General features: G+C 50.3%; 1 protein-coding gene across 1 annotated transcript; it reads left to right on the top strand.

Moving 5' to 3' along the window:
* Positions 1-37,838: 37,838 nt before the first annotated feature.
* LOC142257958 (rhodopsin, GQ-coupled-like) lies at positions 37,839-133,729 on the top strand. The gene is made up of 4 exons (XM_075330290.1): positions 37,839-38,580; positions 61,216-61,369; positions 123,446-123,646; positions 133,379-133,729. Exons 1-3 carry the CDS (start codon positions 37,890-37,892, stop codon positions 123,624-123,626), a joined length of 1,026 nt encoding a protein of 341 aa, XP_075186405.1. The 5' UTR covers positions 37,839-37,889; the 3' UTR covers positions 123,627-123,646; positions 133,379-133,729.
* The last annotated feature ends 10,450 nt before the right edge of the window (positions 133,730-144,179 follow it).

The following is a 144,179-nucleotide window of genomic DNA, read 5'->3' as shown; positions in this document are numbered from 1 at the left end:
GTTGCAGGAGCATCTGTCGCGGGCGGAGGGGACGCGCTCGCCACGCTAGGGTCTGGGGCTTCTGCTGCTGCTGCTCGGTGGCTCGAGCGGTGGACCGGACCCGGGGACTCGAGCAGCGCTCCTCACCCGGGAGTGAAATGGGGATGGTATGTTTAGGGAGATTGTTCGTGACGCCACCCACGGGTCGTGGTGATAATGGCACCACCGCTGCTGGTAACGGGGATCCCGGGAGAGATGGTAGGGTGCAGCTGAGATGTTGTCCCCTCCATGGGTAGGGGGGTTGGTGATCCCGGGGCCCGATGGTGTAACGGGGAGGCCGGATGGCTGGGGTGCAGGGACTGCGCGGCGCGGTGCCGGACGGCATTGGTGTACTCACTCAGACAATCACTGACAGAGTCGTAGGTAAACCAAAACGGCCGGATGGACAAGTCCCGCAGCCGGCTGCAGTGTTGCTGTTGTGCTCTCCCCGGACGACTGATGGTGGCTGTCTTTGCCTGCACCTTTGAGAATGTTCTTGACTCCTGTGGTTGCCCACCGGTAGTCCGCTCCCCGGCGTATAGGTGCCGTAGGAGCCCGTTTTGTCCGCAGGCGCTGGCCCTTGGATCTCTAGCCTGTGATGGTGGCTGTATATCCTCTCTGGGTGGACGGTTGCCTTCAATCGGGACTTGGTTGTTAGGAAACCCCTGGGGTTCCTGTCACACTCGGATTTGACTATTGACGGTGGCTCCAAGCCTGGTCGGGGTCCGATGGCCCTGCCTGTGTGCTTAGCTTCACTCCGTTCCCCGGTCCGGTACCGGCGGGCCGACGCCCGACCCCGGTCCTTACGGCTCTGCAGAGTTCCACCAACTCCTGCAGATGGCCACCACCGTCTGCCAACCTTGCTGTCAGTGTCCGGGCTCCAAACCAGACACTTGCAGTACCTGACCTCTCACTTTCACCTCGAACTGATCTACTGCTTTTCCCGCCTCCAGGCCTGTGAACTCCTCGGTGGGTGTGGCCAACCGCCTGGCTCCGCCCCACCTGGTGTGGACATCAGACCCTGGAGGGAGGCAACAAGGATTTTTGGTTGACTGTTGTAACTGCCTAGGGTGGGGGTGCGTGTGTTGGTATGTATGTGACTACCTGGCTAGTCCAGGGCGTCACACATCCGCAAATAAAGTTAAGAAAAAAAACAAATGGCGCCGCGGGCATCTGGCTTCTCCAGCTCCACAGTCCCCACCTCCTCCACTCATTTTACACATCCCCCCATCAAACAGCATCACAATCCTATCCAAAAGCAGAAAATGCTATGAAAGAAGCATTTTTGGCAATGCGACCAGTGTTCGGGGGTGGAAAACGAACATAAACGAACATTACCAACTTTTGGGGAGGGGCTGGGGTTTGCCGATCACAAACGAACAAGCTCAGGCTCATACCGAATTTGAAATTAGTGAACCTTTATCAAACACGTTTGCTCATCTCTAGTGTTTACCATATACTTACACAATCCACTTGATTTGTTGCCACATTTGTATGAGCCCACGGTTGATAACCATGACCTCCTGGACTTATGTTTGATTGTAAAATCACTGGAGTAAACAATATTGCTGAATTTGGAAGCTCTCTTTAAAACAAACCGACATACCCCTTTAAAATATCTTGTAATTTATCATCCGTATTTACCATGGGGAGATATTTCCGGACTAGATCCACAATTTCTGAAAACTTTTGCTATAGTTGGTGGAAAAAAACTATAGCAGGATTATCACCAGAGGTAAAATGTCCCATTTTTAATTTGGTTTGAGAGACATATTCTTCCCTGTTTTTTTTATCTGCAATGTTTTTTACCCTTGAAATCAGTTCCCCATTGTATCCCCTGCACATACGCCCCTTGCTAATACGTGTACATTCCTGTGAGCAGGTACAGGACCTGTTGAAGCGCTACTGTAGCACCCAGGAATATGGAGTACTCGGTTTCGGGCAGTGTAGGTTTTGGGAATATCATGATGGTGGCCGTTACCTGGTTCCGTGCCCTGGGCGCTTTTTGTAACAGGGATATTTACAGGGGATTATTGGTTAAAGTTTACACGTGACGCCACTTGCGGTGTTGCGGCTAAGTGTGGGGAGCCGCCGCTGCAAAATGTCTCCACTGGGGCTGTTGGTATTAGCAGCTAGTATGGTAGTCCCTCCGCAAGTAGGGTATTGCCCCAGCGGGTGTATGGTGCAGTGGGCGTCGGAAGAAGTGAGTCCAGAAAGGTGTTCACTGCAACTGGTGTACCCACTTTTCTGGTGTTAACTGGTTGCCCGAGGCCGGCTGGTTTCGCCTCCAGGTCCCCTTCGTCCCAGTGCCAGACTGGTTCTCTGGTACCTTTCTCCCCTGCACCTGTCTCTGGTAAGTGGGTCCCTGTGGTATAGAACACTGGAGGTCCCCGTTCTGTGATTTGTCAACTTCTGTCGTCCACCTGATGGTAGCATGAACCCTGTTTGGTTGGAGTCTATGGTCCTGTCCCCGGTTTTCCCTTTTCTACTGAGTCTTCGGATTCTTTAGGGTCAGCAAGATCCTTGATGGTCCCCTTTGCTGTGCAGGTGTTAACAGGTCGGCTTGAAGCTCTTTTCTGTATTAGGGTCCTATACCCCGTTGGTGCATAGTTCCAGGAGTACTCCACCGTACTCCACCGGCAAATACTCTCCTGGGTACCAGGTCACCGTCAACCCAAGTCAGGACGTTGCTCCTTCACACTCCTGTGGACACCTTCGCGCTCCTGCTGTCAACTCTAGATTAGACTACTCTCCATAGTCTGCCCCTCCCACCTGATCAACTAGTGGACTGGACTGGCTCCACCTGGGCTGATAGTCAATGCCTTTCTCCTGTACACTTCGTGTTGCTCTAAGATAGACTTCCCGGTGTGAAACACAGGGAGTCTGCTCCCGCTCCTTTGGTTGGGAGCCGTGCCCGTCAGATGCTGACCCGTGGGATCTACCGGGCCCTGGCGGATGCCCTATCCTTCTCTGTGTGTGGTTGTTTACTTTTTGGGACTTAGGTTGGGACAGGACCTGGAATCCTGCCCTCAATCGGTTAATTAGCTAGGCCGTCGGTGCCAGTCCTGGCTTCAGGGTCCGAGTACCCCTTCTGTGCACGGTTTCCGGGCCGGTTCTCCGGTGTCGGCACCGGTGGGCTACAACCCTGTCCCGGTCCACCTCGGATCTCCAGCAGCTGTCTTCCCGTCTCCTGCCGGCACTGGCTACTGTCTGCCACCTAGCAAAGGTGTCAGGGCTTCGACCCTGGCACCTGTCAGCTTCACCTCCACTCCACTCAACTTGACTCTAGACTAATCTAGACTTCACTACTGTTTCTCCCACCCCGGGCTTTCCAGACCCCTAGGTGGGCGTTCTCCATCTGCCTGGTCCCGCCCACTGGTGTGTCTGTTCTTCCCTGAGGGGGTGACTAGGGTTTCAGCTGTTTTTAACCCTGAGTGGGAAAGGTGTTGTGTGTCGCTAAACTGTGTGACTACCTGGTTTTTGCCAGGGCGTCACATTCCCCTTTGGTTTAATACAGACTGTCTGCGGGCTGTCCGACCACTACCGTTTATTTTTAACGGGAACTAGAAAAAGTAGAAGAAAAACAGATTTACAAGCATACTAAACTTTTTACAATTTCTTCCCTTACGGGAGGCACAAATCTTAAACGTTACACAATTAAATGCAACGGGACGGACCACGCCACCTTCTTGTTGCTTCCACCCAAACAACCTGTTCCCTGGTGCCACCACTAAACACTGGTGCACACCCCTTTGCCCAAGTCCAGGAACGGGTCCGGGTGACGCCCACATGGGACGGGTAAAAAGTTCCTTACCCGACAGTCCTTGTCACAGGTTCCCAAGTGTGTGGGACCCCTGGCCTGGAGGTTAGTCACCGGTTTTGGTAGTGACTGGGCCTCGGCCAACTCTACCGCAGGCCCTTCCTCCAATCAGCCTCTCCAGTGGCTGCCGTGAACAAGAAGGGTAGCCTTAAATTATTTACAAGGCCCAAAGGTATTTGGGTTGGCTTTCCAGTCTAAAGCCATGGTCCTTAAAACTGTACATTTTAAAGGGGTTCAACTTTAGCTGGGGTAGCCGGGAACCGCTACCTTAACAATCTTCCTTGCTTGAAGATGACGGAGGGGGGCGGAGGCACACTTTTTCATCCATCTTTCCCCACTTCTTTACGTCGAGTGTGAACCACCCCCTCTCTCCGCAGTGTTGGGTATAGGAGACCAGCTCTCCTGGCTCCAGGTCATGATCTGGGTGGCCCGAAGGCAAATGAGGGGCCACATCCCTCCGGGACACAAAAATCTCGGCCTCCAGGCCAAGCTCATAAATAAAGCTCCATTACTTTTGGGGGTTAAAGTTCCGGACTTGTCCTTAGAACGTGGGGGCCCCGCACCCGGAAAGTTGCCTGCCAGAGGTTATCCTTCTCCCGGTATGTCCTATTTAGCACTTCGGCCTTCCGCTTCTCTCGGGCTGCAATCTCCGTCTTCAGCTGCTGCCGCTGCCACTCCCAATACGGAGTACGGGTTCCGCACTCTGCTTCCTCCTGCTCAGGGGCTTGGACTATCTGGACGCCCTCACTGCCGACTACGACCGGGCTCATGTGAAGTGGAAGAGGGCTCCCTTGATTTGCGGCCTGCTCTGACGCCCTGCAGGTGCATCCCAGCTGTGCCTCAGCTGGGACCAGGTACTGGTGAGCGGTCTTCGTCTTTGCTGACCTCCAGTCGGGCGTCGCCTCTGCTGCGGACGGGCGGATTGCCGGGGCCGACGTCATCAAGTGCGCTGCCTTCTCCGGGGTCAGGGATGATGTCATCTCTTGTGCGGCCGGGCTTAAGGCCGGAGGGGATGTCTTCCAGGCTTTGGTCTTTCGTGGGATGGCTGCGAGTGTTGGAGCAGTGGCATGCTCGCGGCCCGAGAACTCCGTTGCAGGGTCCTCGCAGGCAGATGGAACGGGTACCGCTGCCGTTGTTTGTGGCAGGGGACTGAGCGGGGTGCCATCTACAGGTACGGGCAGCGAGGGAGGTGGCGTGGCGGACGGTGGCAGACCGAGCTCCTCAGCCTGTTGGGCCGGTCCCGGTGGGACATAGGGGCGTGGGTCGCTTACCCGCTCCTCCGAGGTCATCTCCACTTCGCGGGCCCGGACAGCGGCAGCCAGTTCCTGCATCTCGGCCGTCCATCTCTTTAGTAGAAAGTTGGTCTGGGCCTGTATTCTTCGGCACATCCGTTCTGTCTGGGCTTCCACCAAGTTGGCAGTCGCGGGGGCAAATCCTTCCATCTTCGGGTTGTCGGACCGGTCAGACATCCTCTCGAGGTGGTGTCCAGGAACGGAAGATGGCAGAGTCCTGGTGTCCCTCCTTCTTATTTCCTCAGATCACATGCCGCTATTCTCGCCCGCCCCCCTGGTTTTTTGGGAGCAGTCCTCTGATGTGGCTTGCTAGTTTCAATTTTGGCCTCAGGGTCTTCCTTCCGGCCTTGTTGCCAGGGGGCTGGGCTTCGTCTTCACGCCCTTTCTCGGGGAAGAAGACGCTGGGTTGTTGTTTTTCGCTCCTAAAATAACGGCAAAATGGCGGTTTCTCAAAATTTGGCAGTGGAGCACCGCTGATGTACCACCCCGTGGGCTCGGCTGCGACTGCCGAACCACTCAGATCTGTGCTCGTACTGCGGGTGGTGGCTCGAGCCTCTCACAGACTCGGGGGTAACGTCGCTCTGCAAGGGAGTTGGCGCTACACGTGGGGACTTGGGTGAAGAGTTCCACGGCTGGGGCCGCGGTTGTTTGGTTTGGATTGTAAGTTCGTGATGCCACGCACGGGTTGTGGTGAATGGATGGACACCACCGCTGCCGTTAACTAGGCCTCCCGGGGACGGTGTTGCGCAAACTGGTGTTGACCCTTCCGTGGGTAGGGGAGCGATGGTCCCGGGGGCCCGAGGGAGGTGCTTAGGCATGGGAGCGGGTGCGTGCTTGGTGTGGTGCGCGGCCCGAAGGCAGTGGTGTACTCACTCTGACACAATACACTGGAGTCTCTGGTAAACCAAACGGAGTGATGAACGGGGCCCGCAGCCGGCTGCAGCTTCTCCCGGTATAGGTTGGTGGTTTCCGCCTTTCTCCTGTACCTTTTTGTGTAAATGTTTGACTCCTATGCCTAGACACCAGTAGTCCGCTCTCCGACTTGTATATGCCGTAGGAGCCCGTTTGCCCGCAGACACTGGCCCTTTGAGTCTCTATGCCTTGGCGGTGGCTTTACCCTGTATGGTTGGGCTGTTGTCTTCTAATGGGACTTGTGTGGGATAGGTCCTTAAGTCCAGTCCGCAATCAGTTGATTTGACTCGGCCCTGTCGGCAATATCTATAACTGTGCTGGTCTGTGTAATTTGGAGCAGGCAGCAGCACCTATTTGGAGGCCTCACAAGCAACTGTTTTTCATGCACTACAAATACCTGCAATCCCTATTTCTATGATTTCATGTGCCCTTTTGTGACACAACACCTCTCCCTACAGTGCATGTCTCTATTCTAAACTATTGCTGGCTTATCTACCTAAATTGCCTGGCATTAAAACCCCAATCTCACTGTCTAGCAGCAGCACCTGACGACCAACATTAAGAAAATTGAGCAGACGCAAAATGGCCACTATTTATATGCACATAAACATGTGACTTAGCAAGCCAATCACTGAAGCCCTTCTGTCTCCACCTGGAGAATGTTTGCCACACCGTGATTGGTTGCAGGAGCATCCGCAAATAAAGTTAAGAAAAAAAACAAATGGCGCCGCGGGCATCTGGCTTCTCCAGCTCCACAGTCCCCACCTCCTCCACTCATTTTACACATCCCCCCATCAAACAGCATCACAATCCTATCCAAAAGCAGAAAATGCTATGAAAGAAGCATTTTTGGCAATGCGACCAGTGTTCGGGGGTGGAAAACGAACATAAACGAACATTACCAACTTTTGGGGAGGGGCTGGGGTTTGCCGATCACAAACGAACAAGCTCAGGCTCATACCGAATTTGAAATTAGTGAACCTTTATCAAACACGTTTGCTCATCTCTAGTGTTTACCATATACTTACACAATCCACTTGATTTGTTGCCACATTTGTATGAGCCCACGGTTGATAACCATGACCTCCTGGACTTATGTTTGATTGTAAAATCACTGGAGTAAACAATATTGCTGAATTTGGAAGCTCTCTTTAAAACAAACCGACATACCCCTTTAAAATATCTCGTAATTTATCATCCGTATTTACCATGGGGAGATATTTCCGGACTAGATCTTCAATTTCTGAAAACTTTTTCTATAGTTGGTGGAAAAAACTATAGCAGGATTATCACCAGAGGTAAAATGTCCCATTTTTAATTTGGTTTGAGAGACATATTCTTCCCTGTTTTACCCTTGAAATCAGTTCCCCATTGTATCCCCTGCACATACGTCCCTTGCTAATACTTGTACATTCCTGTGGGTACAGGACCTGTTGAATCGCTACTGTAGCACCCAGGAATATGGGGTACTCGGTTTCGGGCAGTGTACGTCTTGGGAATGTCATGATGCTGGCCGTTACCTGGTTCCGTACCATGGGCCCTTTTGTAACGAGGATATTTACAGGGGATTATTGGTTAAAGTTTACACGTGACACCACTTGCGGTGTTGCGGCTAAGTGTGGGGAGCCGCCGCTGTAAAATGTCTCCACTGGGGCTGTTGGTATCAGCAGCTAGTATGGTAGTCCCTCCGCAAGTAGGATATTGCCCCAGCGGGTGTATGGTGCAGTGGGTGTCGGAAGAAGTAAGTCTAGAAAGGTGTTCAGTGCCACTGGTGTACTCACTTTTCGGGTGTTAACTGGTTGCCCGAGGCAGGCTGGTTTCGCCTCCAGATCCCCTTCGTTCCAGTGCCAGTCTGGTTCTCTAGTACCTTTCTCCCCTGCACCTGTCTCTGGTAAGTGGGTCCCCATGGTATAGAACACTGGGGGTCCCCGTTCTGTGGTTTGTCCACTTCTGTCTGCCTGATGGTAGTGTCGCGGGCGGAGGAGGGGACGCCACGCTCTCCCACTGCTCGGGTCCGGCTGCCGCTGCTGCGGCCTGCTGCTGCTCGGTGGCTCGAGCGATGGGCCGGATCCCGGGGATTCGAGCGGCGCTCCTCGCCCGTGAGTGAAAGGGGATTGGGGTTTGGGATAATTTATTGTCGGTGACGCCACCCACGGTTGTGGTGATTAAGTGGACACCACCGCTGCTCTGTCTGGGGAGCCCGGGAGTGATGGTACGGAGCAGCCAGTTGTTGATTTGCCCCTCCGTGGTTAGGGGTTTTGGTGATCCCGGGGCCCAGTGATGGGGTTGGTATGGTGGACAGACGGGTATGGGGCCTGTGGAGGTGCAGGGGCGCAGGGGCAGCGCTGTGCCGCACGGCACGGAGGTACTCACTCAGCCAGTAAACACGACACAGTTCTCGGTAAACAAACGGCTGGTTGGACGGGTCCCTCGGACGGTTACGGTGCTACTGTTCCCTGCAGTTAGCGGTGACGGTCTCTTCCTGCACCTATGTAAAGTCTCTTGGTAGCGATGGGTTCCCACCGGTTACCCGCTCCCCGGCTTGGATATGGGCCGGAGGAGCCCCTCTCTTGCCCGCAGGCGCTGGCCCTGGGAAACTGGTGCCTTGGCGGTGGCGGTGTCTCCCCTTAACGGTCGGACTGTTGCCTTCAATCAGGACTTGGTTGTTAGGAGACAGAGGTCCCCTTCACTGACGGATTTGGCAAATTATGGCGACTCCTAGCCTTGTCGGGATCCGAAAGGCCCCTGCCCTGGTGCTGACTGTTCTTCGTATACTGCTCCGGTACCGCCGGGTCACCACCCGTCCGCGGTCCTTCCAGCAACTTCCAAGCAGTCCCCCTGCAGACTATCACCGCCGTCTGCTGACCTTGCTGTCACAGTCCGGGGCACACACCCGGACCAACTTCAGGCTTTACTACTCTCACTTTTCTGTCACTTCAGCTTCTCTCTCTTGCTCCTCTACCACTTCAGCTCCTTCTACTTCCTCCTCCTAAACTCATCTCTGCCTGGTTCTCCCGCCTCCAGGGCTGTGAACTCCTCGGTGGGCGGAGCCAACCGCCTGGCCCACCCCCTGGTGTGGACATCAGCCCCTGGAGGAAGGCAACAAGGATTTTAGGTTAGCCTAGATGTACCTGCCGGGAATATGGGGTGCATGTGATGTTGTGACCTGTGACCCCTGGCTTGCCCAGGGCGTCACATTCCCCCTTAGCAAAACGCAGACCGTCCTCAGGCTGCCCGTCCAACACCGGTTTTATTTTCCTTTTGTTTTTCTGTATGATAAAACGGTAACATATATACAAATTATGACATCATCCCACATCGGGAGGTTCAGTTCTTAAACGTTGCAAACATTAAAACGGTTAACGGTTACGGTCTCCGCTCTCTCCCACCCAAGTAACCTGGCCCTGATGCTGCCCCTAAAACCCAGGCAGCACCCCTTGACCCCAGTCCAGCACAAGTTACCCGAGCGGGATCTGTCCTTCACCTCCAGAGGGTAGCCACCGGTTCCTGTGGTGGCTGGGCCCCAGCCTGCTCTGCTGTGGGCCCTCCCTCCAACCTGCCTCTCCGGAGGCGGTAAACGCGGATACGGTAACGGTAACACAACTTATTTACAAGCCACTAGCGTCTGTGGTTGCCGTGCAAGTTCACGGGCTTGTCCATAGAAAGTTCTCTATGCAACATTTTTCAAGCGGTCCCCACGGGGACAACGGTGGCGGCAACGGCCGGTTTCCAAATCACGGTAATCATTTTCCATTTTCAAAACTTTTAAACACACTGGTGGTCCCAACGGGGACGGTGCAGCGGTACTCCGCTGACCTTAAGGCGGCTACCACCGCAGGGGGTCGGCCCACTCGGGGACCGAACGGTACATGGGGTTCTCCTTCCATCGGCAGTTCAACCCCGACCCACTGACAGCCGTCAGGTACGACGGCGGAGGCAGCATATTTGGGACCTCTTCTTCCATCAACGGCATTCTCTCCGGCCCCCCGGCTGCAGCGCTGATGTCTGTCTCCCACTCAATCAGGGCTGGTTCTGGGGTTTGGGTGGACTGGTCGCGACGCGGCACGGCCGCAGCGGCCCCTTGCTCACGGGCCCCCACTACGGCAACCATCCTGCGCATCTCTGCCTTCCAGTCCATCAACTGCTGCAGGCTCTGCGCCCTCACCTTCAAGCAGAACCGACCCAACTCCCGCTCCAGCCACTCAGCGGTCCCGGCGGGGAGCTCACCCGGGCCGCAGTCTTCAAAAGCTACTCCTCCTCTTTTTCCCCAGAGCTTGGATGCCCCGGTAGCGGGTACTCCCGTGCTCCAATTCGAGGACGCCGCCATTTCTCCATTCGCGTCCCCCTTAGCCTCTTTCCGGCCCCTCCTCTATCGGGGCGGGGTTTTGGCCTTCGCGCCTCTACTACTCGAGAAGACGCTCGAGCGGGAACTTTTCGCGCCAAAGATGGCGACTTCTGAAATTTTCCGGCCGGATACCTCCGGCGGTCACAAGGCGCACCTCTACCCAACGGCAGAGCGGTAAGATCCTGTTCGTGACACCAAGTTGCCGCGGGCGGAGGAGGGGACGCCACGCTCTCCCACTGCTCGGGTCCGGCTGCCGCTGTGGCTGCTGCGGCCTGCTGCTGCTGCTGCTGCTCGGTGGCTCGAGCGATGGGCCGGATCCCGGGGACTCGAGCGGCGCTCCTCGCCCGTGAGTGAAAGGGGATTGGGGTTTGGGATAATTTATTGTCCGTGACGCCACCCACGGTTGTGGTGATTAAGTGGACACCACCGCTGCTCTGTCTGGGGAGCCCGGGAGTGATGGTACGGAGCAGCCAGTTGTTGATTTGCCCCTCCGTGGGTAGGGGTTTTGGTGATCCCGGGGCCCAGTGATGGGGTTGGTATGGTGGACAGGCGGGTATGGGGCCTGTGGAGGTGCAGGGGCGCAGGGGCAGCGCTGTGCCGCACGGCACGGAGGTACTCACTCAGCCAGTAAACACGACACAGTTCTCGGTAAACAAACGGCTGGTTGGACGGGTCCCTCGGACGGTTACGGTGCTGCTGTTCCCTGCAGTTAGCGGTGACGGTCTCTTCCTGCACCTATGTAAAGTCTCTTGGTAGCGATGGGTTCCCACCGGTTACCCGCTCCCCGGCTTGGATATGGGCCGGAGGAGCCCCTCTCTTGCCCGCAGGCGCTGGCCCTGGGAAACTGGTGCCTTGGCGGTGGCGGTGTCTCCCCTTAACGGTCGGACTGTTGCCTTCAATCGGGACTTGGTTGTTAGGAGACAGAGGTCCCCTTCACTGACGGATTTGGCAAATTATGGCGACTCCTAGCCTTGTCGGGATCCGAAAGGCCCCTGCCCTGGTGCTGACTGTTCTTCGTATACTGCTCCGGTACCGCCGGGTCACCACCCGTCCACGGTCCTTCCAGAAACCTCCAAGCAGTCCCCCTGCAGACTATCACCGCCGTCTGCTGACCTTGCTGTCTCAGTCCGGGGCACACACCCGGACCAACTTCAGGCTTTACTACTCTCACTTTTCTGTCACTTCAGCTTCTCTCTCTTGCTCCTCTACCACTTCACCTCCTTCTACTTCCTCCTCCTAAACTCATCTCTGCCTGGTTCTCCCGCCTCCAGGGCTGTGAACTCCTCTGTGGGCGGAGCCAACCGCCTGGCCCACCCCCTGGTGTGGACATCAGCCCCTGGAGGAAGGCAACAAGGATTTTAGGTTAGCCTAGATGTACCTGCCGGGAATGTGGGGTGCATGTGATGTTGTGACCTGTGACCCCTGGCTTGCCCAGGGCGTCACATTCCCCCTTAGCAAAACGCAGACCGTCCTCGGGCTGCCCGTCCAACACCGGTTTTATTTTCCTTTTGTTTTTCTGTATGATAAAACGGTAACATATATACAAATTATGACATCATCCCACATCGGGAGGTTCAGTTCTTAAACGTTGCAAACATTAAAACGGTTAACGGTTATGGTCTCCGCTCTCTCCCACCCAAGTAACCTGGCCCTGATGCTGCCCCTAAAACCCAGGCAGCACCCCTTGACCCCAGTCCAGCACAAGTTACCCGAGCGGGATCTGTCCTTCACCTCCAGAGGGTAGCCACCGGTTCCTGTGGTGGCTGGGCCCCAGCCTGCTCTGCTGTGGGCCCTCCCTCCAACCTGCCTCTCCGGAGGCGGTAAACGAGGATACGGTAACGGTAACACAACTTATTTACAAGCCACTAGCGTCTGTGGTTGCCCTGCAAGTTCACGGGCTTGTCCATAGAAAGTTCTCTATGCAACATTTTTCAAGCGGTCCCCACGGGGACAACGGTGGCGGCAACGGCCGGTTTCCAAATCACGGTAATCATTTTCCATTTTCAAAACTTTTAAACACACTGGTGGTCCCAACGGGGACGGTGCAGCGGTACTCCGCTGACCTTAAGGCGGCTACCACCGCAGGGGGTCGGCCCACTCGGGGACCGAACGGTACATGGGGTTCTCCTTCCATCGGCAGTTCAACCCCGACCCACTGACAGCCGTCAGGTACGACGGCGGAGGCAGCATATTTGGGACCTCTTCTTCCATCAACGGCATTCTCTCCGGCCCCCCGGCTGCAGCGCTGATGTCTGTCTCCCACTCAATCAGGGCTGGTTCTGGGGTTTGGGTGGACTGGTCGCGACGCGGCACGGCCGCAGTGGCCCCTTGCTCACGGGCCCCCACTACGGCAACCATCCTGCGCATCTCTGCCTTCCAGTCCATCAACTGCTGCAGGCTCTGCGCCCTCACCTTCAAGCAGAACCGACCCAACTCCCGCTCCAGCCACTCAGCGGTCCCGGCGGGGAGCTCACCCGGGCCGCAGTCTTCAAAAGCTACTCCTCCTCTTTTTCCCCAGAGCTTGGATGCCCCGGTAGCGGGTACTCCCGTGCTCCAATTCGAGGACGCCGCCATTTCTCCATTCGCGTCCCCCTTAGCCTCTTTCCGGCCCCTCCTCTATCGGGGCGGGGTTTTGGCCTTCGCGCCTCTACTACTCGAGAAGACGCTCGAGCGGGAACTTTTCGCGCCAAAGATGGCGACTTCTGAAATTTTCCGGCCGGATACCTCCGGCGGTCACAAGGCGCACCTCTACCCAACGGCAGAGCGGTAAGATCCTGTTCGTGACACCAAGTTGCCGCGGGCGGAGGAGGGGACGCCACGCTCTCCCACTGCTCGGGTCCGGCTGCCGCTGTGGCTGCTGCGGCCTGCTGCTGCTGCTGCTCGGTGGCTCGAGCGATGGGCCGGATCCCGGGGACTCGAGCGGCGCTCCTCGCCCGTGAGTGAAAGTGGATTGGGGTTTGGGATAATTTATTGTCCGTGACGCCACCCACGGTTGTGGTGATTAAGTGGACACCACCGCTGCTCTGTCTGGGGAGCCCGGGAGTGATGGTACGGAGCAGCCAGTTGTTGATTTGCCCCTCCGTGGGTAGGGGTTTTGGTGATCCCGGGGCCCAGTGATGGGGTTGGTATGGTGGACAGGCGGGTATGGGGCCTGTGGAGGTGCAGGGGCGCAGGGGCAGCGCTGTGCCGCACGGCACGGAGGTACTCACTCAGCCAGTAAACACGACACAGTTCTCGGTAAACAAACGGCTGGTTGGACGGGTCCCTCGGACGGTTACGGTGCTGCTGTTCCCTGCAGTTAGCGGTGACGGTCTCTTCCTGCACCTATGTAAAGTCTCTTGGTAGCGATGGGTTCCCACCGGTTACCCGCTCCCCGGCTTGGATATGGGCCGGAGGAGCCCCTCTCTTGCCCGCAGGCGCTGGCCCTGGGAAACTGGTGCCTTGGCGGTGGCGGTGTCTCCCCTTAACGGTCGGACTGTTGCCTTCAATCGGGACTTGGTTGTTAGGAGACAGAGGTCCCCTTCACTGACGGATTTGGCAAATTATGGCGACTCCTAGCCTTGTCGGGATCCGAAAGGCCCCTGCCCTGGTGCTGACTGTTCTTCGTATACTGCTCCGGTACCGCCGGGTCACCACCCGTCCACGGTCCTTCCAGAAACCTCCAAGCAGTCCCCCTGCAGACTATCACCGCCGTCTGCTGACCTTGCTGTCTCAGTCCGGGGCACACACCCGGACCAACTTCAGGCTTTACTACTCTCACTTTTCTGTCACTTCAGCTTCTCTCTCTTGCTCCTCTACCACTTCACCTCCTTCTACTTCCTCCTCCTAAACTCATCTCTGCCTGGTTCTCCCGCCTCCAGGGCTGTGAACTCCTCGGTGGGCGGAGCCAACCGCCTGGCCCACCCCCTGGTGTGGACATCAGCCCCTGGAGGAAGGCAACAAGGATTTTAGGTTAGCCTAGATGTACCTGCCGGGAATGTGGGGTGCATGTGATGTTGTGACCTGTGACCCCTGGCTTGCCCAGGGCGTCACATTCCCCCTTAGCAAAACGCAGACCGTCCTCGGGCTGCCCGTCCAACACCGGTTTTATTTTCCTTTTGTTTTTCTGTATGATAAAACGGTAACATATATACAAATTATGACATCATCCCACATCGGGAGGTTCAGTTCTTAAACGTTGCAAACATTAAAACGGTTAACGGTTATGGTCTCCGCTCTCTCCCACCCAAGTAACCTGGCCCTGATGCTGCCCCTAAAACCCAGGCAGCACCCCTTGACCCCAGTCCAGCACAAGTTACCCGAGCGGGATCTGTCCTTCACCTCCAGAGGGTAGCCACCGGTTCCTGTGGTGGCTGGGCCCCAGCCTGCTCTGCTGTGGGCCCTCCCTCCAACCTGCCTCTCCGGAGGCGGTAAACGCGGATACGGTAACGGTAACACAACTTATTTACAAGCCACTAGCGTCTGTGGTTGCCCTGCAAGTTCACGGGCTTGTCCATAGAAAGTTCTCTATGCAACATTTTTCAAGCGGTCCCCACGGGGACAACGGTGGCGGCAACGGCCGGTTTCCAAATCACGGTAATCATTTTCCATTTTCAAAACTTTTAAACACACTGGTGGTCCCAACGGGGACGGTGCAGCGGTACTCCGCTGACCTTAAGGCGGCTACCACCGCAGGGGGTCGGCCCACTCGGGGACCGAACGGTACATGGGGTTCTCCTTCCATCGGCAGTTCAACCCCGACCCACTGACAGCCGTCAGGTACGACGGCGGAGGCAGCATATTTGGGACCTCTTCTTCCATCAACGGCATTCTCTCCGGCCCCCCGGCTGCAGCGCTGATGTCTGTCTCCCACTCAATCAGGGCTGGTTCTGGGGTTTGGGTGGACTGGTCGCGACGCGGCACGGCCGCAGCGGCCCCTTGCTCACGGGCCCCCACTACGGCAACCATCCTGCGCATCTCTGCCTTCCAGTCCATCAACTGCTGCAGGCTCTGCGCCCTCACCTTCAAGCAGAACCGACCCAACTCCCGCTCCAGCCACTCAGCGGTCCCGGCGGGGAGCTCACCCGGGCCGCAGTCTTCAAAAGCTACTCCTCCTCTTTTTCCCCAGAGCTTGGATGCCCCGGTAGCGGGTACTCCCGTGCTCCAATTCGAGGACGCCGCCATTTCTCCATTCGCGTCCCCCTTAGCCTCTTTCCGGCCCCTCCTCTATCGGGGCGGGGTTTTGGCCTTCGCGCCTCTACTACTCGAGAAGATGCTCGAGCGGGAACTTTTCGCGCCAAAGATGGCGACTTCTGAAATTTTCCGGCCGGATACCTCCGGCGGTCACAAGGCGCACCTCTACCCAACGGCAGAGCGGTAAGATCCTGTTCGTGACACCAAGTTGCCGCGGGCAGAGGAGGGGACGCCACGCTCTCCCACTGCTCGGGTCCGGCTGCCGCTGTGGCTGCTGCGGCCTGCTGCTGCTGCTGCTCGGTGGCTCGAGCGATGGGCCGGATCCCGGGGACTCGAGCGGCGCTCCTCGCCCGTGAGTGAAAGGGGATTGGGGTTTGGGATAATTTATTGTCCGTGACGCCACCCATGGTTGTGGTGATTAAGTGGACACCACCGCTGCTCTGTCTGGGGAGCCCGGGAGTGATGGTACGGAGCAGCCAGTTGTTGATTTGCCCCTCCGTGGGTAGGGGTTTTGGTGATCCCGGGGCCCAGTGATGGGGTTGGTATGGTGGACAGGCAGGTATGGGGCCTGTGGAGGTGCAGGGGCGCAGGGGCAGCGCTGTGCCGCACGGCACGGAGGTACTCACTCAGCCAGTAAACACGACACAGTTCTCAGTAAACAAACGGCTGGTTGGACGGGTCCCTCGGACGGTTACGGTGCTGCTGTTCCCTGCAGTTAGCGGTGACGGTCTCTTCCTGCACCTATGTAAAGTCTCTTGGTAGCGATGGGTTCCCACCGGTTACCCGCTCCCCGGCTTGGATATGGGCCGGAGGAGCCCCTCTCTTGCCCGCAGGCGCTGGCCCTGGGAAACTGGTGCCTTGGCGGTGGCGGTGTCTCCCCTTAACGGTCGGACTGTTGCCTTCAATCGGGACTTGGTTGTTAGGAGACAGAGGTCCCCTTCACTGACGGATTTGGCAAATTATGGCGACTCCTAGCCTTGTCGGGATCCGAAAGGCCCCTGCCCTGGTGCTGACTGTTCTTCGTATACTGCTCCGGTACCGCCGGGTCACCACCCGTCCACGGTCCTTCCAGAAACCTCCAAGCAGTCCCCCTGCAGACTATCACCGCCGTCTGCTGACCTTGCTGTCTCAGTCCGGGGCACACACCCGGACCAACTTCAGGCTTTACTACTCTCACTTTTCTGTCACTTCAGCTTCTCTCTCTTGCTCCTCTACCACTTCACCTCCTTCTACTTCCTCCTCCTAAACTCATCTCTGCCTGGTTCTCCCGCCTCCAGGGCTGTGAACTCCTCGGGGGGCGGAGCCAACCGCCTGGCCCACCCCCTGGTGTGGACATCAGCCCCTGGAGGAAGGCAACAAGGATTTTAGGTTAGCCTAGATGTACCTGCCGGGAATGTGGGGTGCATGTGATGTTGTGACCTGTGACCCCTGGCTTGCCCAGGGTGTCACAGTAGCATGATCCCTTTTTGGTTGGAGTCTCTGGTCCTGTCCCCGGTTTTCCCTTTTCTACTGAGTCTTTGGATTCTTTAGGGTCAGCAAGGTCTTTGATGGTCCCCTTTGCTGTGCAGGTGTTAACAGGTCGGCTTGAAGCTCTTTTCTGTCCTAGGGTCCTATACCCCGTTGGTGCATAGTTCCAGGAGTACTCCACCGTACTCCACCGGCAAATACTCTCCTGGGTACCAGGTCACCGTCAACCCAAGTCAGGACGTTACTCAGTCACACCTTCATACTCCTGCTGTCAACTCTAGATTAGACTACTCCCCATAGTCTGCTCCTCCAACCTGATCAACTAGTGGACTGGACTGGCTCCACCTCTAGGTAGCCATCCATTGGTCCCACACTAGCTAAGTACCATTGTATGGGGGAATGTTGGGGAAAACTGGGATTACCTGGGTTTTTGGTGTTACCGGCACTGGGGTTCTGGGTCCCTAAGGGGGTAGGCCCTGCATCCTGATGGGGATGTGTGGCTCCCCATGCCAGCAGCCGGTGCTGCTCGGATCTGGATCTACGGTATGGCTCGAGGGGTTCTCCGGACCTGGGAGTCGCGTGGACACTTCGAATAAAAAGGGGACGTAATTGTACAGGATTTGTTGTAAACTGCCTGTGACGCCACCCACAGTGTGTGGTGAGATGCAGCACCACCGTTGCGGTTATGGGATACCTGGGGGAGATGTGTTGGCAGCTGGATGTTAACCCCTCCGTGGGTAGGGATGGATGCCCCGGGGCCAGTGGCGTACCGTTCATAGAGGCAGACCACGTCACTGCTACGGGGCCTGTGAGGTGGAGGGCCCGGAGGCAGCTGCCGCTGTGTGTACATTTTCACTTTCTCTTTCATGCCCCCGTGGCATCACCAAGCAGCTGATTAAGGCCGCTGGATACCCGCACTGATTCTATAGCTGCAGGCTGGCCGCAATGCAGAGATGCAGTCTCACTCACTGCACACTGTGCGCGGCCTGTGCTGAAGAGGAGGGAGTGGCCAGGCAGCTTCCTCTTCCAGTCAGAGAGCAGTGAGAGATGCCAGGAGAAAATCAGCCAATCAGGAGAGGGGGCGGAGCTTCTTCAGTACAGCGCGGGAGAAACAAAGATGAACAGGAAAACAGAGTAGAGACCATAGAAAAGAGAGAAGAGCAAACAAAGCATTAAAAACAGTGAGAAGCAGAGAACAGAAGGAATTAAAGAGAAAGGAGAGGATGAGACGCCAGGGGGACTGACAGGAAGTGCAGCAGTGAGGCCGGAGTCACTGACGATCTCTCACATCACAGGAACAGGTATTATAATGTACAAATGTCTGTACAAATGTCTGCCTGTAACTACAGAAACTGCCCTGTGCTGTGCCATTACACTGTGTGTGTGTGTGTGTGTGTGTTGCTCTTGTGCTGTGCCATTACTGTGTGTTGCTCCTGTGCTGTGCCATCACTGTGTGTGTTGTGGCTGTGTGTGTGTGTGTGTGTTGCTCTTGTGCTGTGCCATCACTGTGTGTGTGGCTGTGTGTGGCTGTGGCTGTGTGTGGCTGTGTGTGTTGTGGCTATGTGTGCTGTGGCTTTGTGTGTGGCTGGGGCTGTGTGTGGCTTTGTGTGTGTGGCTTTGTGTGTGTGTGTGGTTGTGTGTGTGGTTGTGTGTGTGGCTGTGTGTGTGTGGCTGTGTGTGTGTGGCTGTGTGTGTGTGGCTGTGTGTTTTGTGGCTTTGTGTGTGGCTGTGGCTTCGTGTGTGTGTTGATGTGTGTGGCTGTGGCTTTGGGTGTGTGTGGATGTGTGTGGCTGTGGCTTCGGGTGTGTGTGGATGTGTGTGGATGTGGATGTGTGTGGCTGTGGCTGTGTGTGTGGCTGTGGCTTTGTGTGTGGGGTTGTGGCTTTGTGTGTGTGGCTGTGTGTGTGGCTATGGCTGTGTGTGTGGCTGTGGCTTTGTGTGTGTGTGGGTGTATGTGTGGCTGTGTGTGTGGCTGTGGCTGCCTGTGGCTGTGTGTGTGTGGCTTTGTGTGTTGTGGCTGTGTGTGTGTGTGTGTGTGTGTGTGTGTGGCTGTGTGTGTATTATCCCTGTACTTTGTAGAGTTTTACTGTATTTCCTAATGCTATAAAGGGGGTCATAATTGTTACCATTAAATGGGGGAGACAGATGTGAAAATGTATATTGTGTGTAGTGAGGGGCACGAAGAAGGACATCCCTACTTTAGGCAAAGTTCACATATTGGAGATTTTTTGGGATTTGCGGTGTGAACCCACTTGTCTTGGTGCGGTGGGCTCTGCTCAGTAACAGGACGGTGATCATATTCAGACTCTATGTGGTGATATTTGGTCATGGAGTGGTGGCATTATTTTGCAATGTATTATTGGCCTTGGTATGGTGGGTGTTGTTCAGTAACACTGTGTAGTTTGTATTATTTCTAACTACAACCCGCCCTCAGTAACGTGTGCCGGCCCCCAGTAGCATGTATGATGATTATTAATTTATTATGTTATTATTTTGTTGTAATTTTTTTTTTTATTGGTAGGGGGGGGGGCCATTCAGACTTTTCCTATGGTGCCCCATGATTTCTATGTACGCCCCTGCCCGGGGCCTAGTGTTGTGCAGGGTTGCAGGGATCAGCACACTTACAGTTTGGTTGTCCTGGTGCTGGATGAAGCTGCGCTGAGGTGTGGAGTCAATCAACACACAGTTCTTTTGGTAAACCAAGGTGATGGTGGTCGGCCTCCGCAGACGGGTGTATCAGGTCCCCCACCTGGACTGATAGTCAATGCCTTTCTCCTCTACACTTCGTGTTGCTCTAAGATAGACTTCCTGGTGTGAAACACGGGGAGTCCGCTCCCGCTCCTTTGGTTGGGAGCCGTGCCCGTCAGACGCTGACCCGTGCGATCTACCGGGCCCTGGCGGATGCCTTATCCTTCTCTGTGTGTGGTTGTCTACTTTTCAGGACTTAGGTTGGGACAGGACCTGGAATCCTGCCCTCAATCGGTTAATTAGCTAGGCCGTCGGTGCTGGTCCTGCTTTCAGGGTCGAGTACCCTCTCTGTGCACGGTTTCCGGGTCGGTTCTCTGGTGTCGGCACCAGAGGGCTACAACTCTGTCCCGGTCCACCTCAGATCTCCAGCAGCTGTCTTCCCGTCTCCTGCCGGCACCGGCTACTGTCTGCCACCTAGCCAAGGTGTCAGGGCTTCGACCCTGGCACCTGTCAGCTTCACCTCCACTCCACTCAACTTGACTCTAGACTTATCTAGACTTCACTACTGTTTCTCTCACCCCAAGCTCTCCAGACCCCTAGGTGGGCGTTCTCCAGCCGCCTGGTCCCGCCCACTGGTGTGTCTGTGACTAGGGTTTCGGCTGTTTTTAACCCTGTGTGGGAAAGGTGTTGTGTGGGGGCTAAACTGTGTAACTACCTGGTTTTGCCAGGGCGTCACATTCCCCCTTGGTTTAATACAGACCGTCCGCGGGCTGTCTGACCACAACCGTTTATTTTTAACGGGAACTAGAAAAAGTAGAAGAAAAACAGATTTACAAGCATACTAAACTTTTTACAATTTTTTCCCTTACGGGAGGCACAAATCTTAAACGTTACACAATTAAATGGAATGGGACGGACCACGCCACCTTCTTGTTGCGCCATCCAAACAACCTGTTCCCTGGTGCCACCGCGAAACACTGGTGCACATCCCTTTGCCCAAGTCCAGGAACGGGTCTGGGTGACGCCCACACGGGACGGATAAAAAGTTCCTTACCCGACAGTCCTTGTCACAGGTTCCCAAGTGTGTGGGACCCCTGGCCTGGAGGTTAGTCACCGGTTTTGGTAGTGTTTGGGCCTCGGACAACTCTACTGCAGGCCCTTCCTCCAATCAGCCTCTCCAGTGGCTGTCGTGAACAAGAAGGGTAGCCTTAAATTATTTACAAGACCCAAAAGTTTTTGGGTTGGATTTCCAGTCCAAAGCCATGGTCCTTAAAACTGTAAACTTTAACAGGGTTCAACTTTAGCTGGGGTAGCCGGGAACCGCTACCTTAACAATCTTCCTTGCTTGAAGATGGCGGAGGGGGGCGGAGGCACACTTTTTCATCCATCTTTTCCCACTTCTTTACGTCGAGTGCGAACCACCCCCTCTCTCCGCAGTGCCGGGTATAGGAGACCAGCTCTCCTGGCTCCAGGTCATGATCCGGGTGGCCCGTAGGCAAATGAAGGGCCACATCCCTCCGTGACACAAAAATCTCGGCCTCCAGGCCCAGCTCATAAATAAAGCCCCATTACTTTTGGGAGTTAAAGTTCCGGACCTGTCCTTAGAACGTCGGGCCCCGCACCCAGAAAGTTGCCTGCCGGAGGTTATCCTTCTTCCGTTGTGTCCTATTTAGGACTTCGGCCTTCCGCTTCTCTCGGGCTGCAATCTCCGTCTTCAGCTGCTGCCGCTGCCACTCCCAATACGGAGTAGGGGTTCCGCACTCTGCTTCCTCCTGCTCAGGGGCTTGGACCATCTGGACGCCCTCACTGCCGACTACGACCGGGCTCACGTGAAGTGGAAGAGGGCTCCCTTGATTTGCGGCCTGCTCTGACGCCCTGCAGGTGCATCCCAGCTGTGCCTCAGCCGGGACTGGGTACTGGTGAGCGTCCGGCGTCTTTGCTGACTTCCGGTCAGGCGTCGCCTCTGCTGCGGACGAGCGGATTGCCGGGGCCGACGTCATCAAGTGCGCTGCCTTCTCCGGGGTCAGGGATGATGTCATCTTTTGTGCGGCCGGGCTTAAGGCCGGAGGGGATGTCTTCCAGGCTTTGGTCTTTCGTGGGACGGCTGCGGGTGTCGGAGCGGTGGCATGCTCGCGGCCCGAGGACTCCATTGCAGGGTCCTCGCAGGCAGATGGAACGGGTACTGCTGCCGTTGCTTGTGGCAGCGGACAGAGCGGGGTGCCATCTACAGGTATGGGCAGCGAGGGAGGTGGCGTGGCGGATGGTGGCAGACCGAGCTCCTCAGCCTGTTGGGCCGGTCCCGGTGGGACATAGGGGCGTGGGTCGCTTACCCGCTCCTCCGAGGTCATCTCCACTTCGCGGGCCCGGACAGCTGCAGCCAGTTCCTGCATCTCGGCTGTCGATCTCTTTAGTAGAAAGTTGGTCTGGGCCTGTATTCTTAGGCACATCCGTTCTGTCTGGGCTTCCACCCAGTTGGCAGTCCTGGGGGCAAATCCTTCCATCTTCGGGTTGCCGGACCAGTCAGACATCCTCTCGAGGTGGTGTCCAGGAACGGAAGATGGCAGAGTCCTGGTGTCTCTGCCTCTTATTTCCTCGGATCACATTTCGCTATTCTCGCCCGCCTCCCTGGTTTTTCAGGAGCAGTCCTTTGATGCGGCTTGCTAGTTTAGATTTCGGCCTCAGGGTCTTCTTTGCGGCCTTGTTCCCAGGGGGCGGGGCTTCGTCTTCGCGCCCTTTCTCGAGGAAGAAGACACTAGGTTGTAGTTTTTCGCGCCTAAAAATGACGGCAAAATGGCGGTTTCTCAAAATTTGGCAGCACCGCTGATGTACCGCCCTGCGGGCTCGGCTGCGACCGCCGAGCCGCTCGGATCCATGCTCGTACTGCGGGTGATGGCTCGAGCCTCTCACGGACCCGGGGGTCACGTCGCTCTGCAAGGGAGTTGGCGCTACACGCGGGGACTTGGGTGAGGAGTTCCACGGCCGGGGCCGCCATTGTTTGGTTTGGATTGTAAGTTCGTGATGCCACCCACGGGTTGTGGTGAATGGATGGACACCACCACTGCCGTTAACTAGGCCTCCCAGGGACGATGTTGCGCAGCCTGGTGTTGACCCCTCTGTGGGTAGGAGAGCGATGGTCTCGGGGACCCGAGGGAGGTGCTGAGGCGTGGGAGCGGGTGCGTGCTGGGTGCGTTGCACAGCCCGAAGGCACTGGTGTACTCACTCTGACACAATACACTGGAGTCTATGGTAAACCAAACGGAGTGATGAACGGGGCCCGCAGCCGGCTACAGCTTCTCCCGGTATAGGTTGGTGGTTTCCGCCTTTCTCCTGCACCTCTGTGTGTAACTGTTTGACTCCTATGCCTAGACACCGGTAGTCCGCTCCCCGACTTGTATATGCCGTAGGAGCCCGTTTGCCTGCAGACGCTGGCCCTTTGGGTCTCTATGCCTTGGCAATGGCTTTACCCTGTATGGTTGGGCTGTTGTCTTCTAACGGGACTTGTGTGAGAAAAACACTGTGGAAAGAAAGCGCAAGGGTCTTACCCCAGAAAAATGGGGGAAATTCAAGGAGGGTGGTCTTACTCACCTATAGGGGTTGTGAAAGTCACAACGCCTATAACAGCATATAAAATTATCCAAGCCACGGCAGCGGACCCAGGAGTAGCAGATAACAGAGAGTAGTAGATAGGGATGTTAAACCGCGCCACTGACTCAGCCGATCCAGGAGATTAATGGATAGGTGTTGCTTTAATTCATTACACAGATCAGGTCAACGCGTTTCGGGAGTCGCAGCTCCCTTCATCAGGACAGTCTGGCAAGCAAAACAAATCTGCTGTACAGGGAATACTTCCAGCAATATATACCTTACTGATGACGTCATAGTCCGCCCACTTCTGAAAAAAATCGGCGGGAATCCATATAGAAAAAAATGTGTATGTTTCATCTCTATTACCTTCAGCCTTTCTTATAGTACGTCACTTTGCCCTTGTCATATCTGTCCTGACGACTCAGAGGTTTAAAATAAAAATGAATTACAAAGAAAATAAAAACATATGTTTGTGCAAAATCTATATGCGTCTCTCTCTTTTTCATATGGTGTCAAAAAAAGTTCATGGGGAACCCATGTAAATGTGCACCTCAACCATCGCAACATTACCTAGAACCTGCTTAGGAAGATATCAATTTGATCAAGCGGCCGGAATGTGATCGTATAATCCGCCCGTACCATATGGGAGGTGACCGTCGGGATGTGTTCAAAAAACGGGAATCATTATAAGGAGTACTACAGGGAAAAAAAAATATATATATAATGAAAAAAGGACGTAGCTAAGAGGATCAATTATCACATAAATGAAAAAATATATATATATATATATATATATATCTACATTATGAGATATTCACTGGATGGAAAACAATTTTTTTATAAATTGGATTAATAAGAAGAAGGGGATCACAATAATATACCTTAAAGAACGGTGCCATTGTCTGAGACCCAAAAACCTAATTCAGCCTGAGCTCCATGACGGGAACATAAAGCAAACCAAGGACGCTATAGTGTCTTGTGTGTATGTGCAGGTTTAAAAACCCTATTCCTATGATTGCTAAACGCCTCGACCAACCCGCTGGTGCGGGTCAAGCTAAGGGAAAAAACTCCATCAATGTTTTTTAATCGGGAACCAGCATTACATCACCATGTAATCTAGTTTAATTTTTTTTTTTTCCAGTGGAATTTTTCCCACGGTTTTGAACTTTATTCAACCTCAATTTTACACTAGCTCCTTACCTTCACTCAGCAGTGGTCTGCGCACATTCCTCGAAAGAGGTTCTTCTTGATATGGGCACCTGATTTTTCCTCCCATGTTGTACTTATTCACCCTCACGGCATAATTCAGTCTTTTTATACTATTTCCATACCTTCACCAAATAGTTGTTTGTAATTTTTCCCACCCTTAGTAACCGGGTATAGTCAAGTAATTAATAATAATTTTAATAAAATTTTTTAAAAAAAATTTTTTTAATATTCCACAGATCGGTAATAAAATTAAACTAGATTACATGGTGATGTAATGCTGGTTCCCGATTAAAAAACATTGATGGAGTTTTTTCCCTTAGCTTGACCCGCACCAGCGGGTTGGTCGAGGCGTTTAGCAATCATAGGAATAGGGTTTTTAAACCTGCACATACACACAAGACACTATAGCGTCCTTGGTTTGCTTTATGTTCCCGTCATGGAGCTCAGGCTGAATTAGGTTTTTGGGTCTCAGACAATGGCACCGTTCTTTAAGGTATATTATTGTGATCCCCTTCTTCTTATTAATCCAATTTATAAAAAAATTGTTTTCCATCCAGTGAATATCTCATAATGTAGATATATATATATATATTTTTTCATTTATGTGATAATTGATCCTCTTAGCTACGTCCTTTTTTCATTATATATATATATTTTTTTCCCTGTAGTACTCCTTATAATGATTCCCGTTTTTTGAACACATCCCGACGGTCACCTCCCATATGGTACGGGCGGATTATACGATCACATTCCGGCCGCTTGATCAAATTGATATCTTCCTAAGCAGGTTCTAGGTAATGTTGCGATGGTTGAGGTGCACATTTACATGGGTTCCCCATGAACTTTTTTTGACACCATATGAAAAAGAGAGAGACGCATATAGATTTTGCACAAACATATGTTTTTATTTTCTTTGTAATTCATTTTAAACCTCTGAGTCGTCAGGACAGATATGACAAGGGCAAAGTGACGTACTATAAGAAAGGCTGAAGGTAATAGAGATGAAACATACACATTTTTTTCTATATGGATTCCCGCCGATTTTTTTCAGAAGTGGGCGGACTATGACGTCATCAGTAAGGTATATATTGCTGGAAGTATTCCCTGTACAGCAGATTTGTTTTGCTTGCCAGACTGTCCTGATGAAGGGAGCTGCGACTCCCGAAACGCGTTGACCTGATCTGTGTAATGAATTAAAGCAACACCTATCCATTAATCTCCTGGATCGGCTGAGTCAGTGGCGCGGTTTAACATCCCTATCTACTACTCTCTGTTAACGGGACTTGTGTGGGATAGGTCCTTAAGTCCAGTCCGCAATCAGTTGATTTGACTCAGCCCTGTCGGTTTGGGGCTTCGTCTGGGTCTGAGTACCCCTCCTGGTGCTCCGCTTCCCAATCGGTTCCCCGGTTCGGTACTGGCGGGCCACCGTCCAACCCCGGTCCCTACGGTTCCACCGACTGTAATCCCAGCTCCTGCAGGCAGCCACCACCATCTGCCTCCTTGCCAAAGGTGACTGGGCTCCGACCCAGCCACTGAGTAGTCTTTGGCAGGCCTGGGCGCAGGTCTGCCCTTGGACCCAACCTCTCTCCTTCACTGTCAAAACTACTCTGCACTGTCAACTTGAACTTGTGTCCGTGTTTTCCCGCCTCCAGGCCTGTGAACTCCTCAGTGGGTGGAGCTAACCGCCTGGCTCCGCCCCTCTGGTGTGGACATCAAACCTGGAGGGTGGTGACAAGGTTTTTAGTTTGACTGATGTCACCTAATCGGGAGGGGGTGTGGTGTTGTGTGTGACTACTTGGGACGTCCTGACAAGGCGCACTTTCACCGGATAAGTGAATGGGTAAGACTCCTGTTCGTGAGGCCAAGTTTCGAGGTGTGCCGCCCCCGTACCAGTAGCCGCTACTGCTCGGATCCGGATCTACGGTATGGCTCGAGGGGTTCTCCTGACCCGGGGGTCGGGCGACACTTCGCATAAAAAGGTGACGTAATTGTACGGGATTTGTTGTAAACTGTCTGTGACGCCACCCACGGTGTGTGGTGAGATGTAGCACCACCGCTGTGGTTATGGGATACCCGGGGGAGATGTGTTGGCAGCTGGATGTTAACCCCTACTGCCGGTGTGCCGCCCGGGGACCAGGGGTACTCAGATCCGGGCCACAGGGTCACTTCTGTGGGTATCACGGTAGCGTGACCCGGTCTGTGATCCCAGGCTCCACAGTGAAAGGGGGTTTGTTAAGGGAGATTGTCCGTGACGCCACCCACGGTTGTGGTGATTGTGGACACCACCGCTGCTCTTTATGGGGATCCCGGGAGCGGTGACAGGGAGCAGCTTGGTTGTTATTTCTCCCCTCCGTGGGTATGGGGGGTTGGTTGTCCCGGGGCCCGGTGATGGGGTAAGCAGGTGCCCGAGGGCATGCTGCGGTGCGGTGCCCGAGGGCACGGGCGTACTCACAAGTATTTCACACGGAGTCACTGGTAAACTAGGAAGTGCCGGTGTCCACAGCCTTCGGTATGGGGTGTTAGTGTCCCACACACGGTGCAGCAGCCCTTGTTGTTCTTTCCCTGCAGCCAGGTGCCTTTCTCTCCACTCTCTTCCTCCTCTCCTCAGCCGGGAACGGGGAATCCACTCCCCTGCAGTGATCCGGGTCACCCAGGTACCGGGGGGCCACTACCCTGCCCGGCTACCTCTGGCCCCTTCCTCACTCGCAGCCTGTCCCGGCCCTCTCGGAGCACGCTTCACTTTCAGCCTGGGAGCTACAACTCCAGACTCCTCTTCTGTCTGCCTCTCCTTACACTCTGCTCCAGCCCCTCCCCTCTGCTCTGCTTTTCTCTTACACTGGGGGCTGTGGTTTGTCCTGCTGCAACGGTGTGAGATCAGATTACCAAGGAGGATTAACTCTTTCTGTGACAACCTGGCTTTGCCAGGGCGTCACACCGGCACTGGCTACTGTATGCCACCTAGCCAAGGTGTCAGGGCTCCAACCCTGGTACCTGTGAGCTTCACCTCCACTCCACTCAACTTGACTCTAGACTTATCTAGACTTCACTACTGTTTTTCCCGCCCTGGGCTCTCCAGACCCCTAGGTGGGCGTTCTCCATCCGCCTGGTCCTGCCCACTTGTGTGTCTGTCCTTCCCTGAGGGGGGTGACTAGGGTTTCAGGTTGGCTGTTTTTAACCCTGTGTGGGAAAAGTGTTGTGTGGGGGCTAAACTGTGTGACTACCTGGTTTTGCCAGGGCGTTACAGATGCAGAACCTTGTAGCACCCTGATGGTTTCAGGGGTGCTACACTACTTGTGTGCAAAATGGCCATAGTCCATGCATGCCCTATACCCCCTTCTTCCGCTTGTATGATGGTCTGAAGACTTAAATACTGCAACAAATGATGAGCACCATTCTCAGTGCAAGATCTGCGTGCCTTGACATATTCACCTACTGGAATGTTGCGCACTAAATAGGCTGCAGCAAACTTGGTCACTTGCAATATTTCCCATAGGTTGTAGGTCCCAGAAGGCAATGGACTCTTTTTGGATATTAGACGTGAAAACTAAATTGAACTCATTGTTATTGACATAAGCAAGCAATTCTAGTATGGCTGCTTTATGGCAACCCCAAATAATAAGGATGTCATCAATGAAGTGGCCATATCAGAACAAATCCGTAAGAATGGGTTATTGGAACTGTAGACAAACTGCTCCCCCCCCCCAGTTCATATATATATTAGCAACTGAGGGTCAAAAATTTTGCCACCATGCTGCATCCTTGACACTGTACAAGAAAAGTTTCCTGGAAAAATGAAATAATTATTTTTTAGTAGAAAAGAAGTAATGTCCAATAGATATTCCTTCAGTACATTAGAAAAGTCTTTGTATTTGATAAGTTGATCTTTCAAGGCTAGTAATGTGAAATAGTGGGGGATGGAGGAATAGAGCACCACAATGTCACATGTAATCCACACATAGTTGTCCTTCCACTCCATGCGATCCATGGTCTTTTAGTATATGTTTCGAGTCACTGACTTAACTGGGGATAATTGCATTAAGGGCTACAGTCTTTCATCAAGCCATGTGTGATTGTGGGATATGGTGGGTTGAGTATGTTCAGATGCTGGGAGTGTTGCCTTGTGTGTACATTGTCCAGTCTGCAGGTTAATCACCCCCTGCAGGTGCTTCTGTCCCTAGGTCTGGGGGAGGGGATCTGGGAATCCACTCAACCTCTCTGCTTACCTGGGGGATTATTCAGTCTATCTGAGGACGAGACAAGCAGGAAGATCTATCCTCTGTGGGTGAAGCTGGGGCTAGGATCCGCACACCAGAGAGACTGGGACATTTACTTTACCCTCTGTGTGGTGGATTATTTTATGGACCTTCTGAATTACTTTGAATAAATGTTCTTTGGATTGATCACTTCTCTTTTGGTCTGTTGATTGTGTGATATCAGAGAAGGACCCCGTGACACCATACTCCAATGTTCTATAACAGTGAACCAATACCCGAGACTATAGGACTCAATGGTGGTGGAAAATGGTTCTTATGCATTTTGGGTAGCGCATGAAACAAAGGAATTCTGGGACGTGGAGGGCTCATATACTCCATTTGCTTAATGAATAGAATACCTATATCCACATCTTCTTTTGATATCTTGTTTAAATTAGTTTGTATAGACTTGGTGGGATCGGAAGTTCTTTTGCGATGTGTTGGTGTCTTCCAACATGATATTATCTTGTTTCACATATAATCCTTTATTTACTACAGCCAATTATCCTTTATTCGAAATTCCGTATCATAATGTTTTAATTTGTGTCCAATTGCATCAGAGCCCTGCATTCCCGACCTCCCAGCATGGGGCATTTTTAAATCTTCCAGAACTGCAGTCTGCAAATTGTCCATAATTGGGATACACAATGCTATAAGATAAAAATCTGGTTTGGATGTGCGTGTAGTAAAATCATTATCCTAAATCAGGTTGTTCCTGTCACTATCATGTCAGAAAATTCAGATTCATTAGGGAAAATTGCTCCATAAAAGTAAGGCGGGCTTTGCACGCTGCGACATCAGTAACAATGTGTTACCGATGCTGCAGCGATAGTCCCGCCCCCGTCGCACGTTCGATATATAGTGAAAGCTGCCGTAGCGATTATTATCGCTACGGCAGCTTTACATGCACATACCTGCCGTGCGACGTCCCTCTGGCCGGCGACCCGCCTCCTTCCTTAGGGGGCGGGTCGTGCGGCGTCACAGTGACGTCACACGGCAGGCGGCCAATTGAAGCGGAGGGGCGGAGATGAGCAGGATGTAAACATCCCGTCCTTCTCATTGCAGCCGGCGGCAGGTAAGTTGAAGTTCCTCGCTCCTGCGGCTTCACACACAGCGATGTGCGCTGCCACAGGAGCGAGGAACAACATCGCACCTGTCGCTGCACCGGCATTATGGAAATGTCGGAGGCTGCAGCGATGATACAATAACGACGCTTTTGCGCTCGTTCATCGTATCAAAAAGGATTTGCACGTTGCGATATCGACTGCGACGCCGGATGTGCGTCACTTTCGATTTGACCCCACCGACATCGCACGTGCAATGTCGCAACGTGCAAAGCCGCCCTAAGATCCTCAAACATGTTATCAGCGGGCCCCTCTATAGATTTCGTAAGCGGCCCTTGGTCATTCTGAAAAAAATGTTTCACTGTCAACCATTTGACAAACTTGCTCGAATCCTTGAAGTTATTAGAGGGTTCAAAGTTTAACTCTTTCTTTAATACCTCTATCTGATCATGAGACAGAATGTTTGCAGAAAAATTTAGGACAATAAAATCTTCATGCTGATCTATTTCAGCCTGGTGTAATGATTCTGACCTTTTTTTTTCTTTTACGTTTGCTCTCCTTGTGTGCCTGATCTTATTTGTTTCCAGTTTTTTGAGACCTGTCCAGTCGCATTGGCATCCCTGATATAGTCAGTAGCCGTTTCTCCCCCAGTCATGTCCATTTCTGAAGATGAAAAGCTGGCATGTTGTTGTGACGCCCTGGCCTATCAGGTCGTCACAGAGTATTGTGCAATCTGCCCTTCTGCACAGTATCCGCATCCTCTTTGCTTACGGATCCCTGTTCTTTGGTGTTGCTAAGATCAGAGCCAGTCAAAACCCTAGCACAGTTTGCACCACACCCACCAGCCACACCATTGGGGGGCCTGAAGGGAATAGGGCCGCCCATTTGAGGAGTTGGTAGGGGAAAGTGAAAAAGTGACAGGAGAAGTGAAAAAGGAGTGGAAGGAGTAGGAGTGTGGAGTGGTGACTCTCAGAGGGAGAGGTCACCGTGTTTGAGCAGGGCTCCTGAAGACTACTAGGTGGCAGATGTTGGTCTGGGCCTTGTAGGAGCTGGGACCTAGGGGATCATGTCAAGGGGAACGGATCTGCCGAGGAGGGCAGCCGGCGGCCTTGAGCCATCTTCGGGCAGGGGCCAGGGCACGACGGGGTACGCGGACATTAGGCCGGGAAGTAGCTTCAAGCGTCCTGGTAATTTACCCGACGGGGGTGAAGTCTTCAAGATTGATCCCTCACCCGCTCCAAAATTGGGGTACTAGCACAACGAGGGGATAGGACTTTTCCCAAAACACAGTCCATCAAATCCCAAGCGTGAACCCTGAGAGCAAACTCACTCCGTTAGCCATACGGGTGAGCGGGACCCGATTAGTTCCACACTATAGGGTCCAACAGTTAAGAAGGTGCCACAGAAAAGGTCACAGGCTAACAAGCAACACCAAGGGCACGGATCCAAGCGTGCTCCCTCCTTGCTGCAGCGGTGCTCAGAATTCTGGTTTACATGCTGTCGGTGTCAGTATTCTTGGACTGAGTGAGTACGCAGAAACCCTTTCCTTTCCCAACGGCACCCCTTAACTAACACCACCGGGCCCTGGAGCACAACCCCCTACCCACGGAGGGGTTAGACACCTTGCTGCCATACCACCGCCACCGGGTTCCCCCCCCAACAGCAGCGGTGGTACTTCATCTTACCATGCACCGTGGGTGGCGTCACGAACTTCTAACTCCCCTGTACATACTCCCCTTTTCAAATTCGAGTGTCCACACTAACCCCCGGGTCCGGGGACCCCTCGAGCCACCGCGGTTCTGGATCCGAGCGGCTCGGCCGCTGACACGGGGGCGGTACATTGTTCCATTCGAGTTTGTCTGTCATCTTGCTTTATTCCTCAGAAATAATCTAGGACTGCTATTTGTGATTGTTCGCGATGTGTATATTTGATTGTTATCATAGTCCTTTTTATCACTCACATATTTCCTTCTTTTCACATCAGTGATGTTGTCATTAGAGATGAGCCATCCCCCCTAGTGTTCAAGTTTGGTTCATCGAACGGTGGGTATGTTCATCGAACGATCGACGAACGTTCTACGAACACCTTCGAACCCCATTGAAAACAATGGCAGGCAAACACATACAAACACATTATACATATACACATACAGTTAATAAACATTGCCATTATACTTACAGATCCCGCGATGCGTCCTGCAGACTCTGTCTCCCGCTGCTTCTCCTTCCGATCATTGCTGTGCCCTCCCGGTAACCAGCACTGATGATAGGACCTTCCGTGACGTCATAACATGTGACCAGTCACGTGTGTATTATCTCATTGGCTACAGACTGGTCACATGGCTATGACGTCATGCTAGGTCCTGTCAGTGCATCTCTCCGGTATGTGGTGCTTGTTCGAGCATCTCCGTGTACCAGCGAGATGCTTGGGCACATGATTGGCTCCCCATTCCTGCATGTCGGCGCTCTTTACAGAGTCAGCCCACATGCAGGGACTGGATGCCACAGCCGGTGAATAGCGGCACTGGCAATCAGGTGATCAGAGATCACCATTGCTATAGTAACCCACCTGACAGGTTACTATTGCAACGGTGGCAGCGGTGACGTCACCGCTTACAACCTGCAGCCTCTGCTCACTCACTGAGTGATTAGACTGCACGGGAGCAGCAGCGTCTTCCTCCCATGCACTCCCATGCACTGTCTGATGTAGCAGAGCTGCATGGGTTGAAGGAGAAAGAAGACAGAAGACCATGGATCGTGGAGAGATAAGAGGGAGTGATAAACATGGAGTTTCTAAGTGTGTTTGTGTATTTATTTCTATTAAAGTATTTTTTCTCTGTGTGGTGTCTTTTTTTTTAAGCCTTTATTGGAGATTCTTAATGACCGGGTCAAACTTGCCTGACATTAAGAATCACTGGCTTAATACTAGCTAGTAAAAGAAAGCTAATATTAACCGTTTATTACCCACCAAGCTACCCGGCATCAGGGCTGCTGGAAGAGTTGGATACAGCGCCAGATGATGGCGCTTCTATGAAAGCGCCATTTTCTGGGGCGGCTGCGGACTGCAATTCGCAGCGGAGGGGCCCAGAAAGCTTGGACCAACCTGTGCTATAGATTCCAATCCCCAGCTACCTAGTTGTACCTGGCTGGACACAAAAATGGGGCGAAGCCCACGTCGTTTTTTGTTTTTTGTTTTTTTTAATTATTTCATGAAATTCATGAAATAATTAAAAAAGGGCTTCCCTATATTTTTAATTCCCAGCCGGGTACAAATAGGCAGCTGAGGATAGGGGGCAGCCGTACCTGCCTGCTGTACCTGGCTAGCATACAAAAATATGGCGAAGCCCACATCATTTTTTTTTTGTTTTTTTGGCAAAAAAATTACAAAATAAAAATAAAAAATGCTTCCCTGTATTTTCCATTGCCAGTGAAGGTAACACCAAGCAGTGGGGGTTAGCAGCCAGTAGCTGCTTGGATTACCCTTAGCTACCAATACAAAAAATGCAGCGGGAGCCCACGTATTTTTTTTTAATTATTTATTTAAATAACTAAAAAAAAATAGGATTCCCTGTATTTTGATTGCCTGACAACACTGTACTGTAAAAATAAATCATTAAAAAAATAACGCAGTGCTCCGCGGTATTTTTGATTCTCAGCGCAGATAAAGCAGAGAGCTACAGGTTGCCACCCCCATGTACCTGGCGTTACCTTGGCTGGCAATCAAAATACAGGGAAGCCCATTAATTTTTTTTATTTAAAAAAATAGTTAAAAAAAAAATGCGTAGGGTTCCGCCGTATTTTGATCACCAGTCAGGTAAAGCCAGGCAGCTGGGAGTTGGGATTCTCGGCAGCCGACAGCCACTACTGGAAATGACTTATTGTTTCTTAGCGCCATTTCCAGCCACTTTATCCGGCTCGTCCATCGGCCGTGATGGCGGTGGCTCGCTGGGTAATGCAGGGGTTAATACTAGCTTTGTATTCTCAGATGGTACTAAGCCCGAAAATCATGGTGTCACGCCAAAATAGACATGGCCACCATGAACTTCTAGTAAAGATAAAAGAAAAACACACAGAAAAATATTTTTATTAGAAATAAAACACAACACAATTAGTGACTCCATCTTTATTGAACTAAAGAACCCCCCCACAATCAGCTGATGCATCAGTGCAAAAAAAAAAGAGAGAGAGAAAGAGAGAGAGAGAAAATGAGAGAGAGAAAGAGAGAGAGAGAAGGAGAGAGAGAGAGAGAAAGGGAAAGAGAGAGATAGAGAGAGAGAAAGAGATAGAAAGGGAGAGAGAGAGAAAGAGAGAGAGAGACACGCAGGCACTACCGCCCCCATCATCACCGCACACACCCCGGCACTACCGCACTCATCATCATCCCCGCACACACCCCGACACTACCGCACTCATCATCATCCCCGCACACACCCCAGCACTACCGCACCCATCATCATCACCGCACACACCCCGGCACTACCGCACTCATCATCATCCCCGCACACACCCCGACACTACCGCACTCATCATCATCCCCGCACACACCCCGGCACTACCGACCCCATCATCATCACCGCACACACCCCGACACTACCGCACTCATCATCATCACCGCACATACCACGACACGACAGTACCGCCTCCATCGTCATCACCGCACACACCCCGACACTACCGCACTCATCATCATCCCCACACACATGCAAGCACTACCGCACTCATCATCATCCCTGCACACACGCAGGCACTACCGCACTCATCATCATCCCCGCACACACCCCGGCACTACCGCACACATCATCATCCCCACACACAGCCCAGCACTACCGCACACATCATCATCCCCGCAAACACAACGGAACTACCACACTCATCATCATCCCCGCACACACTCCGGCACTACCGCACTCATCATCATCCCCGCACACACCCCGGCACTACCGCACTCATCATCATCCCCGCACACACGGCACTACCTGAGTGAAGTCTCCGGTGACAGCGTGGCTCACTTAAGTTGCTGCGTGGAGCTGACAAAGAGCGGTCGTGTTCTACGGTGCTCCCTGTCAGCTTCCTGTAGCAGGGTTGAAAGCGTCGTGTGGATTACGTCGGATCTGGATGGGTGTTTGGGGATTAATAAAGTGGTAAAAGAGGGGTTTTTTTGTCTTTTATTCCAAATAAAGGATTTTTCGTTGTGTGTGTTTATTTACTTTTACTTACAGGTTAATCATGGAAGGTATCTCAGGGAGACGCCTGCCATGATTAACCTAGGACTTAGTGGCAGCTATATGCTGCTGCCATTAATGCCTTATTACCTCGATTGCCACCGCACCAGGGCATTTCGGGATGAGCCGGGTAGAGTCCCGGGACTGTCGCATCTAATGGATGTGGCAATTCTGGGCGGCTGCTGGCTGATATTGTTAGGGTGGTGGGCTCCCCATAACGTGGCGCTCCCCATCCTGACAATAAGAGCCTCCAGCCGTGTGGCTTTATCTTGGCTGGTATCAAAATTGGGGGGACCGCAGTTTGTTTTTTTTTAATTAATTAATTTATTTATTTATTTATTTTACTGCACGATATAGACCCCCCACCGGCGGCTGTGATTGGTTGCAGTGAGACCGCTGTCACTCAGCGTTAGGGCGTGTCTGACTGCAAACAATCATGGGCGCCGGTGGGGGGAGAAAGCAGGGAATACGAGATTGAATAATGAGCGGCAGCCATTTTCAAAAGAGGAAAAGCCGCCGGAGCTTTGTCACAGCCGTGCAGCGCCGCGCTGGTGATCGGTGAGTAGGAAAGAGAGAGGGATTGTGCTGGGAACGCAGGACACATGCAATTACACAACGTGCGTATATAGCCTTACTGTGAAAAGCCACGCTTTTGGTGATCGAACCGTTATCGAACGTTAACTCGAACTGTCGAATGTGAAGCAAATCATTCGAGTTCGTAGAACGACTCGAACATCACCCAAAACAACTCGAATTTGAAATTGGCGAACAGTTCTCTTCGAACACTGCTCATCTCTAGTTGTTATCTAGTTTGTTTAATTTTTCTGCAATGTCTTGCTTTAATTTAACATATATGTCCTTTGTGAGGGCATTTAAAGCTCACAATGATATGGGGTATTTTGTCTATGATCAAGAAACGGTTGGGTTTTGATAAGCTTAAAACAGATGTCTATGCACTGGATGGTTTTAACATGTTTTTCATTTTATTGTGAAACCAATAAAAAAGGTTTTTATCTGTCTTGGGACATGATGCTGGATGTCTTTACTACTCCGTCAGTATGAGCCCTCACATACAGTGGAAAAAAAGTATTGTCAGCCCCTAATTGAGCAAGGTCTCCCACTTAAAAAGATGTAATTGACATCAGAGGTGACCACAATTATGAGAGACAAAATGAGAAAACAAATCCAGAAAATCACCGCGTCTGATTTGGAAGATTATTTTTGAAAATTATGGTGAAAAATAAGTATTTAGTCATCTAAAAACATGCAAGATTTCTGGTTATCACAGACCTGTAACTTCTTATGTAAGATGCTCCTTTGTCCTCCACTCATTACCTTTAGTAATGGCTCCTGTTTGAACTTGTTATAAGTATAAAAGACACCTGTCCACAACCTCAAACAGTCACCATGCAAACTCCACTATGGTGAAGACCATGGAGCTGTCGAAGGACACCAGAAACAAAATTGTAGCCCTGCACCAGGCTGGGAAAACTGAATCTGCAATAGGCAAGCAGCTTGGTGTGATGAAATCAACTGTGGGAGCAATAATAAGAAAATGGAAGACATACAAAACCACTGATAATCTCTGGGGCCCGACGCAAGATCTCACACCGTGGGGTCAAAATGATCACAAGAACGGTGAGCAAAAATACCAGAACCACACAGGGGACCTAGTGAATGAGCTGCATAGAGCTGGGGCAACTGTAACAAAGGCTACCATCAGTAACACACTACACCACCAGGGACTCAGATCCTGCAGTGCCAGAGGTGTTCTCCTGCTTAAGTACATGTCCGGGCCATGTACATGTCCAGGCCTTGAAGTTTGCTAGAGAGCATTTGGATCCAGAAAAATATTGGGAGAATCTGATATGGTCTGATGAAACCAAAGTAGAACTGTTTGATAGAAACACAGCTTGTTGTGTTTGGAGGAGACAGAATGCTGAGTTGCATCCAAAGAACACCATACCTACTGTGAAGCATGGGGGTGGCAATATCATGCTTTGGTGCTGTTTCTCTGCAAAGGGACCAGGACGACTGTTCCGTGACATTAAATAATGAATGGGGCCATGTATTGTGATATTATGAGTGCAAACCTCCTTCCATCAGCAAGGGCATTGAAGATGAAACGTGCCTGGGTCTTTCAGCATGATAATGATCCCAAGAACACTGCCAGGGAAATGAAGGAATGGCTTTGTAAGAAGCATATGAAGGTCCTGGAGTGGCCTAGCCAGTCTCCAGATCTCAATCCCATAGAAAACCTTTGGAGGGAGTTGAATGTCCGTGTTGCCCAGCAAAAGGCCCAAAACATCACTGCTCTAGAGGAGATCTGCATGGAGGAATGGGCCAACATACCACCAACAGTGTGTGCCAACCGGAGGAATGGGCACACATACCACCAACAGTGTGTGCCAACAGGAGGAATGGGCCAACATACCACCAACAGTGTGTGCCAACCTTGTGAAGACTTACAGAAAACGTTTCACCTCTGGCATTGCTAACAAAGGATACATAACAAAATATTGAGATGAACTTTTGTTATTAACCAAATACTTATTTTCCACCATAATTTGCAAATAAAATCTTCCAAATCAGACGCGGTGATTTTCTGGATTTGTTTTCTCATTTTGTCTCTCATAGCTGTGGTCACCTATGATGTCAATTACAGGCAAATCTCATCTTTTATATATTTATTGTAATATAGTACCTATTTAGCTCTATTTGTTAAAAAAAATGGTCTGTTCTCATGTATTTTTATTGTATTTGCACACTACAGGTGATATGGTGACAACACGTGGACATAAACCCTGAAAGAAGGAACCTTCAACTGCATCCTTGGATTAAGATGTCCTCCATGTTGCTTGTCTATGCGACACTTATAATCAGCACAAGTGTCGGTGCTGTGAGTGCAAACCTCACCTTAATTTTACTCTTTGTGTCACACTTGAAGCTGCGCACGGACACCTGGGCCATTATTCTTAATCTCAGTTTATGTGACATGATTTTTGGAATAAGCGTCATCTCAGTTACAATTTACAGCTGCCTTGGAGGTGGTGCCTTCTTGAATAACGGCATTGCCTGTAAACTTGTAGGGTTCATGTTTGTTTTATTGCAGTTGGCGTCATTAAACTCCCTGGTGTGGGCAACTGTTGACAAGTTTACAGAAATTTGTTTTCCTCTACGATATACTCAAATAGTCACCAAGAGACGTATTTGGATAATCTTGATTTTTGTGTGGATTTATGCCATAGTTTTGGCTGCTCTGCCTTTCGTGGGTTTTGGAGACTACAGCTTCAACGACAAAGTCTATGTTTGTTTGCCTTCACTCAACTCAACAACTATGGCGTATAGCATCATGTTACTTAGTGGTGGGATTATCACGCCGATATCGGCAATTGGTGTATTTTACTTTGCCATCATTCAGATTGCCAGGAACCAGGCAAAGAGAGGAACTTTTGTTTGCAATGACCAACATTGCCACTATGTGCCCATCAGGTCTTATTTTCGAAATACTCTAATTCTTATTATCTCCGCATGTAAGTTTTTAAGCCAAATAGTAGAAGAATTTTCACAGCAATGACAACACAAAGATCAAAAGTGAAGGTCGTCAAATAACCATACAACCGTAAGACCTCTTCTACCCAACGGTTAATCTGGGGGTAAAAACAGCAGCAGACAAATATTTGAAATGTCTGAAATTGAAAGGTTCTGATGTTTGTGGCCAGATGGTGGGTGAGATTCAATAGAATATTAGGCCATACTATACTGTCTTTTTGCTTTTTTTTCCATTTACTTTCAGTGTGCTTATTTTTGGATCTTAATAATTCACTGCACTCTCTAGAAGTTCATTCAATAGTAGAATTTGTTTGAAGTATATACAAAAAATGTTTTTGATAGTGATAAGCGACTTGTCACTGGGGACGTTTCGACCCATCTGGGTCTTTTGCAAAAAGTTGCTGGAAAAGAAAAATACATACAGTATATGTAAAGAGAAAATATATTCAAGTAATATACAAAGTTATGTACAATATTATATACAATATATACAAAAGTAATCAAAAGCATAAAGGACAATATAGGTAATGGTTTATTCTTCTTTGTTATTCTATATCTAGTCTAGCTGAACCTTGAGGTTCAAAAACAACCACCAGCTGTATCAAGGCAAAGACATCCTAATATAAGAGTTTCAAGGATAAGGGGTGCCCTAGGTGAGCCCAAAGGTGACTCTGCCCAACCTAATCACGCAGGGTATGACACCTTAAGGTTTTGAGCACCCCCGTTCCACGTCGACTTACCCTTTGCCTGCTCATACTGGTATGGGATAAAACTCTGCTAAACACCAATGAAAGAGGAGAATAGAGCTGTGGAGAATAGCGCAATAGGGTCTTACCAGGCAAACAGGCCAGTGAAACGTAGAGAACTCACCTAGAGGGGTTGTGGAAGTCACAACTGTCATCGCGTAGTGTACAGGTGAACAGCTGCAGCCCCGAGAAGAGTCAAATGGATTCAAGAGAAGAAACCGGGTGTTATAATTTGTCATTATTATTATTATTATTATTATTTATGTAATTTGCTTGATGTCCTGAGGAAAGAGGCTGCGACCTCTGAAATGCGTTGACCTGTGCAATTGAATAAGGACATGGAATAATATATTCACATCGATTGGTTTGCTGATAGCGCTGCAAGATGCCCGGTTTCTTCTCCTGAATCTATAAACACCAATGAAAAACAAAGGTGAAAAAATGAAGGTAAAGCTAAAATTGTAAACTATCAGGAGACAACCAAGGAGTGGCTGCAATCATTGTATATAAAAACCACACTCAAATATTTATAGTCCTTGTTGTAGAATGCCCCAAAATGACTCCAATAGTGAACAGAATAGTGAATAGAATAACCGAGGTACGAGAACTGGGTACAAGGAGCTAAACAAATATCAGAAGGCAATCTAATATTAATATGCACCAATCCTCAAAGATAGGTCCATGTGCTGGCAACATAGCAATTGATGCAATATTTCACAAAAGTGCTAGGGGAAACTTTCAAAAAAGCAAGTAATGATACAACATAGTCCACCAATATAAAAGGTATCCACTCCAATATATTGCACACAACTCAGTATTGAGTGAGAAAAGTGATAAATTCACCCCCACAGAACGTCAAAACTTCAGCCAACCCAAATTCAGTAGCAGACAATGATAATCATTACTTCCCTGTATGAATTAGGTATTGCAACCTTGCCTTGATGCGTTTCCCTTCTTTATAAAGTGAGCCGCCCAGGGCTATGGGGTACTCGGTCCCGGGCCATATATGTATGGGGATGCTGTGTCATGGGTTTGTAATGGCCGATACCCGGTCCGTAACCCTGGGGGTCACTTGAAAAGGGGTTATATATAGGGGAGTTGATAGAGTTTATATCGTGACGCCCCTTGCGGGTTGCGGTTATGGTTGTGGAACCGCCGCTGCACAGTCTATTGCCACTGGGTCTGGTGGTGATGGCAGCTTGGATGTTGGGCCCTCCACAAGTAGGGCCGGGACCCCAGGGGGTTGATGATGGAGTACGGCATGGAAAGAAGGGAGACCACACAATGGGAATGCAGTGCAACTGGTGGTGTTTAATCACAGCGATGGTAATTCTGGTTCACTGAGGATGGCTGGTTTCAACCCCTGGTACCTTTGGTTCCAGTGCCGGTGTGGTAACCTGGTGGCTTCTTTCCCCTGCACCTCTCACTGGTTGGCGGAACCCCGTGGCCTGGAGCATCTGGGGGTCCCTTCCTGTTTGTCGTTCAATCTCTGGTCCATACGATGGGCAGTGTGAACCCTTAAAGTTCGGTGTTCTGTTCCGGTCCCTGGCTCTCTTGTTACTGCAAGGGGCCCCCGGATTCTTGGGTCAGTGAGGTCCTGTATGGTCCCCTCACTGTACAGGTATTTGTGAGGTAGCCTGAAGCGTTTGTCTGACCTAGGGCCCTGTGCCCCGTTGGTGCTATGGTTCCAGGGGTACCTTGTCATACCCTCCCTGGCAACCACTCTCCTTCATCAGCCAGGTCACTGCTACACGACCCCGTCTGAAGACACGTCCGTCCCCTTCAACTGTCACTACTGATTCTCTACTGTCTTACTGTTGTCCCCTCTCACCTGGTCATTGTCTAGTGGACTGGATTGGCTCCACCCCTGGGTGGCCATCCATTGGGTCCCAAACTAGTCAGTCACCAATGATAGGAAGAGGGAAACTGGGGATGTTTATGTGTTTTGATGTTACCGGCACTGGTCTTCCAGGTCCCTGGGGGTAGGCCCTGCATCTTTGACAGGATGCAGTACCTTGTAGTGCCCTGATGGGTTCAAGGGCGCTACAAAAGGTTTATCAGGAGGCTGGGGAGTCTAGACAGGGTCTTGGAGGAAGATAATCCATGGCTGTAAGCCATTGGTGTTTAGCAGAGATTTATCCCATATCAGTAGGGACAGGCAAAAGGTAAGTCAACGTGGAATGGGGGTGCCTAAAACATTAAGGTGTCATACCCTTCGTGGTTAGGTAGGGCCGAGTCTTCTTATGGCTAACCCAGGGCACCCCTTATTCTTGACATTCTTATCCTAGGGTGTCTCTGCCTTGCACCCAGCAGGTGGTTGTTTTTGGGTGTTTTTCACTTGTGTTTTTTAATAATATAACAATAAAGTGACCTTTATAGGGTTTTGAGAGTTTTTGTGAACTTCAAGCCTTTACTTGCAGTCACGTGATGACTAGACTCTCTTCTGCTTCTATCAAAGTTCCACTGAAAAGGAGGAGAGTCTTGTCAGAACATTACTTTATGTTTGCAAATATGACTGCCCTAGTGGCCCTAGCACGCAGAATACAGCAGAATCATGAGAATGTGCATATGGGTTCTCTCACACTTTGTCAGCCACACCAAGAAAGCGGCCATAAATATGAAATGTTTAGTATTAAATTCCACTTAATATCAGTCTGTTTTGACAAGCAGACTACACCACTATATATATGCCCCCAATAGGACAGGTTGGATGTAAAGCTCCATCTAGACTCCGTCCAAAAAATGCTTTTAATTACACATCCCTCAACACGGAAATTGTAACTCCAAGAAAGAAAAGTCATGGAATAATGGAAATTACAGGATCAACAGACATATTGGTTCTATAAAAATGATGGAAAGAATGGAAATACATTTTTGAAAACATTTAGGGGACAATTTGTCAATTTTTGGGGGCAGATTTCTGCTGAATAAAATCTTTGAAAAGTCGTAAAAAAAAGCTGAAACGTGAGGTTGTGCAAAAAGAAGCAACTTTTGGCGTCAAAATTAAAAGTGGAAGGGGCTGGGGTGGAATGGGGCAGGGCGTGATAAGCCGGACTCTCGAAATTCATAACGAGTGGCGGTGTTCAATACCCCACCAGCCGAACATGAGCAGGGGTAGCATAAGATTTGTGGCGAGGCAATAATAGCAGCGCAAAAAACTACGCACCTAGTAATTGGAAAGGGAGCCTAGTAATTGCTCTCAGCGGTAATGTCGGGATGTAGGCGGTAATGTCGGGATGTGTGCGGGGATGTCGGCGGCAATGTCGGGATGTAGGCGGTAATGTCGGGATGTGTGCGGGGATGTCGGCGGTAATGTCGGGATGTAGGCGGTAATGTCGGGATGTGTGCGGGGATGTCGGTGGTAATGTCGGGATGTAGGCGGTAATGTCGGGATGTCTGCGGGGATGTCGGCGGTAATGTCGGGATGTAGGCGGTAATGTCGGGATGTGTGCGGGGATGTCGGCGATAATGTCGGGATAGAGGAGGTAATGTCGGGATGTGTGCGGGGATGCAAGCGGTAATGTCGGGATGTGTGCGGGGATGTCGGCGGTAATGTCGGGATGTAGGCGGTAATGTCGGGATGTGTGCGGGGATGTCGGCGGTAATGTCAGGATGTAGGCGGTAATGTCGGGATGTGTGCGGGGATGTCGGGATGTGTGCGGGGATGTCGGCGGTAATGTCGGGATGTAGGCGGTAATGTCGGGATGTGTGCGGGGATGTCGGCGGTAATGTCGGGATAGAGGATGTAATGTCGGGATGTGTGCGGGGATGCAAGCGGTAATGTCGGGATGTGTGCGGTGAAGATGATAATCAGGACGCCACACACAGACAGAGCTGCGGTATGACAAAGAAGTCGGGTGCAGTTCACCTGAGTTCATTCTCATCGCGTGACTCTGTCTGTGTCGGCTGTCAGCCAGCATGTAGCAGAGCTGAATTGCCGGGGGAACGCACTGTCAAAAATCCATCCAAAACGCATGTAAAAAGCATCAAAAATCCATGCGTTGTGGATGCATTTTATTTTATAAACGCAGTGTCCAGTCTGCCAGAGGGTGCGTTCTTTTCCGCACTGCAGAGAACGCAACGTGGGCACATAGCCTTACTACTTGCAGAGGGGCAACTGGGGAGTGAGTTGTAGTGTGTGGGAGCTACTCACAGTCCAGAGGTACTTAAAGGGAGAGACACAATCTGGACCGGGCCTCTACACTGTCATATCTCGAGTCTGCCAAACGTCTCAATCACAGGCAGGCTAGATGGCCTTTGATTTTTACCAGGTTTAATTTTATTGTCATATATCATCCAGCGATTAAAAACATCAAAGCAGATGCATTATCCCGGAGCTTCCCTGGTGGTAGTGATCATGTGAGCCCGGTAACCATTTTACAGAAGAGGCTGCTTGTCTCGGTCTTGTGCCCAGACCTGGAGGGGAAGGTGTTAGGCCCTGTGCGCACTAGAAAAAGGATTTTTCTCAAGAAATTTCTTGAGTGAAGGATTAGCACACCTGCGTTCAAAAAACGCACCAATAACGCATGCGTTTGTCGCGGGTGGAGGGGCGCGCTCGCCACGCTTGGGTCCGGGGCTTCTGCTGCTGCTGCTCGGTGGCTCGAGCGGTGGGCCGGACCCGGGGACTCGAGCAGCACTCCTCACCCGTGAATGAAAAGGGGGTGGTTTGTTTGGGGAGATAGTTCGTGACGCCACCCACGGGTCGTGGTGATTGTTAGCACCACCGCTGCTGGTGACGGGGATCCCGGGAGCGATGGTAGGGAGCAGCTAGGGTGTTGTCCCCTCCGTGGGTCCGGTGTTCCCGGGGCCCGGTGATGGTGCGGGGAGGCTGGATAGCTGAGATGCAGGGTTGCAGGGGCAGCGCGGCGCGGTGCCGGATGGCACTGTTGTACTCACTCAGACAGAAAGCCACCAAGTCTCTGGTAAACCAAACGGATGGATGGATGGGTCCCGCAGCCGGCTGCAGTGTTTTTTTCCTGACCCCGGGTTGGTATTGTGAGTCCTTTCCTGCACCTTCTTGTACGCTCCTACTGTGCTCCGGTTTCCAGCTGGCTCCCCGGTTCGGTACCGGACGAGCCACCACCCTGTCCCGGCTACCTTCGGTTCCACCATGACTGTCTTCCCAGCTCCTGCAGACGGCCACTACCGTCTGCCTGATTGGCTACACGAGGGCCCTAGGCTACAACCTAGGCCCCAGTCTGCGTCTGCCTCTCTGCACACCTCCTCTCGCTTCCTCTGCCTGGACTTGTCTGAACTTGTTTTCTGCCTCAGGCCAGCTAGACTCCTAGGGGGGCGTGCCCATCTGTCTGACTCCACCCACCTGGTGTGTCTGTCTGAACTCGAGGGAAGAAATCAGGTCTCACTGGGGATGACTGCTGTAAACTGCTGGGGGTGGGGGTGTGTATGTGTTGTTACCTGTGACCCCTGGCTAGTCCAGGGCGTCACACGTTTTTTACAAATTTTGTAAGCGTTTTTGGTACGTTTTTTCTGCAGGTTGGTCCCTGCGTTATTTTACCATTATCTATGGCAAAAAAAACGCAGGTACCTGCAGAAAAGAAGTGACATGCACATTCTTTTACTCAAGAAATTGTGCAGAAAGAATTTTCTTGAGAAAAAAACGCAGTGTGCGCACAGCTATTTTTTTTTTCCATAGGTTTTGCTGCGGAATGTCTGCAGAAAGGTTACTTTACCACTCCTGCAGCAGTCGGACTGCTCGGATCCGGGGTTGCCATGTTTCGAGGGTCTCCGGACCCGGGGGCTCGGGGTCACCCGAAAATTAAAGGGAGATATTTACAGGGGATTAATGTTCGTGACGCCACCCATGGTTCGCGGTAAGGGGAGTACCGCCGCTGACGATGGGAGTACCCGGGGGAGATGGAGCAGGACAGCCAGATGACGTTCCCTCCACGGGTAGGGGAGGCCCCGGGACTCTGGATGGTGGAGTGTAGGGGAGCGTAGTGCAGATTGGACGCAGGGGAGGACAGCGTACTCACTCAGGTTGTGTTGGTGTTGATGCGACCATAAAGCAGACTCTGACACAGAAGTAAACCAAGTCTCTGGGTGCCGCTGCCAATTCAGGAGAGCTTGTCCGGGAGTCCGCTCCCGTTGGTATTGCTGATGGTCTGTCACTTGCCTCCATGCACTAGAATTTAGATGTTCTGAGTGACCCCTCAGCCTGAAGCTTTCAGGGTCCCGCTTCATACGGTTAGAGGAGCTGTGCTCTCGATGTCTGACACTTGGGATCTCAGTGGGCCGCATAAGATGGAAAGCCCTATCCCCCTCGTTGTGTTGATGACTTCAATCTCTGAGCTCTTGGGGAAAGTTCATGAAGAGACTATCCTCCACAGGTTAATTATCAGGTTGCGTGAATGGTCCAGTACACCGCCGTGTTCGGTACCGGTTCGGTTACTAGATTTTCTGGTGATGACCGTTCTCCCAAACTAAGTCTGGCACCCCTTTCTAATACACTGCGACCGGGTATCCGACTCCTCCGGTCCCAGACCACCGTCTGCGACCTAGCCAAAGTCTCACAGGGAGCTCCAACTCCCTCCAGCTTCTCACTCTCTGAGGGCTACTTCTCAACTCTATGGAGCTGCTACTTTTAGCTCCTCACTCTTTGGGAGCTACTCCTGAACTGACTATGTCCCTCCCACCAGTGTGCCTGACCCCTAGGTGGGTGGCCCTTTTTCAGCTAGACCACCCACTGGTGTGCCTGACAGGGTGTGGTGTGAGGTGTGGCTAGGATTTGAATGCTGATGGAGCAATACCAAAGGTTAGGATCCCCGAACCATGGGGGGTTGCGCTCTGCACCAAAAGAGAGAAGTACCCTGTGACACTCTGACTAGTTCAGTGGCGTCACATTACAACCATTTTTTCAATACATTTCTGCAGAAAAATCGCAGCAAAAACGCGGGTAAAAACGCAGTGTGTGCACAAGGCCTTTTAGATGCTCAGGGGGACGCCTCAGTCTCTTGCCCTTCAAGGAAGTTGTTTGTACCACCCAATTTATGCTGTAAACAAATCAGTGAACATCCCAATTTTGCACTTGTGGGTCATCCAGGTAGTAAAGCAACCTCAGACCTCCTATCTCGTTGTTTCTGGTAGTCGAGATTGCATTAAGATGTGGTTGACTATGTGTCTGCTTGCAGTATTTGTGCACATTCAGAAGTGGCGCATACCCGTCCATCGGGTTTTCTTCTACCATTGGCTATCCTCAATAGACCATGGACGCATTTATCCATGGATTTCATTACTGACCTACCTTTGTCTTCAGGAAAAACTGTAGTTTTGGTGGTTGTGGATAGATTCAGTAAAATGAAGCATTTCATCACACTGCTGTCACTTCTGAATGCCAAGACTCTGGCTCATGTGCGCATCAATGAGATTATGAAGCTTAACGAGATTCCTTCAGATGTGCCTCTGATCGGGGAACCCAGTCTGTTTCCAAAATTGGGAAAGCATTTTATGCTCTACTGGAGGCGCAGTTGTCTTTCTCTTCTGCCTTACATCTTCAGGCGAATGGGCAGACCAAGAGTATAAATCAAAAATTGGAACCTTACCATAGGTGCTTTGTCTCTGAGAACCAGGAGAACTGGGCATCTTATTTACCATTGGCAAAATTTGCTTGAAATAACCGTCACCAGGAGTCTAATGGCAATTGACCATTCTTCGGTGCATACGGTTTTCATCCACAATTTGGCACCTTTAGTGGTAGGGATGCTTTGGGAGTTCCTGAGGAGGAACGTTTTTCCTCATCACTCTCTTCAGTATGCAAGGGGTTCAGAGTAATCTGAAGCTCATGGGTGACAGATACAAACATATGGCTGACAAGAAACCCTTGCCTGGTCCGGAGCTAAGTGTGAATGACAGTGTGGTTGTCTACCAGGAACATAAAGTTGAAGATCCCTTCCTGGTAGCTGGGGCCAAGGTTTATTGGGCCCTATAAGGTAGCCGCCGTCATTAACCCAGTAGCATTTCGTCTGGAGTTACCTCAGGCTCTTAGGATCCACAATGTGTTCTACAGGGCATTGCTTAAAAAATATGTGGAACTTTGGAGCCATACCCCTTGCTGCAGGCCCCAACCATGGTTAACGGTAATTTGGAGATTCAAATACCAAAAATTGTTGATTCTCGTCTTCTGCGTCGTTCCCTTGAATATTTAGTGCACTGGAACGGTTACGGACCAGAGGATAGGATGTGGGTTTCGGCATCGGATGTGAATGCCACAAGATTGGTTCGTTCATTTCATGCTGCCCATCCAGATAGGCTTAGCCCCGAGAGTCCGGAGACCACTCGTAGAAGGGGGGATACTGTGATGGCTGTGTCACAGGTGACAGTGATGTGGTTTCTGGCATTAGAAGGTCACAGTGTTTGGCAGGACAGAATTCTCCCTTACCTTCCATTGTTCCTGCTGTCAGTATTCATTGGTATAGATAGCTTTCCTGCTGGATTTATCTCTCTCCCTTTTGGACTCAGCAGGAGCTTGACTTCCACCCTGCTGTTGATTGTCAGTATTCACTTAGTGTTTAAATACCCCTTCATTGCTATGGACTGTACTGGTGATATTTTCATTTCATTCAAGCTGAGGTTGCAAATGTGGCGGCCCTGAAATGGTCAGGCGCCACTGAGTACTGCACTCAGAGTGAGTGAGTACAAAACAGGTAATCCTGAAGGCTGACTAGGGTGTGGACACACAGACACTTGGTAACCAGGACACACACACAGCTTAGAGGGGACCCTTGGGCAGTCCCAGGGAGGGGGCGTAGCCCTCGCATCCCAGCTAGTGGTGGGTAGTGGGACTGGAGACAGAGGGTTGTGCGGTGGCAGCCAGAGGAGTAGGAGTGGAGGAGCCGCGTCTGAGGTATGGAGTAGAAGATCAGGACACGCTCAGACCCTGCACTTGTAGTGTGACGCCCTGGGCAAGCCAGGGGTCACAGGTCATTGCACCACCACACCCTACATCCCAGTTAGGAACACCAAAGCTACTGAAATCCTTGTTGCCTTCCTCCAGGGGCTGATGTTCACACCAAGGGGTGGGCCAGGCGGTTGGCTCCGCCCACCGAGGAGTTCACAGCTCTGGAGGCGGGAAGAACCAGGCAGATGGAGAAAGGAGGAGGAAGTGGAAAGAAGTGAGAGGTGAGAGTAGGAGTCCAGCTAGGGACAGAAAGGAGTAAACAAGTAGTGAAGCTAGGGGAGTGAAGTAGAAGGAAGTGGTAGAGGAGCTAAGTGAAAGTGAAGTAGTAGTGGAGCAAAGAAGAAAAGGAGTAAAAGTGAGCGTAGAAAGCCCTGAAGTTGGTCCGGCTAAGTGCAGGACAGAGTCAGCAAGGTCAGCAACAGCGGTGATTGTCTGGGGGGGGACTGCTTGGAGGTTGCTGGAAGGACCGCAGACGGGTAGTGGCCCGGCGGTCTGGAGCAGTATACGAAGGACAGTCAGCACCAGGGCAGGGGCCTCTCGGACCCCGGCAAGGCTAGGAGTCGCCATAATTTGCCAAATCCGTCAGTGAAGGGGACGTCGATCCCCCAACAACCAAGTCCCGACTGAAGGCAAAAGTCCAACCATTAAGGAGGAACACCACCACCGCCAGGGCACCAGTTCCTCGGGGCCAGCGTCTGCGGGCAAAGCAGGGCTCCTCCGGCCCATATCCAAGCCGGGGAGCGGGTTACCGGTGGGAACCCATCGCTACCAACACAGAAACACTAGGTGCAGGTCAAAGAGACATCACCGTTACCTACTGGGAGAGCAAGTGCAGCCGTCCGTGGGAACCGTCTTTCCAGCCGTGTGGTTTACCGAAAAACTGTGTCAACGTCTCAGGCTGAGTGAGTACCACAGTGCCGCAAGGCACCGCGCTGCCCCCGCGTCCCTGCGCCCACCAAGCCCTGCATCTCCCATCTCATCACTGGGCCCCGGGATCACCAACCCCTACCCACGGAGGGGCAACACAACAACTGGCTGCTCCATACCACTCTTCCCGGGATCCCCATACAGAGCAGCGGTGGTGCCAATAAATCACCACAACCGTGGGTGGCGTCATGGACAATAAACCATCCCCACACCCAACAACCCCCTTTCACTCACGGGCGAGGAGCGCCGCTAGAGTCCCCGGGATCCGGCTCATCGCTCGAGCCACTGAGCAGCAGCAGGCCGCAGCAGCCGCGGCAGCTGGACCCGAGCAGCAGTGGGAGAGCGCGGCGTCCCCTCCTCCGCCCGCGACAACTTGGCGTCACGAACAGGATCTTACCGCTCTGCCGTTGGGTAGAGGTGCGCCTTGTGACCGCTGGAGGTATCCGGCTGAAAATTTCCAGAAGTCGCCATCTTTGGCGCGAAAAGTTCCCGCTCGAGCGTCTTCTCGAGTAGCAGAGGCGCGAAGGCCAAAACTCTGCCCCAATAAAGGAGGGGCCGGAAAGAAGCTAAGGGGGACGGAAACAAGATGTCTGCGCCCGACGGAGCCGCTGGAGGAGCGGTGGTCGCAGCCGCAGTGGCACCCGCGGATGGGAATGGGCCTGCCCAGGTCCCGGCCGCACTGGCAGGAGGTGCCGCGGCCCCCGCGCTCGCTCAGGTCATGCCGTTCTCCTTGCCCTATGCGCCCGGAGCTGCCTGGCTACCGCAGTATGACGGGAAACCGGATGCCTTACAGGCCTTCCGGAAAAAGCTTAACCCGTTGCTAGAATTGTACCCCCTGACTGATAAGCAACGTGCAGCGATAGTGCTAGGCCAGTTAACCGGTGCGGCTGAGCAGGAAGCGGAGACCTGGGCCGAGGGGGACCGGCTCTCTGTAGCCACCATCTTTGAGAAGCTACAGACTGCCTTTGAGACCCGGACTGAAGCTGAGCTGAGGATGCAGTTTTACCAGTGCCGGCAACGGGCTGTGGATAGCATTCGGGACTATGCTTTACGTCTGCAAACCGCTCTCCGCACGCTGAAGCGGGTGAACCCTATTAATGAGGCGGATAGCAACAAGATGTTAGTAGAGCAATTTGCGCAGGGGATGAGGTCCCCTGAAGATCGTAAACAACTCCGGCAGTGGGCCCTGGAACACCCTGATGTGGACTTTGCTGTGTTAAAGGAACGGGCCATTAAAGCACTACAGCCCCCAGCCTCAGAAGCCCTGGAGCCAGCCCCGTGGCCCATCGAGACAGCTCTCGTGGTGGTGGCCCCTGCCCTACCAACCTCTCCAACACCTGCAGCCCCAAGCAGCACTATGGAGGAACTGGCAGCCCAGGTCCGCCGCATGGACGGAGACCTCGCCAAGATTCTTGCTGCACTCCAACCGTTGACCAGATCTCAGCCTTCAGCACCGATACAGCTTGCCGACAGCCCTGAAGATGTCCCCTGGATGCAGCGGAGAAGTAATAGCAACCCGCGGGGCAGGCCTCCCATCTGCTACAAGTGCCGTAAGCCTGGGCATTACATCCGAGAGTGCCCGTTAAACGAGCAACCCCTGGGGCTCCGGGCCAACCCTCAGGAGTAGAACCCCGTGGCCCCCCGGACTGGCGGGACCGGTATATCGGGGCCCGACCCATCATTCCCGTGGTTGTGGACGGCATACCGGTGATGGCTCTCTTGGACACTGGATCCCAGGTAACTACCATACCCTATACGTTGTACCAGCGGTATTGGGGGATAGACGAGCTGGCACCCCCAGATACTAGTATAACGCTAATTGCTGCCAATGGACTCCCATTGACCCAAGTGGGGTATAAACAGGTGGCTATGACGGTAGGGCAAGCTGAACTGCAACACCAGGGTATGATTGTGATCATGAATGAACCCAGTGATCATAACCCGAAGATAGTGCTAGGAACCAATGTGATGGAGCACTGTATGGGTGATGTGTTGGCCCTACTGCAGCAGCTGGCCGGCACGGTGGCGGGGAGCCGACAGAGAGCTGTGCAGCGAGAGATCCGAGCCTTGATGTACCGCCAGCATGTAAACTCAACAGGAGGAGAGATTGGTGGAGTGAGGGTGATGGATGTGGCCCCGTTGCTTGTGCCCCCTAGGAGTGAGATGATGATCTGGTGCAGAGCAGCGGTAGGGCCTCAGGGGCGTGACTACCCTGCCATGATGGAGCCCATACCCTCTGAGCACTGGCCCACGGTAATGGCCGCCCGAGGGGTGGTAGACGTGAAGAAGGGGAGAGTGCCCGTGAGGGTGTTGAACTGTGGGGAGGAAGAAGTCAGGCTTCCCCGGTATGCCACCATTGCCAAGCTACTCACCCTAGATCCCCACACCATCCATGAAGCCAGTCCCTCCGTCTTCCCACCTCCTACCAGCACTTCCCCGCTGCAAGGGGAGGTAAAGGAGTGGCACCAACAGCTACACGTGGGCACTGATGATACCCCTACACATCACAAAGCAGGGGTATACAGGGTGGTGCGGGAGTACGAACAGGTTTTCAGCAAACACCCACTAGACTTCGAGCAGATCAAGGGGTTCAACACCATATCCCCACCGGGGAACACCCCCCTATCAAAGAGAGGTACAGGCCTATTCCCCCTGCACATTATCAGTGTGCCAAAGATATGTTGAGGAATATGAAGGAGGCAGGGGTTATTCGGGACAGCTGTAGTCCCTGGGCCGCTCCGTTGGTACTGGTCAAGAAGAAGGATGGTACCATGCGGATGTGTGTGGACTACCGGAAGATTAATCAGATAACCCATAAAGATGCCTACCCACTGCCCCGGATTGAAGAGTCTTTGGCCGCGCTGAGAACTGCAAATTACTTCTCTACCCTTGACCTCACCAGTGGGTACTGGCAAGTGGCCGTGGCCCCGGAAGATCGGGAGAAAACCGCCTTCACCACCCCGATGGGGCTCTGTGAATTTAATAGTATGCCGTTCGGGCTGTGCAATGCCCCAGGGACCTTCCAACGGCTGATGGAGTGCTGTCTGGGACACCTAAACTTCGAGACCGTCCTATTGTACTTGGATGATGTGATTGTTTACTCCCAGACGTATGAAGCCCATCTGGAGCACCTGGCCGAAGTGTTTGCGTCTCTTGCCAAATACGGGATGAAGTTGAAGCCCTCTAAGTGCCACCTGCTGAAACCCAGAGTGCAGTACCTGGGGCACGTGGTGAGTGCAGAAGGTGTTGCCCCTGACCCTGAGAAGATCACTGCCATCCAGGGCTGGCCAAGACCAACCACCGTGAGGGAAGTAAGGCAGTTTCTGGGTCTGGTGGGGTACTACCGGCGCTTTATCAAAGGGTACACGAAGATGGCTGCCCCCATGCAAGATCTCCTCGTGGGACAGACCAAAGGTGGTAGACCCATCGGAGCACCACTGGTGTGGGAAGAAAAGCATGAGGAATCCTTCTGCCAGCTGAAGGCGGCCTTGACCGGAGAAGAGGTCCTGGCGTATCCCGATTATGGCTGCCCGTTCATCCTCTACACAGACGCCAGCAATGTGGGGCTAGGAGCAGTCCTGTCCCAGGTCCAGGATGGGAAAGAGAAAGTGATTGCTTATGCTATCCGGAAGCTTCGGCCAACTGAAAGGAATCCGGAGAATTACAGCTCCTTCAAGCTCGAGCTTCTGGCATTGGTATGGGCTATCACGGAGAGATTCCGTCACTACTTGGCAGCAGCAAACTTCACCGCTCTCACGGACAACAATCCGTTGACTCACCTGGATACGGCCAAGTTGGGCCCGTTGGAGCAGCGGTGGGTGGCCCGGCTAGCCAACTATGACTTCACCATCAAGTACCGTGCTGGCCGTGTCAACATTAATGCTGATGCACTCTCCCGAATGCCCCATTTGTCAGAAGAAGGGTGCGAGGATGATGACCTCGAGGAGATCGAGTTGCCTGCATTTCACCGGCCCTCAACCGAGAGGATACAGGTACACCAACAACGGGTGGACTTGGACCCACGGCCCAGTCAAGAGTGGCAGGAAGCTCAAAACCAGGCGCCGGCTGTCCGCCTCGTCAAGACCCTGGTGGAACAAGGTGCTGTTGGGATAGACCCTGCCGCCCCGGCTGAAGCCCAGCGCTTGTGGAAAGAATGGAAGCGGCTGTATCTACATCAAGGGAAGCTGTACCGTGAGCTGATCAACCCGAAGACACATGAGAAAATCTGCCAGTTGGTAATTCTCCAAGCTGATGTGGCTACTGTTTTGCGGGCATACCATGATGGTGCCGGGCACTTCGGGTGGAAAAAGCTGGAGATGCTGTTGAGAGAGCGGTTCTACTGGAGTGGGATGCGGGAGTCGGTAGAAGCCTGGTGCCGGGAGTGTGGCCCTTGCACGCTGAGGAGGAAGGACGAGACGAGCCAGAGGGCACCCCGGCACCCAATCATCACACATCAGCCGCTGGAACTGGTCGCCCTAGACCATGTCAAGCTCACCCCCAGCCGAAGTGGGTACGCCTACACGTTGACCATCGTAGACCACTATTCAAGAATCATGGTGGTTGTCCCCGTCAAGGACCTAACTGGCAGAACTGCTGCTCGAGCGTTCCAGGCTTATTTCTGCCGCCCACATGGATATCCAGAAAAGGTGCTTACGGACCAAGGCCCGGCTTTTGAAGCGGAGGTGTTCCACGAGTTTTGCCAGTTGTACGGCTGTAAGAAGATCCGGACCACCCCTTACCATGCCCAGACCAACGGCATGTGTGAGAAGATGAACCACTTGGTCCTGGGACTCCTCAAGACGTTACCGCTGGAAGAGCGGAACCTGTGGCCGGAGAAGCTACCTGACTTGGTCGATATGTACAACAATATCCCATCCAGCTCGACAAAGTGCACCCCAGCATACCTAATGAGGGCTCGTCCCGGCCGCCTGCCGGTGGACCTGGAAATAGGGCTGGAGTCCCCGGAAGCACTCCCTTCGACAGCTGAATGGGAAACTCGGCGGAGAGCACAATACCGGCAGATTCAGGAATATGTGGAGAAGAACTTAAGTCGAAGTCGAGAACAGCAAGAGCAGCGATTCAACCAGAAAGCGTCTGCGGGCCCTTTCCAGCCAGGAGATGTGGTGTTAAAGCGGAAGAGGAAGACCCACAAGCTGGATGATCAATGGGAACCAATCCCATACGTCATACAACCCACAGGGTGGGAAGATGGGAAGGCCTACCAGATCAGTCGTGACCAAGGGGGCACTTTGGCCACGGTTTCCCGGGACCATCTGAAAAGGTGCCCACCAGCATTGAGGGCAACGGCTGACGAACCAGTTCCTCCACCAGCAGAGAAGGCAAAAGAGGTGATCCACACTGTGATGGGTGACTTCCCAGCAGACTGGCCTACACAGAACGGCGCGGTGATTCTTCCAGTGATACTGTTCCCACAACCTGTGGATGAAGAAGTGCTGGAAGCGGTCGATCGTGAGCCAGAACCAGTGCAGTGCCCAGGGATGAACCTGTACCCAGCTCCCCTATGCCTCCGCCTGCCCCACACGATAGAAGGGAGGAGAAACCGGTTGTTCCCTCTGCCCCACTGCATAGCCCCACTGACACCGGACCCCGAAGGTCCACCCGTCCCAACCTAGGTAGACCCCCACTTAGGTACAGGGAGACTGTCCTTTAAAGAGGGGGGTCAGGAAGTCTGTGTGAGTTCATGTTTAAAAGTGTTTGAAAGTTTTGAGAATGATGAAAATGAAAAATGATGATTACCGTGTACTTCACCTGATTAACAGTGATTGAACCGGCCGGAGCCGGCACCGTTGTCCCCGTGGGGACCGTTTAAAAAGTTAGCATGGGAACTATCCATGGACAAGCCCGTGAATTTGCAGGGCAACCACAAACGTTAAGTGACTTGTAAATAAGTTGTTTTACCGTACCGTTTTCCGCAGTTGCCGCCTCCGGAGAGGCAGGTTGGAGGGAGGGCCCTCAGCAGAGCAGGATGGGGCCCAGCCACCACAGGAACCGGTGGCTACCCTCTGGAGGGGAAGGACAGATCCCGCTCGGGTAACTTGTGCTGGACTGTGGGTCAAGGGGTGCTGCCTGGGCTTTAGGGGCAGCATCAGGGCCAGGTTGCTTGGGTGGGAGAGAGCGGAAACCGTACCCGTAAAACCGTTCAGTAACGTTTAAGAAATGTGCCTCCCGTTGTGGGATGATGTTATAATAAATATGTTACCGTTTACTTTTATACATTTACAGAAAATAAAACCGGTGTTGGACGGGCAGCCCGCGGACGGTCTGCATTTTGCTAAGGGGGAATGTGACGCCCTGGGCAAGCCAGGGGTCACAGGTCATTGCACCACCACACCCTACATCCCAGTTAGGAACACCAAAGCTACTGAAATCCTTGTTGCCTTCCTCCAGGGGCTGATGTTCACACCAGGGGGTGGGCTAGGCGGTTGGCTCCGCCCACCGAGGAGTTCACAGCTCTGGAGGCGGGAAGAACCAGGCAGATGGAGAAAGGAGGAGGAAGTGGAAAGAAGTGAGAGTAGGAGTCCAGCTAGGGACAGAAATGAGTAAACAAGTAGTGAAGCTAGGGGAGTGAAGTAGAAGGAAGTGGTAGAGGAACTAAGTGAAAGTGAAGTAGTAGTGGAGCAAAGAAGAAAAGTAGTAAAAGTGAGCGTAGAAAGCCCTGAAGTTTGTCCGGCTAAGTGCAGGACAGCGTCAGCAAGGTCAGCAACAGCGGTGATTGTCTGGGGGGGGACTGCTCGGAGGTTGCTGGAAGGACCGCGGACGGGTAGTGGCCCGGCGGTCTGGAGCAGTATACGAAGGACAGTCAGCATCAGGGCAGGGGCCTCTCGGACCCCGGCAAGGCTAGGAGTCGCCATAATTTGCCAAATCTGTCAGTGAAGGGGACGTCGATCCCCCAACAACCAAGTCCCGACTGAAGGCAAAAGTCCAACCATTAAGGAGGAACACCGCCACCGCCAGGGCACCAGTTCCTCGGGGCCAGCATCTGCGGGCAAAGCAGGGCTCCTCCGGCCCATATCCAAGCCGGGGAGCGGGTTACCGGTGGGAACCCATCGCTACCAACACAGAAACACTAGGTGCAGGTCAAAGGGACATCACCGTTACCTACTGGGAGAGCAAGTGCAGCCGTCCGTGGGAACCGTCTTTCCAGCCGTGTGGTTTACCGAAAAACTGTGTCAACGTCTCAGGCTGAGTGAGTACCACAGTGCCGCAAGGCACCGCGCTGCCCCCGCGTCCCTGCGCCCACCAAGCCCTGCATCTCCCATCTCATCACTGGGCCCCGGGATCACCAACCCCTACCCACGGAGGGGCAACACAACAACTGGCTGCTCCATACCACTCTTCCCGGGATCCCCATACAGAGCAGCGGTGGTGCCAATAAATCACCACAACCGTGGGTGGCGTCACGGACAATAAACCATCCCCACACACAACAACCCCCTTTCACTCACGGGCGAGGAGCGCCGCTAGAGTCCCCGGGATCCGGCTCATCGCTAGAGCCACCAAGCAGCAGTAGGCCGCAGCAGCCGCGGCAGCCGGACCCGAGCAGCAGTGGGAGAGCGCGGCGTCCCCTCCTCCGCACGCGACAGTAGCGGCTGCTGGCGGGGGAAAGAGGCTACACAGTGGTGCTGCCTGAAATCCTCCTAGTGAAGAGGTGGCTGAGTAAGGAGACTACCGGTAGACCAAGCCCGCACGGGGAAACAGGTCCCTAGAGCAGGAACCCATTTACTTGGCCTGCCAAATCTGCTGGTGAGGGTACTGGATGTACCTCACCGAACCACACAGACTCCGCAGCATTAGCAGCAACGAGGGGGCCCATAAGGAGGATTGAGCCTGGAGCCATCTTATCCACGCTGCCAGCAAATGGGCCAGAAAGGTGAGAACGGCAGTCTTCTTGTGTTGGGAATCTTCTGGCCACAGGTATGTTGGGTTAACTTCAATGGGAATCGTGACGCCACTCTCAGTAATTGTGGTCAGGGGGTGACCGCCACTGCAGTTTAGAGAGCGTCCGGGGCTGGTGGTAAATGCAGTCTGGTGTAATGGCCTCCCGAGAGTGAGGCTGGACCAGGGGCTCTGGTTTAAGTGTGTAGTACCACAGGTTGCAGAAGAACTCACACACAGGCAGCAATGTCTTTCAGGGGTTTTACTCACTTTTCTGATGGTAACGTGAGACAACCTGAGCGATGCTATGATGAGCCAGGTGGAACCAGGTATCCCTCAGGCTGATATAAGGGTGATTGCTGACTCGCCTTCCTGCACCTTTGTTTCGGATCACCCCTGACTTGAAGTGTATCGTGGGATGCATCCAGGGAAGTCGCTACTGCCATTCTCCCCTTTCTGACCGGTTTGCTGACAGCGTGGACCAAGGATAAGATGGCTCCAGGCTCGATCCTCCTTATGGGCCCCCTCGTTGCTGTTGATGCCTCGGGTTCTGTGTTGGTTGGTGTGTGACTTGTTGTCCACCCCACCGGCAGGATTCAGCAGACCATTAAATGGATGTCTGTCTCTGGGGACCTGTACCCCGTATGTGCTTTCACTGCCAGGAGTTCCCGTACTCGACTCCGTACTTCTCCCTCTATTCTGGTGTCTTTCAAAGCAACTATGTGGCAGTGTTCTCCTCCGTCAGCAGCCAGTGCAAGTGCAGGGTCTACCAGTGTTCCGCTCTTCAGCCCTACACTTCAGACACAGCTGCTCCACTCCTTCTCTGACTGCCACTGCACAACTCTTTTTCCAGCTACACTACAGCACCACACTATCTGAGATGCGAGGGCTACGCCCCCTTTCTGGGTCTTCCCAGGGGTCCCCTCTAATGTGTGTGTGTGTGTGTGTGTGTGTCCTGGTCAAAGGGTGCCTCATGCCTGTATGTGTCCAAACCCTACTCAGCCTTTGGAATTACCTGTTTGTACTGACCCAGGCGTGGGGGCAGTACTCAGTGGTGCCTGACCAGGTCAGGGGCGCCACATTATCATTGCTGGAAGCTCTGCTGAACTCCTCCCTGGTACATCTGTAAATTAGTGGTTCATACTTTTCCCCCTGTGTGTCCCCCTTATATCTTCTCTAGTTGTTTAGTGGGGTGACAAAGAGCTCATTCTACTTGTTCCCTATTTAGGTCCTAGCACTAAAAATACCTAGGGTCAGGTATCCGGCACAGCGCATAGGTGTGGAACCTATCTAGGGTGGTGAGGGACCCCAGTTACCAGCAGTAGGTTCAGTCAGGGGTCACCATATTCCCTCTCCCTAGACACAGGGTTTCCCTTCCCTTTTACCTTGCGCTTGGTACTTTCCTGTACCAAATATGACAGTCTGGCTGAAGTTTCAGTCACACATATCTGCTCAGCATACTGGGCATGCCCCCTTATAGTAGCGATTCTGTAGCTGCAATTGACCTATGATAAAGGAAAAGGATTAAAAGGGTCACATAGAAAAATACTGCAGTCATTCTGTGTGACTTCAGACTGCTAGTCCATGACAGTATGCAAAGTGCACACTGTCACAATTAACTGGTATTCCCAGTGTAAGTGGACAGTTATGAGCTGAATAGACACAGATGGTTTCACCCAATAGAAAAACATGAGAAGCGCAGAAGTCGGGTCGTTATGTGACCGCAAATATGTAAATTGAATATATACATTCATATAACTGCATGTGGAATATCTAGGAATCTTGAGAGCATGTGCAATGCACACTGTCATGACGCAGCTGTCTGCAATCACTTAGATTGAGTGCAGACTATTCTTATGATAACCCCTTTATCTCCTTAATCTAAATTGAAGCTGTGTGCATCACTAACACATCAGCTAATTGGTAACATTGTTAAAGCTGAGTGATTTTTTTTTTATATGGTTTGAATTCAGATTGTATTTTTATAGGGGTTGTATGGTCTAAAATGGTAAATGTGTAGTCACTGTGTGTGACTGCAGACTTGTGAATCCTCCCAGTGCATGCACTGTGTGCTGTGAGGATGTCTGCGGGACTGCAATTATGCAATATGAATACAAGTGTATTTAGTGAAGCCGCACACTAGTTGGCTATGATGGGAGTATGTACTGTATAGCCCATATTTGCTGTCATGTGACTGCCATTCCTGGCTCATAAGCCGGCGAATCCTCATAACATGCAGCGTGTGCCCTGCAAGGATTCACAAGTCTGGAGTCACATAGAGGAACCCTTTAAGGGGTCCTGCATTATGTTTTTTTAATTACAGGGTTGTTACATTACAAAATAAAATCCTATAAAACAATAACCCTCTAATGAGATTTTACAATCTAATTGTATACAAATATAATTAGTTCTCTTAGATCAGTTAACGTGAATGTTACATGACAGCTGATATATGCTGCCCGATCCACAGGCAGCATATATCAGGCACAGGCTGTATTATTTCCGCCAGATATGTTTGACTCTGAAACGCTGCAGGAAACTAGTCAAAGATGCGGGTCCCCGGCAGCTTCTCCCCACCTGCTGCCCTCAATTGATAGCTCTCTTCCTGTGTGCATGTACAGGGAAAGTCCTATCACTAAAGAGGAACAGGCAGGGAAAATGTTTGCAAATCCATGTCAGAATGGCTGCTTAGGGGGGTTGCTGATAAGTCTTTGGCTTTACCCAGAAAGAAACAAGATAGGATCATGAAACTTTATATTTGTTCCACATACTCTCCAGTTCTGTAAGCCTAGCACAAAGGATTTCGGTTGTGCCTCAAACCTGGCATCTGTAGCAGCCATGGCAGGCATCAGAAATGGTGTGAAATGTGGGAATTTGGTACCATGAGGTGTTTGTTCAGGTTTGGAAACAGATGATAGTCGGAGGGAGTCGGAGGGAGCTAGATCTGGTGAATAAGGTGGGTGGTCACCAGCTGGAAGACCAGCTCTGCCAGTTTTGCCGTGGTCGCTTGTGCAGTGTGAGCGGAGGCGTTGTCTTGCAGGAATAAGATTCCTTTGGACAGCTCGCTGCGGCTTTTGGCCTTCAGAGCTGCCTTCAATTGGTCCAAAAGTTTAATATAATACCTTGCATTGATGGAGGAAGCCTTTTGAAGGTAGTCCACTAGCAGCACGCCCTCCTTATCCCAGAACACAGACACCATCACCTTAGTGGCTGATTTTTGCACCCTGAACTCGCATGCTTCTCTGATCTGTTGTCAGACATTTGGGGACCCACTTTGCAGATCGCTTCCTCATGTCCACATATTCATGAATAATGACACAAACACGTTCACAGGAAATCCCCATGATGTCTGCTATTGCTTTAGCTGAAATTCGTTCCTCCGAAACAACAACCACTCTCGGTCGTCCAGGACGTTCCTCATCATTGGGCTGAAGTGGCTCGTTTTAAATTTGGCAACCCAGTTCTTACCTGTGGAATATGAAGGGCATTGATCCCTCAATGTCTGCGACATATCACCATGCCTATCCTTTGTGGACTTTCCTTGTAGAAACAAGAATTTTATCCTCCTCTGCTCTCAGTTGCTGTGAATATCACATTAGACTCCGTGTTGTTTTCCCGTGTGCGTAGAACACTGTTGCCATAAGCAACAAACACAAGATTTTGAAAACATATATTAGACACATAAGGCTATAATGTGATGGAACATTCGTTACCATAGAAACAAAAAAAATCACAAAGCCAAAGACTTATCAGCAGCCCCATGTATAATCTATTCTGAAAGTTTAACTCCTCGTTCCCTTGCTTAACCTGACTGACAACTTCTCAGTGTCCCTCTTGATACTGCAGAGGCTGAAAATGTCAGACTGGATGGACAGGAACTAAACACAGCTTCATGAGCAATAGAATTTTCCAGGTGGATCACAAAATGTTCCTAATATCAAGATTATCCAGTCCTTTTCACATTTGATTTTCAAAGCTAGTGTAATGGGTATAACAATTGTATTATTAATTAAGTATATAGCACTTTATTTAAGTAATTGTATTATATTTATCTAATTAATTATATCTGTATGATAACCAAAAATATATAAAAATCGACATTAAACATGGTTATGTTTTTGTTTCAATTCTAGTTTATCTTCTCGTGTGCTGGGTACCATCCATCACAATTAGCTTTTGTGAAATATTTCACCCTTACAGTGTACCTCCAATAGCAGAAATGGCTTCCATTTGGCTTATTGTATTGACATCCGGCATAAATCCATGGATTAATTCACTGGCTCAAAGGTAAGTGCACTTCTGTGGAATGAAGAGAGATTCTTCGGGGCTTTCATATACTTTCAGGCTTTGAAAGCCATGAAGCAGCTAAAAAAAGTGACCCATTCATATTTTTGCTGGCTCACACTTGGAATTCGGCACAGTTTTTTTATACATCTATATATATATATATATATATATATATATATATATATATATATACAGTATATATACATATATATATATATATATATATATATATATATACAGTATATATATACACACACGTATATACAATGTGTGGCGCCCCTGACCTGGTCAGGCACCACTGAGTACTACACCCATGCTGGGGACAGTACAATACAGGTAATCCAGAAGGCTGACCGGGGTGTGGAACACAGGCGCATAGTGATCAGGTCTCACACATGTACCTATGAGAGGACCCCTGGGGATCCCAGGAGGGGGTGAAGCAGGAGCATGGCCTCCATCTCCTCTCAAGGGGTGTGGTAAGAGAGTCTGGTTGCTAGGTGGCGTAGGCAAGAACAGGAGAGGAGGGGCAGTGAGTCAGTTAGAGCAGAACTCCATAGGGCTCAGTGAGGAGCAGACCTGTGGGGCTGTTGCTGTCTAACAGCGCCCGCGCAGTGGCTACTGACGGGGGAGAACGGTCAACTAGGAGGGCTACCCGAAATCCATCTTCAGCTAAAGAGAGAGCACGGAGTGGGAAGTAAGGAGACTGCTAGAGAGTACCAGGCCCAAACGGGCGGCAGATCCCGAAGCGGAGATAGATCCAGCTTTCTTTTGCTAAACCTGCCGGTGTGGGGCTCTCAAAGCCCACGCCACAACACCACAAAAGCCGCAGCCACGTAGCCACAGTTAGGGCCCATAGGTCACAGGAGGCAAGCAGCTGGAGTGGCCTGGTCCAGGCGACAAGCAAACGGCAAACGAAGGGGAGAGAGGCTGCAGCATCTTCCCTGGGTGACCCCCATAGGGACTAAAAGTCGGGGTTACCCCAAACCACCAAGGGCTAAGGAAGGCGAGTTAGTAGTCACCCTCACAAGTCAGCCTGAAGGACACCTGGTTCCCACTTGGTTCATCCCAGCTACGCCCGGGTCACTCACCCTGCCATCAACTGTGAGTAAAAACCCTGAAAGACATCCTGCCTGTGTTGAGTCATTCTGCGCCTTGTAGTTCTACACATCTACACAGGGCCCTGGGGCTTGCCTCACTCTCAGGGGGCTATTCCAACTAACTGCACTCACCATCAGCCCCAGGCGTCCCTCAACCTGCAGTGGCGGTCCCCCCCACTGACCGCAATACTGAGAGTGGCGTCACGACAAGAAGAAGATCTCCTTCCTGTGACAGATCCAGCCGAGTGGAGTCCCTGAAGGTAATGCACCGACACAACACCTGTGGGGCTTCACATCTGGCGTCACGAACAGGATAAGGACTAGACCTGTTCAGACAGGTGACCATGTGCCTGGGCGGTCCGCTTGAAAAATTGGAAGCGCCGCCATATTGCCACCATGAAAAGCGCGCTGAAAAACAACAGCAGCCCGCGCTGGAAGAAGTTACCGCCCACGAAGAGGTGTGGCTACCCAGAGATCCCCTGCAGAGTTCTGACCTCGCTTGTGAAGAGAGCGGAAGCGTCCAGAGACGGCGGAGCAGAGAAGAAGCCAGTAGCGTGCTAGAAGAAATGGAGTCCAGACACGGGTACCCAGAGCCAGGCTCTGCTGCCTGGTGGTGCCGGGAGCTTGCTATCTTCTGCGACCAGCTGGAGGCCAGGATTGTGCGACGGCTCAGAGAAGAACGCACGGAGCTTCTGGAGATGGCGGCGGCGGTTCGGACCTACGAGGAGGGAGCCGCGCGACGCATGCCAGACCGAGCGGCGACGACTCAGACCCCGATGGTGCCACCGATGGGTGAGTCCAGAGATGCCCCAGCCAGCGCAAGTGCCCCGACCCCTGCTGCCACGCCCGCGGTCCCAGAAGAGGCGCCCGGCGCGGCGCCACCGAACCAGGCCGCAGCCACGCTAGATGCGGCCCGCCAAATCCAGGCCGCCGCAGCCATGCCCCGCCTGGCCCGCAAAGGTCCGACTACCACTGCGATACTGATCCGTGCCGCAGGTGTGACGCTGACCCAGGCTGCCACCCTGCTGAGCCCAGTCCGCCAAGACCCCACCGCAGCAGCGACGCTCGTCCGCGCCGCAAGTGAGATGCTGAACCAGGCCGCAGCCCCGCCAGGTGCGGCCCGTCAAGCCCCGATCACAGCAGCGACGCCCAGCTCAGCCTGCACAGAGCCCTCTGCAACAGCGACGCTGATCCAGGCCGCCGCCATGCCAGGCGCGGCCCGCCAAGACCAGGCCGCCGCCATACAGGGCGCGGCCCGCCAAGACCAGGCCGCCGCCATACAGGGCGCGGCCCGCCAAGAGATGGCATCACCATTTTCCCCGGCCTGCAAGGCCAGAGCAGACACCGCTCCCCAGTCCAAAGAGGTCCCTGCTGGAAAACCCACGCTGGGGGAGGACCCCGCATACTGGCAGCTGAAGGCTGACATGGAGGCCAAGTTTCCACAATGGTTGGTGGACCGGTACATGCTCCCTCCGCATACCCCCAAGAGGATTCCAGCAACCCCTGCAGCAACCACGCCAAAGAGTCCCCCGCCTGGGCCTGTTGAAGAAAGCCCATCCCCAGCACTGCCATCAAAGGAGTGCCAAGAAGAACTAAGGGGGAGAGGAGGCCAGGAAGATGAGGAGCTGACTCAGGAGCCATCAGCAGTGGATCCATGCCCAGAGCCAGAGATGCTGCCGTATTCCCGCTGGGATGAGGAAGACCTGACACCTTCTGCTGAGGAAGATCTGCCCCAAAGCCTCACCTGGGAGCTTGTAAGCTGCACTTCGCAGAATCCAGCCCGCAAGACACAGCGCCGCAGTAGAACCCAGTCTTTCCCTGCACCGCCATCCCCAGAGCAGAGAGAAGTCACGGCTAGAGACCTACAAGAAAAACGGTTCCTGAGAAGGTCCAAAGCCCAGGTCAGAGGACCCCTTTGTAGAGGAGTTGTGGAAGACTTTAACTTGAAAAGCGGATACGGCTTTATTGTGGCACCGGGTATGAAAGAGGGCATTTTCGTTAATAGGAGGGATGTGAGAGCCCACTTGCCCAGAGGACACCCTGGCAGAAACTTAAAAATGGGAGACTCAGTACAGTTCACTATGCATCAGGGAGAAAGAGGCTGGTATGCCTTAGATGTAGCACCATGTCCCAAAGAAGAAAGGAAAGACAGTAATAAAGAAAGAAAAGACCAAAGACCTAATGAAGAGATAACCACAGATGAAGAAAAAGGTCAAGAAAGCAACAGGTGCCGCAGCCCTACAGGCCCAAGCCCTGGTGAAGAGGAGTCTGCATAAGTTTAAGTAAAGTACAGCAAGTTTTGACCAGTTTGGAAAGTTTGTTTTGCAACGTTTTAAAGTTCAAGTATGTGCCCACATAAACTATTGTGAGAAAACCATAAACCTTAAGGCTATGAACTGGCTATAGCCACAAACTCTCGCAGTGTAAATAGTTACACCAGAGGGCACCACCACCACCAGAGTCAGCCTGTTTAGGGGCTTGGCTCGTCTGCAACCAGGAGGAGCCCGTCCGTATATAGGACCTTGGCTCACCTGCGACCAGAGAGCATGCCTGTTTATGGGGCCTGGCTCTCCACCACAAAGAGGGTACCTGGTCAGCACCAACTGTGGAGGCCGCCTCTGCATCCTGCCAGAAGAGGCTGAAGGCGCGGATCCACCAGGCCAGGTATACCCTGAAACCACCAGCCCATGTAAGCCGCCTCTACATCCTGCCAGAAGTGGCTGAAGCCGCGGCCAACGTGAGAGGGTTTTGGGTGGGTTAACGGACTTGTGGGTGGAGGGTGGTGATGTATGGTACCTGGTGGTCTTAAAATGTTTTACATGTTTTAATGTTTTATGCATTTTAAAAATGTTGTCTTGCAGCCCGAGGACGTGCTGGTGATAACTAAGGGGGAATGTGGCGCCCCTGACCTGGTCAGGCACCACTGAGTACTGCACCCATGCTGGGGACAGTACAATACAGGTAATCCAGAAGGCTGACCGGGGTGTGGAACACAGGCGCATAGTGATCAGGTCTCACACATGTACCTATGAGAGGACCCCTGGGGATCCCAGGAGGGGGTGAAGCAGGAGCATGGCCTTCATCTCCTCTCAAGGGGTGTGGTAAGAGAGTCTGGTTGCTAGGTGGCGTAGGCAAGAACAGGAGAGGAGGGGCAGTGAGTCAGTTAGAGCAGAACTCCATAGGGCTCAGTGAGGAGCAGACCTGTGGGGCTGTTGCTGTCTAACAGCGCCCGCGCAGTGGCTACTGACGGGGGAGAACGGTCAACTAGGAGGGCTACCCGAAATCCATCTTCAGCTAAAGAGAGAGCACGGAGTGGGAAGTAAGGAGACTGCTAGAGAGTACCAGGCCCAAACGGGCGGCAGATCCCGAAGCGGAGATAGATCCAGCTTTCTTTTGCTAAACCTGCCGGTGTGGGGCTCTCAAAGCCCACGCCACAACACCACAAAAGCCGCAGCCACGTAGCCACAGTTAGGGCCCATAGGTCACAGGAGGCAAGCAGCTGGAGTGGCCTGGTCCAGGCGACAAGCAAACGGCAAACGAAGGGGAGAGAGGCTGCAGCATCTTCCCTGGGTGACCCCCATAGGGACTAAAAGTCGGGGTTACCCCAAACCACCAAGGGCTAAGGAAGGCGAGTTAGTAGTCACCCTCACAAGTCAGCCTGAAGGACACCTGGTTCCCACTTGGTTCATCCCAGCTACGCCCGGGTCACTCACCCTGCCATCAACTGTGAGTAAAAACCCTGAAAGACATCCTGCCTGTGTTGAGTCATTCTGCGCCTTGTAGTTCTACACATCTACACAGGGCCCTGGGGCTTGCCTCACTCTCAGGGGGCTATTCCAACTAACTGCACTCACCATCAGCCCCAGGCGTCCCTCAACCTGCAGTGGCGGTCCCCCCCACTGACCGCAATACTGAGAGTGGCGTCACGACAAGAAGAAGATCTCCTTCCTGTGACAGATCCAGCCGAGTGGAGTCCCTGAAGGTAATGCACCGACACAACACCTGTGGGGCTTCACAAATGTAAATAAAGATGCTGGTGGTATGGCTGCAACAAAAGAACCCTGAAATAACTTCAGAAAAGACGATTCAGGAAAATCCTGACATTTTCCTAAAACGCCTTCCTATGACAAACAACATACGGGCACATCGGCGTCTATAAGACGCTGTGTGCACATGCTTTCACAATTCTTCATCTACAAAATTCCATGGGTTTCAAATGATGTTATCTTAAGAAAATGTTGAACTTTGTGAATTCTCGCTATTTTAAAGAGGACCAACCACCAGGACTTTCCTATATAAACTAAAGCCAGTGTTATACTGGCGCTATCATGCTGATTCTACAGTATACATACTTTTAGTTGTGAGATCGAAGTAGGCAAGTAATGTAGGCAAGTAAAGCTTGAGAAATGCACTATTTGATGATAGGTGCAATGGAATATCTAATAGGGGAGTTGGGTTTTGCTAGTTAGTCCCACCCCTGTCTGCAGGGCCGGCTCCAGGTTTTTGTGGGCCCCGGGCGGAAGAGTCCCAGTGGGCCCCATCCACACGCAGACACACACATACGTACACATACTATACAGTCATATACACTGACATACATAGATACACATCATACATGCATACAGACAAACACACACAGCTCTGCTGGATACATACATACAGACACAGCGCTGCTACATAATACACACATAGCTCTGCTACATACACACATAGCTCTGCTACATACACACATAGCTCTGCTATATACATACACACATAGCTCTGCTATATACATACACACATAGCTCTGCCACATACATACACACATCACCCAGGCCTTTTTGAGTTCCCAAGCTCACCAGTCAATTCCTTTTTTCTCAGAATGTACCCGACTGTGGATTTTGCTACTCCAAGCATGTCTGCTATCTCTCTGATGGATTTTTTTAGCCTCAGGATGTTCTGCTTCACCTCAATTGAGAGTTCCTTAGACCGCATGTTGTCTGGTCACAGCAACAGTTTTTAAATGCAAAACCACACACCTGTAATCAACCCCAGACCTTTTAACTACTTCATTGATTACAGGTTAACGAGGGAGACGCCTTCAGAGTTAATTGCAGCCCTTAGAGTCCCTTGTCCAATTACTTTTGGTCCCTTGAAAAAGAGGAGGCTATGCATTACAGAGCTATGATTCCTAAACCCTTTCTCCGATTTGGATGTGAAAACTCTCATATTGCAGCTGGGAGTGTGCACTTTCAGCCCATATTATATATATATAATTGTATTTCTGAACATGTTTTTGTAAACAGCTAAAATAACAAAACTTGTGTCACTGTCCAAATATTTCTGGACCTAACTGTACATACACACATAGCTCTGCCACATACATACACACATACCTCTGCTACATACACACACACATAGCTCTGCTACATGCATACACACATAGCTCTGCTATATACATACACACATAGCTCTGCTACATACATACATAGCACTGCTACATACATACACATAGCTCTGCTATATACATACACACATAGCTCTGCTATATACATACACACATAGCTCTGCTATATACATACACACATAGCTCTGCTACATACATACACACATAGCTCTGCTATATACATACACACATAGCTCTGCTACATACATACATACACACATAGCTCTGCTATATACATACACACATAGCTCTGCTATATACATACACACATAGCTCTGCTATATACATACACACATAGCTCTGCTACATACATACATAGCACTGCTACATACATACACACATAGCTCTGCTACATACATACACACATAGCTCTGCTATATACATACACACATAGCTCTGCTATATACATACACACATAGCTCTGCCACATACATACACACATAGCTCTGCTACATACACACATAGCTTTGCTACATACACACATACCTCTGCTACATACATACACACATAGCTCTGCTATATACATACACACATAGCTCTGCTATATACATACACACATAGCTCTGCTACATACATACATAGCACTGCTACATACATACACACATAGCTCTGCTACATACATACACACATAGCTCTGCTATATATGACTCGCCCACCCCAGGGCTATGGGACACCCGGTTCCGGGCCGGACTAGTCCGGTGGTTGTCAGTGGTGACGGGGCCCGACTCCGTGGCCCTGGTGGGTGTCAGTTAAATATGGCTGGTGACTTGGGGTTTGTGTTCGTGACGCCACCTGTGGTATGCGGCTATTAAGCCGCCGCTGCTGTGTAAGGCCTCCGGGGTGATGATATGGCAGCAATGGTGGTACTGCTCCCCACAGGTGGAGCAATGCCCGGGGCACTGTTGGTGCTTGTGAGAGTCTATGGTGTAGTGAAAGTCTAAGCAGACGGAATAACAGAGGCAACTCCAAGGGTGCAGTTTCAAGTTCTTTACTCACACGTCCTGGTATGTGCACACTGGTGCCCTCAGACGACTGGAGCCCACTGTCAGGGACCTCCGCCGTTTCTGGGTGATTCTCGGAGTAAAAACCGGTACCCTTCTCTCTAAGGTGTCTCTGTCTTCAGCTGTCTTCCTAAGCCTAGCTCTTTTAGGATGAACCTGCTCGGCCTCCACTACAGCCTCCAGGCTGGGGAGTCACCTGTCGGATGATTCTCCCTTTTCTAGAGGTTCTGCTGTGGGCTGTGGCCCGGGGAGTTTACAACTTTCCCTGGGCCTCGGTTTTTACTGTTTGGAGATGATTTTGCACTCCTCCGGTTTCTAGGGACCGTCCCCTGTTGCAGCTTGATCCCACCACCGATGTTCCTGTGGAACAGGCCACCACAGCTCTACAGCTATCCGTGGCCCTGGAATCCCTTCTTCTCTCTGTTTGGTGTCACCTGGACCCTCTGAGTCCCAGGATCTTCACCAGGAAGTGTCGCTTTCTTCTTCTCAGCTCCTGACTGACTTGGAGCTCTCTTTCCTTCCCTCCTTCTCGTCTGCCTCCTGCAGACCTCCTCCTCCTCCCCACCTCCTCCCCACTCTCTCTCTTTCTTCTGTTGCTTTCTCTGTGCGGACACTCTGAGCTCACAGAGCTCCTTTCTCTTTCACAGCTACATGCTGTCTCCTCACTCTCTCACTCTCTGAGGTAAACTGAAACTAACTTGACCTTCCTTTCTCTGACTGCTCTCTGGTGGCTCCTCCCACCTCCCCAGTTGCTAAGCTGTACCCTATAGGAGCAGGGATGGGTCTTACGGCACCTCCCAGCATGCAGCATGGGAGGGTTACTGCCACTGTCCCTGGTCCCAGTATGTACCTAACAATGGGTGTTGTGTAGATTTACCAGGGGACCGGTGTTCACTCCTTTCCTCACCCAGAATGGGGCATCACACCGCTGGATGGGGTGCAATGTCCTGTGGCGACGGAAGCCTCTGGGGCGCCACACTTCCCCACAGAGAATCCCAGCACGTCCTCGGGCTGAAAAACAACAAGAAATGTGGCAGGAAACTGCAAAAACATTTTTGGTATGCATACATAAAACAATAAACTTTTCTTCCCTTTATGGGAGGCACAGATACTTGAACGTTGCAAAACTTTTTTACAAAGAAACTCTATATGTGCACTTCCAGTCCATTGCACGGTTTGGGCACATCCCCCATAATTCTGGTAGGGGGCACAACTGGTGCAACTATGTACATCTTGGCTACAACAAGTCCAGTAGCCTGGCAGTTCGTTCAGCTTTCTTAAGCTACAAAGGGAAAAGACAAACCAGCCACTAAGTCCAGTGGCCTGGTTACACAGGACACATTACATTCACATTCACCGGGGACCACATTCCAGTCCAGTGGCCCGGTAACACATACACATGGGGAGTGACATCTTCAAAAAGCAAAAGGGGCAGTAAAGCAGGGTAGGGTGTCATCTTCAAAAAGCACATTAGGGCAGCACAAAAGGGACGTCTTCACAAAGGATGAGGGGCAGACAGGGTCTATTTACAGTTCAGCATCTTCTTTCTCTTCTCTTAATTGCAGAGGTCATGCTGCGGCAGGGCCCTGGACAGCATGCAGGCCGTGCTCAGACTGGTCTGAGTCCCTTGGCCCTGTTCTCCAGCTGTTGTGGGGCTGCTGCGTTGTGATGGTATCGGAGCTGCGTCCTTGTCTTGGCGGGCCGTGCCCCTGCGTGACGGCGGCCTGGATTGGAGTCGCTGCTGTGACCGATTCTTGACGGGCCGCACCTGGCGTGGCTGCGGCCTGGGCTTGGCGGGCCGCATCTGTGGCGTGGATTAACGTCGCCGCTGCGGCGGGATCTTGCTTGTCCGAGCGGGGTATCGCTGCTGGGGCCTGAGCTGGACGGGCCGGGCTTGGCGTCGCTGCTGCGGTGTGGATGGGCGTCGCTCCGGCGGCGAAATCTTGGCGGGCCGCACCTGGCGTGGCTGCGGCCCGGATCGGCGTCGCCATGCCGGACATCTCTCCAGGGACCGCGGGCATGGTAGTGGGGGTTGGGGCACTCGCGCCGGCATGGGCATTAAATGACTCACCCCTCAGTAGCATCTCCGGTGTTCTGGCGGTCGCTGCTCCGCGCGTCGCTTGCCGGATCTGCTGCATCACCTCCGCCTGCAGCCTTTCACACCACTGGTCCATCTCCCAGCCCCACCAGTCAGCGGAGTCTAGCTCTGGATCGCTGCGTGTGGACGCCATTCTATCTGCGTCTCCTTCTGCACGATCTCCCAGCAGCAGGCTCGTCGCTTCTTCTAGTAGCAGACTTTTGATGTTGCTCAGCAGCAGGCTGGTAACTTCCCGCTCCTTCATCCTGTCAGCCATCCTCCCGACCTCAGCCTTCAGCTCAGCGGCGGTCACAGGCCTGATCCAGGTGAGCTCTTCCTGGCCTCCGCTTACAGGAGCCATCTTCTCTCTTCCTCTAGGCAGCATTCTTAGCGCGCCATTTTTCATCCGCTGCTCTGCATAGCGGGCACTGCTTCGCGCTCTTTTCTTAGACAAGGGGGCGGGGCTTCTTTTTGCGCTCTTTCTGCAGGCACGCCCCCCTTCTTCCCGCTCCCAGCAGCGATAATGGCGGCGGTTTCCACAGTAAAACACAGTCTTTTAAGCACTGTTTTGTCACACGGTTCTTCATGCGCACAGTACCCGGTGGGACCGGGCACGAAATCCTGTTCGTGACGCCAAAATTGACTCGCCCACCCCAGTGCTATGGGACACCCGGTGCCGGGCCGGACTAGTCCGGTGGTTGTCAGTGGTGGCGGGGCCCGACTCCGTGGCCCTGGTGGGTGTCAGTTAAATATGGCTGGTGACTTGGGGTTTGTGTTCGTGACGCCACCTGTGGTATGCGGCTATAAAGCCGCCGCTGCTGTGTGAGGCCTCCGGGGTGATGATATGGCAGCAATGGTGGTACTGCTCCCCACAGGTGGAGCAATGCCCGGGGCACTGTTGGTGCTTGTGAGAGTCTATGGTGTAGTGAAAGTCTAAGCAGACGGAATAACAGAGGCAACTCCAAGGGTGTAGTTTCAAGTTCTTTACTCACACGTCCTGGTATGTGCACACTGGTGCCCTCAGACGACTGGAACCCACTGTCAGGGACCTCCGCCGTTTCTGGGTGATTCTCGGAGTAAAAACCGGTACCCTTCTCTCTAAGGTGTCTCTGTCTTCAGCTGTCTTCCTAAGCCTAGCTCTTTTAGGATGAACCTGCTCGGCCTCCACTACAGCCTCCAGGCTGGGGAGTCACCTGTCGGATGATTCTCCCTTTTCTAGAGGTTCTGCTGTGGGCTGTGGCCCGGGGAGTTTACAACTTTCCCTGGGCCTCGGTTTTTACTGTTTGGAGATGATTTTGCACTCCTCCGGTTTCTAGGGACCGTCCCCTGTTGCAGCTTGATCCCTCCACCGATGTTCCTGTGGAACAGGCCACCACAGCTCTACAGCTATCCGTGGCCCTGGAATCCCTTCTTCTCTCTGCTTGGTGTCACCTGGACCCTCTGAGTCCCATGATCTTCACCAGGAAGCGTCTCTTTCTTCTTCTCAGCTCCTGACTGACTTGGAGCTCTCTTTCCTTCCCTCCTTCTCGTCTGCCTCCTGCAGACCTCCTCCTCCTCCCCACTCTCTCTCTTTCTTCTGTTGCTTTCTCTGTGCGGACACTCTGAGCTCACAGAGCTCCTTTCTCTTTCACAGCTACATGCTGTCTCCTCACATCGCTGGATGGGGTGCAATGTCCTGTGGCGACGGAAGCCTCAGGGGCGCCACACTTACATACACACATAGCTCTGCTACATACATACATAGCACTGCTACATACATACACACATAGCTCTGCTACATACATACACACACAGCCCTGTTACATACATACACACATAGCTCTGCTACATACATAGCTCTGCTACATACACACATAGCTCTGCTATATACATACACACATAGCTCTGCTACATACATAGCTCTGCTACATACACACATAGCTCTGCTACATACACACATAGCTCTGCTATATACATACACACATAGCTCTGCTACATACAGACAGACGTGCGCGGCTCCGGGGGGCATAAATCGGGGGTGGGGAGGGCACATACCGCTCAGGTCACGGAGGAGAGGGGGCCCACACAGCGCCGGAGGGACGCGCTGTGCTGGGGGGCGCTGGCTGGCACTGCAACTCCTTCATCTGTGGGACTGAGCAGGACGCCGGTCGGTAGCTCCGCCCACAGATGAAGTTCAAACCAGGAAGTCTGCGCGCCTTAAAGGGACGGCGCCGCAGATTCCTGCCGAGGACTGCGGTCCCCGGAACTCGGCCCGGGGGCCGCAGAACTAAGGAGAGTGGGCCCCGGCCAAGGTGCACCAGAACTGACGAGGCCGAATGGGCCCCCCCGCCTCTCCAGGGCCCCGGCATTTGCACGGGTATGCCGGGTGTGTTGACGCCGGCCCTGCCTGTCTGCCTGCCTGTCTTTCCTCCACCTGTCTCTGTTATTACAGAGGAAGGAAAGACAGGGGGTGCGTAAGCACAGGTAGGGAGACAAAGGCAGGAATAACTAGCTAAACCAGACCCACCTATTAGATATTCCGTGTGACATTGTGTCTGACTGCAACCAATCAGAGGCGCTGACTGTGTCCCTAGAGTGTAAAAATAAATAAATGAAATAACTCGCATAGGGTCCCCCTGCATTATGATACCCACCACAGATAAAGCACCACAGACTGTAGTCTCCAACCATGTGCTTATCTTGACTGTATATCAAAATTAGAGGAACCACATGCAGCTTTTTTTTTTTGTTAATATTTAAATAAATAATTTTAAAAAATGGTATGCGTCCCCTGCAATTTTAATACCCAGCCATGATAAAACTGACAGCTGGGAGCTGGTATTCTCAGGTTGGGGAGACCCATGCTTATTGGGCCCCCAAGTCTAAAAATAGCAGCCTGGCTCCGCGGAGGATTGTCTCATCCATTAGATGCGACAATCCCAGAACTTTACCCAGCTAATCTCGATTGTCCTGGTGTGGTGAAAATCGGGGAAATAAGAGATTAATAACAGCTCGCAGCTGCCATTATATTATAGATTAGTAATGGGAGGCGTCTGAGACTCCCCCATTACTAATCTGTAAGTAGAACGAAATAAACACAAACACCAAAAAAATCCTTTATTGGAAATAAAATACAAAAAAACACCTTCTTTCACTGCTTTTTTTTTAACCCCAAAACACCCAGTTCCAACGTAATCCACACGAGGTCTCACGAGGATTCCAGCTCTGCTACATCTGAAACCACAGCAAGTAGGCACAGAACATGACTAGAGATGAGCGAACTGGCCATGGTTCGGCTCGAGTTCGGTTCGCCGAACGGAGGTCTCGTTCGAGTTTGGTTCGTCGAACGTTCGACGAACCAAACTCGAACCTATAGGATATAATGGGAGGCAATCACAAACACATAAAAATGCATGATAAATGTACACAAACAGTTAATAAACATTGCCATAACACTTACCGGTCCCCGCGATCCCTCCTGCACTCTGTCTCCTGCCGCTATTCCATCCGATGATCGCTGAATCCTCCCGGTGACCAGCACTGCCAGCAGTGATGCAGGACCTATCGTGACGTCAAAATAGCCATGTGATCAGTCACGTGGCTATTATCTCATTGGCTACAGACTGGTCACATGACTATGACGCGTCTCTCCGGTACACGGTGCACATTTGTGTATCGCCGTGTACCGGTGACATGCTCTAGCACACGGTCGAATCCCTGTTCCGTTAGGGACCGGCTGACACAGCCGGTCATTAACGGAGATCACCGTTGCCATAGCAACGCAGTTAGCGGTGACGTCACCGCTAACCGCGGCTCCGGGAGCACCGTTGCTATGGTAACGCGTCTGTCAGCGTTACCGCTGACAGCCAGCAGCACTGATCACTCACGGAGTGAAGCCTGCACGCTGCTTCTCGTGCAGCCTTCATGGAGTGAAGGCTGCACGGGAAGCAGCGTCTTCCCCCATGCAGCAGTGATGGAGCAGAGCTGCATTTGTTGAACGAGAAAGGATGGATCGTGGAGGGCTGACAGGGGGTAATAAAGAAAGAGTCTCTAATGTGTCTGTGTATTTATTTCTATTAAAGTATTTTTTCTCTGTGTGGTGTCTTTTTTTAACCCTTTATTGGAGATTCTTAATGGCCGGGTCAAATGTGCCTGACATTAAGAATCTCTGGCTTAATACTAGCTAGTAAAACAAAGCTAGTATTAACTCATTATTACCCAACAAGCCACCCGGCTTCAGGGCTGTTGGAAGAGTTGGATACAGCGCCAGATGATGGCGCTTCTATGAAAGTGCCATTTTCTGGGGCGGCTGCGGACTGCAATTCGCAGCAGAGGCGCCCAGAAACCTCGGGCTAACCTGTGCTGCGGATTTCAATCCCCAGCTGCCTAGTTGTACCCGGCTGGACACAAAAATGGGGCGAAGCCCACGTCATTTGTTTTTTAATTATTTCATGAAATAAGTGAAATAATTAAAAAAAACAGGCTTCCCTATATTTTTGGTTCCCAGCCAGGTACCAATAGGCAACTGGGGGTTGGAGGCAGCCCGTGGCTGCCTGCTGTACCTGGCTAGCATACAAAAATATGGCGAAGCCCACGTCATTTTTTTGGTGGGCAAAAAACTTCTGCATACAGTCCTGGATGGAGTATGCTGAGCCTTGTAGTTCTGCAGCTGCTGTCTGCTCTTCTCTATACAGACACACAGACAAAAAAAATCGACAAAAGAAATTTATTTGAAAAAACAGTCCCCAAAACATTTCCTCTTTCACCAATTTATTGTAAGAAAAAAAATAAAGGGGTCCCACGACGACTCTGGACCGTCTAGAATATGGGGGGGAGACACTCAGGGAACGTATCCCCCATTTTCTAGGAGTGCGGACCCTTCATGTGAGGAGTGTGGGTGCAATGAATCTGCACTCACTCTCCTCGGGTCCACAGCAGCAGAGTCCATGTCGTAATGGTTGCTACCAAAGCTGCAATGCCCTGCTCATGAGGTAAGGGCATGCCTAATCAGGAGAACTATTCTACATTTCCAAATATTGGTATTTGCTGATATTATTGCTATTCCACCTACTATATATTGGGGATAGGATCTTGGAGATGGAATACCCTTTTAAGTCCAGTTATCCAGCTGAATGAATACTTAACAACAGAGCTCGCTATTTAGATGTGTTTTCTTGTGGCGTATAACGGACTCTCATGTTTGGTAGTCGTTCAGCAGGGAAACTATAAAAGCAAATCCCTCCATTTGGAAATGTAGTATATAGCTCTCCTGATCAATTATGTTCCTTACCTCATGAGCAGGGCATTGCAGTAATAATAATAATTTATTCATTTATTTATATAGCGTTATTAATTCCATAGCGCTGTATGTCTTTGGAGTGTGGGAGGAAACTGGAGTACCCGGAGGAAACCCATGCAAACACGGGGAGAACATACAAACTCCTTGCAGATGGTGTCCTTGGTGAGAATTTAACACAGGACCTCAGCGCTGCAAGCCTGCAGTGCTAACCACTGAGCCACCGTGCCGCCCATTTAGCTTACAGATGCATAACTACCACTCACTGTGTCTGAACACAGGAAGCTGAGCTGACAGCCGCTCTGTGCATGCGGCAGCGTCTATTGTAAAGGAGAGGGCCGTGGGGGGATCAACGCTGCACAGGTACCTTGGGACACCGGGGAACACCGGTGGGGTTATAGGGGGTGATCTGGCAGGGCCTGGGGAGGAGTTTTCTGTCGCATGTGTCATGGCACATGTGACAGAAATCAGAGGAGTAGGGTGAATGCGGCCGGCGCGCTGCTGTGCGCGCGGCCATCTTGGATTTCTGGGAGGGCATCAGGGGGGGCACTTTGGCGACACCGGGGGACCGGAGGGGACCGGGGAGGAGATTTATCATGTTTGTTCATGCCAGATGGGAGATAAATAATTTTTTACCGGCGCTGTCATTTACTGTAACGTGATCATCGGTGTACGGTGTATACCTGTGATCACGTGAGCGGGGACCAGAAAAACCGTCCTGAATCATGATCTCCAGGGTCTCAGCTAGCCCTGAAACCCCGGAGATTTTCTGACGCCGGGGGGCGTTATTCACTTATTTCTGCCTGCTGTTTATAAACGGCAGATCAGAATAAGGCTACATTAACACGACCGATCCATTTTTGCGGTCTGCAAAAAACAGTCCGTTTTTTTTCACGGGTGCATCCGTGTGGCATCCGTTTCCGTTCCGTAGACGGTCCGTATGTCATCTGTTTGTCATCCGTGTGCCTTCCGGTTTTTTTGTGTACTGCAAAAAAACTGAAGGAGGGTAAATGCATAAATTTACCCAGGACCCATAGCTTCATCCTACATGAGGCGGTCACATGTTCACTCCAGTGCCATTTTCTACTGCTTTTCACAACGTAGAGCGCTCTGGTGATTTTCTTGTGCTTGTGCACTTCATATCAGTCTTTTCTGTCATTATAATGGCAGAAAGACACATAATGTCCCACTCTCCTGCATTTTGTAATTTTGCACCCTTTGGTGCCTTTCATGTGGCACTAAGGGGTGCTTAGCTTTGTATTTAGCCAAAAAAATGAAAAAAAAAATGACGTAGGGTTCCCCCTATTTTTGTAGCCAGCTAGGGTAAAGCAGACGGCTGCAGCCTGCAGACCACAGCTGGCAACCTCACCTTGGCTGGTAATCCAAAACTGAGGGCACCCCACGCTGTTATTTTAAATAAAATAAATAATTAAAAAAAAAATCACGTAGGGGTCCCCCCAAAATTGGAATCACCAGCCAAGGTAAAGCAGACAGCTGGGGTCTGATATTCTCAGACTAGGGCGGTCCATGGTTATTGGACTCTCCCCAGCCTAAAAATAGCAGGCCGCAGCCGCCCCAGAAGTGGTGCATCCATTAGATGTGCCAATCCTGGTGCTTCGCCCCAGCTCATCCCGCGCCCTGGTGCGGTGGCAAACGGGGTAATATATGGGGTTAATACCAGATGTGTAATGTCACCTGGCATCAAGCCCTGGGGTTGGTGAGGTCAGGCGTCTATCAGATACCCGACATCACCAACCCAGTCAGTAATAAAACAAAATAGACGACAAACACATTTTTATTTGAAAAAATACTCCCCAATACATTCCCTCTTTAACCAATTTATTAGAAAGAAAAACAAATCCAGGTCTGGTGTAATCCAAGGGGTTGCCATGACGATCCACACTGTCCCAGTCAATGAAGAGCAGGATGTTCCCCATTGGCTGGGAGAGCAGTGCAGTGACCTGAGCTAACATCAATGGGTCAGCCCAGGTCACTGCAGGGCATGACAAGTGCTGCTGTCAGCGAGGTACATTACCTGCGCTGATCTCCTGCACTGCCGACAGCACCTGTCACTGAGTTCAATGACCGCTGCCTTCACAGCCAAGTATCGCGAGAGGCTCGTGACATCACCGCTAGTCAGTCTCGGGTCGGAAGCGAGAGAAGGTGATGTGACAAGCGGCGGCCATGGAGGACAGTGACAGCGCTGAGGTCGGGACTTCATCACCGCAGGTAAGCCGAGCGGGACCATGTGTGCAGAGTGCCAGGAGGACGTCAGTGTCGTGGACTGCATGGCTGGGGACGTGTGTGTGTGTATGTATATGTACATGCCGCGTGCAGGAGGGGGCGGAGCGAGCTGAGCGGGGAAGTGTGGGCTTCCTGCACATAACTAGGATAAACATCGGGTTACTAACCAAAGCGCTTTGCTTGGATACCCGATGTTTATCTTAGTTACCAGCTTCTGGCAGGCTGCCAGCGATGGCTCCTGCACACTGTAGCTGTAAAAAGCCCTGCTTTTTGCTGCTAGAACCGTTCTCGAACGTATCTAGAACTATCGAGCTTTAGCAAAAAGCTCGAGTTCTAGTTCTATCTAGAACAGCCCCCAAAATCACTCGAGCCGCGAACTGGAGAACCTCGAACCGCGAACCGCGCTCAACTCTAAACATGACCACATGCTGTGTGTTTCTGACATTGGCTCAGCTGCAGTGATAAGTGGTGATAACACTCAGGTTATTTGTGGTCACAGCTGGAGGTTCCCATGGTCCTCCACCTGTGATTGCAGGTATCCTGACCTCAGGTGACCTCATTGAACAGACATGCATCTCCTGACATCAAACTGCAGCACTTTTAAACCCTTTTACAGTCCGGGTCTGCCCACTAGTCTGGAGACATGGTTGGCCAGTCTAGCACCTTTAACCTCAGTTTCTTCAGCAAAGCAAGGATCAACATTGAGGTGTGTATGAGGTTGTTACCATATTGTAATACTACCCTGTAGTCCAGTTTCTGAAAGAATTGGGTCATGCCCTACTTCAGTATATCACAGTACATTTTGTCTTTTTAAACCTCACCTGGTTGCTGCCACACATGCTTGACACCATCTGATACAAACAGGTTTATCTAGGTCTCAACAGACCACAGGGCATAGTTCCAGTTATCTATGTTCTCAGTCTGCTTGCCTTGAACAAACTGTTTGAGGGCTTTCTTGCGCATCATCTTTAAAAGAGGCTTCCTTCTGGTGCAACAGCTATGCAGACCAATTTGATACAGTGTGTGGAATATCGTCTGGGAATGATCGGCTGCCCCCACAAAATCCCTTTACCCTCTGCAGCAATGTATGACACTGAGCATATGCCCTCAAGTTATTTTTATTATTATTATTATTATTATTTATAGAGCACCATTGATTCCATGGTGCTTTACATGAGAAGGGGTTACATACAGAATACATATACAAGTTACAATAGACAGATTGATAGAGAGGGAAGAGGACCCTGCCCTTGCGGGCTTACATTCTATAGGATATTGGGAAGGAGACAGTAGGTGAGGCGATGGTTAGGCGTCAGCTCCGGCATGGTACTGAGATTATAGACAGTTCTTTGATCTATCAAGGCGAGGCCTGTTCTGAGTGGAACCTGTCTAGTTAAATCACTGTATAGTCTTGGCCACTGTGCTGCAGCTCAGTTTCAGGGTGTTGGCAATCTTATAAAGCCAGTTTTATGTAGAGCAATGATTCTTTTTTAGATCCTCAGAGAATTATTTACCATGAGGAACCATGTTGAACTTCCAGTTACCAGTAAGCGAGAATGTGTGAGCGATAACACCAAATTTAACACACCTGCTACCCATTCACCCCTGAAACCTTGGGACACTAATGAGTCACATGACACTGGGGAGGAAAAATGGCTAATTGGCTGCAATTTGACCATTTTCACTTAGGGGTGTATTGACTTTAGTTGCCAACAGTTTAGACATGAATTGCTGTGTGGTAACTTATTTAGTGAGTAGAGATGACTGAACCTTTCAAAGTTCGGTTTGCCAAGCCTTACCAAACAAACACTACAGTCGCTAAACCGTTCGCAGAATCGAACTCTGAACCTTTTCGAACCACATTGAATTCAATGGGAGGTCAAACGTAAGGCCGGGAAAACACCTTTAATGGGGATCGAAAAGCTTCCAAAACAGCAAACATATGTTTTTCAGTGTAGCACCACTGTTTTGGCCTAGCCATTAGCTTCCTAGACTATTGACAGAAGAAATATAGAGGTGAATGAGAGACAGGTTTACAGCTGGTGCTCCCATACACCTGCCAGTACAGACAAAACACAACTTGGAGACCCATCATGGAGTCTTGTTATTTAAAAACATTTCAGGCAGACTGCAGGCCAGTGTCATCAATTACCTACCCATGTCCCCATAGTGTCTTTGCACAGCAGGGAGGTATGATCTATGCAATACACAAGATGTGGCCTGGCATTTCCATTTTAAAAAGGAAGCACACAGCAACTGTGCCTTTTGCAGCAGCGCATCCAAGCCGGAATAGTGCCCTAGAAATTTTAGTAGATCCAGCTTGAGGACACGAGCCATTCAATGCACATGTGATGTCGCCCAGGCATAGTGCTGTCAGGGTTAAAATGACGATGATGATGATGAGACTCAAAGGGTCTCTCGGGATCTGACTGCTGTTTCAAATTATAATGTCATGTGTGCACACGAGAATGAACGATAACAGACACTATATCGGTTATGGACCTTCTCCATGACAGACCCTGAGGCAACTGGTCTTTATTGTTTAAAACTTTTCACAACTCTTCAGAAGTGAAGGGCGTGGATAAAATACAGTCCAATCAAATATCGTGGGTCGGGGCTTCATGACATATTGAAATCTGCATATCCTCTTTGGATTGGTCAGTCCAAGCTCTAAGAATTTTCTTTGTTCATCGTCCTGGGTGTAGACAGGATACAGCAGCCATCTTCAGAATTACATGTGCTGGTATACTGTGTTTAAGGAGAATACACTGAATATGCAATATACATGTTAGTAAGGAACAAAAGCATTCACAAATATGTGTGTTAGTTTACATCTACTGAACTATATACCTGAGTCTATGAAATGGCTGAATTAAGTATTTTTATATACTCAATTCTTATCCTCAACAGTCCCCCCTAAAGACTTATTTCTGCCATTTCTTAATTCTAAGGGTACTGTGTTCCCTTAGGAAGAGAGGTAGAAAGACCTGTTTGAAAACCTGCCTAACTGAACATTGAGGCATGGGCGGAAAGGGAAAGGGGTTTTCTTCACCGGTTTGAGACCAAGGACTCCTAGGCGAGTCCTCACCCTTTGTAGTTGGACTTTCCCATGTCTCAAGGTTCTCTAAGTCCTCTCTTCTAACTGTTCTGGCAATAATGGTCTGAGATTGTACAGGTTTTTTTTTAAAAGGAGAAGTATGAGCAGAACGCTCAGTGCAGCTCTGGTTGGTCGACCCTTTTGCAATGCGAGGTGTGGATCCATAGATTTGTCTGCGGTTGGATCGGCTCCTCTAGTGTTGACTCATGGCTCTTTCTCGCTTGTCCTTTAGGATCAATCAGTCTCCTGACTGGAGACCATATGCTAATAGCTCTGATTTAAGATCTGGAATTGGAAAATACACCTGTTTATCACACTATTCAGTCAATTATATAAAAATTGTACATGCCTGTGCTAAACCAAAAATATCTTACATAAAAACCTGTTTATTATGAAAAGAAAAGAAAACATACATTTTATTCACAATTTGCCAGTTTCTACTTTTCTATAAAAAATATACACTTTTTGTAAACACATTTTTCTTTACATACCACCATCATGTGCTTCTCAGCAATAACGTCGTTTTCTGCACTGGAATGCCTCTGACCAAACCTGGAGAGAAATTTACACAACACGCACAGACTTGCATACAACGTGCTCATGATATACCTCTATAATCAGTTTGCAGTCTCTAAGGATGGGTAGAGCAGGTGCAAGGTGTTTCTGCGGATTTTTTACAGTTCTTGTTTCTTACTTCATTTTAGGCACATGTCTTACAAGACTGGATGAATCTGCCCACCTGGGTACTGAACCCGGTGTCACCAAAGCACACACTGATATCCGTCTTACACAGATTTTAGTCCATAGGTTACCTGGGCCATCATTAAGAAGAGCTCTCATGGCAGAGAAAGCCGACCACTCTTTGTCCACAGACCTTCCTCAGTCAGTTGGCTCCCTGCATGTCACACTCCATTCCTTGTTGATTCACTTGTTCCTGTAGGGATTTAAGAACACAAGGAGTGACAAAAGTCACTAATGTGAAAAGTGCCACCGAGGCATGGTACTGGTCTTGGTGAAAGACTCTTAACTCTAGGCCCGTTCACTGCTTCTTGGTCTGCTGCACCTTTGCGAGGATCTCCATCCGATTCCATCAGCTCAGATCAAGACTTTCTCTTCAGCATACCTAATCCATTTGACAACAAGAAAGATCTACAACCTACAAACACATCTAAAGACTCTTACCCACTCCTGTTCTACCCATCTAGAGAGGCATTTAACGCGGCACTGCCTCCTGTACCGATAGTAGGGGAAGAAGTGGTTCAAATTTGGACTACCTCATGTTGTGCAAACCGCAGCATATCCAGTGTAGAATCAACCAACATCTTGTTCCATCTATGAAAATAAAAAACTAAAAAATATACATTAGATCATTCTTATAACTTTAACTCTGACCATAATACAGTTAGTGGTCATCTATACTTAACATGACTGAGAATACTAAATAAATAAATGAACAAATAAACATATAAGACAAGACTTTCCTATTTCAGTTAACAGATATGCCTCATAGTAATCTAATAAACATAACCTGCGGGGGAAGGGTCAGCTTCAAAACCTATCTAATATGCCTGCTGCGCCCCCGAAGAAACTGGAGAATATAATTAATACCTTATTCCCCCCTTGTTTAATTATTTATTTACCAATATAACAAAATTCAGAGTTTTTATGCTGGTATTCCCTGAAAGAAAAAATAAAACAGCAGGTAATAAATTAGCTACATACTAGAAACTAAAATTGAACAAACACTGAAAATAACGTATATCTTACAACAATATACATTGCTGGGGAATTTTAAAACCTTACAATAAACAACACTGTATCCATAAAGAAAAGAAAACCTTTGATAGTAAAAAATAACTGAAACATGGTTAGGTAACAGCTGTGACTAGGTGGCTAACCTGCAAAAAGAAATATAAATTGTTTAAAAAGAATCGTACAAACAAAAAGGGATAGGGTCAGAAAATAAAAATATATTGTTCAAATAAATCGCTATTAAAAAACAAAACAACACAAACTAATTTGCATATCTCATGAAACCTAATTTTCCCTACAAAATTAACTGAATCATTCAGGAAACTAGAAATGTGAAATCCTGAAATCTAAGGCGGGCTTTGCACGTTGCGACATCGCAAGCCGATGCTGCGATGTCACACGTGATAGTCCCCACCCCCGTCGAAGCAGCGATATTCTTGTGATAGCTGCCGTAGCGAACATTATCGCTACGGCAGCTTCACATGCACTCACCTGTCATGCGACCGTCGCTCTGGCCGGCGACCCGCCTCCTTATTAAGGGGGCGGGTCGTGCGGCGTCACTGCGACGTCACACGGCAGGCGGCCAATAGGAGCGGAGGGGCGGAGATGAGCGGGATGTAAACATCCCGCCCACCTCCTTCCTTCCGCATATCCTACGGAAGCCGCGGTGACGCCGGTAGGAGATGTTCCTCGCTCCTGCGACTTCACACACAGCGATGTGTGCTGCCGCAGGAGCGAGGAACAACATCGGACCGTCGCGTCAGCGTAATTATGGATTACGCCGACGCTGCACTGATGATACGATTACGACGATTTTGCGCTCGTTAATCGTATCATCTAGGCTTTACACACTACGATGTCGCATGCGATGCCGGATGTGCGTCACTTTCAATTTGACCCCACCGACATCGCACCTGCGATGTCGTAGTGTGCAAAGCCGCCCTAAGGGTTAAACCAAACTTACGTCACTATTGGGAAAAAAAAGCACATTCCATTCTTATCTCTAAATAGAAGCCAGAGAGAAGGGAAAAAAAACCTCATCTTTTTGTTTTAAACTCTGGACAAACTTTTCGCTCGCTCTGCTTCTCGTACACACTGCTCAATGCTCTTACAAATGGATATAATACCTTCTGACATCAGTAGGAGTAAGTCGTTTACAAATTTTGTTTTAAATTAACTAACACAGTACAAAGATATATATTTACCTTCCTCTATTCTATTTTATGATATAATATTGCTGGACTTCTTAAAGATTAATTGATTTTATGTGAATAGATATCTTACTATTTATCAATCCTGTAAAAGTTTCACTTATTTATCTTTAACTTGCATTTATTGGATAGCTGAGTAAACAAATATACTGTTTTATACTTATTCAAATGTGTTAGTCATATATACCAGAGAACACCTCCCATCGGGGATGGGTGGAGAGCTTTGGACAAAGACCCATTAAAGGGACCTGGCTTATAAGGTGTACTGCCATCAGTGGGTGTAGCAAGATGGCTGCCACAGGAAGTTCCAGGCACCTGACTTCCGGGTGTAGCATCCATGTTGTGACTCCCTGGGTGTAATGGGAGGGGCTGAAACTCCGTAGTGAACCAGGGGTGTATATGGGGTGTGTCTACATAATTATGCATTTACACACTCTGCCATATAGGCTACTTATTCTATAAATGCCTACATTTATGCATGATTCTTATGCAGAACAAGGGATTCAAAATAACAAATTTTGTACTTGTAAACTCTCAATACTCTCACTAGGCTAAAAGAATCCCACAACAAATCTCCTTATTATCAAAACGTGCTCTTAAGAAAGAAAACCTAGCACAAATATATGTACATTTAAACTTGGCCAGTTTTGTTTTTTTTTCTCCGGAGCTGTGAGCCCCCCTTCACAGATGTGCAGCCAGTGTGCATTCCAGCTCGGGAAGGGAGGGGTGTGCTGCTCGTGTCTTCCCCATCTTTTGTTTGGAAAAAGGATCCTGTTAGGCGAGAGTCTTTAAAACTAAACTAAGGAGTGCTAACTTCACAATCTCATCATAGATTCTTTGCACTACCCATGTCCATCATAACCCACCAATTTATACAACCTCTTGCAATTCTTAGCTCCCACTAAAAAACAACACATTTCTTTTCTTTTTGAACAGAGAGTATAGTGCTCTAGTTGGATTGGCCACATCCAACTGGAATTCTTTCCGACCTCGTTTGCATATCCAACGCAAACAGTGGCACGCGTCCATTACTAGGATGCAGGGGAATACGCTAATTCCGACACTTTCTGGAATTCTTTACCGCCTCGTTATGAAGACCTTCCCTCTCATAACAGTGGTTCACGTTTATTACTAAAACGCAGGGGATCCGCTAATTCCAACATTTTTAACTTACCCAAACTGGAATCCTTTCCTGTCTCGTCTGCTACGCAGACAGTGACTCACGTCTAAAACGCAGGGGAATACGCTAATTCCACTTTAAGTTACCTGAACCCTTCCCTCCTCGCCTATTATCTATTCAACATGCAATATTTAATATTTAATATTTAGTAAGCAGTGAATGTGTTATTTGCAACACAGGGGAATCGCTAGTTCTCATACTTCTGTTCAAAAAGAAAACAAACCCAATCGGAAATACTGAAAAACGCATAATTCATCTAGTTTCTGTTCTAAACTCCAAACAAAAAAACACTCTGTCTTTCTTACAAATTAATACAGCTCCTTCGTTTGCTTTTGCTACACAAAACTGCAGCTACGTGGGTGAATGGCCCCTCCTTTCTCTTCCGTGTCTCACCACACACTAGCCCCCCTTTCTCCTCACTCCAAGCAGCTATGGGTATATGACCCCTCCTCTCTCCCTCTACAGTTAAAAGCTGAGTAATTCGACCTCCGCTCTGCAGCCGTGTGGGCAATTGCTAACACACACTGACCCCCCCTCTCACTGTCTTTGTTTTCAGTAGAAAGACTGACAGGGATGTCCCTGGGCTCTACCAGACCTCCGCTGTCTGCCTCTTCACTCTAAACAGCGATGGATAAGTAACACCCCCTCCTTCGTATACAGCAACAGACAATTAACTTTTTGAGAACTAAGACAGAGCGAGGAACTTACAAACTTTCTACGGAGCTGAAAGCCCCCATTTACAACTCAGAAATACAGACAGTCAGATCCTTTAAAACCTACGCCCAGCACCTATGGGGGCTGGGTCCTTCTCTAGGTCACCGGTGAGTGACATTCACACTGTTAGGTCTCCGGTGCACTACCATTCTCCAGACTAGTGACCACCCCCTTTCGCCAGGTGTCTCTCGAACCACAGGTAAAACAACACACACAATGTATATGATGCTTACCGCGGAACGGAGGGTGATCAAGTCCTCGATATCGAGCAACACCTGGATACTTGTGGAGTAGCCCCCAGACGTCTGGAAAGTGGAAGATCTGACTCACTCTTTTCGGTGGCTCCATGCTTGGCGCGCCAACTGTCAGGGTTAAAATGACGATGATGATGATGAGACTCAAAGGGTCTCTCGGGATCTGACTGCTGTTTCAAATTATAATGTCATGTGTGCACACGAGAATGAACGATAACAGACACTATATCGGTTATGGACCTTCTCCATGACAGACCCTAAGGCAACTGGTCTTTATTGTTTAAAACATTTCACAACTCTTCAGAAGTGAAGGGCATGGACAAAATACAGTCCAATCAAATATCGTGGGTCGGGGCTTCATGACATATTGAAATCTGCATATCCTCTTTGGACTAGTCAGTCCAAGCTCTAGGAATTTTCTTTGTTCATCATCCTGGCTGTAGACAGGATATAGCAGCCATCTTCAGAATTACATGTGCTGGTATACTGTGTTTAAGGAGAATACACTGAATATGCAATATACATATATACATGTTAGTAAGGAACAAAAGCATTCACAAATATGTGTGTTAGTTTGCATCTACTGAACTATATACCTGAGTCTATGAAATGGCTGAATTAAGTATTTTTATATACTCAATTCTTATCCTCAACAGTGCCACCACCAGGTTTGCACTGTTATCGCACATGGCCTTCCCTGGCTCCAGGTTCCAGGTTCCATTGATCAAACTGTGCCTGGATAGTGGTCCACAACTCTGCACCTGTGTGACTGCATTCACCAATGCATATTAATTTAATCACTGCCTGATTGCATTGACTTATAAACAGGATGTGGGCTTGCATTTTTGTTTTAAAAATAAAGAGATGCATGAGTGACAGGCATAGGCCTCTTGGTCCCAAAACCCTGCTACTGCAGAGAAAAGACAATTTGAAGACCCATACTGGTGTCTCCACATTTCCAAAAATTAAGGTCAGGAAACAAAAGTGTCAACAATTAGCACAGACTACAAATAGTCCAACAACACAGCATGGATGTTTGGGACTGGCCCTGTAACAAGGCCTGAACCAAGATTTATACCTTCATCAGAGGCAGCAAGATGATAGACAGGCGTAGGTCTCTTGCTCCCAGAACCCTGGCACTTCAGACAAAAGACAATTTTGAGACCCTACTTGGAGTCTCCACATTTACAAAAATTAAGATCAGACAACGGGAAAAGTGGCAAGAATTGGCACAGAATACATATGTCCAATGCCGCAACATGGCTGCATGGGACCAGCCATGGCACAAGGCCTGAATCAGCATTTCTACCTTCACCAGAGACAGAAATATGACAAAAGGGCATAGGCCTCTTGCTCCCAGAACCATGGTACTAGACCATTGCCTAGTCAACACAGTCTGGGACTGGGGTAGAGAACTCATTGGCCATCCCAGACTAGTTCATCTTTATGAAAGTTAGCTTTCAGGGGACAGCTGGCTGTGCTTATCCGTCAATACACATCCAGCAGTGCTAAAGACACATTCTGGCAGCCCAAACCTTGCAAGGCGTGACTAGCGAGCTCAGGCCACTCTTCCATTTTTGAAGACCAAAATGCAAAAGGTTCCAACCCCCCTTATCGCATCGATATTGAGCTCTACATATTCCTACACCACCCTCTCCAGTCATTCACTATGTGCCAGACTTCTACTCTGTTCTGCTGGTGCAAGCGATGGTCTAAAAATGTGTGCCAAGCCTCACATAAATTGGTTCTGTCACTAGAACTGCTGCTGCTGCTGCTGCTAATGTTTATACATTGACAACGCAACGTTTCCATGGTTATAATTCTAGAATGCACACTATGTGCCTCACTGATGATTTATGGAAGACTACTGTTAAGATGGTCTAGAAGCTTGTTTTGATACCCCAGCATCTGCGCGTCCCTTTCCAGCGGGGGAACTATCTTGCGAAATTTACTCTTCTATTGTGTATTTAACAGAGTGGCAGCCTACTAGTCAGCACTATTTCTAATACTAACAATACGGACATCATGTTGCAGATATTGCAGCAAGAAGGCGCTCATGTGTCAACGCTTGAATTATGTGGCCCGGCATTTTAATTTTAAAAAAGAAGAGATCCATGAGTGACAGGCATAGGCCTCTTGCTCCCAGAACCATGGCAATACAGACAAAAGATATTATGGAGACCCATTTTGGAAACTTGGCATTAAAAATATTACAAGCAGACAGCAGGACAGTGGCATCAATTCTCCCCCTTCCCCATTTCACCATAGTGTGTTTGACCACCAGGGAAGTATGGTCCATGCAACGCACAGGATGTGGTCTGGAATTTAAATTTTAAAAATCAAGCAATGCATGAGTGACCGGTGTAGGCCTCTTGCTCACAGAACCCTGGCAATACAGACAAAAGATTACTTGGATTCCCATCTTGGCATCTTGAGATTAAAAACCTTTCAGGCAGACAGCAGGACAGTGGCATAAATTGCCCCTCTTACTATTTCCCCATGGTGTGTTTGCACAGCAGGGAGCTTTGGTCCATGCAACACACAGGATGTGGCCTCAGTGTCTCACATGGTTCAAGAACACCAGGCATGGTCTTTTCCATAACAGCTGAAGGGGCTCTTACTCAACCCGACTGTAGAGGATAAACAAGTGGAGGTTATGCTGTCAGAGACCTGTGTGAGAATAGTTTAAACAGTGATGCAGGAGGAGGAAGAAGCAGCAGACGTGGTTGATTTGGTGACCGGTGGTTGGGTAGGCCCAGTAATCCGCATTTTAGAGTAGAGTAGTAATGCATGTTGCTTGCGCATATGCCGGGTCATGCATGTAGTAGTCAAATTACTTGAACTTTTGCATCTACTGAGTCATTGTTTACAACGTTAGCAAATAACAAAAGTTGGGTCATCCTTTACAATCTCAAAAATGCCCAGGCTAGGCAACTCTTCCTGTGAACTGCAGACCGTAACCGCTGCTGGCCACAGCCAGAGTTGTGGCTGAGAATGCAGTGCTTCTCATAGTTGCATCAATACATGTTTGTATAGGAATTGCCAGCATAACCTTCTTGGCTTCCTCTACCTTCTATACTAAGCTACACAGGTGCATGCCTCTGGGTTCACAGCAAGTGGGAGCTACAACTTCTTTGTCAGGCTCTATGTTGTCCCACTCATCCGCTTCCTGACCTGACATTATATAGCAGTACGCATACGCCTCAGGTATCTGAGTCTCATCAGCTCCACCCCTGGGGTTAACGTCAGTTGATGAGGGTCGGGATCCTGCTCGGAACCTTGTCCAACTGAAAAAGATTTTGGGCATTTGTGCAGATGCTTTCCTCCTCTTGAGTCTGGGAATCTTTGGAGAAGACCTCTGATGCCAGTGGGATATAATGTGTAAACAGTTCTTGAGCCCATGTGTGGTTCCCCACAGTCAGGGAAACAAGTGTAATTGAGATAGCACCTATGAGGAATGAACTGTTTGAGGTGTTGAGGTGCAAGAAGAGGTGAAGAGGCCACTTGATGCAACACTTGCCATCCACTCTAGCACATGCTGTTTATCAGCATCATTTGGAAGTTGAAACGATGTGCAACTGCCAAAGAAATCTAGTGGAGTAGGCTGTCCAGTAACAGTTGTTCTAATTTCTCTTGGGATAGGATAATCCGATGTTTGCTCACTAGAGCTTTTACTAACAGAATTTCCCACACGTATACCTACAACACCCCTATTCACTCTTCCACCACAACCTCGTTGTGATTTACCACACATAATTGATGTACCCTTCCCCTTTCAAACTGATGTTTAGCAACTCTACTTCCACATCTGTCAGACACCTGACAAAAAATATAAATTACCGTATTTATTTCCAGCCTAAGGTGTCAATATCGTGAAGGCACTAAAAAGTACTAATCACTGGAAATGTGGTTCACTACGTAATTTTGAGCAGACACTGAGAAGTGACAAGACCTTTTTGCTAGTTACTAGCAAATTTACAACAGACAGTACCAACTAACAATACCTACAAATGTAATTGACTGCAAAATTTTGAGCAGGCAATGAAAACTGACAAAACATTTTTGCCTTGTTCACTAGCAAATTTACAGCAGGCAGTACTAAGTAACAGTGCTTACAAAAAGAGTTGAGCGCGGTTCGGGGTTCTCCAGTTCGCGGCTCGAGTGATTTTGGGGGCTGTTCTAGATCGAACTAGAACTCGAGCTTTTTGCTGAAGCTCGATAGTTCTAGATACGTTCGAGAACGGTTCTAGCAGCAAAAAGACCAGCTAATTCCTAGCTGGCTTTCTGCTGTAATAGTGTAAGTCACTCTGTGACTCACACTATTATGAAATTTCAGCGTATAGTGTGCGGGAACAGCGCATTCAGATCACTGCTGTATGTATAATGGCGATCGCCATTTTTTTTTTTCCTTGTTTTCCTTCCCTAAGCGCGCGTGTAGTGGGGCGGGCCAGCATGTCAGCCAATCCCAGACACACACACAGCTAAGTGGACTTTTAGCCAGAGAAGCAACGGCATGTGTGATAGGATGTCCATGTCACATGTCCCTGCATTATAAAAACGGACATTTTCCTCCAGCACGCCATTATCTCTTCTGCGTCCTTGGTGTCAGTCATCACTGGCGCAGCTCCTATCTCCGATACTGCTGTGTACGCTCCATACACAGCACTGTACAGAATAGGGATAGGAGTTTCTATCAGTCCTTTTAAGGGCTAATACCAGCAGGGTCAGAGCCATAGGTGACAGGTCCGTGAAAACAGAGTTTAACAGCTACACAAGATGACAGCGTCTGTGTAGCTAAGGTCAGGGATTTCCTCGCTGCATTTCCCCATTAGGAGGGATAGAAAGGCAGGCTTCCTTTCCTCTACCCAAAGACCCACAACCCTGGCACTGTACCCTCCTGCCCTTTGCACACTCCAACTTATTATAACTAAGCCATTATACTAGCAAACACTGAGTGAACTTAGTGGCATCCTAAACGTGGCTGATGGACTTCTGTATTGTCCCACTAGTGCAAAGATATTTAATGCACGTCTGCCTGCATTGCACACTCAAACTCATTGTTACTAAGCCATTATACTAGCAAACACTGAGTGAACTTAGTGGCATCCTAAACATGGCTGTTGGACTTCTGCATCGTCCCACAAGTGCAAAGATATTTGCAGCACGTCTGCCTGCATTGCACACTCAAACTCATTGTTACTAAGCCATTATACTAGCAAACACTGAGTGAACTTAGTGGCATCCTAAAAGTGGCTGTTGGACTTCTGTATTGTCCCATTAGTGCAAAGATATTTGCAGCACGTCTGCATTGAACATCCAAGCTCATTGTTACAAAGCTATTATACTAGCAATTTATGCTGCCAGTTTAAGGGCCGTAGTTGCATTGTCAGGGATAATTATTGTTGTTTATTCTGCTGTTAATAAAGCTAGACCACCGCTGCAATCTACACCACCTCTCAATTTTTACTACCACATTTTAAGTGCACAATCTTGTCGCAATCAACATGAGTGGCAAAATGACAGATGCTGGTGGAAAGGGGAAGAGGCGTGTTGGAAAAGGAAAAAAAGGGTTTGTCCGTGGGGAAGGTGGCAAAGCTCCATTATCATCTGCTGAAGATAGACCATCTACCAGCAAAAGTAAGATGTCTACTACTTACCGTGGACAATCCGATGTGCTCCCTTTTTTACGGACACGAACAACAGGAACAAAGGTAGATGATGGCCAAAAAAGGAAAATGGTTGAATGGATCTCAAGTGGTCCAACAAGTGCCCTCTCAGCCACCTCAACTACCGCATCCAAAAAACACCAGTCCTCTGAGTTGTCATCCCAATCAAACTTGCTTTCTCCCAGCTCTGAAGTCTCCATCCGTCCTGCACAGTAAGGTGGAACTGAGATGGCTGAGTCTGCAGAGCTGTTCAGTCACACTATAGCCTGGGAATCAGAGGTCTGCTCCCAAGCTACAGTGAGTACAGACCAGGAAATGGTCTGCAGTGATGCCCAGAACCTTTGTGACTCTGATTCAGGCCGTGAGGACCAAGTTTCTGAGCATAATGTTGACCCTTTGTCACAAACTGTAACACCTGTGGTTATAGACAATGAGGAACATACTGATGATGATGAGACGCAGATACCAGATTGGGATGACAACTTAAATATTCGGTCAGGGCAAGAAGAGGCTCAGTCTGAGGGTGAGGGGAGTGCAAACACAACAATTGATGAGGAAGTTCTAGATCCCACCTACTGTCAACCCACAGTCAGGCACTCGAGGAGGTCAACAGAGGCGGTGGAGGAGGATGCAACCGACGACGAAGTTACCTTGCGCCTTCCTGGACAGAGTCGGAGCACTGGTAGCACGTCTACAACTGCATCATCAGCCACCACTCTGCCTCTGAGCACTAGTCGGGGGGGGCTCAGCAGGTCGTATGCCCTCTAAGCCTTGCCTAGCCTGGTCCTTTTTTGACATAGAAAAAGATCGCCCAAATTATGTGATCTGTAATTTGTCGTTATTCTGTTAGTAGAGGGCAAAACCTCAGCAGTTTGACAACTTCTTCCATGAATCGTCACATGAATAAATATCATATGTCCCAGTGGGAAACTCACCGTGCTGCAATGCGGCCTAGCGGAGCGAACCATCCACCGCCTGCCCCTTCTAGTGCATCCGCGCGCTCTTCATCTTCTAGGACTGTGGGGACAGCTGTCACACCTGGTTTTCCACGCACAACTTCCACCACTGTAACCGCAACAGGCAGTTTGCTTGGTAGGTCGTCAGTTGGTTTGGAAGGGGAAACAAGTGCGTGTGTACAGCTCTCTCAGACATCGATAGCACCAAAGTTGGATGAAGGCAACATCATGTCTACGCCTGCACTTTCCTCACAAACCTGCATTTTTCCAGGGACACCCTACTCAACGCCGTCTACACACAGCAGCCAGATCTCTGTCCCTCAGATGTGGACAAATAAAAGGCCATTTCCTGCGACCCATGACAAAGCTAAGAGGTTGACTTTATTCCTCTGTAAGCTCTTGGCTACCGAAATGCTGCCTTTCCACCTGGTGGACACACAGGATTTTAGAGACCTTATGTCTGTCGCTGTGCCCCAGTACCAGATGCCCAGTCGCCACTACTTCTCTAAGAAAGGTGTGCCCGCGCTACACCAGCATGTCGCACACAACATCACCGCTTCCTTGAGAAACTCTGTGTGTGAACGGGTGCATTTCACCACCGATACTTGGACCAGTAAGCATGGACAGGGACGTTACATGTCGCTGACTGGGCACTGGGTAACTATGGTGATAGATGGTGAAGGGTCTGCTGCACAAGTCTTGCCATCCCCACGACTTGTGTGTCAATCCTCTGTCTGTCCAAGTTCCTCCACTGCTTCTGCCTCCTCAACCTCATCTGGGTCCTCCACCTCCGCCCCAAGCCTGCCTGGTCAGGCCACCAGCGTTGTAACTGTGCAGAAGGAATCACGCACCCCTCATTACTATGCTGGCAGCAGAGCGCAACGGCATCAGGCGGTCTTTATCTTGAAATATCTTGGAAATAAGAGTCACACAGCGGCTGATTTGTGGGCAGCTCTGGAGACTAAGTTTAGTAAATGGTTGTCTCCACTCAACCTGCAGCCTGGTAAGGCCGTGTGCGACAATGCTGCAAACCTGGGTGCGGCCCTTCGCCTGGGCAAGGTGACACACGTGCCTTGTATGGCTCACGTGTTGAACCTTGTTGTCCAGCAATTTTTAACACACTATCCCGGCCTAGATTGCCTTCTGACCAGGGCACGAAAACTGTCTGCTCACTTCCGCCGTTCAACCGCCGCAGCTGAGCGACTTGCATCGCTCCAGAAGTCTTTCGGCCTGCCGGTTCATCGCCTGAAATGCGATGTGGCGACATGCTGGAATTCGACTCTCCACGTGTTACAGCGACTGTGGCAGCACCGCTGAGCCCTGGTGCAATACGTCATGACGTATAGCCTGGGCCAACGAGATGCAGAGGTGGGGCAGATCACCCTGATGGAGTGGTCTCAGATCAAGGACCTATGCACCCTTCTGCACAGTTTCGACATGGCGACGAATATGTTTAGCGCTGACAATGCCATTATCAGCATGACAATTCCAGTCATTTACATGCTGGAGCACACGCTAAACACTATTCGGCGTCAGGGGGTGGGACAACAGGAAGGGGAGGAACTACAGGAGGATTCATATGCGCAAGGGACAACAACATCACCAAGGTCCAGACGTTCATCATCACCAACGCGGCAGGCATGGGACCATGGGGGACAGGGATCAACAAGGGCGCATGGTAGCAGGCGAAATGTTGAGGAAGGTGCAGGAGAATATGAAGAAATGGAGGACGAACTGTCCATGGACATGGAAGACTCAGCGGATGAGGGAGACTATTACACCTCGTGGCTCTCCTGTGGCAAGGAATGAGACAGTCTCCTTGCCTGCCACGAGCGCTCCTGCTCCGCAGCGCCGAAGGTCTGCCAGACTGCGCAGAGTGCAGGAGAAACCTCCTCAGAGAGGCAGCACAAGGGTGACACCTAGTGGTGCTCCTGTTGCTAGAAATGAGGCGGTCTCCCATTCCTTGCCTGCCACAGCTCCTCCTGCTCAGCAGCCTCGAAGGTCTGTGAGGTTGCGCAATGTGCAGAGATTTGCTGCTCAGGGAAGCAGTGAGACTCCCGTTATCTCTACACATTGTGAGACCGAGGATCCCGCCTTTATTTCCCAGAGGCAGGAGGGTGAGCATGTGCTATGCTTGGTGGATCCTGATTCGCCCACTGACGTCACACGGCTTGATGACAAGGCTGGTGACGTGGTGAATCCTGACTGGCCAGGCTGGGATGTCGTGGATCCTGATTGGGTCAAGTCCGTCATCTCCGCCTCGCGCCCGCCCTTGGCTGGAGCTACACCTCCTTAAAAGCTCCTCCTGCCATCATGGCAGCGCGCGACCGTCCTTCTATGTTTGGATGTCTGGCAGCGTGCTGCCACGCCACTGCTCAGGCATTATCTTCTTCTGTGGGCTTGGCCCTTGCTGCTTAGGCAGCACCTGGTTTGCAGGCCGTGTCCCTGCCTTGCTGCTCCGGCAGTAGCTCCTTCTACAGGCCGTGTTCCTGTCCCAGGTGAGCTCCTCGAGTCTCCACTGGACTCACCTGGTTATTGAAAGCACACGTGCGTGGGCACCTCTGTGCTACCCTCGTGCCATATTCTCGTGACTTCCACTGGCACACGTGCGTGGGCACCTCTGTGCTTCCCCGTGCAACAGGTACACCGAGCCGTGTGATCCCTGCCATACAACCCACACGGGTTAGGGCAGACCGGTGTACATAGATCGTCTGTGACATTCCAGACGATCGCTAGCAGCAACCCGCTCACTCTTCACCCACCATAGCAGCGGTCCCTTACACCGCACAGTGGACCTTGACCGGCGGAAGCTGTCCATTCCCCATCTTGGCACGCTTCCCCGGGTCCCCCTCGTAACATTACGGTCGCGCCAAAGGTCTGGCTATGGCTGAAGAGCAGCAGCAGTTGCTGCGTTATGTGCAGCAGTTGGAATCACGTTTGGCAGCAGTGGAGCAGTCTTCCTCCGACAAGACTGCTCTGACGACAGTCGCCACCCAGGCGGCTACCCAGGCTGTGCTATTGGGCGGAAGGTCTCCTCGCCTTGCGCTTCCAGAGCGCTTTAGCAAGGACAGCTCCGAGTGCCGTGGGTTTATAAACCAAGTTACCACCTACTTAGAGCTGTCCGCGACTCTTTACGCTACCGAGAAGGCGAAGGTAGCCTTCGTCCAGTCCCTGTTCACAGGGAGAGCGCTGAAGTGGTCCACGCCGTTGTGGGAGCGCGGAGATCGGGTGGTGAATAACTTAACATCTTATCTTGGGGCCATGAGAATGGTGTTCCTCGGGCCTCAAGTCACCCACGACTCCGCGCTGCGCCTCCTACGACTTCGGCAAGGGTCCGCTTCAGTCGGGGACTTTGCCGTACACTTTAGGACACTTGCCGCAGAGCTGGACTGGCCCGATAAGGTCCTTGTCCCTGTGTTCTGGGAGGGCCTGGCAGGGTTCGTCAAAGACGCACTGGCCACGCGTGAGGTGCCTGCTACTTTAGAGTCCTTGATTGTGGTTGCCTCTCGCATAGACATCCGCCAGGCGGAGCGGAGGCTCGAGGTCTCTTCAGCACCCACGTCCTCACGGCCTAAAAAGCGTCTGGCTCCCGTATTCCACCAGACAGGTCTCCCAGCCAGCTCTGTAGGCGACTCCGTGGAGTCAATGGAGGTGTCCAAAGCGGTCTCCTCTACCCCAGGTTCTCGGTCTGGTGTCATCTGCTTTTCCTGTGGGCAGAGGGAACACATAGCTACCCGATGTCCCAAACCGTCGGGAAAAGACAGCGTCTAGTTTCCATCAGAGGGGGGTTACTAGACGCTGCTTCTCCCTCTAGGTTGACTATCAGCGCCCAGTTGCAGTTTGGCACTACTCTCTTCTCTGCTCTGGCCTGCCTGGACTCAGGCGCTGATGGCAATTTCATTTCGACCTCCCTGGCAACCCGATACTCAGCTCCACTGGTTCTCTTACCCAAGCCACTCAGGGTTCGGGTAGTCAACGGGTCCCTACTAGTCGATCCCATCACCCAGATCACCATCCCTCTCAGGATGGAAGTACCACCAGGACACCATGAGCAGGTGTCCTTCCTGGTGCTTCCAGGGGGGACGGATGAGATCCTACTGGGCCTCCCCTGGTTGAGACAGCATGCTCCTATACTCAACTGGGCAACAGGGGAGATCTCATCATGGGCAGGATCCTGTAGGGAGCACCTCGTGACTACCGAACCACCCGCTACCATTAGGTCGGTTGGGTCCTCAGGGAATACAGGGGAGCCAGGTTTACCGACACCTTATGAGGCCTACAGGGACGTCTTCTCCAAGAGGGCCGCAGATACCCTTCCTCCCCACCGGCCATACGATTGCCGAATAGACCTGAAGCCAGGCTCCGAGCCCCCTAGGGGCAGAGTGTATCCCCTCTCTGCTCCAGAGACGGAGGCTATGTCCAAATATATTCAGGACAGCCTGGCAAAAGGGTTCATTCGCAAGTCTATTTCACCGGCCGGTGCGGGGTTCTTCTTCGTGCAAAAGAAGGAAGGGGATCTACGCCCCTGTATCGATTACAGGGGATTAAATGCAATCACGATCAAAAACAAATACCCTTTGCCCCTCATTACGGAGTTATTTGATCGATTCCGCGGGGCAAAGATCTTCACGAAGCTGGATCTACGCGGGGCGTATAATCTAGTGCGAGTCCGAGAGGGCGATGAGTGGAAGACCGCCTTCAACACCAGGGACGGTCACTACGAGTATCTCGTAATGCCCTTCGGACTCTGCAATGCCCCCGCCGTATTTCAAGACTTTGTGAATGATGTTTTCCGGGATTTGTATCTTTCCGTGGTTGCATACCTGGATGATATCCTTATCTTCTCCCCCGATCTTGCCACCCATCGGAGGGATGTCATCCGAGTACTTAAGAGGCTCCGCACTCATTCGTTATATGCTAAGCTAGAAAAGTGCGTTTTTGAACGTGAATCCTTGCCGTTCCTGGGGTATATCGTGTCCAGTCAGGGGTTAGCAATGGATCCGGGGAAGTTGGAGACAGTGATGAAATGGCCTGAGCCCCGCTCGCTGAAAGCGATCCAGCGATTCTTGGGGTTTATCAATTATTATCGCCAGTTCATTCCCAACTTCTCGACGGTGGCAGCACCCATCATTGCCCTTACCCGCAAGGGCGCTAATCCCAAAGCATGGACACGGGAAACGGTAGAGGCATTTCACACCCTCAAAACTTACTTCTCCAGAGCTCCCATCCTTCATCGTCCAGACATCTCCAAACCCTTTCTACTAGAGGTAGACGCCTCTTCGGTCGGTGCTGGTGCAGTCCTGTACCAGAAAGACGAACGAGGAAGGAAGCATCCTTGTTTCTTTTTCTCCAAGACCTTTTCTCCGGCCGAGAGGAACTACTCCATAGGGGATAGGGAGTTACTGGCGATGAAACTAGCATTCCAGGAATGGCGGCATCTCCTGGAGGGTGCGAAGCATCCATTTGAAGTATTTTCCGACCATAAAAATCTCACATACCTCCAGACAGCACAACGCCTGAACCCAAGGCAGGCCCGTTGGTCCTTGTTCTTCTCCCGGTTCCGCTTTATTATCCGCCACCTGGCCGGTGAGAAGAACGTACGGGCCGATGCCTTGTCACGTTGTATGGTTGTGTTGGAGGAGGACGAGGAGGAGCCTCGTCTTATACTACCCCCGGACAGCTTGAGGATGGTCACTCCCACTTCTTTGGACCAGGTGCCACCTGGCAAGACCCTCGTTCCCCCTGAACTACGGAATGAGGTGCTATCGTGGGCCCATGCCTCCAAGGTCGGGGGTCACTTTGGGGTCAAAAGGACCAGAGACCTTGTGACTAGGCACTATTGGTGGCCGAGACTACCCCAGGACATACAGGAGTATGTGGGAGCCTGTATGTCGTGTGCACGGAATAAGCCGTCCCGGCAGAGACCGGCAGGTCTTCTTCACCCACTGCCAGTGCCGGATCGTCCCTGGGAAGTGGTGGGAATGGACTTCCTGGGAGATCTGCCCAAGTCAGCAGGTCACAAGGTCGTATGGGTCATCACGGATCACTTCTCTAAAATGGTCCACTTGGTGCCTCTCCCACGACTCCCGACGTCACGTGCTCTCGCCACCTTATTCATTAGGCATGTATTTAGGCTGCATGGCATGCCTGACAAGGTGGTGAGCGACCGGGGTCCCCAGTTCGCGTCTCGCTTCTGGAGAGAGCTCTGTAAGCTCCTGCAGATAGAGCTGAACATCTCCTCCGCATACCATCCTGAAACCAATGGACTGGTAGAGAGGACCAATCAGACCTTGGTAACTTACCTCCGCCATTTTATCTCCGCGCACCACGACAACTGGGCTAACCTCCTTCCTTGGGCCGAATTTGCCATTAATAATTCGGTCCATGAATCCTCTGGTCAGACTCCGTTCCTGCTCAATAACGGACAACATCCCAGAATCCCGGTTCCGATGCCCATTACGTCACCCGATCCTAGAGTGGAGGATTGGGCGACCGAGGCCCGGGAGATCTGGGATAACACCCAAGAGGCCCTTAAGAGGGCTAAAGACCGGATGGTGACAACGGCTGATGAGCGCCGCCGCCCTGCACCATCCTTCGCCCCTGGTGACCTAGTGTGGCTGTCCTCTAAGAATGTTAACCTACGGGTACAGGCAGCCAAGTTCGCCCCTAGGTACCTGGGTCCGTTTAAAGTGCTAGAGCAGGTGAACCCGGTGGCATACCGACTCCAGCTCCCTCCACGCTGGGCTATAGCCAACACCTTTCACGTGTCCCTCCTGAAACCCGTACGACTTAATAAGTTCTCGGGGTCCCTGACGCCTCAAACAGCAGGGAGACGAAAAATCGACCGCAAACAGCTGCTATGCCAAACAATTTCTTTTATTTAGACGATTTTCTCCATAGGTGCAGGTAAACCCGTAGAAGTCTGACTTACAGACGAAACGGCCGTCGTCCTGTGGAGGGACTCGCATCCAAGCCACCTCCCGCATTTTTACCTGCACCTATGGAGAAAATCGTCTAAATAAAAGAAATTGTTTGGCATAGCAGCTGTTTGCGGTCGATTTTTCGTCTCCCTGCTGTTGGATCCCCTAGCTGTCTGCTACCGACCAGCACGCTGCGCCTGAAACCAGCGCCACATGATAACCATCAGCACGTGAGCCACTGAACCAAAAGGTAAATTGAGGGCAGGCAGTGCAGGACTTGTTCTCGTTTGGCTCCCTGACGCCTCAAACTGACTCCCCGCCCGACGACTCTGAGGTGGCGAAGCTTGTGGAGACAAAAGTTATACGGGGCAGGAGGTACTACCTCGTGGAGTGGGTCGGCCGTGGTCCGGAGCATAGATCCTGGGAATTGGAGGATCATATCCACGCCCCGGGTTTGATAGCGGCCTTCTAGCACGGGCAGGGGGGGGGCAATGTTACACCTCGTGGCTCTCCTGTGGCAAGGAATGAGACAGTCTCCTTGCCTGCCACGAGCGCTCCTGCTCCGCAGCGCCGAAGGTCTGCCAGACTGCGCAGAGTGCAGGAGAAACCTCCTCAGAGAGGCAGCACAAGGGTGACACCTAGTGGTGCTCCTGTTGCTAGAAATGAGGCGGTCTCCCATTCCTTGCCTGCCACAGCTCCTCCTGCTCAGCAGCCTCGAAGGTCTGTGAGGTTGCACAATGTGCAGAGATTTGCTGCTCAGGGAAGCAGTGAGACTCCCGTTATCTCTACACATTGTGAGACCGAGGATCCCGCCTCTATTTCCCAGAGGCAGGAGGGTGAGCATGTGCTATGCTTGGTGGATCCTGATTCGCCCACTGATGTCACACGGCTTGATGACAAGGCTGGTGACGTGGTGAATCCTGACTGGCCAGGCTGGGAGGTCGTGGATCCTGATTGGGTCAAGTCCGTCATCTCCGCCTCGCGCCCGCCCTTGGCTGGAGCTACACCTCCTTAAAAGCTCCTCCTGCCATCATGGCGGCGCGCGACCGTCCTTCTATGTTTGGATGTCTGGCAGCGTGCTGCCACGCCACTGCTCAGGCATTATCTTCTTCTGTGGGCTTGGCCCTTGCTGCTTAGGCAGCACCTGGTTTGCAGGCCGTGTCCCTGCCTTGCTGCTCCGGCAGTAGCTCCTTCTACAGGCCGTGTTCCTGTCCCAGGTGAGCTCCTCGAGTCTCCACTGGACTCACCTGGTTATTGAAAGCACACGTGCGTGGGCACCTCTGTGCTTCCCCGTGCAACAGGTACACCGAGCCGTGTGATCCCTGCCATACAACCCACACGGGTTAGGGCAGACCGGTGTACATAGATCGTCTGTGACATTCCAGACGATCGCTAGCACCAACCCGCTCACTCTTCACCCACCATAGCAGCGGTCCCTTACACCGCACAGTGGACCTTGACCGGCGGAAGCTGTCCATTCCCCATCTTGGCACGCTTCCCCGGGTCCCCCTCGTAACAGGAGACCTTGGTCAAATTTCAGTTGAAAGAGGTTGGGGGGAGATGTCAGAGGAAGAAAGAACGGTTAGCACCTCTATGCCACAAACACAGCGTGGACTTGGTCCACATGGCTGCGCAAGACACATGAGTGCTTTCTTGCTGCACTACCTCCAACATGACCCTTGTATTGTCAAAATTAGAAGTGATGATGACTACTGGCTTGCCACACTATTAGATCCCCGGTACAAGTCCAAATTTTGTGACATAATTCCAGCCATAGAAAGGGACGCACGTATGCAGGAGTATCAGCAGAAGCTGTTACTCGATCTTAGCTCGGCTTTTCCACCAAACAACCATGCAGGTGCAGGGAGTGAATCTCCCAGTTGTAACTTGACAAACATGGGACGGTCTCGTCATCTTCAACAGTCTACCCGTACCAGTAGCACCGTATCTGGTGCTGGTAACAGCAATTTTATTGAATCTTTTCATAATTTTTTTTAGACCCTCCTTTGCAAGGCCAACAGAGACAACAAGTCTGACACATAGTCAACGGCTGGAGAGGATGATACAGGAGTGTCTCCAAATGAACATCGATGCCATGACTTTGCAAATGGAGCCTTGCTCATTTTGGGCTTCAAATCTTGAAAAATGGCCAGAGCTCTCCAGTTACGCCTTGGAGATTTTGTCGTGTCCAGCTGCCAGCGTTGTCTCTGAACGTGTCTTCAGTGCTGCTGGGTGTGTGCTGACAGATAAGCGCACGCGTCTTTCCAGTGACAATGTGGACAGACTGATGTTCATCAAGATGAACAAGTCATAGATCCACAAGGAATTTACTACCCCTGTGTCATCCTGGGGAGAGTAAATGCTTGTGGATTTGGAATGTGCTTGATGCAAATCTAGCTGTGAAGTGTACAACTAGGGCACAAGTGCTGCCACTGAATGGGTGAGTGTGTGTGGGGCCCAATTTTTGGAAAAAAGGGAGACTCCGCTTGGAGTAACCCTTGCTTACATTGTTTTTAAAAATGATCCAAGATGCACAGCGCTAGGATCAGGAAAGACTTAGCTACCTACCCCGGTGTCATGCTGGGGACGGTAAATTATGGCGTATTTTTGAATGTGCTTGATGCAAATCAAAACATCCTGTTTGCAACTAGGGCACAAGTGCTGCCACTGATGGGGTGTCTGTGTGGCCCAATTTTTGGAAAAAAGGGAGACTCCGCTTGGAGTAACCCTTGCTTGCTGTGTTTTTTAAAAGGAGCCAAGATGAACAAGTCATGGTTCAGCATAGACTTTGCTACCTACCCCGGTGTCATCCTGGGGACGGTTAAGAATGGCGTATTTTTGAATGTGCTTGATGCAAATCTAGCTGTGAAGTGTACAACTGGGGCACAACTGCTGCCACTGAAGGGGTTAGTGTGTGTGTGGCCCAATTTTTGGAAAAAAGGGAGACTCCGCTTGGAGTAACCCTTGCTTACATTGTTTTTAAAAATGATCCAAGATGCACAGCGCTGGGATCAGGAAAGACTTAGCTACCTACCCCGGTGTCATGCTGGGGACGGTTAATTATGGCGTATTTTTGAATGTGCTTGATGCAAATCAAAACATCCTGTTTGCAACTAGGGCACAACTGCTGCCACTGATGGGGTGTCTGTGGGGCCCAATTTTTGGAAAAAAGGGAGACTCCACTTGGAGTAACCCTTGCTTACATTGTTTTTAAAAATGATCCAAGATGCACAGCGCTGGGATTAGGAAAGACTTAGCTACCTAACCCGGTATGCTGGGGACGGTAAATTATGGCGTTTTTTTTAATGTGCTTGATGCAAATCAAAACATCCTGTTTGCAACTAGGGCACAAGTGCTGCCACTGATGGGTTGTCTGTGTGGCCCAATTTTTGGAAAAAAGGGAGACTTCGCTTGGAGTAACCCTTTCTTACAGTGTTTTTAAAAAGGAGCCAAGATGAACAGAGCTGGGATCAGGAAAGACTTTGCTACCTACCCCGGTGTCATCCTGGGGACGGTTAAGAATGGCGTATTTTTGAATGTGCTTGATGCAAATCTAGCTGTGAAGTGTACAACTGGGGCACAAGTGCTGCCACTGAAGGGGTGGGTGTGTGTGTGGCCCAATTTTTGGAAAAAAGGGAGACTCCGCTTGGAGTCCCCTTGCGGTGTTTTACATGATTTTAGAAGGGCGTGCCATGCCTATATCTGTGTCTCCCCCTCTTTTTCCTTGTCCAGCTTTTTTGTTTTCGCATGAGTATATGTCCTTGTCACTTTCCCATGTGTTTGTGTTGTGTTGTGAGTTGTTTGTCACCTTTTGGACACCTTTGAGGGTGTTTTCTAGGTGTTTTTATGTGTTTGTGAATGCCTGCCATTGTTTCCTATGCAGTTCGAGTTCGGTTCGTCGAACGTTCGACGAACCGAACTCGAACGGGACCTCTGTTCGACGAACCGAACTCGAACGGGACCTCCGTTCGGCGAACCGAACTCGAGCCGAACCACGACCGGATCGCTCATCTCTACTTACAAATATGATTGACTGCGTAATTTTGACCAGACAATGAAAGCTGACAAGACCTTTTTACATAGTTCACTAGCAATTTTACCGTAGAGTAATAGTTTGTATATTTTTAAAAACTATTCAGTTCACCAAAAAAAATACCAAAAAACATACCTTTTAATTGTTTCCTTTAGAATGACTATACAAGTCACCTGTTTAATGCCCTGAGTCTTACCCCTATTGGGCCCTGACTGTCCACGTAGCTTTAATGCACCCCAGGGTTCAAGTAGTGCCCTTGTTCCTTGACGGCAGTTCTTTTTTGAACCTGTTATGCCCTATTTGACATGTAAGTGTGAATATTGAGGTAACAAGAAAAAAAGAACTCAGAGTCCCCTTATAACAAATTCTACACCAAAATACACCACAACCTCATCGTGATTTACCAATCATAGTTGATGTACCCTTCCCCTTTTAAACAAATGTTTCGCCACCTTACGGCCACACCTGATAGACACCTGAGACAAAAGATAAATGATTTGCTACCTGAGTTGGCAATATTGTGAAGGCACTAAAAGTTCCAATAACTAGAAATGTGGTTCACTTCGTAATTTTGAGCAGACACTGAGAAGTGCCAAGACCTTTTTAGCTAGTTCACTAGCAAATTGACAGCAGGCAGTACTAACTAATGATACCTAGAAACATGGGCGTACCCAGGATCAAAACTAGGGGAAGGGCAAGTCATGGTCGTTCAGGTTGTAAAATATTAGAACAAAAAAGGTGAATGAAACGAAAATTTTAAGAGAATTAAATGTAATTATAGCTCGATTAATGACTCCGCGCCCCTCTCCACACACACACACACACACACACACACACACACACTATAATGCACCCCCATTACCCTCACACACACACACACACACAATACAATGCACGCTCGATTACCCCTCCCCCCCACACACACACAATACAATACATCCCCCCATCACCCACTACATACACACACACACACATACACACACAAAATACCATGCACCCCCATTACCATCTCCCCACGCACACAATACAATGCACCCCCCCCATCACCACCCCAAACACACACACGCGCAAAATACAATGTGTGACGCCCGGGGCAAGCCAGGGGTCACAGGTCATAAGACCACATGCACCCCACATTCCCTGCAGGTACACCGAAGTCAAAACAGAAATCCTTGTTGCCTTCCTCCAGGGGCTGATGTCCACACCAGGGGGTGGGCCGGGCGGTTGGCTCCGCCCACCGAGGAGTGCACAGCCCTGGAGGCGGGAAAACCAGGCAGTCTAGCTAAGGCAGAGCTTGAGTGAGGAGTAAACAGTTGCAGTCTAGAGTGGGAGTTCAAAGTAGAAGGAGTAAACAGTAAAGGAGAAGAAGAAAAGTGAGAGTAGTGACAGAGAAAGTGACAGCAAGAAGCCTGAAGTTAGTCCGGGTGTGTGCCCCGGACTGAGACAGCAAGGTTGGCAGACGGCGGTGACCGTCTGCAGGAGAGATTGCTCGGAGGTTGCCGAAAGGACCGTGGACGGGTGGTGACCCGGCGGTACCGGAGCGGTATACAAAGAACAGTCAGCACCAGGCCAGGGGCCTTTCGGATCCCGGCAAGGCTAGGAGTCGCCATAATTTGCCAAATCCGTCAGTGAAGGGGACGACTGTCTCCCAACAACCAAGTCCTGATTGAAGGCAACAGTCCGACCGTTAAGGGGAGACACCGCCACCGCCAAGGCACCAGTTTCCCAGGGCCAGCGCCTGCGGGCAAGAGTGGGGCTCCTCCGGCCCATATCCAGGCTGGGGAGCGGGTTACCGGTGGGAATCCATCGCTACCAACAGACTACACATAGGTGCAGGGAAGAGACCCTCACCGTCAACTGCAGGGAACATCAGCACCGCAACCGTCCGAGGGACCCGTCCAACCAGCCGTTTGTTTACCGAGAACTGTGTCGTGTTTACTGGCTGAGTGAGTACCTCCGTGCCGTGCGGCACCGTGCTGCCCCTGCGCCCCTGCACCTCCACAGGCCCCATAACTCGCCTGTCCACCATCCCAACCCCATCACTGGGCCCCGGGACCACCAATCCCCTACCCACGGAGGGGCAAATCAACAACTGGCTGCTCCATACCACCACTCCCGGGATCCCCAGCCAGAGCAGCGGTGATGTCCACCTAATCACCACAACCGTGGATGGCGTCACGGACAATAAACAATCCCCACAACCAAACTCCTTTCACTCACGGGCGAGGAGCGCCGCTAGAGTCCCCGGGATCCGGCCCATCGCTCGAGCCACCGAGTAGCAGCAGGCCGCGGCAGCAGCGGCAGCCGGACCCGAGCAGTGGGAGAGCGCGGCGTCCCCTCCTCCGCCCGCGACAACTTGGCGTCACGAACAGGATCTTACCGCTCTGCCGTCTGGTAGAGGTGCGCCTTGTGACCGCCGGAGGTGGCCGGCCAGAAAATTTCAGAAGCCGCCATCTTTGGCGCGAAGAGTTCCCGCTCGAGCGTCTTCTCGAGTAGCAGAGACGCGAAGGCCAAAACCCCGCCCCGATAGAGGAGGGGCCGGAAAGAAGCTAAGGGGGACGAAATGGCGGCTGGACGCATGTGAGTGTGGCGGTGCAAAGAGAAACGCTGAGACCCCACGATCCGCCGACCTTCGCAAAGAATGTCCGTCCCGCCTAGTTATGCGGAGGCTACCGAGCTGGTGCCCGGGACAGCTGCATGGCTGAGGGCCCGAACGGCAGGGATCTGCTGGCACTACCGGTGCCAGATCTGCAGGCTGATGGAACAGTGGACCGCAGAGGTGGAGGATGCAGCTGCGGTTGCACGGGTGTATGGGATGGAGGCCATGATGGAGGAGCTGGTGAGTAACCCACGCCCCTGTGTCCCCGAGGGACCGGCCGCTGCGGCTGAGGGACCCGGTCTACCCCTGGCCCCCATGCCACCTCCGCCCTCCTTGCTCGTGCACCGCACTGCGCCTGGACCGTCGGGCATATATCCCTCTGTGACAGTGGCGGAGAGAGTGGCAAGCCTGGAAAATTGGCAGCTGGCGGCAACCCGCCTGACGCAAGGACGGACGACAGTGACTCTGGGCCTGATACCGAACCCGTTTCGGAGGAGGATGAAGGAGTCGTCGCCCTGCATGGCATGCAGGCCACGTATGTCCCCCGAAATGGAAATAACGGGTATCGGGCGGCCCTTCCACGCCGTGCTTGCTATGCATTGGAGGGGCTGGTGCCCGTGTTCCTCCACCCAGAGCCGGGTGAGGAGGACGAAAGTGCACAGTGATGGCAGCGGAACACCGTTGCACTGTCCCCGTTGGGACCAAAGTCTGTGTTAGTTTGCAAGTTTTTGAAAATGATGAAAAGTGATGATTACCGAACAGTCACCTGATCTGAAGCTGTGATTTGGAAAACCGGCCATTGCCGGCATCGTTGTCCCCGTGGGGACCGTTTAAAAAGTTGCATGAGGAACTACTCATGGACAAGCCCGTGAACTTGCAGGGCAACCACAAACGTTAGTGGCATGTAAATAAGTTATGTTACCGGTACCGTTTCCGCAGTTGCCGCCTCCGGAGAGGTAGGTTGGAGGGAGGGCCCGCAGTAGAGCCAGCTGGGGCCCAGCCACCACAGGAACCGGTGGCTACCCTCTGGAGGGGAAGGACAGATCCCGCTCGGGTGACTTGGTGCAGGACTGGGGTCAAGGGGTGCTGCCTGGGCTTTAGGGGCAGCATCAGGGCCAGGTTGCTTGGGTGGGAGAGAGCGGAAACCGTAACCGTTAACCGTTTGTTACCGTAACGTTTAAATAAGAGTACCTCCCGATGTGGGAAGATGTTATTTTAATTGTAAATATGTTACCGTTTTTTCTATCTTTCACAGAAAAACAAAAAGGAAAATAAAACCGGTGTTGGACGGGCAGCCCGAGGATGGTCTGCGTTTTGCTAAGGGGGAATGTGATGCCCTGGGCAAGCCAGGGGTCACAGGTCATAACACCACATGCACCCCACATTCCCTGCAGGTACACCGAAGTCAAAACAGAAATCCTTGTTGCCTTCCTCCAGGGGCTGATGTCCACACCAGGGGGTGGGCCGGGCGGTTGGCTCCGCCCACCAAGGAGTGCACAGCCCTGGAGGCGGGATAACCAGGCAGTCTAGCTCAGGCAGAGCTTGAGTGAGGAGTAAACAGTTGCAGTCTAGAGTGGGAGTTCGAAGTAGAAGGAGTAAACAGTGAAGGAGAAGAAGAAAAGTGAGAGTAGTGACAGAGAAAGTGACAGCAAGAAGCCTGAAGTTAGTCCAGGTGTGTGCCCCGGACTGAGACAGCAAGGTTGGCAGACGGCGGTGACCGTCTGCAGGAGAGATTGCTCGGAGGTTGCCGAAAGGACCGTGGACTTGTGGTGACCCGGCGGTACCGGAGCGGTATACAAAGAACAGTCAGCACCAAGGCAGGGGCCTTTCGGATCCCGGCAAGGCTAGGAGTCGCCATAATTTGCCAAATCCGTCAGTGAAGGGGATGACTGTCTCCCAACAACCAAGTCCTGATTGAAGGCAACAGTCCGACCGTTAAGGGGAGACACCGCCAAGGCACCAGTTTCCCAGGGCCAGCGCCTGCGGGCAAGAGTGGGGCTCCTCCGGCCCATATCCAGGCTGGGGAGCGGGTTACCGGTGGGAATCCATCGCTACCAACAGACTACACATAGGTGCAGGGAAGAGACCGTCACCATCAACTGCAGGGAACATCAGCACCGCAACCGTCTGAGGGACCCGTCCAACCAGCCGTTTGTTTACCGAGAACTGTGTCGTGTTTACTGGTTGAGTGAGTACCTCCGTGCCGTGTGGCACCGCGCTGCCCCTGCGCCCCTGCACCTCCACAGGCCCCATAACCCGCCTGTCCACCATCCCAACCCCATCACTGGGCCCCGGGACCACCAATCCCCTACCCACGGAGGGGCAAATCAACAACTGGCTGCTCCATACCACCACTCCCGGGATCCCCAGCCAGAGCAGCGGTGGTGTCCACCTAATCACCACAACCGTGGGTGGCGTCACGGACAATAAACAATCCCCACAACCAAATCCCTTTCACTCACGGGCGAGGAGCGCCGCTAGAGTCCCCGGGATCCGGCCCATCGCTCGAGCCACCGAGCAGCAGCAGGCCGCGGCAGCAGCGGCAGCCGGACCCGAGCAGTGGGAGAGCGCGGCGTCCCCTCCTCCGCCCGCGACAAATGCACCCCCCATCACCCACTACACACACACATAATGCACCCCCCATCACCACCTACACACACACACAATGCACCCCCCATCACCCTCTACACACACACACACGCATACACAATGCACCCCCCCATCACCCCCTACACACACACACACACACACACAATACAGTGCACCCTCCATTACCCCTCCCCCCACACACAATACAATGCACCCTCCATTACCCCCTCCCCAGACATAATACATTGCACCCCCCATCAGCCCCTGCAGACACAAATTACACTGCCCCATCACTACACACACCTGCCTTCCCCCCTCCCTCGGAATACAGTGCTCCTCTTCTGCCTGTCACAAAGCTGTGTCTCCTTCACAAATGTTCCCCGTTATGTGTCCTCAGCCCCTCCCCACACATCTTCATTAATTACACCTGTCTCTTCGGCTCCTCCATGGAGCGCTTACCGCTGCCTGATGAATCCAGTGTGGCGCCCGCAGCACTGTGATGACGTCAGCAATATGCTGATCTCATCATGTTGCTGCACGTCGGGGGCGGGGCCCCGACCCAGCATGCTGTTCAAATGTATTTATGTCTGAAACACGCAAATACATTTGAATAGGAAGAAGGAGGAAGCTGCAGCCACAGGCGCGCTCATCTGCACTGTGTGCATGCCGGGCACACAGCAGGGCCGGCACAGCACAGCGCGCTTCCTCCTGCTGCAGCTAGTGTGCCCGGCATGTACACACTGCTGAGGAACGCGCTGGTGGCTACAGATACAGCGGCCCACTACAGGCACCGGCCCACTACACCGTGCCCCTGCTTCTAGGGGGGGGCAGTTGCCCCCCCTGCCCCTCGCTGGGTACGCCCATGCCTAGAAATGTGATTTACTGCGCAGTTTGAAGAAAGCCATCATTTACAAGTTGATGCGTTGTGCTGCCGAAGAAATGGAGTGGAGTAGCCTGTCCAGTAGCAGACGTTGTTCTCAGTTCTCGTGGAATAGGGCATTCTGGTGTTTGTTCAGTAGAGGTTTGGCTAACATTAGATTGTCCCCCATGTATACCTCGTACACCCGCCTATTCCCCCTTCCATCATGATTTCGTGATTTACCACTCATGGTTGATGATGAACCCTTCCCCTTTGAAACAGATGTTTCACAACTCTATGGCCCACATCTGTCTGACACCTGACACAAAAGTAAAATTCTTTATTTTTTGGCTGATATGACAATATTGGGATGGCCCACAGAAGTACCAATACCTGACCGATTTTTAGCAGACATTCTAAAGCAACAATACCTATTGAGATGGTTCACTGGCAGATTTGTAGCATGCGCTAAAAAGTAGAGTTGAGCGCGGTTCGCGGTTCGAGGTTCTCCAGTTCTAGGCTCGAGTGATTTTGGGGCCTGTTCTAGATCGAACTAGAACTCGAGCTTTTTGCAAAAGCTCGATAGTTCTAGAAACGTTCGAGAACGGTTCTAGCAGCAAAAAAACAGCTAATTCCTAGCTGGCTTTCCGCTGTAATAGTGTAAGTCCCTCTGTGACTCACACTATTATGACATTTCAGTGTATAGTGTGCGGGAACAGCGCCTTCAGATCACTGCTGTTTCTATAACGGCGATCGCCATTTTTTTTTTTTCCTTGTCTTCCTTCCCTAAGCGCGCGCGTCTTGTGGGGCGGGCCAGCATGTCAGCCAATCCCAGACTCACACAGCTAAGTGGACGTTTAGCAAGAGAAGCAACGGCATGTGTGATAGGATGTCCATGTCACATGTCCCTGCATTATAAAACCGGACATTTTCCTCCAGGACGCCATTATCTCTTCTGCGTCCTTGGTGTCAGACATCACTGGTGCAGCTCCGTCCTGAGTCCTATCGCTGATACAGCTGTATGCGTTCCATACACAGCGCTGGACAGCATAGGGATAGCACTTTCCATCAGTCCTTTTAAGGGCTCGTACGGGCAGGGTCAGAGTTAAGGTGACAGGTCCTGAAAACAGCGACAGCGTCTGTGTAGCAAAGGTCAGGGATTTCGTCGCTGCATTTCCCCATTAGGAGGGAATAGAAAGGCAGGCTTCCTTTCCTCTACCCAGAGCCCCACAATCCTGGCACTGTACCCTCCTGTCCTCTGCACACTCCAATTCATTATAACTAAGCTATTATACTAGCAAACACTCAGTGTACCTAGTGGCATCCTAAACGTGGCTATTGGGCTTTGCTATAGTCCCACTAGTGCAAAGACATTTGCAGCACCTCTGCCTGCATTGCACACTCCAACTCATTATAACTAAGCCATTATACTAGCAAACACTCAGTGTACCTAGTGGCATCCTAAACGTGGCTATTGGACTTTGCTGTAGTCCCACTAGTGCAAAGACATTTGCAGCACCTCTGCCTGCATTGCACACTCCAACTCATTATAACTAAGCCATTATACTAGCAAACACTCAGTGTACCTAGTGGCATCCTAAACGTGGCTATTGGACTTTGCTATAGTCCCACTAGTGCAAAGACATTTGCAGCACCTCTGCCTGCATTGCACACTCCAACTCATTATAACTAAGCCATTATACTAGCAAACACTCAGTGTACCTAGTGGCATCCTAAACGTGGCTATTGGACTTTGCTATAGTCCCACTAGTGCAAAAACATTTGCAGCACGTCTGCCTGCATTGCACACTCCAACTCATTATAACTAAGCCATTATACTAGCAATTTTTGCTGCCAGTTTAAGGACCGTAGTTGCATTGTCAGGGATATTTATTCTTTATTATTCTGCTGTTAATAAAGCTAGACCACCACTGCAATCTACACCACCTCTCAATTTTTACTACCACATTTTCAGTGCACAATCATGTCGCAATCAACATGAGTGGCAAAATGACAGATGTTGGTGGAAAGGGGAAGAGGCGTGGTGGAAAAGGAAAAAAAGGTTTTGTCCGTGGGGAAGGTGGCAAAGCTCCATTATCATCTGCTGAAGATAGACCATCTACCAGCAAAAGTAAGATGTCTACTACTTACCGTGGACAATCCGATGTGCTCCCTTTTTTACGGATACGAACAACAGGAACAAAGGTAGATGATGGCCAAAAAAGGAAAATGCTTGAATGGATCTCAAGTGGTCCAACAAGTGCCCTCTCAGCCACTTCAAGTACCACATCCAAAAAACACCAGTCCTCTGAGTTGTCATCCCAATCAAACTTGCTTTCTCCCAGCTCTGAAGTCTCCATCAGCCCTGCACAGTATGGTGGAACTGAGATGGCTGAGTCTGCAGAGCTGTTCAGTCACACTATAGCCTGGGAATCAGAGGTCTGCTCCCAAGCTACAGTGAGTACAGAACAGGAAATGGTCTGCAGTGATGCCCAGAACCTTTGTGACTCTGATTCAGGCCGTGAGGACCAAGTTTCTGAGCATAATGTTGACCCTTTGTCACAAACTGTAACACCTGTGGTTATAGACAATGAGGAACATACTGATGAAGATGAGACGCAGATACCCGATTGGGATGACAACTTAAATATTCGGTCAGGGCAAGAAGAGGCTCAATCTGAGGGGGAGGGTAGTGCAAACACAACAATTGATGATGAAGTTCTAGATCCCACCTACTGTCAACCCACAGTCAGGCACTCGAGGAGGTCAACAGAGGTGGTGGAGGAGGATGCAACTGATGACGAAGTTACCTTGCGCCTTCCTGGACACAGTCGGAGTACTGGTAGCACGTCTACAACTGCATCCTCAGCCACCACTCTGCCTCTGAGCATTATTCGGGGTGGATCAACAGGTCGCATGGCCTCTAAGCCTTGCCTAGCCTGGTCCTTTTTTGACATAGAAAAAGATTGCCCAAATTATGTGATCTGTAAAATTTGTCATGGTTCTCTTAGTAGAGGTCAAAACCTCAGCAGTTTGACAACTTCTTCCATGAATCGTCACATGAATAAATATCATATGGCTCGGTGGGAAGCTCACCATGCTGCAATGCGGCCTAGCGGAGCAAACCATCCACCGCCTGCCCCTTCCAGTGCATCCGCGCGCTCGTCATCTTCTAGGACTGTGGGGACAGCTGTCACACCTGTTTTTCCACCCACAACTTCCACCACTGTAACCGCAACAGGCAGTTTGCTTGGTAGGTCGTCAGTTGGTTTGGAAGGGGAAACAAGTGAGTGTGTACAGCTCTCTCAGACATCGATAGCACCAACGTTGGATGAAGGCAACATCATGTCTCCGCCTGCACTTTCCTCACAAACCTGCATTTTTCCAGGGACACCCTACTCAACACCGTCTACACACAGCAGCCAGATCTCTGTCCCTCAGATGTGGTAAAATAAAAGGCCACTTCCTGCGACCCATGACAAAGCTAAGAGGTTGACTATCCCTCTGATAGCTGTTGGCTACCGAAATGCTGCCTTTCCGCCTAGTGGACACACAGGATTTTAGAGACCTTATGTCTGTCGCTGTGCCCCAGTACCAGATGCCTAGTCGCCACTACTTCTCTAAGAAAGGTGTGCCCGCGCTACACCAGCATGTCGCACACAACATCACCGCTTCCTTGAGAAACTCTGTGTGTGAACGGGTGCATTTCACCACCGATACTTGGACCAGTAAGCATGGACAGGGACGTTACATGTCGCTGACTGGGCACTGGGTAACTATGGTGATAGATGGTGAAGGGTCTGCTGCACAAGTCTTGCCGTCCCCACGACTTGTGTGTCAATCCTCTGTCTGTCCAAGTTCCGCCACTGCTTCTGCCTCCTCCACCTCATCTGGGTCCTCCACCTCCGCCCCAAGCCTGCCTGGTCAGGCGACCAGCGTTCTCACTGCGCAGAAGGAATCACGCACCCCTCATTACTATGCTGGCAGCAGAGCGCAACGGCATCAGGCGGTCTTTAGCTTGACATGTCTTGGGAATAAGAGTCACACAGCTGAGGAGTTGTGGTCAGCTCTGCGGTCCGAGTTTAATAAATGGTTGTCTCCACTTAACCTGCAGCCTGGTAAGGCCGTGTGCGACAATGCTGCAAACCTGGGTGCGGCCCTTCGCCTGGGCAAGGTGACTCACGTACCTTGTATGGCTCACGTGTTGAACCTTGTCGTCCAGCAATTTTTTACACACTATCCCGGCCTAGATGGCCTTCTGAACAGGGCACGAAAACTGTCTGCTCACTTCCGCCGTTCAAGCGCCGCAGCTGAGCGACTAGCATCGCTCCAGAAGTCTTTCGGCCTGCCGGTTCATCGCCTGAAATGCGATGTGGCGACACGCTGGAATTCAACTCTCCACATGTTACAGCGACTGTGGCAGCACCGCCGAGCCCTGGTGCAATACGTCATGACGTATAGCCTGGGCCAACGAGATGCAGAGGTGGGGCAGATCACCCTGATGGAGTGGTCTCAGATCAAGGACCTATGCACCCTTCTGCACAGTTTCGACATGGCGACGAATATGTTTAGCGCTGACAATGCCATTATCAGCATGACGATTCCAGTCATTTACATGCTGGAGCACACGCTAAACACTATTCGGAGTCAGGGGGTGGGACAACAGGAAGGGGATGAACTACAGGAGGATTCATATGCGCAAGACACTACAACATCACCAAGGTCCAGACATTCATCATCACCAAGGCGCCAGGCATGGGACCATGTGGGCCGGGGATCAACAAGGGCGCATGGTAGCAGGTGAGATGTTGAGGAAGGTGCAGGAGAACATGAAGAAATGGAGGACGAACTGTCCATGGACATGGAAGACTCAGCAGATGAGGGAGACCTTGGTCAAATTTCAGTTGAAAGAGGTTGGGGGGGAGATGTCAGAGGAAGAAAGAACGGTTAGCACCTCTATGCCACAAACACAGCGTGGACTTGGTCCGCATGGCTGCGCAAGACACATGAGTGCCTTCTTGTTGCACTACCTCCAACATGACCCTCGTATTGTCAAAATTAGAAGTGATGATGACTACTGGCTTGCCACACTATTAGATCCCCGGTACAAGTCCAAATTTTGTGACATAATTCCAGCCATAGAAAGGGACGCACGTATGCAGGAGTATCAGCAGAAGCTGTTACTCGATCTTAGATCGGCTTTTCCACCAAACAACCGTGCAGGTGCAGGGAGTGAATCTCCCAGTTGTAACTTGACAAACATGGGACGGTCTCGTCATCTTCAACAGTCTACCCGTACCAGTAGCACCGTATCTGGTGCTGGTAACAGCAATTTTATGGAATCTTTTCATAATTTTTTTAGACCCTCCTTTGCAAGGCCACCAGAGACAACAAGTCTGACACATAGTCAACGGCTGGAGAGGATGATACAGGAGTATCTCCAAATGAACATCGATGCCATGACTTTGCAAATGGAGCCTTGCTCCTTTTGGGCTTCAAATCTAGAAAAATGGCCAGAGCTCTCCAGTTACGCCTTGGAGATTTTGTCGTGTCCAGCTGCCAGCGTTGTCTCTGAACGTGTCTTCAGTGCTGCTGGGTGTGTGCTGACAGATAAGCGCACGCGTCTGTCCAGTGACAATGTGGACAGACTGACGTTCATCAAAATGAACAAGTCATGGATCCAGAAGGAATTTACTACCCCTGTGTCATCCTGGGGAGAGTAAATGCTTGTGGATTTGGAATGTGCTTGATGCAAATCTAGCTGTGAAGTGTACAACTAGGGCCCAAGTGCTGCCACTGAAGGGGTGGGTGTGTGTGGGGCCCAATTTTTGGAAAAAAGGGAGACTCCGCTTGGAGTAACCCTTGCTTACATTGTTTTTAAAAGAAGCCAAGATGAACAGAGCTGGGATCAGGAAAGACTTTGCTACCTACCCCGGTGTCATCCTGGGGACGGTTAAGAATAGCGTATTTTTGAATGTGCTTGATGCAAATCTAGCTGTGAAGTGTACAACTGGGGCACAACTGCTGCCACTGAAGGGGTGGGTGTGTGTGGGGCCCAATTTTTGGAAAAAAGGGAGACTCCGCTTGGAGTAACCCTTGCTTACATTGTTTTTAAAAGAAGCCAAGATAAACAGAGCTGGGAACAGGAAAGACTTTGCTACCTACCCCGGTGTCATCCTGGGGACGGTTAAGAATAGCGTATTTTTGAATGTGCTTGATGCAAATCTAGCTGTGAAGTGTACAACTGGGGCACAACTGCTGCCACTGAAGGGGTGGGTGTGTGTGGGGCCCAATTTTTGGAAAAAAGGGAGGCTCCGCTTGGAGTAACCCTTGCTTGCTGTGTTTTTAAAAGAAGCCAAGATGAACAGAGCTGGGATCAGGAAAGACTTTGCTACCTACCCCGGTGTCATCCTGGGGACGGTTAAGAATAGCGTATTTTTGAATGTGCTTGATGCAAATCTAGCTGTGAAGTGTACAACTGGGGCACAACTGCTGCCACTGAAGGGGTGGGTGTGTGTGGGGCCCAATTTTTGGAAAAAAGGGAGACTCCGCTTGGAGTAACCCTTGCTTGCTGTGTTTTTAAAAGAAGCCAAGATGAACAGAGCTGGGATCAGGAAAGACTTTGCTACCTACCCTGGTGTCATCCTGGGGACGGTTAATTATGGCGTATTTTTGAATGTGCTTGATGCAAATCTAGCTGTGAAGTGTACAACTGGGGCACAACTGCTGCCACTGAAGGGGTGGGTGTGTGTGGGGCCCAATTTTTGGAAAAAATTGAGACTCCGCTTGGAGTAACCCTTGCTTGCTGTGTTTTTTAAAAATGATCCAAGATGAACAGAGCTGGGGTCAGGAAAGACTTTGCTACCTACCCCGGTGTCATCCTGGGGACGGATAAGAATGGCGTATTTTTTAATGTGCTTGATGCAAATCTAGCTGTGAATTGTACAACTGGGGCACAACTGCTGCCACTGAAGGGGTGGGTGTGTGTGGGGCCCAATTTTTGGAAAAAAAGGGAGACTACGCTTGGAGTCACCTTGCGGTGTTTTACATGATTTTAGAAGGGCGTGCCATGCCTATATCTGTGTGTCCTCCTCTTTTTCCTTGTCCAGCTGTTTTGTTTTCGCATGAGTATATGTCCTTGTCACTTTCACATGTGTTTGTGTTGTGTTGTGAGTTGTTTGTCACCTTTTGGACACCTTTGAGGGTGTTTTCTAGGTGTTTTTATGTGTTTGTGATTGCCTGCCATTGTTTCCTATGCAGTTCGAGTTCGGTTCGTCGAACGTTCGATGAGCCGAACTCGAACGGGACCTCCGTTCGGCGAACCGACCTCGAGCCGAACCGGGACCGGTTCGCTCATCTCTACTAAAAAGGACCAATACCTATTGAGATGGTTCACTGGAAATTGTTTAGCAGACACTAAAAGTAGTAATACCTATTGACATGGTTCATTGGCCAATTTTGAGCAGGCTCCCTAAAGTGACAATACTTACTGTAATTGTCAAATTTTTAGCAGGCACTAAAAAGTAGTAATACACGGTTCACTGGAATTTTTAGCAGGCATTTTAAAGGACCAATTCCTAGCTAGATCATTGATTGGCAACTTTTTAGCAGGCACTCACAAGTAGTAATCCCTATTTGTATCATGAAATGCCTATTTGTGGCACACACACACCTTTCCCTACACTGCACATCCCTATTCTACACTATTGATCTTCTATCTATCTTGACTACCTATGATTAAACTCCTAGCTAAGATACCTGTGTAGCAGCAGCGGTGGCAGCACCTTCCCTGAGCTTTAACAATCACAAAATAGTGCCGATGCCGCATGTCCGCATTTTACATGTAGAGGGACTTAGACAGCCAATGACACAAGCCCTTGTGTCTCAACTTTGTGGATGCTTTATGTGCTGTGATTTTTAGAGATGAGCAAACCTTTCAAAGTTCGGTTTGCCGAGCCTTATCGAAAAAATGCTACATTCACCAAATTGTTTGCCGACCTGAACTATGAACCTTTTTTGAACCCCATTGAATTCAATGGGAGGCCAAATGTAAGGCAGAGAAAACACCTTTAAGGGGGACAAAAAGCTTCCAAAACAGCAAAAAATACGTTTTACAGTATAGCACCACTGTTTTAGCATAGCCATTAGCTTCCCAGACTATTGACATAACAAATATTGAGGTGAATGACAGACAGGTGTAGGGCTGGTGCTCCCATAAACCTGCCAGTGCAGACAATTTGGAAACCCATCTTGGAGTCTTGAGATAAAAACTTTCATGCAGACAGCAGGGCAGTGGCATCAATTCTCCACCCCTCCTTCCCCATAGTGTCTTTGCACAGCAGTGAAGTATGAAGTATCACTAAAGTCACCTGAGGTCAAGCAACCTCCAGCTGTGGCCGCGGCTAACCTGAGTGACGTCACCGCTAATCGTATTGCTCACTCAGTCTCTGCCTGAACCTCACAGCGTGCAGTCATGTTCTATGACCGCTCAGTGTAAATTTAGATGGCATCGTCGTGGTTTACGTCAGACCTGCAGGAGTCTTTTGGGGGTTAATAAAATAGTGAAAGAGGGTGATTTTTTGTATTTTACTTCAAGTAAAGGATTTTTGGGTGTTTTTGTTTATTTCTTTTCACTTACAGATAATAATCGGTGGTCTCATAGATGCCCCCCCATTACTAATCTAGAGCTTAGTGGCAGCTATGAGCTGACATTAACTCCTTATTGCCCCTATTGCAACCACACCATGGCAATCGGGAAGAGCCGAGGTAAAGTTCGGGGACTGTCACATCTAATGGATGGGGCAATCCTGGGTGTCTGTGGGCTGCTATTTTTAGGCTTGGGGGAGCCCAATAAGCATGGGTCTCCTCAGTTTGAGAATACCAGCCCCCAGCTGTCGGGCTTTATCTTGGCTGGGTACCAAAATTGCATGCCAGTTTTTTTATTATTTATTTAAATATTTTTTTAAAACAGCAGCATGTGGTTGTGATTACACCAGTGGGTGAAGGAAGCATTGAATATGCATTAGCCTAATAAGCGGCCCCGGAAGTGGCTGCGGGAGAGTACAGCTGCGGCGGTGACTTGGTAAGTATGAAGCACCTGCTCCTACCCCTTTGCACCGGATTCTGGTCACCATAGATTATATGGGGACCAGCATCCAGCCAGATACCAGGGATCAATCTCCCGCCGACCCCGAGTCTGCGGAGGATTGATCTTTTGTGACTCCTCCCATCACTAGTGTGAAACGTAGGGGCAAAATGCAAAAAGAATTGACATGCTGCATCTTTGTGGTCATCAAAAAGATGCAGCCAAAAAAACTGCAATGTGTGCACAGCAAAAATTAAAGTTCATAGACTTTCCTGGGCAAGGAAATGCATGCAGCTCGGTGACCAAAACTGCATCCAAAAACGTGGCAAAAAATGCGGGGAAAATTGGAGAGTGTACATGAGGCCTAAGCCCTAGCTCACATTTATCCTGCTTTCTACATTGAGCACTTACACTTGGGTATATGTGTAAATCTCTGACATACGTGATTCAAAGAACACCTCTGACAGAACATTCACTGTTACACCTCGTGGCTCTCCTGTTGCAAGGAATGAGGTGGTCCCCCATTCCTTGTCTGCCGCGAGCCCTCCTGCTCAGCAGCACCAAAGGTCTGGGAGACTGCACAGTCTGCAGGAGTTGCCTCCTCAGAGACGCAGCAGAAGGGTGACACCTAGTGGTTCTCCCCTTGCAAGGAATGGAGTGGTCTCCCATCCCTTGTCTGCCATGAGCACTCCTGCTCAGCATCACAGAGGGTCTGGGAGGATGCGCAGTGTGCAAAGGATGGATGCTCAGGGAAGCAGCAAGACTTCCCTTATCTCTGCACATTGTGAAACCGAGGATCCCGCCTTTATGACCCAGAGGCAGGAAGATGAGTATGTGCCCCACGTGACGTCTTCTGATTCGCTCACTGATATCACACGGCCCGATAACTAGGCTGGTGGTGTGCTGAATCCTGACTGGCCGGGCCAAGACGTCACGAATCCTGATTGGGTCACGTCCATCTCACGCCCGCCCTTGGGTGGAGCTACACCTCCTTAAAAGCTCCCCCTGCCATCATGGCGGTGTGCGACTGTCCTTCTATGTTTGGATGTCTGGCAGTGTGCTGCCACGCCACTGCTCAGGCATTATTGTCTTTTGTGGGCTTGGCCCTTGCTGCTTAGGCAGCACCTGGTTTGCAGGCCGTGTTCTTGCCTTGCTGCTCCGGCCTTGCTGCTCCGGCAGTATCTCCTTCAACAGGCCGTGTTCCTGTCCCAGGTGAGCTCCTCGAGTCTCCACCGGACTCACCTGGTTATTGAAAGCACACGTGCGTGGGCACCTCTGTGCTACCCTCGTGCCATATTCTGTGACTCCCGCTGGCACACGTGCATAAGCACCTCTGTGCGTCCCCGTGCAACAGGTACACCGATCGAGAAGCCCCGAGCCATACAACCCTCACGGGTTAGGGCGGACCGGTGTACATAGATCGTCTGTGACATTCCAGACGATCGCTAGCAGCAACCCGCTCACTCTTCACCCACCATAGCAGCGGTCCCTTACACCGCACAGTGGACCTTGAGCGGCGGAAGCTGTCCATTTCCCATCTTGGCACGCTTCCCCGGGTCCCCCTCGTAACAATTCACTATAATGAAGCACAATCATCACAGGTATGTGCACTTCTAAAAAGACAGATAGAGGCCAAACATAGTCCAGAGTAACTCTGCTGTCTCATTATAGTGAGTAGATCGCTCGGGGGAGTCATCTGAATCACATCATTCAGAGATTTAGTTGGAGACCTCAATGTTAGTGCTCAGCGTAGAGCACAAAATAAATGTTATCCAAAATTGTATGTAAAATGCTCCCAATAAAAGTTTAAACTCAATCCACAAAAAAAATGTCCCCACTCAGGTCTGTCACCTGTCAATGTAAATGTAGGGGACTACCACATTACTGGTAACACATACGCTCTGGAAAAGCACCATTGTTCCCCCCCTCCCAAAAAAAGCAGCAAAATCTGCGCTCCCAAATCTGAATGCCTCCTCCTTCTGAGCTCTGGAGTGTACCACTACCACATTTAGTATCCACATTTGGAATTACTGTAGTGGGGCGAGTCCACTAATTTACAGAGTGCATGTCTCCAGAAGCACGAGCTGGGCACAATCTATGAGCACTACAATTTACGGGCACTACGATGGCGGATTTGCAATTTTCAATCAGCAACATCAATTGCTGCATGTTTCTGGAAAACACCCATGGACCTAGGGACATCTAACCCCAGCAAGGCCTCCTGATGAACCTGAAACACAGGAGAAATGTGTTGAGGCCACTTTTCGTATGACCATATCTATAAGGGAAGTTTTTTAGCTTTTCTCTTTGTTTATAGTCTACAATAATAATAGATAAATTCTCAGCACTCAGTAGGACAAGAGACTGAAATAATGCAAATGTGTTTTATTAGTAGAATATCTGCAGAAGGAAAATAACACCTCAACCAGAATTTAAGCAAAGCCAACGTTTTGGCCAGACATGACCTTTGTCAAGGTTTTATCAAAGAGTTGGGGGGGGGACGAATTGACCGTCAAAGACTGTATCTTAGAGGAGGCGTCAATTTTTGTGGTAACTTTGCAGTACCCTAAGAGGTCTGAAAGACAGATGAAGGAAGAGAATGTTATTTTCTTTTTGCAGATATTCTACTAATCAAACACGTTTGCATTTTTTCAGTCTCTTGTCCTACTGAGTGCTGGGGATTTATCTATTATTATTGTAGTCTTCTCTCTTAAGCACCCCCCCTTTTTAGCAGTTGAGCCTGGCCTTACGCCTCTATTTTGTTTATAGTCTGACCTATAGCACTTGTTTACCCCCTTTTTCGGGCGGTTCCCTTTTTCATTCCTGCTGGTTGCTGTGGTGCACACCAGTAGCCCTAGCCGTTTGAATGGGTTTTGCATGCTGGATCTATCATGAATCAGCATGGTATGTTATTAGTGGATACATTTGTTATTATCACTTTTTGAGCCTGGTTATTTAACCTCCTTGGTCAGACTTGTAATTTGTAGATAACGTTGTTGTCGGCAGGATTTAGTTCAGGGACTCATCAGGGTCTCCAAGGGGGGTCTACGGTGAGCGGGGGCGCCATTTGTGCTTCTTAGGGCGCCGACCTCCGCAGCAAGGTAGTGTGAGATCTTAGGGGCAACCCTATAGCTCTTTAGGTTCGTCATATATCCTCACTCACCCCTCTTTAATCGGTCCTGTCTGGTTACTTTTTTAAGGAGTGTTTTTTTCTAATATACATCCACTTATTGTGTTTTAAAGTATATCTAATAAAAATCATACAGTTGTACTGCAAACAAAATTCCAAGTACGGAAAAATTACAAAAAAGTGTGATTGCACGATTGTTTTTGGGATATTCATCACATGACCCTCTGCTACCATGGCAACCATTGGCTCCACATGATCATGTCATGTGACTTCCGATTGGAGCAGGGTGAGTGAGATCTTACCACGGCTGTGATGTACACCGCGCTGTCAGATTTTGACAGCGCGGTGCATGAGGGTAACAGGCGCGAGTGGAGAACGGATCCACCCGCACCTGAAAGCCGCAGATGTCAGCTGTTCAGATCAGCTGATATGTGCGGAACTCACCTCCGGCTGCCTGCGACAGCCAGCAGTGAGTATACTGACATGAGGCAGGACATACTCAGTACGTCCAATGTCGGTAAGAGGTTAATCAGCACTCTTGTTCATGAGACAAATCATTTACATGTTTCTAATGATAGTGGCCTAACAAAGATATTGATTCCACACCCCACTTGTTCTTGTGTGGATGGTTGTAGATTTTGTTAATTTGCACCAGTGTAGAACGTTAGATTTACTTATGTTAAAACTATATTGCCATATCTTGGTCCTAGCCTGCACCTGCCCTAAATATTTTTCCTTTGATCATCACTTTATATAGATTTCCTCCACGTGGTCTGACCCTTGTGGTACCCACTGTTACGTGAAACTCAGTGTGTTCATTGCCTTACCAATGTTGTACTCTGCAATATTGAAACTGGTCATGGTGCTAAGTGTTATCACTTAATAAAACAGCTTTTATATGTTCAACTGCAGAAAATACAGAAAAGCCCTAAGGGAGAGCTGGCAGAAGCTTAAAGGAATCTTTCAAAATATGGGCACTAATGTAAAGATGACAAGTGAAAATGAAAGACATCCAAGTGTCCAGACTCCTCACTACCTACCGGGACAGTACACAACAAGGAAGGTCCAAACAGGACCAAATACTGAATCCTGACATCTCCAGGAACAGACGGGGTACGCTGCTTATCATATCAACATTTTACATTAGCAAACACCGAGAAAATTTAATCTGTGATCTCTACAAAACTTAGTGTGGAACTTTATCTACTGCTTACTGGGGTGTCAAAACATCTAGTGAGCCCCTAAGCAGATAAAAGTGGTAACAACTTCAGTGGCGCACCCTAATCTTGGGGAACAGTGGAACCTCAGCAGATGACTGGGCTGTTATTGGAAATCAATCTCTATACAAAGGCCAAAACTAAGATTACCGCTATATGGTGATCATTGATAATCATACTATACACCGTGTGCAGAATTATTAGGCAAGTTGTATTTTAGAGGATTCTTTTTATTATTGATCAACAACTATGTTCTCAATCAGCCCAAAAGACTCATAAATATCAAAGCTTAATATTTTTGGCAGTTGGAGGGGTTTTTAGATTTGGCTTCTTAGGAGGATTCTGTCTGTGCGGGTAACTATTACTGAGCAGAATTATTAAGCAACTTAATAAAAACCAAATCTATTCCCATCTCACTTGTTTATTTTCACCAGGTAAACCAAAATAACTGCACAAAATGTAGAAATAAACATTTCTGACATTTAAAAACAAAACCCCCAAAAATTAGTGACTAATATAGCCACCTTTCTTCATGATGACACTCAGCAGCCGACCATCCATAGATTCTGTCATTGCTTGATCTGTTTACGATCAACATTGCGTGCAGCAGCCACCACAGCCTCCAGACACTGTTCCCAGAGGTGGACTGTTTTCCCTCCCTGTAGATCTTACATTTTATGAGGGACCAAAGGTTCTCTATGGGGTTCAGATCAGGTGAACAAGGGGGCCATCTCATTATTTTTCATCTTGTAGACCTTTACTGGCCAGCCACGCTGTGGAGTAGTTGCATGCATGTGATGGAGCATTGTCCTGCATGAAAATCATGGTTTTCTTGAACGATACCGACTTCTTCCTGTACTACTGCTTGAAGAAGTTGTGTTCCAGAAACTGGCAGTAGGTCTGGGAGTTGAGCTTCACTCCATCCTCAACCCGAAAAGGTCCCACAAGTTCATCTTTGATGATACCAGCCCATACCAGTGCCCACCTCCACCTTGCTGGCGTCTGAGTCGGAGTGGAGCTCTCTGCCCTTTACTGATCCAGCCTCTGGCCCATCCATCTGCCCATCAAGAGTCACTCTCATTTCATCAGTCCATAAAACCGTTGAAAAATCAGTCTTAAGATATTTCTTGGCCCAGTCTTGATGTTATATCTTATGTTTCTTGTACAAAGGTGGTGGTTTTTCAGCCTTCCTTACCTCGGCCATGTCCCTGAGTATGGCACACCTTGTTACTCCAGTAACGTTGCAGCTCTGAAATATGGCCAAACTGGTGGCAAATGGCATCTTGGCAGCTTCATGCTTGATGCTTGATTTTCCTCAATTCATGGGCAGTTGTCTTGCGCCTTTTTACCCAACACGCTTCTTGTGACCCTGTTGGCTATTTGCCATGAAACGCTTGATTGTTCGGTGATCACGCTTCAAACGTTTGGCAATTTCAAGACTGGTGCATCCCTCTGCAAGACATCTCACAATATTGGACTTTTCAGAGCCCGTCAAATCTCTCTTCTGACCCATTTTGCCAAAGGAAAGGAAGTTGCCTAATAATTAAGCACACCTTATATAGGGTGTTGATGTCATTACACCGCACCCTCCTCATTACAGAGACGCACATCACCTGATTTACTTAATTGGTAGTTGGCTCTCAGCCTATACAGCTTGGAGTAGGACAACATGTATAAAAAGTATCATGTGATCAAAATACTCATTTGCCTAATAATTCTGCACACAGTGTATAGCAGTACATACCAGTCCTGCAGAACATATAAGAGGTTACAGTAGTTATAGATGGAGACACACAGCTGACTTTCTTTCTTGTTCACTTTTCCCGTCTTTTCCCTCTTGCCCAGACCGACATGACAACTTCTTCCAGCCACGACTCGTCTACAGAGATTACAGCAAAGACACATCTGACTTCTCACACTTCCAGCACCGTCCCATCTATTCCCAACCTGCACAAACTTTTCATCCTGCTGTCACCCCAATACTGAGCTACTGCTGCTGTATGTGTTCTATTACTGTACCTGCTGATGGTACAATAACAGCGCTCCCCTCACTGCACCAAATAGTAATGCCACCACTGTGCCCCTTACATGGAAATAATGCCTCCTTTGTGCCCTCTAGATGGTAAAATTTCCCCCTAGAAAATATTAATGCCCTGTGCAAGTGACCTAGAAAAGTGTTCACATTTTGTTCCTAGAAAATAATTATGCCCCCTGTGCACAATACCCTGAGTGCCCCTATAACAACAGTGCTTCTTAACTGCTCACTTAACATTTAATAATGTCCCCTGAGTCTCCCCATGTACAACTCCTCTATACACAGTGTGATGCTCCTACACCTCCCATATGCATAGTATGATGGGCCCACACCTACCTCAAAACAATGGTCCACACGCTTTATTATAGCCACCACAGTAGCCCACACTGTTTAATGGTCCCCAAAGTAGTCCCCTCTTTGTATTATGACCTCAATAGTAGTCCCAACACTGTATGAGGGCCCGTAAATTAGCCTCCAAGCTATATAATGACCCCAAAGTAGTCCCCACAGTTTATGACAGCCTCCCACATTAGCTCCCACACTGTATAATGATTCCCACATCAGTTCCCATGCTGTTTAATGACCCCCGCGATAGCCTCCACACTGTATAAGGGAGTTACTAGAGTTTGACGAGCCCAAGTGCAAGATTTCAATCTGGTCCCCACCCCCACCCCACTTGTTGGTGGTCAGATATATGGGCCATTGTAGCATTATAAATTCTATAAAAATATACCAGTTCCCCCGTCTTCATTATGGAGTAATGTCCTTTATCCTTGACCCCTTTCTGATATATATATGTCCCCATCCTGGTACATATGTCTTCCATCCTGGTATATATGTCCCCCATCCTTGTAAATATGTCGCCATCCTGGCATATGTCTCCCATCCTGGTATATATATTCGTCATCCTAGTATATGTCCATCATCCTGGTATATCTGTTTCCCATCCTCATATAAATGTCCCCCATCCTGCTATATATGATCCACATCCTCGTATGTTCCTCTTCCTGGTATATATGTCCCCATCCTGGGCCCCTTTCTGGTATATATGTCCCCCATCCCGGGCTCCCTCCTGGAATATATGTCCCCATCCTGGTATGCATGTTCCCATCCTGGTAAATATGGACCCCGTCCTGGTAAATATGTTCCCCATGCTAGGCCCCATCTGGGTATATATGTCCTTATCCTGGTAAACGCCCCCATCCTGGGCCCTTAGTGATATATATGCCCCCTATCCTGGTATATATGTCCCCCATTCTGGACTCCTTCCTTGTATAAATGTCCTCCGTAATGGACACCTTCCTGGTATATATATTCTCTCTCCTGGGCCCCTGCTTAGTGTATATGTCCCTATTCTAGGCACATCCTGGTATATATGTCCACATCCTGGGTCTCATCCTGGTATATATGTCTCCCATACTGGCCCCATTCTGGTATATATGTCCCCCATCCTGGGCCACTTTCTAGTATATATGTGACCATCAAGGGCCCCTTCCTGCTAAATATGTCTATCTTCCTTTGCATACTAACATAGTTAACAGTAGGCTAGTTTTGGATGGGCCTCTGTGATCACGAGGCTCAGGGCGACCACACCCTCTGCTTCCCAGTAGCTACACTACTGCCTTGAACTCTTCCAGCTCCATGAAGCACTACAATGTCATGGGCGATTGGTGTATTCAAGGGGAAAACACACCAACATGTCCACCTCCTTACACTATTACAACATGTTGTGGGAAACCTCAATCATGTTATTGTTATGTGATAAAATGTCAGGCATTATTGTGAGGGTAATGTAATGTGAACTGTGATGTTTGTGCCATGTGTATAGTAATGTAAGATATAATGCATAGTGAATAGCATTGTTATATGTAGGATAAGATATAGTTAAATGATGGTTATGTATTATATGTGTACTGTATATAATGGTAGGTGAAAGGCTAAGTCTGCCCAGCAACAGACTGCAGGGGCAGACAAAGTTAATTTTGGGATTAGCCCATAGGTGAGGGTTTAGCATGCAGGGAAAGGGAAAAGTTTTCTTTGGAACTTCAGTTAGGGTCCAGCAGTTGACTGTAGTAGATCTAAGATCTAATCAGCCGCAGAGCTACATGAGGTGGGTGTTCTGAAGGAGAGGAGACCAAAAGCCATGATAGTGTGATTCTGATCAGCAAACAGAGCCATCTGCATGACAGACAGAGTGACTGGAGGAGGATCTTAACCAATTGAGAAAGTGAGTGACCAGGAGGAACTGATTTCCAGAGAAAATGCTCAATAGTCTGGCCCTTGTGCAATAGTTGAGAAGAGTGTCCCCAGTGGGAGATCCAAAGTCATCAGAAGGCGTCGAGCCTAGTCCAGCCATATTGACATAATTTGTTTGTAAGGGAAATGACACAGAACCACAGTGAGATTAAAATGACTCTAGAGGACTGTGACGTAAAGTTGAGCTGGGTGGTGGTTGTGAAGACTCAGTATCTGGTCACTTGTGTTGGGTGTGAACTGTTGTTAAAGGGAAGGTATCGTCAAAAAAAAAAAATAATAATAATAATAACTGAAAAAAATGTAAAGGATTAATGTTTATATATTTTTTTTTTTAATTGTGCAAAATATAAAAAAAAATATTAAAAAGTTTGATATTTTCCACTGTTAAACACTAGGGGGAGCAGCTTCTGAAATCCTACTGAATTTCCACTGTATAAAAAGCTCAGATTACAGCCTGCCGTAAAGTGGGCGGAGTCTGCTCTCCTGTGTGTGATGTCACGCCTCCCCCCTCCTAATCTGAGTGTTTACAACAGATAACAGAGAATGACATGTAAGGACACAATGCACAGCCATTTTCCTGGTGACCAGAAATGTCTAAAGTGTCACCAAGGACAGCAGGAGTATCACACAGGATAGGATTACATACACGGCTCTGCAGACAGTATCACACAGGACAGGATTAGATACACAGCTCAGCAGACAGTATCACACAGGAGAGGATTAGATACAAAGCTCAGCAGACAGTATCACACAGGATAGGATTAGATACACGGCTCTGCAGACAGTATCACACAGGATAGGACTACATACACGGCTCTGCAGACAGTATCACACAGGATAGGATTAGATACACAGCTGTGCAGACAGTATCACACAGGAGAGGATTAGATACACAGCTCAGCAGACAGTATCACACAGGAGAGGATTAGATACATAGCTCAGCAGACAGTATTACACGACAGGATGAGATACACAGCTCAGCAGACAGTATCACACAGGAGAGGATTAGATACACAGCCCTGCAGACAGTATCACACAGGAGAGGATTAGATAAACAGCCGTGCAGACAGTATCAGACAACATAGGATTAAGGCCCCGTCACACTAAGCAACATCGCTAGCAACATCGCTGCTAACGAACAACTTTTGTGATGTAGCAGCGATGTTGCTAGTGATGTCGCTGTGTGTGACATCCAGCAACAACCTGGCCCCTGCTGTGAGGTCATTGGTTGTTGCTGAATGTCCTGGGCCATTTTTTAGTTGTTGCTGTCCCGCTGTGAAGCACAGATCGCTGTGTGTGACAGTGACAGAGCAACAACTAAATGTGCAGGCAGCAGGAGCCGGATTCTGCGGAGGCTGGTAACCACAGTAAACATCGGGTAACCAAGAAGCCCTGTCCTTGGTTACCTGATATTTACCTTTGTTACTGTCGCGGGCGGGGAGGAGGGTGTCAGCACACTACGCTCACCCCTTCTGCTCGGGTCCGGCGGCTGCTGCTCAGTGGTGGCTCGAGCCGTGGGCCGGATCTCGGGGGTTCTCGAGCGGCACTCCTCGCCCGTGAGTGAAAGGGGGTTGTTGGGTGTGGGAATAGTTTATTGTCCGTGACGCCACCCACGGTTGTGGTGATTTCACCACCGCTGCTCAATATGGGGACCCCGAGGATGGTGATGGGGAGCAGCCAGGTGTTGCGTTGCCCCTCCGTGGGTAGGGGTTGGTGATCCCGGGGCCCGGTGATGAGGTGTGAGATGCAGGGCCTGGTGGGCGCAGGGACGCGGGGGCAGCGCTGTGCCTTGCGGCACTGTGGTACTCACTCAGCCTGAGACGTTGACACAGTTTTTACGGTAAACCACATGGCTGGAAAGACGGTTCCCACGGACGGCTGCACTTGCTCTCCCAGTAGGTGACGGTGATGTCCCTCTGACCTGCGCCTGATGTTTCTAAGTTGGTAGCGATGGGTCCCCACCGGTAACCCGCTCCCCGGCTTCAAGCTGGACCGGAGGAGCTCTACTTTGCCCGCAGACGCTGGCCCTGAGGAACTGGTGCCTTGGCGGTGGCGGTGTTCCTCTTTACTGGTTGGACTGTTGCCTTCAATCGGGACTTGGTTGTTGGGGGATCTACGTCCCCTTCACTGACGGATTCGGCAAATTATGGCGACTCCTAGCCTTGCCGGGGTCCGAGAGGCCCCTGCCCTGGTGCTGACTGTCCTTTGCACGCTGCTTCAGACCGCCGGGTCACTACCCGTCCGCGGTCCTTCCAGGAACTCCCGAACAGTCACCCCTCTGGACAGTCACCGTCGTTGCTGACCTTGCTGACCCTGTCCTGCACTCAGCTGGACTACTTCAGGCTTTCCACTCTCTTTCTTTCCTGTCACCACTCTTGCTTTCCTCCTTTACCACTTTACTTCCTTCTACTTTCACTTCCTTAACTCATCTTAGCTGTTTACTCAAGCTCTCCCTGAGCTCTAACTGCCTGGTTCTTCCCGCCTCCAGAGCTGTGAACTCCTCGGTGGGCGGAGCCAACCGCCTGGCCCACCCCCTGGTGTGAACATCAGCCTCTGGAGGAAGGCAACAAGGATTTCTGGTTAGCTTTGGTGTTCCTAACTGGGATGTAGGGTGTGGTGGTGTGATGACCTGTGACCCCTGGCTTGCCCAGGGCATCACATTACCAGCCTCCGCCACTCTCCCTGTCAGTGCCGGCTCCTGCTCTGTGCACATGTAGCTGCAGGACACATCGGGTTAATTAACCCGATGTGTGCTGTAGCTAGGAGAGCAGGGAGCCAGCGCTAAGCATTGTGCGCTGCTCCCTGCTCTGTGCACATTTAGCTGCAGTACACATCGGGTAGTTAACCCGATGTGTGCTGTAACTAGGAGAGCAAGGAGCCAGCGCTAAGCATTGTGCGCTGCTCCCTGCTCTGTGCACATGTAGCTGCAGCACACATCGGGTAATTAACCCGATGTGTGCTGTAACTAGGAGAGCAGGGAGCCAGCGCTCAGTGTGCGCTGCTCCCTGCTCTCTGCACGTGTAGCTCCGTGCGCTGGTAACCAAGATAAATATCGGGTTGGTTACCCAATATTTACCTTAGTTACCAAGCGCAGCATCTTCCACGCAGCGCTGGGGGCTGGTCACTGGTTGCTGGTGAGCTCACCAGCAACTCGTGTAGCGACGCTCCAGCGATCCCTGCCAGGTCAGGTTGCTGGTGGGATCGCTGGAGCGTCGCAATGTGACATCTCACCAGCAACCTCCTAGCAACTTACCAGTGATTCCTATCGTTGTTGGGATCGCTGGTAAGTTGCTTAGTGTGACTGGACCTTTAGATACACAGCTCAGCAGACAGTATCACACAGGATAGGATTAGATACACAACCCTGCAGACAGTATCACCGGTACACACACAGGTACTCACATGCAGTGGCGCGCGCGCGTACACACACACACACACACACAATCACCCCTGATGGGGACCTTGTGCCACACACACACACACCTTTCACATCATTCCTCCCTGTGACCTCCGGTGGGCGCTCCAGGCAGCTGTGCTGCATGCCATCCTCCCCTGCGTCGGGCCGACATTTCACACATCCGATCGCATACACTCACACATCCGATCGCATACACTCACACATCCGATCGCATACACTCACACATCCGATCGCATACACTCACACACACTCACGATATCGCACATACCTGTACAATCGCGCGCACACACTCACAACATCCGGAGATATCACATGCTTCCCATGTGATCCTCTTGCAGGTCCTGGAAGCTCACTGCACAGCATCGCAGGCGCCGACACACACTCACATTCACCCCTGATAGGGACCTTGTGCCACACACACACACATACACACACCTTTCACATCATTCCTCCCGGTGACCTCCGGTGGGCGCTCCAGGCAGCTGTGCTGCATGCCATCCTCCCCTGCGTCCAGCCGACATTTCACACATCCGATCGCATACACTCACACATCCGATCGCATACACTCACACATCCGATCGCATACACTCACACACACTCACGATATCGCACATACCTGTACAATCGCGCGCACACACTCACAACATCCGGAGATATCACATGCTTCCCATGTGATCCTCTCGCAGGTCCTGGAAGCTCACTGCACAGCATCGCAGGCGCCGACACACACTCACATTCACCCCTGATGGGGACCTTGTGCCACACACACACACATACACACACACCTTTCACATCATTCCTCCCGGTGACCTCCGGTGGGCGCTCCAGGCAGCTGTGCTGCATGCCATCCTCCCCTGCGTCCGGCCGACATTTCACACATCCGATCGCATACACTCACACATCCGATCGCATACAATCACACACTCACGATATCGCACATACCTGTACAATCGCGCGCACACACTCACAACATCCGGAGATATCACATGCTTCCCATGTGATCCTCTCGCAGGTCCTGGAAGCTCACTGCACAGCATCGCAAGCGCTGACACACACTCACAATCACCCCTGATGGGGACCTTGTGACACACACACACACACACAGCAGCGGCGGGCAGAGCGGGGACTTGGGAGAACGGAGGGAGGGGGGTGTCATTGGAGACGGTAACGGCGGGGGGCAGGGGCGGCGGCAGTAGCTGGGGCAGAGCAGGGGCTGGGGAGAACAGAGGGATGGGATGTCATCGGACACAGTAACGAGGGGAGGGGAGGCGGCCCGTACTCACACATCCCGGCGAGTGACAGGGGTAAAGTGGAGCAAACAGCACACGCTGTAAGCTCCACAATAATGGCGCTGGTCTCCTCCCTCTGTTGTGTTCTGGACAGCCCAGGGGGCGCGTCCAGGTCACAGCAGACGCCCACTGTAACGTACTTCATGGGATCGGAGCCCGACTATCAGAGTCTATGCACAGGGGCTGCCATAAAGGAATGAGTTACTGTCGTTACACACACAGCAAATCCAGCATGGCAGCCCCCAGTGCCTCCAGTAAAATAAGAATTACATAAAAACTAAATAAGCTGCGATTTTCATTTTGTATTAGAAATACTTGATTTCATAATCACTATTTTTAATACAAAAATAAAAAACTGCGACACCTTCCCTTTAATTAGGCCAGACGTATTTTCCTTTGTTTATTATATCAGGATGTTACAATTTTTGTCAGACTTTTATTTCAGACTGATTGGAACCCTATTGCCTGTAAATGTGGACTGCCTCAGCCCTTTTGACTAAATAATTCAGAGGAAAATGATGCAGTCAGATTCACCAATGTGAGAACAGCCATCTATAACCAATCCTTTAAGACACAAAACCCTGAAATGAGAACTGATGAGTATAAAAGGGCCTTTGATTCTGTCACCAGATAAATTCTACAGGACTTCAGCCGAGGATCCACGGTTCCAGCTGAAGGATCATAGAACTGCTTCATTGCTCAATGCCGAGCCCACTAATTCGCTTGGAGAACACAGGTTGGGACTACTGGGTTGCCTGGGTACATACAGTATCTCAATGTGCTCAACCAGCTCCCTAAGCTTGCCGCTGTCTCCTCTCAGTGGGGTACCCACCAAAAGCAAGGTGCTGCTGACTGAGATAGTTGGTGATGGAAGCCGTAAAGTCACAACGATTCTAATCCCTGGTGAGCCAGCGGAAGGATGAGACTCTGTTGCTTGTACCATCTTGTGTTATTTCTGGGACTGTATGATGTGTTTTTTTCTGGTTGGTGAACCAATAAAGTCTTACCAATGTGTGTTCCCTCACCCTGTGTTGTCTGAATAGTGTTCTGCTCATGGGGACTGCGTGCAAGTGTTCAGTTGGATGAGCCCTGGGCCAGCGAACAAGATCACCCACTGACAATCCTATCTCCACAAGGGTGAATTGTCTAGACTTATGTGAAAAAATAGAGCATCAATTATTGTAACCATCGCCACAACTGCAGGGACGCGTCACCATAGTTTAACACCGCAGCAGGAAAGAGCAGCCATGCGTGCACACCTGTACCAAGGTTAACACCGCAGCAGGAAAGAGCAGCCATGCGTGCACACCTGTACCAAGGTTAACACCGCAGCAGGAAAGAGCAGCCATGCGTGCACACCTGTACCAAGGTTAACACCGCAGCAGGAAAGAGCAGCCATGCGTGCACACCTGTACCAAGGAGACAACTCAATTCTAGCAGTCATCTGTAAATTGCATGACTGGAGTCTATTAGTAAATGGCACCTGGTGAATACTGACATAACAGATTAAATATACTACAAGTCCGAACATCATAGGACAGAAAATGATAAATGCATATGTGTGACAGCATATTACAATAACTACAACATTACATCGACAAAGAATAAATATAAGAGAAAGTACAGTATTTCAATGCTCCTTTTGGTAGTGAAGGTTATGCTTATTTCATTCGTCTCAGTTTTCAATTTGAGTGTTTCATGTTCAAAGAAACTGCAGAAGGTTAGAAGAATCTACCATAAAGACAGAAGGGCAATAGAATAAAAATATAAAATAAATGAAAACAAAAAAACATCCAAAGAAAAACAGAAAAGAGGGGGGGGGAAGAGGGGGAGAAAGAGATTGGTGATTTGCAAGGCTACAAGTATGATGCAAAGCTCAATGTCTCGTGAAGTCCTTTGTGCCCAGAGAGACTATCCATTTTGCCTGACGTTGTAGAAGTTATTTTATGGTGTAACATCTAGTGCACAGAGAAAATAGAGCTCCCATAGATCTGGGTGAACAGGTCGATTACGGTAAGGGAGGTTAGATAAGGTGAATAGTCTGTGTAGTCCGGTAGAATCTTTAGTGAGGGACCACTGGGATGCCTGAGGCAGGTGGCACAGCCAGGATGGACAGGAATAGTAACTAGTATTTACAGGGACCACCCGACCGTCCGGGGCTGATAGCACGGCCAGGTGGACAGACACAATCACTAGTATACACAGGGACCATTGGGATGACTGAGGCTGATAGCACGGCCAGGATGGACAGGTACAGTCACTAGTATTTACAGGGACCACCCAACCGGCCGGGGCTGATAGCATGGCCAGATGGACAGACACAATCACTAGTATGCACAGGGACCATTGGGATGACTGAGGCTGATAGCACGGCCAGGATGGACAGGTACAGTCACTAGTATTTACAGGGACCACCCAACCGGCCGGGGCTGATAGCATAGCCAGGTGGACAGACACAATCACTAGTATACACAGGGACCATTGGGGTGGCTGTGGCTGACAGCATGGCTAGGGCGGACAGGCACAGTCACTAATGTAGACGGGGACCACCAGGACGACTGAGGCTGATAGCACGGCCAGGATGGACAGGTACAGTCACTAGTATTTAGAGGGACCACCCAACTGGCCAAGGCTGATAGCACGGCCAGAGTTGTCAAGCACAGTCACTAGTATAAATATGGATTACTGGGATGGATGAGGCTGATAGCATGGCCAGGATGGATAGCACAGTCACTAGTATAGACAGGAACCACCAGAAGGGCAGAGGCAGGGAGAACGGTCAGAACAGACAGGTACAAGGTACCAGCAGGGCACGGACATAGGGATCTACACTGCCTAGGGAATGGACAGTGAAGAGGGGGACCAGACAACTAGCTGGCTAGGGAACAAACCACTAACTAATATCACTCCCCCTCCCCAGGCACCTCCCTCAGTAGGAGAGTGCACTAGCACTTAGTGCCTCTCAGTGAAAGGCTGAGAGGCACTTCCAGGAAATTAAGCACTTACCCCTTAAGAGAAATGCAGTGGTGTGCGCGCAAACCCAAGTAGCACTCTCGGAGGACTTGTGTGGAGCACAGGCCCCAGGAGGGGGAAGCCGAGTACACCCACTTGGAGGACCGGGGGGAAGCCAAGCAGCGTGGTGCAGAACAGCCGCGACAGTGAGTGAGTTGGCGTTCCTGCAGGGGGGAGAGAGAGCAGTGCAGGGACGCTGGTGCTACACCGTGATTACTGATCACAAGAACTTTTTGTACCCCAAAACTGCTATGCGTTTAACCCTAGACAACCTAGGTGGTCCTTGTTTTTGACCAGGGTTAACTTTGTGGTTACTTATCGTCCTAGTGTGAAACATTTCAAAGCTGAGGCTTTATCCCAGAGTCTTCCTATGGGAAGTAGCTGAAATGACTTTTTACCTATTTCAGGGCATGTGCGCACATGTGCGCACTGTATGCATTTATGCTGCGTCTAGCACTGCAGCATAAGTGCATGCGTCCTGCGTCCCCTGCACAATCTATACAGATTGTCCATAATCCTTGCGAATGATGCTTTTTTGAACGCAGCGATTTGCATGCTGAAATTTTGATCCAAATCGGTGCGTTCAAAAACGCAGCATGTCATTTCTTTTGTGCGCTTTGGATACTGCTCTCACTCTATCTATGGGAGAGGCAGCATCCAGAGTGCATGTGTGACGCCCTGGACTACCCAGGTAGTCACAGATAGCGCCCCACACAACACCAGTCCCACACAAGGTAACACCAGCCAAACCACATAAACCCTAGTCACCTCCCTCAGAGCTTAATGGACACACCAGGGGGGCGGAGCCAGGCGGTTGGCACGCCTACCGAGGAGTTCAGAGGGCCTAAGGCAGAAAGCAGTTCAGATCAGTTTGGAGTGTTGAGGAGTAAGGAGGTCAGGCCTGTGGTACGGGCCTGTGTCAGACTGACAGGTGTGATGGTCATAGCCCGCACACCTTGGCTAGGAGGCATACAGTGGCCTAGCCTGCAGGAGCCGGGAAGACGGCTCGGTGGAACCGTGGTGGACCGGGACAGGGTAGTGGCCCGCCGGTACCGACCCGGGAAACCGACTGGAAACCGAAGCACACAGGGGGGTACTCAGACCCTGATACGAGGTCCAGAAGCCACTGTACTGAGTTAATTCACTGATTGAGGTCTGGACTATAGGTCCTTTCCCACCCAAGTCCCGACTGAAGACAACAGCCCACCGAGGGGGATAGAAAGCCACCTCACAGGCAGAGAGATCCCACGGGCCAGTGTCTGCTGAAGCGCAGGCAGTCTACACATACACTACACGGTGCAGGAGAAAGGCAAAGACCACCGAACTGGGTGGGGGACCAGACACAGCCGGCTGCGGGCACCGACCACCATCAACTTTGTTTACCAGAGACTTGTTTGTGTCAATAACAGTGAGTACAACTGTGCCCTCCGCCGCGCACCGCCCTGCACCGCCCTGCACCGCCCAGCTACTTCTCCCCAACGGGTCCCGGGGCCATCATCCCTGCTCACGGAGGGAGTTAACATCTTGCTGCATAACCATCTCCCCCGGGTGCCCCGTAACTGCAGCGGTGGTGTCTACACCTTCACCACATCCCGTGGGTGGCGTCACGAACTCAAACACGGCTCCGGCCGTACACCTACCTTCTACCCCCCTACATAGCGCCAGCATCCTTTCAGAGCGAAGTGATCCCAGGTCCGGAGGCGGTGGTGGTTTTATATATATATATATATATATATATATATATATATATATATATATATATTGCTATTATCATCTCAAAGTGAAGTGAATTTTACGACTACGGACCGAATTACACTATAGTACCCTATTATAGAACCAATTTACCCTAATTCTGCATAATTAAAAACATTCAACTACTAGCCTCCCCAACATGTTTCACGATTGCTGGCTTCATCAGGGGGACTGAGACTATAATAAGCAAAAAGCCAGACTACTGCCCTACTTAAAGGTTTTGGTGATGACATCACCCACATGTCAACCAATGTCAATAGCAGTGGAGCAACAACCTCCAATCAGGGTTAAGAGGATCACAAGCGATATAAACAGTTGGTATCAACACCAGTCTGTCACCAACACCAGCAGACTACTGGTAATGTGTGCGTTCAGCATCCAACCCAGAGAATAATGCAGCCAATCATATCCAGCTATACTCACGTTGTCCGTGATGGTGTGGATGTTAATTGTAATGCAGTTCTGGGTCCTCATTACAGGTATGACGCGACAACTGCATCTCTACCTATCCCCATGCAGATACTAAGTATCATGAGAAAATGATGTACTGCGCATACCTCTAGACTTAACGTCTCAACATTGATGAAAAACTCGTACTGCTCATGCCTCTGTATTTAGTCTCCACAGAGAAAAGAATATGCACTGCGCATGCCTCCAGACTTCACATATCATCTGAGAATAGCCCATCACAAACATGCGTTACCAAGATATTAAACTTGCCTGCGCAAGAACTTAGTCTCTACATTGATAAAAACTAATACTGCGCATGTCTCCAGACTAAAGGGTGCTTTACACGCTGCGACATCGCTAACGATATGTCGTCGGGGTCACGTCGTTAGTGACGCACATCCGGCGCCGGTAGCGTCATCGCAGCGTGTGACACCAAGGAGCGACGATCAACAATCGCAAAAACGTCAAAAATCGTTGATCGTTGACATGTCGCTCCTTTTCATAATATCGTTGGTGGTGCATGCCGCTGGTTGTTCGTCGTTCTCGCGGCGTCACACATCGCAATGTGTGACGCCGCAGGAACGACGAACATCTCCTTACCTGCATCCACCGGCAATGAGGAAGGAAGGAGGTGGGCGGCATGTTCCGGCCGCTCATCTCCGCCCCTCCTCTGCTATTGGGCGGCCGCTTAGTGACGCCGCAGTGACATCGTTATGACGCCGAATGCACCTCCCCCTTGAAGGAGGGATTGTTCGGCGGTCACAGCGATGTCGCTGAAAAGGTATGTGCGTGTGACGCTGACGTAGCGATAATGTTCGATACGGCAGCGATCAACAAATGTCGCACGAACAACAGGGGCGGGTGCTATCTCGCACGACATCGCTAGCTTTCGCTAGCGATGTCGCAGCGTGTAAAGCATCCTTTAGAACGCATTGTATATATGACTCACATATCGGAGAATATCAAGAGCGCCTGTGCATTGTTAGAAATGGGAGACTTTATTTACTCAGGTAGCAGAGGATGGTTGGATCGGCAGCCGTATGATGTGGAAGCGCTCAACAAGAAAGACGCATTCAGGTCTTTAATAAAGAATGTCACGTAGTTTATTGTATAGGTAAGGATGGTTTACCTCGGGGAGATCACCATCCAACATCACGGAGACACCATCACGTGTTTCTCAACGCAGTGACACTAGAACAAGGCCCCCTGGGAAAATATGCAAAACAAGAATGCCGCGGAGACACCATCACATGTTTCTCAACACTAGCAGGAAACTAGCCAGGTTTTTCATCGGGAAGGAACAACCACGGGAAGGGCAGCCTCCAGTCAAGGAGACCGCCTATGCCAAACATGGTATCCATCCACAAACAGCTGTTTCGGGGTATTTGCCCCTCTTCAGTATGGAGTAGGAAACTGGCTAGTGGGAGCAATGCCTAATAGAAGACTACATAGGTAAGGATGGTTGACTGTGGTTGTTCCTACCCAGTGAAAAACCTGGCTAGTTTCCTGCCAGTGTTGAGAAACATGTGATGGTGTCTCCGCGGCATTCTTGTTTTGCATTTTCATGTAGTTTATTGTAACAGAGGGATTATATATAGGTTTTCTGAAGTACATAAAAATAGATGTATAAGAGATTACACAATAGATTGCACAATGAGTGGGGGGGTTTTTTTGGACAAATTACATGTTTCCAGAGTAATTCATCAATTTTGACATGTGTTTGTAAAACATTTTGCAATTTGGCTGGATTTGACAATATTTGGGTCAATTTGTCCTTGGTAATTATAATATTCCAGGAAAATAAGGGAGTAAAAAGATGTGATAACAAAACCCTGCCAAGGACACATATTTTAAAAAGAACGCAAGTTAACACGTAGGTCAACACATGTTTTTTAATGAGAATAGGACATAATAAACTTTAACTGACCGAGAATAGAGAAATGGACTATAGAGATAAAATGGCTGAACTAATAAAACGGTGTCTTCTTTAACAACTCCCCTCTTTTATTATATTCTATTCTCAGCTATACTACCTATCCCTACCTGTACTTAGGTTCACAGAGCTGTCCTGCTACACAATACACAAGGCTTCCCCTACGCACATTATGGGGCACTACCATTCAGACAGACTCTGTTGGACGGCCTACCCTTTCACTTGGCTTTTCCCTTATCCTGATCCTATTAATATGTAAGGAAGGAGGGGAGATATAGATATATGTGAGACTATATAAGAGATGTATAATATATTGTTATATATGTATATGATATATATTGCTATGGTTTATTAGATCTATGTAATGTGTTTATATATGTCACACACGTATATGAGTGTTTTACACAGTATTAAAGTTTTCATTTTGTTGACTTTCTTGGGGTTGGGTCAACTCCATAGGATTCCGCAGTCTGCCAGGTCCATTAGGGTCTCCTTGTCACATAGTATGCAGCGGCATCTCTTTGTGGTGGCCATTGTCATCAATACTTGAGTTCGGAGTGATTCAGTGTCAGTATATTTCTCCTTTATCAGTACTCTAATCACCAATATTACAAAAGCTCCTTGGATTACATAGTGCATTATCCCAGTTATCCATCCACCCACACCTTTGATCAAATTTAATGGATTTAACCATGAATGCCATGAAGGAAAAGGCAGATCATCCAATGCATTAGCCTTTTTATAGTCCTGCTTTAATTTTTCTGCTTGAACTTTATCATGTGTAACCTGCATGAGTCCTTCAGGGATAATGAAATGACAATGAGGGTCCGACCACCTGACAAAAGCCTCCACTAGAGGCAGTGAGATAGTCAAGCACCATTAAATGTTGATTAGTTATAACTAGTGATGGACGAACCCCCCGATGTTCGCGTTCAGGAGACTCGCCCGAATGTTTTTTAAAGATCAAGTTCATGTTCTGAGATAACACCTAACTTGCGTCCGAAACATCGAACTTGGACTTTACAGTTTTGGGGTGGGGAGGGGGGGCTGTAAAATAAAGAGTATAGTTAATGATAAACATTGTCATTATACTTACAGGTCCCGCAACGCGTCCTGCAGACTCCCGCCGCTTCTGCATCCGATCCTCGCTGTGGCCTCCCGGTAACCATCGCTGATGATAGGACCTTCGGTGACGTCATAGCCATGTAACCAGTCACATGTGAATGTTGTATTACCTCATTGGTTACAGACCGGTCACATGGCTATGACGTCATGCAGTGTCCTGTACTGTCAGTGTATCTCGCCGGTAGAAAGTGCTCGCCCGAGCATCTCAGTACTCGGTATACTCGTCAAGCGCCGTGTACCGGCGAGATGCTCGGGCACATGCTTGGCTCCCCTTCCCTGCATGTTGGCGCTCTTTACAGAGTAAGCCCACATTCAGGAATTGGCTGCCACACACTGTAATGCCACAGGCGGTGATGAATAGCTGAGATCACCTTTGCTATAGTAACCTGCTTGTTAGGTTACTATGGCAACGGTGGCAGAGGTGACATCACCGCTTACGAACCCGCAGCCTCTGCTCGATTACACAGCGCGAGGAGCAGCAGCGTTCTTTCTCCCCCCGTGCTGCCTGATATAGCAGAGCGAGATCAGTGACAGAAGACCAGGATCGTGGAGGGGTGAGAGGGAGTAATAAAGATGGAGTCCCTAAGTGTGTCTGTGCATTTATTTCTAATAAAGTATTTTTTCTCTGTGTGGTGTCTTTTTTTAACCCTTTATTGGAGATTCTTAACGCCGGGTCAAACTTGGCCTGACATTAGGAATCTCAGGCTTAATACTAGCTGGTAAAACAAAGCTGTTATTAACCCCTTATTATCCAGCGTGCCACCTGGCACCAGGGCCACTGGAAGAGTTGGATACAGTGCCAGAAGATGGCCCTTTTATGAAAGCGCCATTTTCTGGGGCGGCTGCTGACTACAATTCACAGCGGGGGGATCAGAAAGCTTGGGCCACCCTGCGCTGAAGATTCCAATCCCCAGCTGCTTAGTTGTACCTGGCTGGACACAATAATTGGGTGAAGCGCACATCTTTTTTTTTTTTAATTATTTCATGAAATTCACGGAATAATTAAAAAAAGGCTTCCCTATATTTTTGGTTCTCAGCTGGGTACAAATAGGCAGCTGGGGGTTGGGGGCAGCCCGTACCTGCCTGCTGTACCTGGCTAGCATACAAAAATATGGTGAAGCCCACATTATTTTTTCTTAAGTTTTTTGGCACTAAACTTAAAAAAAGGGGGTTCCCTGGATTTTCCAGTGCCAGTGAAGGTAACACCAAGCAGTGGGGGTTAGCAGCCAGTAGCTGCTTGGGTTACCCTTAGCTAGCAATAGAAAATGCAGTGGGAGCCCACGCATTTTTTTTTTATAATTTTTTTTAAAAAACTAAAAAAAAAAATGGGCTTCTCTGTATTTTGATCACCAGTCAGATAAAGCCAGGCAGCTGGGAGCTGGGATTGTCGGCAGCCTGGAGCCGCCCCTGGAAATGGCGCATTGTTTCTTAGCACCATTTCCAGGTGCTTTACCTGGCTTGTCCAGCGGCCCTAATGGTGGTGGCACGCTGGGTAATAAAGGGGTTAATACCAGCTTTGTATTCTCAGATGGTGCTAAGCCCAAAATTCATTGTGTGATGCCAAATTAGACATGACTACCATGAATTTCTAGGAAACAGTAAAAAAAAACAACACATAGAAAACATTTTTTATTAGAAATAAAACAAAAAAAACATTTAGAGACTCCATCTTTATTATACAAAGATCCTTAGTCCAACGTAATCCACAGGGACAGCAAAGTCAACTCTGCTTCATCACTGAGCACAGACAGTTTATTTTTCCGAGCACCTATTTTATTTACGCAGTGAGCCAGGAATAATCGCTTTTCACTGAGCACAAACAGTGTCTATACAGCATGAGAAGCAAAGAATCCCATGGCAGCTCTGCTACATCGCTCTGCACAGAGCGAGAAGCAGAGGCTGACAGTGAGGGGATGATTGCACTTATGTCTCGCATTGCATTACTCCACTCTCAGGACAGGAGCGATTAAGCTGCATGGAAATAAACTCATGTGACCCGCTCCTGTCGGGAGATCGTGCGCTGTGATGCGATGCGATGCGACACTCGCATCACGGCGCACCAGGACCTTTGATGATATCATAATCACGTGACCAGTCTGTAGCCAATGAGGTAATACAACATTCACACGTGACTGGTCACATGGATATGACATCACAGAAGGTCCTTTTAGCCCGAGGTGCTTACTGGGTGGCACAGCAATGATCAGACGGATGGAGCAGAAGCGCTGGGAGACAGAGTCTGCAGGACGTGTCGCGGGACCTGTAAGTATGATCAGAATGTTTTTTAATAGCGTGGGGTTTTTTTTACAGCTCCTGGACCCGAACTGGACCCGAACTGTAACACAAACTTCCCAGGAAAGCTCATGTTCGGGGTCGTGTGCATGACCACCATGTGTTCGTCACGGACCCTGAACTTTACAGTTCGAGTTCGCCCATCCCTAGTTATAACAATAAGCTGTTTTGTATATGGTGATTCTATGTTTAATCAAGGTATATCACAAACTTATTATATCATTGTTTGGGTATCCCACCCCACTGCTGATTACTCTGCTCAGCTACTTCTTTCTGTTGTATTACTGCTTTCTCCCATGGTTTGAGTAAATTATCACCTTTTATTACTGAAAAGAAAGTATAATATAGAAATAGAATCAATACACGATATTTCCCTAATATCATTCTTTCAGTCTTTGAGGAACGTCTTGCAGTGGGATGCATGGATCGAAATGGTCTTTCCCTCAACTTTTTCTGAGGTTGGTGTGGTGAGTTGGACTTGGTATGGTCCCTCAAATCTAGAATCCAAGCTTCTCCTCACATGTTTCTGGATTGTGACCAAGTCCCCAGGCTTTAGAGAGTGTGTGCCTTCCAGGGAGGAGGGATCTGGAAGGGAACTGAAAACACGTTTATGAATTTGATGCAATACATTTTGTACAGCTCCCACACATGCTGTCATGTCAGAATGTAATGTTTGTAGTTGTTGAGGAAAATATAATCCTGTTTTTGGGAGTCCCCCAGATAATATCTCATAAGCACTTAATCCAGTCTTTTTGTTTGGGGTGACCCTCACAGAGTCTCTGCCATTGCTTTTTGGATTTTTAGTTTCAGAGTCCCATTTAACCTCTCAACCTTTCAGCTGCTTTGCGGAATGATAAGGATTATGGA

This window comes from Anomaloglossus baeobatrachus, chromosome 12 (assembly GCF_048569485.1).
Source record: "Anomaloglossus baeobatrachus isolate aAnoBae1 chromosome 12, aAnoBae1.hap1, whole genome shotgun sequence".
Classification (NCBI taxonomy): domain Eukaryota; kingdom Metazoa; phylum Chordata; class Amphibia; order Anura; family Aromobatidae; genus Anomaloglossus; species Anomaloglossus baeobatrachus.
The sequence above is the reverse complement of the archived record's forward strand: the minus strand, read 5'-3'. Positions and strand labels throughout refer to the sequence as shown.

Bases quoted from the DNA above. Each gene is read 5' to 3' on its own strand.
- LOC142257958 (XM_075330290.1), top strand. From the start codon at position 37,890: ATGTCCTCCATGTTGCTTGTCTATGCGACACTTATAATCAGCACAAGT. The intron at 38,581-61,215 runs GTAAGTTTTTAA...TTTCAATTCTAG, and splicing joins AATTCTTATTATCTCCGCAT to TTTATCTTCTCGTGTGCTGG. The intron at 61,370-123,445 runs GTAAGTGCACTT...GTTCAACTGCAG, and splicing joins ATTAATTCACTGGCTCAAAG to AAAATACAGAAAAGCCCTAA.